This window comes from Meles meles, chromosome 19, assembly GCF_922984935.1.
Source record: "Meles meles chromosome 19, mMelMel3.1 paternal haplotype, whole genome shotgun sequence".
Classification (NCBI taxonomy): Eukaryota; Metazoa; Chordata; class Mammalia; order Carnivora; family Mustelidae; genus Meles; species Meles meles.
The window spans coordinates 45,855,199-45,995,725 of NC_060084.1; the positions used below are offsets into that span (position 1 = coordinate 45,855,199).

General features: G+C 50.1%; 5 protein-coding genes and 2 pseudogenes across 26 annotated transcripts in view; 2 read left to right on the forward strand and 5 right to left on the reverse strand.

Annotated features, from left to right (window-relative positions):
* Positions 1 to 2,951: 2,951 nt before the first annotated feature.
* On the reverse strand, positions 2,952 to 24,768 carry ZNF780A (zinc finger protein 780A). 18 transcript variants are annotated; one of them, XM_045988608.1, is made up of 7 exons: positions 24,622 to 24,768; positions 24,040 to 24,285; positions 23,881 to 23,950; positions 18,886 to 18,940; positions 18,501 to 18,627; positions 16,814 to 16,912; positions 5,215 to 10,084 (listed from the first exon to the last, which is right to left on the reverse strand). In XM_045988608.1, exons 4-7 carry the CDS (start codon positions 18,928 to 18,930, stop codon positions 7,059 to 7,061), a joined length of 3,297 nt encoding a protein of 1,098 aa, XP_045844564.1. In that variant the 5' UTR covers positions 18,931 to 18,940; positions 23,881 to 23,950; positions 24,040 to 24,285; positions 24,622 to 24,768; the 3' UTR covers positions 5,215 to 7,058. The 18 variants fall into 18 exon arrangements, with proteins under 18 accessions (XP_045844574.1, XP_045844564.1, XP_045844562.1 ...); XM_045988606.1 differs by having other exon boundaries at positions 24,566 to 24,768; XM_045988605.1 differs by having other exon boundaries at positions 24,562 to 24,768.
* A 7,843-nt stretch (positions 24,769 to 32,611) lies between these two features.
* On the reverse strand, positions 32,612 to 68,495 carry LOC123930540 (annotated as a pseudogene).
* A 183-nt stretch (positions 68,496 to 68,678) lies between these two features.
* MAP3K10 (mitogen-activated protein kinase kinase kinase 10) lies at positions 68,679 to 83,299 on the forward strand. The gene is made up of 10 exons (XM_045988526.1): positions 68,679 to 69,922; positions 73,720 to 73,900; positions 76,744 to 76,892; positions 77,350 to 77,525; positions 78,121 to 78,367; positions 79,957 to 80,073; positions 80,607 to 80,778; positions 80,894 to 81,006; positions 81,402 to 82,052; positions 82,720 to 83,299. The coding sequence occupies exons 1-10, from the start codon at positions 69,241 to 69,243 to the stop codon at positions 83,040 to 83,042; spliced, it is 2,811 nt and encodes a 936-aa protein (XP_045844482.1). The 5' UTR covers positions 68,679 to 69,240; the 3' UTR covers positions 83,043 to 83,299.
* Positions 83,300 to 83,498: 199 nt separating this feature from the next.
* TTC9B (tetratricopeptide repeat domain 9B) lies at positions 83,499 to 85,827 on the reverse strand. The gene is made up of 3 exons (XM_045988651.1): positions 85,383 to 85,827; positions 84,663 to 84,845; positions 83,499 to 83,715 (listed from the first exon to the last, which is right to left on the reverse strand). The coding sequence occupies exons 1-3, from the start codon at positions 85,795 to 85,797 to the stop codon at positions 83,606 to 83,608; spliced, it is 708 nt and encodes a 235-aa protein (XP_045844607.1). The 5' UTR covers positions 85,798 to 85,827; the 3' UTR covers positions 83,499 to 83,605.
* A 2,443-nt stretch (positions 85,828 to 88,270) lies between these two features.
* On the reverse strand, positions 88,271 to 93,305 carry LOC123930971 (cyclin P). Of its 2 annotated transcripts, XR_006816193.1 has the most exons (9): positions 92,795 to 93,305; positions 91,995 to 92,174; positions 91,721 to 91,915; positions 90,422 to 90,511; positions 90,189 to 90,344; positions 89,443 to 89,601; positions 89,149 to 89,300; positions 88,763 to 88,926; positions 88,360 to 88,499 (listed from the first exon to the last, which is right to left on the reverse strand). XR_006816193.1 is itself a non-coding variant. In XM_045987547.1 (8 exons), the coding sequence occupies exons 2-8, from the start codon at positions 91,998 to 92,000 to the stop codon at positions 88,334 to 88,336; spliced, it is 924 nt and encodes a 307-aa protein (XP_045843503.1). In that variant the 5' UTR covers positions 92,001 to 92,174; positions 92,795 to 93,302; the 3' UTR covers positions 88,271 to 88,333. The 2 variants fall into 2 exon arrangements, 1 of the variants encoding a protein (XP_045843503.1); XM_045987547.1 differs by lacking the exon at positions 88,763 to 88,926 and having other exon boundaries at positions 88,271 to 88,499; positions 92,795 to 93,302.
* Positions 93,306 to 96,273: 2,968 nt separating this feature from the next.
* AKT2 (AKT serine/threonine kinase 2) overlaps positions 96,274 to 140,527 on the reverse strand; it is a 48,747-nt gene continuing 4,493 nt past the window's right edge. Inside the window, exons 1-14 of one of the 4 annotated variants that reach the window (XM_045987545.1) lie at positions 137,180 to 137,354; positions 133,911 to 134,056; positions 125,775 to 125,904; positions 117,506 to 117,634; positions 116,188 to 116,299; positions 105,995 to 106,148; positions 105,422 to 105,553; positions 103,566 to 103,631; positions 102,447 to 102,515; positions 101,516 to 101,638; positions 100,210 to 100,338; positions 99,805 to 100,019; positions 99,060 to 99,162; positions 96,274 to 97,964 (exon numbers count right to left, since the gene is read on the reverse strand). In XM_045987545.1, coding sequence (XP_045843501.1) covers positions 97,710 to 97,964; positions 99,060 to 99,162; positions 99,805 to 100,019; positions 100,210 to 100,338; positions 101,516 to 101,638; positions 102,447 to 102,515; positions 103,566 to 103,631; positions 105,422 to 105,553; positions 105,995 to 106,148; positions 116,188 to 116,299; positions 117,506 to 117,634; positions 125,775 to 125,820 — 1,533 coding nt within the window. In that variant the 5' untranslated portion in view covers positions 125,821 to 125,904; positions 133,911 to 134,056; positions 137,180 to 137,354 and the 3' untranslated portion in view covers positions 96,274 to 97,709. Of the gene's footprint in view, positions 97,965 to 99,059; positions 99,163 to 99,256; positions 99,345 to 99,804; positions 100,020 to 100,209; positions 100,339 to 101,515; positions 101,639 to 102,446; positions 102,516 to 103,565; positions 103,632 to 105,421; positions 105,554 to 105,994; positions 106,149 to 116,187; positions 116,300 to 117,505; positions 117,635 to 125,774; positions 125,905 to 133,910; positions 134,102 to 137,179; positions 137,355 to 140,527 lie in introns of those variants that run through there. The other 3 variants (XM_045987544.1, XM_045987546.1, XM_045987543.1) reach the window with 3 other exon arrangements.
* LOC123930972 lies at positions 115,155 to 115,698 on the forward strand (annotated as a pseudogene).

Sequence of the window (140,527 nt, forward strand, 5' to 3'; positions counted from 1 at the left end):
GTGAGGGAAGGCAGTGTCTCCAGGCTTCCAGAGTCATGGGTTTGCAGGGCTCCCCCATCCCAAGCTATTCTTTGCCCTTGTGCCTAGGAGGAAAGAAGCAAAGAGGCTCTTTGGGTGGGAGAGTCAGAGGCAGCTATGGGATAATTTTATTGCAAAGCCCAAGGTCTGTTCTTCACAGCAGGAGGTAGTAATCACATAAAGTTTTATTATAAACTTATAAAATAAATGAGATAATTACATATTATTCTTACTTGTTAGGGTTTTTTTCTTAAACATTTTTTTACAAAAAAAAAAAAAACCAACAAAACAAAACAAAAAAACAAAACTCAGCAGGAAAGAAAAATACAGGAAACAAATGAGCCAGAAACCTGGGTTCAGATCAGAAGGGATCAGGGAGATGAGAACCAGGCTGTTATTGCTGGAACAGTAACACTGTGGTGGGCCCCAGGGCTCTCTCCAGGCATCTTAGGAGAATGTCAACAAGCCCTAGAAGGAAAGACAAAGGTGGGAAGTTGGCTGTCCTCAGAGTAGCAGCAGTGCTGTTCCTCTGGTGACCACCCCGGGCAGTCAACTGGGTTGAAAATATTAGAGGCCCCGATGTCTGGAGGCCTGGTCTCCAAAGCATGGGCCCATGGGGGTCAGACAAAGGGAGGAAGTAGGAAGAGATGGCACAGAAGGGCTGTGAGTTCCACCAGAGTCCTTTCCTGGGACCATGGGGATTCATGGGACGAAGGGAAACAGGACTCTTCCCTGTTTGTCAGTCGATCAGCTTCTTCAGGAAGCCTTCCAGCCGGTCCCTGATACCTACAAACTTGTGCCCCATGTCCCTTTCTTGATGGCCAGCACATTGGGGAACAGCTGACATCTCATACTCATAATGTGTAGTCATTAATGTCCATCTTGGTCATTACCACCTTTCCATGTTGTTCGAGCACCATCTTCTCTAGCCTTGGCCCGAGAGAAAAGAACTGCAGGGGCCACACCACTGTGCGTGGAAACCCACAAGCACTGGTGTCTCACTGTTGACAACTCCGTTTTGAAAGTCAGGTCCGGGGCGCCTGGATGGCTCAGTGGGTTAAAGCCTCTGCCTTTGGCTCGGGTCGTGGTCCCAGGGTCCTGGGATCGAGCCCTGCATCGGGCTCTCTGCTCAGCGGGGAGCCTGCTTCCTCCTCTCTCTCTCTGCCTGCCTCTCTGCCTACTTGTGATCTCTGTCTGTTAAATAAAAAAATAAAATCTTAAAAAAAAGAAAGAAAGAAAGTCAGGTCCACCCTGGATGTTAAAGGTCACTGTAGAGACTCTGGTGGGTGTATATTGTTCATGTCAGGCCTCCAGGACTGCACTGTGGGTTCTGCAGAGCCCTGGAGGTAAGGGGTGCCCACCTCATCAGAAGTCTTTGAGCCGTCTTCCTACAGTGTGAGTGGAGAGCTGCACAGAGTGGCCCTCCCCACCCATCAAAGGTACTCCGCCATTTACAAGTTTTGTGTGAACATGTTTTTTATTTCTCTTGGGTACATACCCAGAAGTGGAATTGCTGGGTAATATGGGAACACTATGTTTAATCATTTAAGGAACCACTAGCCTGTTAACCCATGTAACTGCACCATTTTACACTCCCACCAGCAGTGTCTGAGAATTCCAATTTCTCTATATCTTCACCAACACCTGTTATCTCTCTCTCTCTTTTTTAAAGATTTTATTTATTTATTTTTCAGAGAGAGAGAGAGAGAGATCACAAGTAGGCAGAGAGACAGGCAGAGAGAGGGGGGAAGCAGGCTCCACGCTGAGCAGAGAGCCTGATTCCGGGGTCCATTCCAGGACCTTGAGATCATGACCTGAGCCGAAGGCAGAGGCTTAGCCCACTGAGCCACCCAGGCACTCCTATTATCTCTCTTTTTAAATTCTAGTCACCTTAATGGGTATGAAATTGTAACTCAGTGTGATTTTGATTTGCATTTCCCTGCTGGTTAATAATGTTGACCATCTTTCCAAGTGCTTTCTGACCATTTGTATATTGTCCTTGGTGAAATTGTCATTCAGAATCTCTGCCAATTTTTAATTATTTATATTTACATATTTTATATACTTTCATATATTTGTATAATTTATAAATTTATATGATTTGTGTAATTTATATAACATTTAAATATATACATATATATTTATATATAAAATATAAATAAAGGCATTTATTTATATTTTGATTTTTGAATTATAAGCATTTTTTTCTGTATCCTAGATATAAATTCTTTATCAGATATATGATTTGCAAATATTTTCTCCCATTCTGTGAGTTGTCCTTCCCTTGTTTCCAAGTTTTGGGGATTATGAATAGAGCTTCTACAAACATTACTGTACAGGTTTTGGTGTGAACATAAGTTTTCATTTCTTTAGGGTAAATACCTTGGAGTGGAATTTCTAAGTCATATGGTGTATGTTTAATCCTATGAGAAACTGCTAAGGAGGGACTTTTGAAGATTTTTTTTTTTTTTAACTTGACAGAGAGAGGGATCACAAGTAGGCAGAAGTGCAGACAGAGAGAGAGAGAGGGGAAAGCAGACTGTCCACGGAGCAGAGAGCCCCATGCGGGGCTCGATCCCAGGACCCTGAGATCTTGACCTGAGCCGAACGAAGGCAGAGGCTTAACCCACTGAGCCACCCAGGCGCCCCAGAAGGGACTTTTGAAATGGTGCAGTAAGGATCTCAGTAAATCTCCCTCAGGTTAAAAAAAAAAGCAAAAAAACATTTTACCATTTTAGAACTCTATGAACTAACTGAATTCACATTGAAGAAGCACTACTGAACTTCAATAAGAGTGGTGGAATTTGTGACATCCTACCTTGGGTCACTCTCATTCGTTCTCAACCAACACTAGAAAGTACAGAAACTGTGAGGTCTGGAAGTCATCAGAGGGGACTTACCTGATTTGAAACTCTGGAAAAGGTCTGTCCTCAGGAAATTATTAAAAACAATGGCAAGAGGTGTCACTCCGAATATCAGCATCACATCCGCCTCGGGCTATGAAACTGGTTGGGAGAACTGGAAAATAAGACAGGGACAGGGGACTTTGAAAAGTTCTGACAAGGATGCCTGGATGGTGCAATAGGGGGTTGACTCTTGGTTTCCTCTCAGGTCGTGATCCCAGCGCTGTGAGATCAGGCACTGATGTTGGGCTCCATCCTGGGAGTGGACCCTGCTTAAGAGTCTCTCTCTCTCTCTCTCCCCCTCTGCTCTTCCCCCCTTCTCTAGTATATGGACTGGAATTTTAAAAAGAATTTTTAAAAACCATCCAATGATTTTAATCAGTATACCAAACTCATGAACAAGAAGATAAACCCCAGATCTTCCTTGGAGATGCCAAATACATTGTTGCTTAACAAATACAAGTTAGATGTTATAAAAAAAATGATGCATATAGAAAAATAGCAAAATAGCAGACATAAATTGAACCATATCAGTAGACAGAAATAGGGTGAAAAAAAAAGGAAAAATACACGTCATATGAAGATTGGCCAGAAGAGAGAAGGGGTGGTCACATTAATATCAGATAAAATATGATTTTAAAAAGTTATTAGAGAAAAAGGATATCATTTAATAATAAAAGGGTAATTTCCTCATGAAAATATAACAATTATGAATATGTACATCCCTAACAACAGAACCCACAGTTATACGAAATAAGAACTGACAAAATTGAACGGAGACATAGACAATTCATTCATAGAAGTTGGAAAGTTAAACAATATACTCTCAATAATTGATATAACAATCCAGCAGAAAATCAGCAGGAATACAGAAAACTTAAATAATACTAGCAAACAATTTGACTGAGCTGATATTTATTGAACACTCTATCAAGAGAAGAATACACACTTTTTTCAAGGTAGCATGCCCTATTATTCTCTCCAGGCTAAGTAATATGCTAGACCATAAAGCATCTTTTTTTTTTTTAAAGATTTTATTTATTTATTTGACAGACAGAGATTTCAAGTAGGCAGAGAGGCAGGCAGATAGAGAGAGAGGAGGAAGCAGGCTCCCTGCTGAGCAGAGAACCTGATGCGGGACTCGATCCCAGGACCCTGGGATCATGACCTGAGCTGAAGGCAGAGGCTTTAACCCACTGAGCCACCCAGGCGCCCCTAGACCATAAAGCATCTTAATAAATTTTTTTAAAAAATGAAATCATGCTAAGTATGTTCTCTGACTACAATGGAAATAAATCAGAAATCAACAACCAAGGAAATTTGGGATCCAAAAATATTTTAATCAACACATTTCTAAATACTCTAGGAATCAAAAAAATTACGAGAAATTAGGAAGTATTTTGAACTGAAGGAGAATAAAAACAAAGCCTATCAAAATGTATGGGATGCAGTTAAGGATGTTTTTAGTGGGAAATTCATATCTTACATACATGCCTATGGTACAATAAAAGAATTAAGATCTAAAATCATTTGGAAGAATTCACCAGTGAGGCTGTTTGATCCCAAGCTTTTTTTGTTGGAAAGTACTGGAATGCTGATTCAATCTCCTTTCTAGTTCTAAGTATATTTAGATTTTCTATTTCTTCATGATTCAGTCTTATAAGGTTGTGTTTCTAGCGTTTTGTCCATTTCATTTAGGCTATCCAGTTTGCTGGCACAAATTGTTCATAGTACTCTCCTATAAACTTGGTAATATTACTTCTTTCATTTCTTTTTTAAAATATTTATTTTTTGTATTATTTTTTAATTTAAATTTTAGGTAGTTAATATACAGTGCAATATTGGTTTCTGGAGTAGAATTCGGTGGTTCATTACTTACATACAACACCCAGTGCTCATCATATATACCTATATATGTATATATACATACATACATACACACCATATCTTCTTTATCCATTCATCAGTCAATGCACACTTAGGTTCTCTCCATAGTTTGGCTATTGTTGATAATGCTATAAAATCAGGGTGCATGTATCCCTTCAAATCTGTATTTTAATTTTTGGATTTCAGATAAACAATAAGTTTTACTATTAGAATGTCCCTATTCTGGGGAGCCTGGGTGGCTCAGTGGGTTAAAGCCTCTGCCTTCAGCTCAGGTCATGATCTCAGTGTCCTGGGATCAAGCCCCACATTGGGCTCTCTGCATGGTGGGGTGCCTGCTTCCTCCTCTCTCTCTGCCTGCCTCTCTGCCTACTTGTGATCTCTATCGGTCAAATAAATACAAATTTTTTAAAATGCACGAAACAAAGGAAATTGGGCCTAGAGTTTCCATTGGGTTCAGATTACATGTTTTAAGGGAAGAATACTTTGTAGGTTATATTTATATGTCATATTGCGACAGGTCAGAAAGCATGTAAGGACAGGTCATTGCTTTGTTAGTAAAACTAAGTTTGATCATTTGGGTCAGATGACGCTAGACCTCCATTGTAAAGATCTGTGGAGAGACTGTCACCTCTTTGGAAATTTATAATCATATGTACTTAAATTCTGAAGCAAATAGAAAATTAAAAAATGAAATAGACTATTCAGGAATGAATTCCATTAAAATGCAAACATGACTGAACTTGTGGAATGTGGCTGAAGCTCCCCACCCCCATCTCCTTTGTACAGAAAACACAAAGAATAGAAGGGGGCTAAATGACACTATACAGAAACAAAAAATCTAAATACATGGCAGATAATTTTCCTGGACTTCTCAAAAAGTCAACATTATTTAAGAATATTTGCAAAAGAGGAGATGTTCTAGATCTGTGGCTCTCTTATAGAGATACCATTTTGCATACCCAAATCCCCTGGACAGCTAGAAAAAACACAGAGGTTCAGTGGGCCTGGACCTTTGTATTTTTACTAAGATCCACAGATGATTCTGATACCCAAGAAAATTTGAGTCACTGTTGTGGACTAAAAAGTAGAGTGCTAACAAAATTCAGTACAGAATCTGGAATGCATTCTACTTAAATGAACCTCTGTGGCATCTTAGAAGCTGGTGAAGAAACTGGTAAGATAGATACTGTGGAATTATGGAGAATTTCCTTAAGAGTAATTATGGTACTATTGCTCTATATGAGATTGTCTTTATGTTTGGGAGACATACTGAAGTAGTAAAGGGGAAAGTATGAGGTCAAAAACATATTTTCAATGGTACAACATAAAATACACAGAAAAAGAAATGTCAAATTGTTAACAACTACAAATCTACATAGGGGTATATGGGTGTTCATTCTTTCAACTTTTCATATGTGCAGCAATTTTCATGATAAAGTTGAATATATAAATGGATGCTTTTATTTTGATCTTTCACTAATATTCATCTTAACTTCTGGACAGGGAAATAAGTTATACATTTTCTGCATATTATAGACAAATCACTTCAAAAACTGACTATTCAACAGCTGGTTTTTCAATATCTCATTCCCTAAATCCATAGGGTTTCTTTCCAAATTTAATTTTTTTTTCAATATTAACTTTTTGATGTAACTTAAGGAATGAACTCTTAATGAAAATCCTCATATTTTTACTTAACATAAAATTTTATACAGTGCTTATTTAAAACTTAATAATTAAGGAATAGATGAGATTTTTCTAGATTATACACAATAATATAATTTTCGTGTCATCAACAATGATGCTAATGAAACATAAAAGCTGTTCCTTATGAACACAAGCATGTGCCAAGTACTCTTGTAAGGATTTTGTAAGTATTATAACACAATTATTCCCGTAATTGCACTAGTATGCACTCACCATTGTTGCCATTTACAAATGATGCACAAAGAGGACAGGCTTTTAATGTCATGCAGGTAGTGAAATGGCAGTGGTGATAAAGCACCTGCCTCAGATTGATGTTAGCTTATGTTTGTTCCAACAAGTTCTCCTTCAGTTTGAGTTTGAAGGCTTTTCTAAGTGCGTGAAATTAAAATACCTAGGAAAATATCTTTCCTGATTAGTAAACTGTGAACATGAAGGCTACTCTGTATTTCTTTACATTCAGACTTTCTCACCAGAATGTCCTCTCAACACTAAGGTGCTTGCTGTGACTGTAAATCTTTCCACATTACTCCTACTCAAAGTTTTTCACCAGTAGGAATACTGTGTTGTTGAGTGAATCTCAGTCCATGATGAAAGGCTGTCCCACATTTTATATTCATAGGACTTCTTGCCACCATGAACTCTCTGATGTTGAATAAGTTGTTCGTATCCAGTGAAGGTTTTCCCACATTCCTTATATTCATGGGACATCTGACGATTATGAATTTTCTGATGTCGAGTAAGTTGACCATTCACAGTAAAGGCTTTTCCACATTCTTTGCATTCATAGGGCTTCAGACCTGTATGAATTCTTTGATGGGCAATAAAAACTGACCTAAGTCTAAAGGCCTTCCCACATTCCTTACATTCATAAGGTTTCTCACCAGTATGAATCCTCTCATGTTGAATAAGGTTTGAGCTACAACTAAAGGTTTTTCCACACTCTTTACAGTCATAGGGTTTCATACCTGTATGAATTCTCTGATGGGCAGTAAAGACTGAACTAAGTCTGAAAGTTTTCCCATATTCCTTACATTCATAAGGTTTCTCACCAGTATGAATTCTCTGATGCACAGTAAGTTCATAATTATTGCTAAAGGCCTTTTCACATTCCTTACATTCATAGGGCTTCTCGCCAGTATGAATTTTAACATGCTGAATAAGGTTTGAGCTACGACTAAATGCCTTCCCACACTCCTTACATTCATATGGTTTCCGACCGGTATGGGTCCTCTGATGCACTCTAAGTTTACTACCACAAGTAAAACATTTCCCACATTCCTTACATTCATAGGGGTTCTCACCAGTATGAATTCTGTAATGTCCAAGAAATTGGTAATGATGTCGAAAGGCCTTTCCACATTTCTTACATTCAAAGGGTTTCTCAACAGTGTGAGTTCTCTGATGTACTCTAAGGTCTGTACCACAACTAAAGCTCTTTCCACATTCCTTACATTCATAGGGTTTCACACCTGTATGAATTTGCTGATGCTCACTAAGCTGGTATTGATGTCTGAAGCTTGTCCCACATTCCTTACATTCAAAGGGTTTCTCACCAGTATGTGTTTTCTGATGTCGAGAAAGTTGTAGGTGAAGTCTAAAAGCCTTTCCACATTCTTTACATCCATAGGGTTTCTCCCCAGTATGAATACTCTGATGTTGAACAAGATTTGAGCCACGATTAAAGGCCTTGCCACATTCCTTACATTTAAATGGTTTCTCACCAGTATGAATGTTCTGATGTCGAGTAAGCTGTGTCAGAAGACTAAAGGCCTTCCCACATTCCTTACATTCAAAGGGTTTCTCACCAGTATGCATTCTATGATGTTCAGTAAGTCGGTAATGATACCTAAAGGCCTTCCCACATTCCTTACATTTAAATGGTTTCTCACCAGTATGAATGTTCTGATGTCGAGTAAGCTGTGTCAGAAGACTAAAGGCCTTCCCACATTCCTTACATTCAAAGGGTTTCTCACCAGTATGCATTCTATGATGTTCAGTAAGTCGGTAATGATACCTAAAGGCCTTCCCACATTCCTTACATTCAAAGGGTTTCTCACTAGAATGAATTTTCTGATGCTGAATAAGATTTGAACCACGATTAAAGCCTTTCCCACACTCTTTACATTCATATGGTTTCACACCAGCATGAATACTCTGATGTTGAACAAGGTTTGACACACGATTAAAGGACTTCCCACATTCCTTACACTCAAATGGCTTCTCACCTGTATGAATATTCTCATGGCGATTAAGCTGAGTGAGAAGACTAAAGGCTTTTCCACACTTCTTACATTCAAAGGGCTTCTCACCAGTATGAAATTTCTGATGTCGAGTAAGTTGTATATGGAGTCTAAAGGCTTTCCCACATTCTTTACATTCAAAAGGTTTCTTTCCAGTATGAACACTCTGATGTTGAATAAGGTTTGAACCACGACGAAACAATTTCCCACATTCTTTACATTCATATGGTTTCATACCTGTATGAATTCGCTGATGCTCACTAAGCTGGTACTGATACTGGAAGGCTGTCCCGCATTCCTTACATTCAAAGGGTTTCTCACCAGTATGAGCTTTCTGATGTCGAGAAAGCTGTAGGTGAAGTCTAAAAGCCTTTCCACATTCCTTACACCCATATGGTTTCTCACCAGTATGAATACTCTGATGTTGAATGAGATTTGAGCCACGACTGAAGGCCTTGCCACATTCCTTACATTTAAATGGTTTCTCGCCAGTATGAGTGTTCTGATGTCGTGCAAGGTCTATCAGAAGACTGAAGGCCTTCCCACATTCTTTACATTCGAAGGGTTTCTCACCAGTATGAATCCGACAATGTTCAATAAGTTGGTAATGATATTTAAAGGCCTTCCCACATTCCTTACATTCAAAGGATTTCTCACTAGAATGAATCTTCTGATGCTGAACAAGATTTGAACCACGATTAAAGCCTTTCCCACACTCTTTACATCCATATGGTTTTGCACCTGTATGAATACTCTGATGTTGAACAAGGTTTGAGCTACGATTAAAGGACTTCCCACATTCCTTACACTCAAATGGCCTCTCGCCTGTATGAATATTCTCATGGCGAGTGAGCTGGGTGGGAAGACTAAAAGCTTTCCCACATTCCTTACATTTAAAGGGTTTCTCACCAGTATGAAATTTCTGATGTCGAGTAAGTTGGACAAGAAGTCTAAAGGCCTTCCCACATTCCTTACATTCATAGGGTTTCTCTCCAGTATGGATACTCTGATGCTGAATAAGATTTGAACCACGACTAAAGTACTTTCCACACTCCTTACATTCATATGGCTTATCTGTAGTGTGAATAGGGGAAGTACGATGAGTAGAAGTATGCATTTTTTCATAGCTTATTATCTTTTGATTGATATACCCCTCTTGATGTCCCTGTTGTTCCCTAAATCTATTTTTGCTATCTGAGTCATTTCTAAAATTGGAGGCCTTGAGGCCAAGAGTTTTACTTATTTGTTTTATACCCAGTTTAGGCAAATTTATTTCATAAATATAATTTTCTGAAGGTAACTTCTCAGCTCCATAATTTGACTCCAAATCTGAAAGAAAAAGAGAAAGGAAACACATTTTATCTTCCTGTACACACATGTACAAAACTCACTGAAGAGTATATAACTCTAAAAATATATATACATATAGAAAAAAATTTTTTGGATTATTTATTATTATTTTTATTAACATATAAATGTATTATTTGCCCCAGGGGTACAGGTCTGTGAATCGTAAGGCTTACACATTTCACAGCACTCACCATAGCACACACCCTCCCCAATGTCCATAACCCAACTACCTTCTCCCTCCCCCCCTCACCCAGCAATCCTCAGTTTGTTTTGTGAGATTAAGAGTCTCTGATGGTTTTTCTCCCTCCTGATCCCATCTTGTTTCATTTTTTCCTTCCCTACCCCCTAAACCTCTGCCCTCTCTCTCAAATTTCTCATATCAGACAGATCATATAATTGTCTTAGAAAAAAAATTGTTTAATATATAGTGAAGTATATAAAATACACTTCCAGAGTATTTGAAAAAGGATTAGGAAGAGCTCCGAAAATGCAGACAGTTTTTGTTAAATGGTGATGCTCATAATATGGGAAGGGATGAACTGTGAAATTTAGGTGTTAATCAAAATCCTTTGGTAGGCTTGTTAAAAGTATTGATATTCAAGCAACTCAGATGCAAAGAATCAGAATTTTTAGGAATAAGTCCTAAGATGCTGTATTTTTAACATCTCTATCAGATAATTCTGATGCAGATCAAAGTTCAAGGATCCACACTTAAAAACTGTTTTGAATGGTTTGTCTTTACTCTTATAATAAAATCCAAAACCCTTACCACGGATAACAAGACCACCTATGAAGCCACTGTCATCCTTTGGACCCTATCCCTACCCCACTGCCTTCTTTTAGTGCTCCGAACATTATAGTGATTTCTTCAGTACCTTCATGCTTTGGTCAGACTGTTTCATCCATCACACAAGAATCCTGTGGCATGAGTTGCTTGAAGGAGACAACAGTCTCATTTTTAAGACTCAAAAGAAATGCCTTCCTGCTGGGCCCATCTAATTATATCCCTCTCCTTTATTATCTATTCAAGAGTCTCATTCCTTGCCTTCACAATTATGTTTTAATTATACATTCACTCATTCAATAGCTCATTTCTCAGTCTGTGTATTTTCTTAGTCCTAAATCAGCCCAGGAGGAGACATAATCCTCATAGAATTCATCACTGAATAATAAGCTCATAGCACACAGTAGGTGTAAAGTAATTGGAAAAGTACTGATAAAAGAAGTAAGGCTGAGAATAAAGGTATATAATGCAAAAATGAGCCACTGGGAAAGGCTTATCATAATAATCATTCATTCAAAACTACTGAAGTTGATAAATTGAACCACTCTCATATTATTTGTTTCAAATGGGAACAAATGCACATCTAAGCCCCACTGGTCACGTATATGTCACTATGGGAAAACAAACCACAGAAAACAGGTAGAAACTTGAAGCTGGAAACTTAACCAGGTTGACCGCCTGCCGAAATATATCACAATGTTAAAGAAAATCAACAGATGCCAACACTGAGATTAACAGGTGTTTGAATTACCTAACAAAGACTTTAAAACCGGGCGCCTGAGTGGCTCAGTGGGTTAAGCCTCTGCCTTCAGCTCAGGTCATGATCTCAGGGTCCTGGGATCGAGCCCCGCATGGGGTTCTCTGCTTAGCAGGGAGCCTGCTTCCCCCTTTCTCTGCCTGCCTCTCTGCCTACTTGTGATCTCTCTCTCTCTCTGTCAAATAAATAAATAAAATCTAAAAAAAAATTAAAAAATTTTAAAAAGCCTTTAAAACCATAATTACACAAATGTTCCAACAAGCAAACACAAATACTCTTGAAACAAATGGAAAAATAGAAAATCTCAACAAAAATATAGAGGATATAGGGAGAGTTCTGAAAAGATGGTGGATTAGAAGGATCCCGGGCTCACTTCCTGCCACAGACACACCAAGATAACAGCCACATCAGTGCAACTATGAAAATGACCTGAGAATGGCAGAACAGACTTTCCACAGGTAATAGCATAGACCAGGCCACATCAAAAAGGGTAGAAGGGGTGGAGATGAAGTTGGGAACCAAACCCCCAGTGAGAATAACCACAAACAGGAGGGACACCACAAACACAAAGAAGAGGATCAGATTTCACACCAGGCACCCCAGGAATGGGGGACCCACACTGGGAAGATGAGTCCCATTACATTTGGTTTTGAAAACCAGTGGGGCTTAACTCTGGGTACTTTAAAAATCAGCAGGTTTGGTTCTGGGAGAGCCAGAGGGTGACAGGAAACTCGAGTCCCTATCCTTTTAGAGCCACTATAATAAACAACCTGCTGAGATAACAACGTAGAAGCAGCAGTTTGAAAAAGCACCTGGGGTATACATGAAGAACATTTATTTACTAATCTCAGAATGTGTGCTAGAGGGACACGGATCTTTGGGAAACTTCCCCAAGAACAAGAGCCAGCAGGAACCATTCCCTGCCCACCCCCAATCACCGCCTAGATAGTTGGAAGCTTTAGGAAACTGGTGCAAACACACCTACCCTTCTAGCGCTGCATGCCCCACCTTCGCATTTTCCTGAGGATCTGCCCCATCCAACCCACTGCACTCCAGAGAGGCTCCAGCCCCAACACACCTTCCAAGAAGCCCCAGTCGGGACAAGTGCCACTCCAAAGAGACTCCTGCTTTGTGGTCAGGGAAGGATAAGCACACACACCAGTGTACCCACAGTTCCAGCAACCAAACCTTAGAACTAGCAGTACAGAGTACCCTGCTGATCAGTGCAACTTCAGCCCTGGCAGATGGTGTAAGGGCAGGCAGTGTGACTGCCAGTCCTGCCTACAAGTGAGCAAGGGAACTTGGCCCCCTCTCAGGGGGCAAGGCAGAGAGAGTGCCTTGCAAGGTGGTGCAATTACAGTCCCAGTAGACAGGCTGAGAGCAGGCATCGAGTCTGACTGCTGACACCACCTATCTGCAAGCCCCTAGTGGCCCCCAACAGAGCCCTTAACAGCACAGAGACCAAACCTTGCCCAGAACAGGCAAAGTGAGCCATTGCCACCAATGTGCTGAAGGCAAAAGAGGCTCTGCACAACAGCAGAGCACAGGCAACCCACACAAGAGACATCCTGAAGTGCCTGTTCTGGGCACTTCACTGTGCCCAGGGCACCACAGGACCTTCTTTCTTCCTTTCTCTGTCTCCATCTCTTTCTTTCTTTCCTTCCTTCCTTCCTAAGATTCAATCAATTTATTTGACAGAGAGAGCAAGCACAAGCAGGGGGAGCAGCAGAGGGAGAAGGAGACTCCCTGCTGAGCAGTAAGCCCGATGCAAGAGTTGATCCCAGGACCCTGTATTCATGACCTGAGTCAAAGGCAGACACTTAACCCACTGAGCCACCCAAGTGCCCCTAGGTCACTATTTTCAAGATCAAGAGACTGACTTTCCTAATACACAGAAACAGAGTTATATAAAATGAGAAGACAGAGGAAAATGTCCCAAATGAAAGAATAGGACAGAATCATAGCAAAAGAGCTAAATGAAACAGAGATAAGCAATGTACCTGATAAAGAATTCAAAGTAATGATCATAAAGATACTCACTAGACTTGAGTAAAGAGTGGATGATCTTAGTGAGACCTTTGAAAACAAACAGTAAATATTAAAAAGAACCAATCAGGGGTGCCTGGGTGGCTCAGTGGGTTAAAGCCTCTGCCTTTGGCTCAGGTCATGATCCCAGGGATCTGGGATTGAGCACCACATCGGGCTCTCTGCTCAGCGGGGAGCCTGCCTCCCCCTCTCTCTGCCCGCCTCTCTGTCTACTTGTGTCTCTGTCAAATAAAATAAATAAAATCTTTTAAAAAAGAAAAATATTCAGAATGTCATGGTTTAAGTAAACAAGCCTGGACTTAGAAAAAAGAGAGATAAAACCAAACTTTAAAAAATTAAAATTAAAATAAATTTTAAGGCATGGAAGCTCTTCAGATAAAAAGGGATAAAAAAACCTAATAGTAAAAAAAAAGTAAACATAAACAAAAATGTTTTAAAAAGAAACCGATCCATAAATCAATTCATGAACTTTGAACTGGATCTTAAATTGAAACACACTCCCACAAAACCAAACAGATGAAAGTTTTAAAGAGAAATGGGAGAAATTTAACTATGAGCTGTACTGCAGATGATACTCCTGAAATAGGGTGATTTTCTTGGGTGTGACAATGATATGTTATTTAGGTTAATTAAGATAATAAAGCTAATTAGGAATAATGAAAGGTTATTAGGACCTTTCCTATTCTTAGAAGATGCAAAGCGAAATGTTTAGGTAACACGTGTCAAAACATCAGTGACTTAGACCTACAAGTGGTTCAGCAAAAAAGGTTTTAAACATTTAGATACATAAATACATAGAGCAAAGGTGGCCAAATGTTCACAACTGGCGAATCTAGTTTTCTTTCTTGTTTTTTAAAGATTTTATTCATTTACTTGAGAGAGAGAGAGAAAACAAGCTGGGGGTGCGGGCAGAGGGAGAACCAGGCTCACCACTGAGCAGGGAGCCTAACACGGGGCTTGATCCCAGGACCCTGAGATCACGACCTGAGCCAAAACGAAGAGTCAGCCACTTAACCGTCTGAGTTACCCAGGTGCCCCCCTAAAGGGTCACCTTTGAAAGGATGTAAGAAACCAACTCGTTATTTAGAAAATTAGTAAACAAAGGAAAAGAATATTTATCTTCAATTTTCTATATGATCTGTACAACTGAGTAACTGCGTAGTAAATAAGGTGAAGTTTCTTTTTACACATGCATTCCAGCTAATAAAGAATGACAGAATTTATAAATGATAATAAAGAATAAATGACAGAATATAGAAAATAATATAGAATAATATAGATAATATAATATAATATAGAATAATAAAGAAAAAATGACAGAATGACAAAACAGAATTCGAATATCCACCAATTTACAACCTCTGACAAATTAAGGGACATAGTTACTGCCTGTCAGTGGCTGCTGATATCACTAGAACAAGAAATCCAGACATCACATGTCAACGGACTTAAGAGTGTCACCATCACCTAGAGGGGAAAAAAGGTTTCCCAAAAGTTTGAATAAGGTTCTGGATCCATCTATCATTTTACAGGAAACAGGAGACAGAGGAACATGTTCCTCCATAACACCAAGATGCCATCAGCAAAATCCAGGTGGTCTGAAACTATAAGACAAATGCTCTAATTTCATCGAGAAAAAAACAGTTCAAAAAAACGAAGAGGAACCTTTAATCTAAAAGAAACTTAAAAGACTTTTTAAAATGATAGGTAGAATGAAATCAGACTGGAGGTGTTCACTCAGACAATAAAACCCTAGAGAAAACCTTTCCTGCAGGGAGGGGAAAGTTTGTGAGTGCAAAGAAACCCACAACAGGCTTCCAGAAAAGCTGGCCAAATCGTGACTCATGGCCTGGTGGTTACAAGTGCAGGTACTTTTAATCATGCAATTCTCTGTGTTACGGTTTTCGGTGTCCTTGTCATACTTAGTTTATCCCAGACCTCCCTTCCCACTATCCCTTTGTCTCTTTTGCTCGAAACTGCTTACTGCTCCCAGGCATAAAGAGACCATTTCCTGCTCAGGGCCTCTGTGTGTCCTGCTGAGACTAGAATGCTCCTGCCCAGATTTGTGGCCTGAACCCTTCCTTCACAACTCTGTGCAAGCACGCCCACTTCAAGACGTGCCCCTAACCACCCAACCCTGTCATTCTCCCCGCACTGCTCCTGTATACCTGTCTGCACAGCACCATTCCCGACAGTACTGACTTACTCATCTGCTTACTTGACTGATCCATGTCTTGCCAAGAACAGGTGAAGTCCATGAGAGCATGACTCTATCAGTCATGCTCATTTCACTGTACAGACAGTGCCAAGCACTGTCTTGGCTTGGAGTGAACCCTCAATAAATATTTGCTGAATATATGAAAACATTTTTTAGATCCTAGAAACACATATAGGAATTTAAATGCAGGGGCACCTGGTTGGCTCAGGGGGTTAAAGCCTCTGCCTTTGGCTCAGGTCATGATCCCAGGGTCCTGGGATGGAGCCCCGCATTGGGCTCTCTGCTCAGTGGGGAGGAGCCTGCTTCCTCCTCAATCTCTCTCTATCTCTCCCTGCCTCTCTGCCTACTTGTGATCTTTCTGTCAAATAAATAAATAAATAAATAAATAAATCTTAGAAATTTAAATGCAAAAGCAGAGCTAGAAAGCAGATGGATGCAAAATATATGTTAAAAGGTTACACTAGGGTGGGGGGTGGTGCCTGGGTGACTCAGTCAGTTAAGTGTCTGACTCTTGATTTCTGACTCAGGTCATGGTCTCAGGGTCGTGGGACCAAGCCCTTCGGCAGGCTCCACACTCAGTGTGGAAGTCTGGTAGGGGTTCTCCCTCTCCCTCTGCTCATGTGCGTGCGATCTCTAATAAATAAATAAATAAAATCTTTAAAAAAAAAAAAGGTCACTCCACTAAAAGGAGAGGAAATAAAAGAACAAAACTTAGAGATAATTAGCAAAAGATGGAGTTCCTCTGAGAGCCCATACTGTGTGATCTTTATTTCCTTCTCAGATCTCGGGCATTTTTATCCAACAGGCCTTGGGTCTTTGAAGGCATTTTTCCAAACCACATCTCAGGGGTATGACCCCTCTCTGACCCTCCTGATCCTCTCTGCTGGCTTGTCCTCTACTCACCTGGGTACCATCCACTTGTTTCTCTCCTCAAAACCACCCAGGGCTCTTTCTCCTGCTCCAGTAAGGTAATCATATCTGGCTTAGAAATGGAACTTTCTGCTTAAAAACAAACAAACAAAAAGAGAAATGACATGACATATGGTGTAAAAATTTATTTGTTTTTAAGATTTTATTTATTTGTCAGAGAGAGAGAGAGCACAAGAAAGGAGAGCAGCAGGCAGAGGGAGAACAGGCTCATCAGTTTCCTAATGAAGAAACCCAAGCCTGGTACTGTCTTATGCACATGGATTTTCTTACTCAGTCTACAGGTGCCACTTACCTGCATTGTGTTCTTTCAGAAAAGAATCCTGATCCTGGAAATTTCTCATTATCTTGGTGAAATACAGGTAAAGGAGGTTAGAACTGGTTGCTGTTACTTGTTATAGTCACACTGATTTGTCGACTCTCATGACAAGCTCAGTTTTTTAATGACTGAAAGTACCCACTTCCTGATAGCTCTGTTTTTGTTTTTATGGTTTAATTTGGAAGTTGCTTTATTGTGGGATTTTGTTTTATTGTTTATTTATTTATTTTTAAGATTTTATTTATTAGAGAGAGATCACAAGTAGGCAGAGAGGCAGACAGAGAGAAAGAAAGGGAAGCAGGCTCCCTGTTGAGGAGAGAGCCCGATGCAGGACTCCATCCCAGGACTCTGAGATCATGACCTGAGTCAAAGGCAGTGGCCCCACCTGGTGAGTCACCCAGGCACCCTGTTTGTTTGTTTTAGAGAGACAGTGTAAGCAGGGGGAGGAAGGGGCAGAGAGACAGAAAAAAAAATTTTAGGTTTCATGCTCAGTGTGGAGCCCGATGCAGGGCTCGATCCCAGGACACTGGGATAAGTGACCAGAGCTGAAGGTAGACACTTAACTGACTGAGCCACTGAGGCGTCCTGAAAAAAATTTTTTAAATATACAAAAAAAAACCCCCAAAAAACAAACAAAAAACCCCCCACAAAACAAACCAAACCAAAAACCTTTGGTTGAGATCTGGTTAAATCTGTAGTAATATTTTTTTAGAGGGGGCAGGGGAGAAGGAGAAAGAAAATCTCAAGCACACTTCTCACCCAGTGTGGAGCCCGACACAGGGCTCAATCTCATGACCCTGAGATCATGACCTGAGCTGAAACTAAGAATCAGATGCTTAAGAAATTGAGCCACCCGGGCGACCCAAAATTTGTAAAAACAGACAGGCTTGTTTTCAACCTGACAAATTCCAAACGATTTCCTCTGGGAACAAGAAGGAACTCAGCTATTTCTTAAAAGATGGCCCTGAAACTCAAAGTGAAGCAAGCTGATGTTCCAGAGAAGAGACATTAATACTTTATTAAATTATTAATTGTTTTCAATTACAAAATTAATTATTAAAATTTAAATTATTAATTACAACTGTTCAATACTGATTTTATTGTAATATTAGTTAAAAGATTTTTATTTATTTATTTGAGAGAGAGACAGAGAGAGCAAGCAAGGGCACTGGGCAGGGTCGGGGGAGAGAGAAGCAGGCTCCCCAATGAGCCGGGAGCCCAGTGCGGGGCTGGATCCCAGGATCCCGGGATCGTGACCTGAGCTGAAGGCAGACGCTTAACCAAGGCATCCCTTTATTGTAATACTCATCTTTAGAATGAACTACTACTGGGGGCCAGTCTTACCCAGGGAGACCAGGTTGCTGTAGGTCTCCAACATCACGTCCCTGTATAAGGCCTTCTGAGCAGGGTCCAGACACTCCCACTCCTCTTGGGAGAAGCTGATGGCCACGTCCCCAAATGACAGAGATCCCTGAAACCACACACACATGCATTACCGTGAAACTGAAGGAAATTACCGCAGGGTGAGGAGAGAGGAGGCGAAGAACCGCCATGCAGGACAGGGGCAATACGCCGCTTCCCAGCGTGCCTGCCGGTTCCTGAAGCACCTTGCAGCTGCACAGCACACTTGCTGGGTGCTGTGGGATGACCTACTGGTACCCGCATGGCAGGGAATGTCTTAAAAAAAAGGTGAAGTCATTATATTTCGGAAGAAGAAATATTAACTTACATAGGCCATGTTTTTAGGATGACAAAATTGGTCCATCTTCCTCATGCTTCCCCTCCTAGAGAGAAAGAGAAAAAACAAAGAAGGGCTCAAGCCAAGCTTTGCCTTGGTGCTCTCTAAGTGACTCATATTAATACAACAATTTTTTCTTCCATGTTTATGTCTCAACTACTCCCTAAAATTCCTCTTTTATCCCTCTCTGCTTCACACAATCTCCCCTTCCCTCCCATGCCCCATACAAACTGGCATCAAACATGAGGAGTCTGGACGAAATCAAGCTCTCCCCAGCTCCGGGGAACATGCTGTCCTCCGAAATATCTTAGCATGAGGGATCCTCCAATCTTGGGACGCATGACTAGGCCTACAACTGGGCCCCCCATCCTGCTCTGTGCAGATCCTCCCCCCGCCCCCGTCCCACCTTTCAGGGCTGAGAATGGGTCGCATCATGCACATTAGAACCTCTTTGTGAACTCAGAATTGGGAGAAGTGGGGCAAGGCATGAAAACTGGGGAGGACGTAGATGGAATTACTCAGGCATAGTTTGGCTTGCTAAGTCCACCAAAGCCAGCCGGTTACATAGGGCAGGGCATCCTCATAACAGAATACTAAGTAGTCATTACAGGCTCAAGATACATGGTCAGCAGAAAACTCGTGTCACAAAACAGGATGCAGAATGATTACATCTATAAAACATGTGTATATACGTAAAGACTAACAGACATTGACAGAAAAAAATTCTGGAAAATTATATATTTTACCTTAACAGTTCTGGTCACTGTATTGTGGCCCCAATTCTCTACTTTTTGCTTAAGAGTGCTTCACAAGGGTAACTATGGTGCATTGGTAACTTGGAATGTATAGTTATATTCATTAACACATACATATATGTATGTGTACACTTATATGTATTTTTTCCTATGAGGAAGCTGTTCTCTAAGTCAGACGAAAGACAAACTTTTACTTAAACAAATTCCCTATGAACTTGGAAAAACTCGGGATATTCTAATAAACTCTTGTTTTTACTTAACAGGTTTGTTTCCTTTATTTCCCAATTCTTTTTTTTTTTTTTTAAGGATTTTATTTATTTGACAGATGGAGATCACAAGTAGGCAGAGAAGCAGGCAGAGAGACGGGGTGGGGTGGGGGAGAGCAGACTCCCTGCTGAGCAGAGAGCCCAATGCGGGGCTCGATCCCAGAACCCTGGGATCATGACCTGAGCCAAAGGCAAAGGCTTTAACCCATTAAGCCACCCAGGCGCCCCTATTTCCCAATTCTTTTTTTTTTTTTTTAAGATTTTATTTATTCTTTTGACAGATAGAGATCACAAGTAGGCAGAGAGGCAGGCAGAGAGGAGGAAGCAGGCTCCTGGCCAAGCAGAGGGATCAAGCCTCGCATCAGGATCCCCGCTCAGCAGGAGGCCTGCTTCTCCTTTTCCCAATCTCCCTGCTTGTGTTCCCTCTTTTGCTGTGTCTCTCTCTGTCAAATAAATAAACAAAATCTTTTTTTTTAAAGTTTAAATAATAATAAAACTATTATTTCGGCTACGATATTCCCCACACAGCCACTGTATCCTCTTCTACTATTAATCATTTTGCATTTAACAGATTTAGAATTTCTAAGTAAAGTACAAATTTTCCAACAGTTTCTTTAACTCTATAGAAATTCCATGGGCTTTTAATTTGGTCAAAGCATGGTGACGCTATAGCCCAAAAGAGGTGTCTTTCCTGTAAACGCTCAAAGTACACGAGATGACTTCTTCTGATTGGACTCTGTCATCCTCTGCTCTAGTTATTCTTGTTCAGACTTCACCTTCTGTGCTGGAGAAATAAGAAACCTAAAAGAATACTAAGAGAATTCAATGGAAATGCATAATGACACATGTATCAACTGAGGATAAAGATTACATGTTTTTGTTTTTGTTTTTTTTAACATTTTATTTATTTATTTGACAGAGATCACAGGTAGGCAGAGAAGCAGGCAGAGAGAGAGGAGGAAGCAGGCTCCCCGCTGAGCAGAGAGCCCGATGTGGGGCTCGATCCCAGGATCCTGGGATCATGACCCGAGCCGAAGGCGGAGGCTTTAATCCACTGAGCCACCCAGGCGCCCCAAGATTACATTTGTTAAAGAAACTTAACTCCACGGTTTCCCTTTCCCTTGAGTAAGTCATACAACAAAATACAGTGTAAGGCCTATTCTTTTTTAGAATGCTAACCAAAAATATTCAGGGCTTACCCTGGAGAAGGCAATTCTTAAAGAATCACATTAGCAAAGAGGGTCCTCATAAAGACAAGGAGAAAAGGAGGCTTCCAGGCCAGAAGCCTCAGAGAAAAGCAATGGTATTTTGCCCTCTCTCATAGGCCCAGAAATGAATGAAAACAATGGCTTGATTTGTTTTTTGAACTGATTCTGATTCTATTCTATGGAAACAAAACGCTCGTATTCACACAAAAAAATAATTGGAAAAATATAAACAAAGGCATAGATAATGACTACCTCTAGAGGGTGGTATTGTAATTTTAACTTTCTTCTTAAGTTCCTTAAAAATAAGTTTTGCACTATCCCATCATCAAAAATAGACAATAAAGGGGCGTGTGGGTGGCTCAGTCAATTAAGTATCCAACTCTTGATTATGGCTTAAGTCATGATCTCAGAGTTGTGAGATTGAGCCCTGAATGCGGCTCCACACTGAGCATGAAGCCTAAGATTTTTCTCTCTCTCTCTGCCCCTCCCTCCCCCTGCTCAAGCTGTCTCTTTAAAACAAACAAACAAAACCCAAAACAAACAAACAAAGCCCCACAGTAAAGCTACTTCCAAATTAAACCATAAAAACAAAAACAGAGCTATCAGGAAGTAGGTACTTTCAATCATTAAAGAACCAAGCTTGTCCTGAGAGTCGACAAATCAATGTGACTATAACAAGTAACAGCAACCAGTTCTAACCTCCTTTACCTGTATCTCACCAAGATAATTAGAAATTTCCATGATCAAGATTCTTTTCTGGGGGCACCTGGGTGGCTCAGTGGGTTAAGTCTCCGCCTTCAGCTCAGGTCATGATCTCAGGGTCCTGGGATCCAGCACCACACTGGGCTCTCTGCTCAGCAGGGAGTCTGCTTCCCTATCTCTCTGCCTGCCTCTCTGCCTACTTGTGCTCTCTATCTGTCAAATAAATTTAAAAAAAATCTTTAAAAAAAAAGATTCTTTTCTGAAAGAACACAATGCAGGTAAGTGGCACCTGCAGACTGAGTAAGAAAATCCATGTGCATATACACAGTACCAGGCTTGGTTTTCTTAAGAAATTGATGAAAACATCATTTTGGAGAGAATCCTTACAGAATGCCCTCGCTTAGTAAATGGACTCATATACATCTTCTTGAGTATTACTGTCCCTAACATGAATACTGCTTAACACGAGAGCAAATGTTTTCTCTTTTCATGATTATTTATGAATGTAATTTTCCTAAGTGCATAATACTCCATCACGAGTCTAGTGTGATTTGCTTAACTACTCAGTTTGTACAAGATCATTTTAAATAGCACTCCAGGGTTTCTCATCCTCAGCATTAATGCCATATTAAACCAGGAAAAGTCTTTGTTTCGGGGGTGGGGCAGGGAGGAAGGTGGGGAGGGCTCTCCTGTGCACTGTAGAATGTTAGTAGCATCTCTGTCCTCTACTTATTTGATCCAACTATCACTGGCCTCCAGTGTGGGAACCAAAGCTGCCTCTAAATATCTCCCGGAGGGCAAAATCACCCCCTGTTAGGAACTACTGATCTACACCGATGAGTCCAAGCCTTTTAGGTCATTCATGCTTCGAATAATCTCATGAAACTATACACTTCCCCCACCAAATCCACCATAACACTTTCGTATACTATTTCAAGGGATTTGTCATCCCCTGAGACCATAAATGGAATCACAGCAACTCAGGTTAAGCACTTTCATTCTTTTTTTTCTTGAGAGAGAGAGAGACAGAAGGGGAGGGAGGGGCAGAGGGAGAGCAAGAAAATCTTAAGCAGGTTCAATGCCCAGCATGGAGCCCCACACAGGGCTTGATCCCACAACTCTGAGACCATAACCTGAGCCGAAATCAGGAGTCAGATGCTTAACCAACTGAGCCACACTGGTGCCCCAAGAATTTTTATATCGCCTGAGCATCTCACTCCTTGTCTTAACATGCAGGCAGCAATCATGGATCACATATTCCTAAGGCCCCCGTTGTACAGAAATTGAGAAAAATGAGCAAAAACACACACTGACAACAGCTAAAACGTTACCAAGCACTTACTGTAAGCCTGGCACTGCTCTAAGGGGCTTTATACATATTAACTCATCTAACATTACAAACCTGAGACAGCCAGAAAGAGCCAATATTCCAACCCAGATACTCTGGGTCCACAGCCCCTACTCTCAACCACACAGTATCGCTTCTCACCGCCCACACAAAAGGACACCCAACACACAACTCGAGCTGCCAAACTTCAAACAGATGTAGCCAATGATACAAATTTCAACTGATGGAACTCCCTGGAAAAATCCTGGCTCTTACCGTTACCGACTTCTGGGGCTAGCACTTTCCCTTTTCTGAAAGCCTCAGACTGACTGAACTCAGCTAACCATCTCCATTCTTCCCTTGCTTCGAAAAGCAGGCCCCGACAGAGCAAAAGATATCCAATGTGTGACTCTACCTGAACACTAATTTCCTTCTTACCAAATCAGAGTCTAAAATAAAGGTTTAGCATTAATCGCTGGAGGTTTATTTCCGTGTCATCTTAGAAAAACGGAGTGCTCAAGAAGATGTGAACACATTTGCCAAACTGTTTTTGGTATATATCAAATTATTTACCAAGTGAATATTAAGTGAAGAGGAGAGAGGCAATGGGGGGCCAAATGGTGGGGTATCAATTTGCACGTCTCCCTACATTTCCTGAAAATTTACTGGAACCTCTATATTCTAAGAACAAAAACGCCTTTCTTATGCAAAACAAAGCAGGAACTCACCCTTCACTTTAGACGTGCAGCAATAATACTACTCTCATCCTTCCCGGGGTCCTTATGGATAATGGTACGACTGGGGAAGAAGGCGAGCATGTGACCCCAGGCTTTTCTTGGACGGCAGACTAAATTTGAAAGCACCCTCCAGGGTCACACCTCCCTTACTTCGCACAAAATGGGATAGGAGTAAAACCAATCGGTCCCCGAGTTGGAAGCTGGTTCCTGGGGACAGTACTCTGAAAATGCGGTGGTTCTGAACATGGAGCTGCCCCCGTGCGGGACGTAGACAGGCACTTGCAGCTTTAAAACTCCTATCCCAAGTCCAGGCCTGGGCTTTCAGGGGGAAACTTTCATTCTAGGGACAGTATCCGACCTCCCTACTCGGGCCATTGGTAGGCTGCAGCCACGAGCCTGGGAGGGGAGAACACGGCGGAAGCGGAGGGCCATTGGTCCCAGTGACACACACACGCACAAAGCCACAGCAAAGCACCCTCAGTGTCCCCACGCCCCCTCTCCCGTCACCACAGCACCTCAGTACCAAGGAGCGCTCTCACGCAGCACACCTCCCCCCCGCCACGTCCGCCTCTCACGGTCGCACAAGCCCCCTCCTCGCTGCGCGCGCACGCTCAGGCGAGGCTCCTTCGGGTGCCTGTCAGCGCCCTATCTTGAGCGCCTCTATCTGCCCACCCACACTGGCGGATCCCTCCGGCTGGGGTCCTGCTCAGCAGAGGCCTCTCTCTAGCCGACCCCAACTCCTTCCTCGACCTGACGGCCTCGCCCCACCACGACGACGAAGACCCTGGGATGGCCGGAAGTGGTCGCTGACTCCCCGTGGTGGCAACTGGGAAATGCAGTCCCAAAGTGGAAACGCCTCCGAAACCCCCCGTTCTGCGGTTTCAGATTGTTCCCAGCATGCAACTTGGGTCCGCCCCTAACGGAGCTCAGCCCAGTGATTTGTGGGAGTTCCAGCCCCCAGGAGCATGCAGGTGCAGGCTGCTGGTAACTGAGGATTCCTCCGAGAGAACATTGCTTCTTCCTAGAGCCTGTGTAACTTACTTTACTCTTTATGGAGAAAAATGCAAATGTGCATAACTGTTAAAGGAGGCGGAATCCTATATATAGGAAACCCTAAAGACGACACCAAAAAATGTGGAATAAGCAGATTTATTGGGCGCCTGGGTGGCTCAGTGGGTTAAAGCCTCTGCCTTCGGCTCAGGTCATGATCGCAGCGTCCTGGGATTGAGCCCCGTATGGGGCTATCTGCTGTGCAGGGAGCTTGCTTCCTCCTCTCTCCCTGCCTGCCTCTCTGCCTAGTTGTGATTTCTCTCTGTAAAATAAATAAAATATTTTAAAAATTTTTTAAAAAAATTATTAAAGTTGCAGGATACAAAATCAACAAAACTCAACTGTGTTTCTGTACGCTAACAAACTGAAAAAAAAATAAGAAAACAGTCTCATTCACAATAGCATCAAAACAATACAAACGCAGGAACAAATTTAACCAAGGAGGTGCATAAATTATCTTTGATGAAAGAAATGGAAGAAAACACAAAAATAAGTGGGAGGACATCTCGTGTTCATGGATTGGAAGAATATTGTTAAAATGTCCATACTACCCAAAGTGATGGACAAATTCGATGCAAGCCCTACCATGTTGCAGTGGCATTTTTCACAGAAATAGAAAAAAAATCCTAAAATTCAGATGGAAGCCCAAAAGCCTTCAAATAAGCAATCTTAAGCAAGAAGTATAAAGTTGGAGGCATCACACTTCCTGACTTCAAATTATATTATAAAGCCATAGTAATCAAACAGCATGGTCCTGGAATAAAAACAGACGCATAGATCAATGGAACAGAATAGAAAACCCAGAAATAAACCCGCACATATACGGTCAAACAATCTTCAACAAGGGAGCCGAGAATACATAATGGAGAAAGACAGTTTCTTGAGTAAATGGTGCTGGAAAAACAGGATACCATATGCAAAAGAATTAAATTGGACGATTATCTTATACCATACACAGAAATCCACTCAAAATGTATTTAAAAATTTAACATGAGACATAAGATCACAAAACCCCTAGGACAAAACAGAAAAAAGCTCATTGGTGTTGGTCTTGGCAATGATTTCTTGGATATGACACCGAAAGCACAAACAACAAAAGCAAAAATAAACAGGTGAGCCTAATTCAAAGTCAAAACGTTCTTCATGGAAAAAAAAAAGTCAGCAAAATGAAAAGGCAACCTACAGATTAGGAAAAAAAATTTGTAAACCATATATACAAGAAAGGGTTAATATTAAAAAAAATAAGGAACTCCTATAATTTTAAGAGCACAAATCTATAGATATTTAATTTAAATATGGACAAAGTTCCTGAATAGACATTTTTCTAGGCATGCAAATGACCAATAGGTACATGAAAAGGTCCTCAACAACACTGATCACCAGGGAAATGCATATCAAAACACAGTGAAATATTACCTCACATCTGTCAGAGTGACTATCATTAAAAGAAAAAAAAGGAAAAGATAGTAAGTGTTGGTGAAGATGAGGAGAAGAGGAAATCGTTGTGTGCTGTTGATGGAAATGTAAATTGGTGCAGCCACTATGGAAAACAGTATGCAGGGACGTACAATGTGGCACAAACATACAATGGAATATTATTCATCCTTTAAAAGGAAGGAAATCCTGCCATTTGTGACAATATTGAAAAACGTGGAGGACATTATGGCAGGTGAAATAAGCCAGATAGAGAAAGACAAATAGTCTCTTAGTTATGTGTAGAATCCAAAATAGTCAAGATTATAGATGCAGTGAGTAAAATGGTGGTTGCCAGGGGCTTGGGGAGGGAGAAACATGGAGGTGATGGTCAAGAGCTACAAAATTACAGTTATGCAAGTTACATTATCAAGAATTAATATTGTTAAATTTTATTCACAAAGATAATTCTGGAAATCTATACAGCATACTGTCTCTAGCTAACAATCCTGTTGTGTATATTTAAAACTTGCTTAGAGAGTAGATAAGGAGAAAGAAGAAGAAAAGAAAGAAGAAGAAGAAGGGGGCGCCTGGGTGGCTCAGTGGGTTAAGCCTCTGTCTTCGGCTCATGGTCTCAGGGCCCTGGGATCGAGCCCGGCATTGGGCTCTCTGCTCAGCAGCAAGCCTGCTTCCTCCTTCCCTCTCTGCCTGCTTGTGATCTCTGTCTGTCAAATAAATAAATAAAATCTTAAAAAAAGAAAAGAAAAGAAAGAAGAAGAAGAAGAAGGAAGAAAAAGAATATGAAGGCAGGAGGAAACTCATCAAACTCATTGAATTGTATGTATTAAATATGCACAGCTATTTACATGCCAATAATACCTCAATAAAGTTTATTTTTAAGTAATTGTACTAATTTACACATTTATGGGGAGTGTAGAGTTCCAGTTGTTTTTCATCCACCTCAGTACTCGGCATCTTCTTTCCTTCTCAGTGTAGCCATTCTGATGTGTGGGTAGCAGTCTCTTTGATCAACTGCTCCCGTGTTTACTGACCTGTAGACAATCCTCTTTAGTGAGGTGGCTTATTACTTTTTTTTTGCCTGTTTTTTTTTAAAGATTTTATTTACTTATTTGACAGAGAGAAATCACAAGCAGGCAGAAAGGCAGGCAGAGAGAGGAGGAAGCAGGCTCCCCGCCGAGCAGAGAGCCCGATGCGGGACTCGATCCCAGGATCCTGGGATCAGGACCCGAGCCGAAAGCAGAGGCTTTAACCCACTGAGCCACCCAGGCGCCCCAGTCCTTCCTTTCTTTCTAATTCGTATGTCTTTTAGTTCTTTTTCTCCCCTTATTTCAATAGCTAAGACCTCCAGTACAATGCTGAGTAGAGGTTATTTAACATCAGACATCCTTGTTTTATCCCTAATGTTAGAGGAATGATTTTTAACAGTTTGATATTATGATGTTTGTTGTTGATTTGTTGGGGGGGTGGGTAGGATATCATTCAACAGACTTGGGAAGTTGCCTTCTGGTTTCAGTTTTCTACGAGTTTCATCATGAATGGGTCTTGCATTTTGTCAAATGTTCTTCACTCACTAATTTTTTTATGTTCCTAGATGATTGTATAATTTGTGGGTTTTTCTTTATTGGTGTGGTAAAATGCCTTCAATGTTAAAAATATATCTTATTCCTTATGGACACTGGGGAGGTATGTGCTATGGTGAGTGCTGTGAAGTGTGTAAACCTGGCGATTCACAGACTTGTACCCCTGGGGCTAATAATACATTATATGTTAATAAAAAATTAAAATTAAAAAAAATATTTCAGGGGCGCCTGGGTGGCTCAGTGGGTTAAAGCCTCTGTCTTCGGCTCAGGTCATGATCCCAGGGTCCTGGGATCGAGCCCCACATCGGGCTTTCTGCTCAGCGGGGAGCCTGCTTCCTCCTCTCTCTCTGCCTACTTGAAATCTCTGTCTGTCAAATAAATAAATAAAATCTTTAAAAAAATATATTTCATTCCTGAAAGAAACCTCATTTGCTCATGATGTAATATCTTTTCATGTGTCACTGGATTTGATTTGCTAATATTTTGTTAAAGATTTTTGCATCTTTGCCCCTCCTCCTGCTTACATTCTCTCTCTCTCATAAATAAATAAAGGTTTTAAAAAAACAGAATATGGGGGCACTTGAGCGGCTCAGTCAGATAAGTGTCTGCCTTCAGCTCAGGTCATGATCTCAGGGTCCTGGGATCGAGCCCTGTCTTTGGGCTCCCTGCTCAGTGGGAGTCGGCTTCTCCCTCCCCCTGCTCTTGTGCTCTTGCTCTCTTTCTGTCCCTCTCAAATAAATAAATAAAATCTTTTTTTAAAAAGAATATTAAGGTAGAGAAGAGGAGGAGAACTAAGAACAACCCCTGGTGTACTACAGAGTTAAGAGATCTAGCTTGAAAGAAGTGGACAGCAAAGAATGTGGGACAGAAAAGAATGGGGTGGTTCAGAAACTAAGAGAATGAAGTACATCAATAGTAAAATAGAGGGGTGGAGTGGGTAAAGGGAGTCAAAAGGTATAAACTTCAAAAGTTATAAAATAAATAAGCCCTGGGGGGGTGCCTGGGTGGCTCATTCATTAACTGTCTGCCTTTGGCTCCGGTCAGGATCCCAGGGTCCTGGGATTGAGCCCCACATCAGGCTCCTTGCTCCGCAGGAATTCTGCTTCTCCTTCTCCCACTCCCCCTGCTCGTGTTCCCTCTCTCACTGTGTCTCTCTGTCAAATAAATAAATAAAATCTTTTTTTAAAAAAGCATATTAAAATTTTTTTAAAAGTTTAAAAACAATTTTTTTAATAAATAAATAAATAAGCCCTAGGGTTGTAATATATAGAGAGCATTGTACTATAGTTAATAATATCATATCATATATTTGATAAGATCAAAACATATATTTGAAAGTGACAAAGATAGATCTTACAAGTTATTTTTTTAAAGGTTTATTTATTTATCTGTCAGAGAGAGAAAGAGAGAGCACACGCGGGGGAGCAGCAGGCAAAGGGAGAAGCAGGCTCCCCACTGAGCAGGGAGCACAATGTGGGACTCAATCCCAGGTCCCTGGGATCATGATCTGAGCTGAAGGCAGACACGTAACTGACTGAGCTATCCAGGCGTCCCAGATCTTAAAAGTTCTTCTTGCAAGAAAAAAATGCGTAGCTATGTTTGGTAATAAATGTTAACTAAATTTATTTTGCTTAATCATTTCACAATCTATGCAAATATCAAATCATTATGTCATCATCATTATACACCTAAAACTAATATAATGCTATATGTCAATTCTATCTCATTAAAAAAAAAAATAAAAAAGACTTGCCAGGAGCACCTGGCTGGCTCTGTCAGTGAAGCATGTGACTTCTGATCTCAGCGTTGTGAGTCTGAGCCCCACATTCAACGTAGGGATTACTTAAAGACAAAATCTTTAAAAAAATTTTAAAAAAGACTTGCCAAATCTTCTCTAGCTTTGGAACCCAATCAGTACTGCCTATTTCATAAAAAAATGGGCCAGAGCAGCACATTCAAATGGTGTGTATGTTTAAAATGTACAGAAACCAAAACCAAATAAACATTGCGCTTTTTGTGTGTGAGAGAGAGAGAAAGAGTGAGGGAGAGAGAGTGAACTGGGTGGGGGGAAGGCGGGCAGAGGGAGAGAGGGAAACCCAAGCAGACTCCCCATCCCGTGTACAGCCTGAGGTGGGATCCCGATCCCATGGCCCCGAGATCACGGCCCAAAACAAAATCCAGAGTCGGGCACTCAACTGACTGAGCCACCCACGGGCCACTAACACTGTGCTTCTAAGTAGAGGGAGTTGCTAAATGCAGCAATGACTGTCATTTGGGTGACGTAGCCGAGACGTCTGTACTACTGGCATCCATTATGAATTTAACCCACCATAACTAACGCACAGAAATTAGGAATCCGGATTGATTTAATGATTAACTATAGTCAGTATCCAAACTCCACCCACTTCAACACAAGCTAAACAAGTGAAATCAGCAGAGAGGTAGGTGATAGGAGTCACCGCATTTGCCTCTTTTATTCTTTGACAAAGTCACTCTCTTCGCACTGCCATATATACGTGTCACTTGCAAATTGCTATTGCAACAGTCAAATTAATTTCCAAGGGCTTTCCAAGGACTCTTCTTATAATAACAGTACTCACTCGTCATATTAAGGAGGAAAGGTAGGGATTCTGCTATTGTCAAGTATGCATCAAGAAATGGAATAAATGGTCACAGTTTCTTTTTTTTAAGATTTTATTTATTTATCTGAGAAAGAGAATGCAAGAGTGAGAGAGAGGGGGCATGAGCGGGGAGGAGGGGCAGAGACTCCACCCTGAGCAAGGAGCCCAACATGGGACTTGATCCCAGGACCCTGGGATTGTGACCTGAGCCAAAGGCAGATGCTTAACCAACTGTCCCACCCAGGTGTCCCTCTCCACACATTTTTTAAGATAATGAGAATCCAATAAACAACTTCTCAATATTTGAAAACTTAGTTCAATGACCAATTTTCTTGAAAAATAAAACCTATGAAAATTGATACAAGAAGAACTAGAAAGTCTGAATTCTCCTAGCACTATTAAAGAAATTGGACCACTATTTTAAATTTTTTCCACAAGGAAACTCCATGCCTGATTGCTTCACCAGGGAATTCTAGACATTTAAGAAAGAAATAATATCAGTCTTACATAAATTCTTCCAGAGAGCAGAAAGAAGGAAACACTGCAACTCATTATAAAAGTCCAGTAATTTTGATACCAAACCCGATAAGGACATTTCAAAATGCATCTCATAAATATAGATGCAAAACTCCTTATCAAAATACCAATAAATCAAGAAAAAATGAAGAATATATCACAACCGGGGTTCCCAGGTGGCTCAGTGGGTTAAAACCTCTGCTTTCCGCTCAAGTCATGATCCCGGGGTCCTGGGATCGAGCCCCGCATCAGGCTCTCTGCTCAGCAGGGAGCCTGCTTCCCTTCCTCTCTCTCTGCCTGCCTCTCTGCCTACTTGTGATCTCTGTCAAATAAATAAATAAAATCTTTTAAAAAAATCAAAGCCAAATAGGGTTTATTCAAGAAATGCAAAATTCTTAGCAAACTGAGAACCGAAGAAAACCTCTTTATTCTTACAATAACATTGAAAATTTCTACAGCCAATCACAATGATGAGTTATTATAATTAATGATGAAAATGGAAAGCTTTCCCCCTTAACATCAGAATTAAGTAAATATGCCCATTCTCGCCACGTTGTTAGAGGTTCTATCCAATGAATTTAAGGCAAGACAAATGAATAAAAGGCATATAGATTGGATGAAAATGAATAAACCTGTTATTATCTGCAGATGACAGCATGGTGCACATAGAAAATAAAATGGAATATAAAGCAATATACTGGGCACCTGGGTGGCTCAGTGGGTTAAGCCTCTGCCTTCAGCTCAGGTCATGATCTCAGTGTCCTGGGATCGAGTTCCGCATCAGGCTCTCTGCTTGGCAGGGAGCCTGCTTCCTCCTCCTTTCTCTCTCTGCCTGACTCTCTGCCTACTTGTGATCTCTCTCTGTTGAATAAATAAATAAAATCTTTTTAAAAAATAAAGCAATATACTATAATTTAGCAATGTTGCTGGATTCAAATTCAAAATACAATGCTGATTTTATTTCTATGTACTTTCTAAATACTACCAACAAAGAAAGAAACTCCCCCTCCCTCTGTGATCTCTCTCACTCTCACTCTTTCTCAAATAAATGAATAAAATCTTAAAAAAAAATAAAGACTCCTATTTGCCTGGGGATTGTAACTGCCTCAGAAAAGGAAATGGGCAAATGCATAAAAATATACGCAAATTTGTTATTGCACTTTGCCTTCTTGTGTCCTTTGATCTCCCAAGCAAGAACCCAGGAGAGGGCGCCTGGGTGGCTCAGTGGGTTAAGCCTCTGCCTTCGGCTCAGGTCATGATCCCAGCATCCTGGGATCCAGTCCCGCATCCGGCTCTCTGCTCAGCAGGAAGCCTGCTTCCTCCTCTCTCTGCCTGCCTCTCTGCCTACTTGTGATTTCTCTCTGTCAAATAAATAAATAAAATCTTAAAAAAAAAAAAAGAACCCAGGAGGAACATGGTTGTATCAGGTCGGAGTCAATCAGAGAAATAGAACCACTGGAAGGGGAACAGAATAGGAGGTTTTCTTAAAATAAGGATTAGACCTTCCACCGTTGTGGGAGTCTACGGGATGCCACGCAGGTCAAGGGGTGGGTCTGGCGTCGCTGCAGGTTGACAGGCCACATAGGCCATAAAAGCTGGGTGTGGAACAAGAGAGGGCGAGGACAAATTGGGACCCAAGTTGGTGCCTCACGACCTCCACCTCCTACAATGTGGGCGACCTGCAGAAGCAGGCACCGATCCTGGGCTGCATCCACACCTGGCCCAGTGCTGGGAGGAGCTGAACAAGGTCCTGGCAGGAACTGGGGCCCTGTGCCCGCCGCTGAGTCAGCAGATGAGTAACCCCGTGGGGAGCTGCGGCAGCACCTGGGCCCACACTGCCCTTCAGAGCATATGGCTGCTGCTTCTCTTCCAGCTTCCAAATATGGCACAAACAATGCCTCCGCCAAGCCCATCCTGAAACCATTAGGGAAAGGAGTTCTTGGAACTGGTAGAGCAGAAAACCACCATCATCATTCTTTCAGAAGATATAATAGGGCCATGTCATTCCTCTGTTCAAAAACATCTAGTGGCTCCCTAAAAAAAAAAAATATATATATATATATATAGTTATACTACCTATAATACTTCATATAAACTGGCACTTTAAACTCCTCCTGTGGCTCATTCCCCAGTCTCCCCACAGCCCCGCTGGTCACATTCCTATTCCCTCAATGCACCAATAACTGTCCTTGCTCGATCTTTCCTCTACCTGTCCCCTCTACCCTCTATGTTCTTGCCAAAGGCTGTATGCATCACGTCCTCCCTCCAGCCCTTCAAGATTCTGCTCCAATATCACACTCTCAGGAAGGATCTCCTGACTAGATTATTGAAAACTGAATCACCTACAGGGGGTGCCAGGGCGGCTCAGTCAGTTGGGCGTCCAACTCTTGGTTTCTGCTCGGGTTATGATCTCAAGGTCATGAGATCACGCCCCATGTCAGGCTCCACGCTCGGGGAAGTGTGTTTAAGATTCTCTCTGTTTAGGGGTGCCTGGGTGGCTCAGTGGGTTAAAGCCTCTGCCTTTGGCTCAGGTCATGATCTCAGGGTCCTGGGATCGAGCCCCGCATCGGGCTCTCTGCTCAGCGGGGATCCTGCTTCCCCCTCTCTCTGTCTGCCTCTTTGCCTACTTGTGATCTCTCTCTCTGTCAAATAAATAAATAAAATCTTTTTAAAAAAGAAAAGATTCTGTTTACCTCTCCCTCCCCCTCTACCCAACCCTCACTCATGAGCACGCACACACTCTCTCTCTCAAATAAATAAATAAGTAAAATCTTAAAAAACAAAAAACAAAAAAACCCCCACCAAACCTGAATCACACAGGGCATTCCTTGTCCCCCTCCTACTCATTAGTTTTCAATAGAGCACTTAGCAGCAGCTGAAATACTATGGTATCTATTTAATATTTTCTGCCACTCACAGTAGAAACAAGATGCTAGAAGCACACTGGTGTTCACAAGCCATAACAGGTGGTTGTCAAAAAGATAAGCATGCATTTCAAAACCAGAAGAGAGAGAATAAAATTGTGAGCAAAACTGCTCACAAATCTTAGGATAGCTTTCATGGCTCTGGTCTCTGGGGATATTTGGGAGGATTGCCTAGTGCTGGGAATGTGTTGGACTTGCTGTTGGTGCCTATGAAGGAAAAATATCATGTACCCACTGGCCCCTATCATGAATCCCAAGCAAATAACATCAATAGAGGTGAAAATAATTAAATGTGTTGATTCTGTAATTGCATTAATTAACCAATTAGGGCAATACCCTGGGTTTTATTTCACAGTGATATTTCTGCTAGTCTTTGGTCCAGTCGCTTTCATGGGAGCAGTGATATTTATCAACCAATGAAACATCCAACTTGAGACACATGGTGAATTAATGTGCTTTGGGGATTTGAATTTGAGTTCTGCCCATCTACAGTTTGTAGGGTCAATACTCGAGGCCTGGAAACCACCCAAAAGACAGGTGATGCTAAGAGAATTTCCCTAGGCCACTCTGAAAATAAAAGACAAGTTTATGTACAACATCATATAGGAAAAAAAAAACAAAAAAAACAAAAAAAACATCATATAGGAAATATTTCAACCCAAAGGCTACCATTGCCAAAGGGATTCCTCCACAAAGAAGGATCAAAGTATTGGCTAAAGCAGGATGGTTGATATTTGCCTTAATGTTCTCAATCTTGGTCTCCTAAAAAGAGAGCAGACATAGTGACAAAGGAGTAAAGCATTACCCACAGTCCTTATTCCAGTTTGAGCAAGGATGACCATACCTATTGCCAAGTTAGTAGAAATCATTGCTTGGTGACTGAAGGTCATGACTGAGGTATGATTTTGCTCAGGTCCATAGCGCCTGGAAAGAAACAGAAGGATGAATGTCTTCAAGTCAAGTGAAATACAGTTCTCACCACAATTTCTTTAAAAACTCCTTCTGGGAACCCTATCCTCTTGTGTTGCATAGAAATCCTTGCCCTAAAGTTTCCTTTTCTCCTCATCACCTACTGTATCTCTTGTGGTACTTATAACAACTGAAATGATCTTATTGGATTACCTTATTTCTATCAAAGGAAGACTGTTTCCTCCAACAGAACTATGAGAGCCATGAAAGCAGGGGTCTTGTCTACATGTTTTCAGTCCATATCCAGGGTATAGAACAATCTGTTACTAGTAGGCAGTCAATTAATATCTATTACATGCATAAGCAAATATGAATGGAGGCATTATTTTCATGCCAAAAGTCATTTCAATATGTTCTTTACATTGACAGATTTCTTAACACAGAATGCATATCCTCCACTTAATCATTAAAAATAGTGCATTAAGGGGCACCTGGTGGCTTAGTCAGTTAAGCATCTGTCTTCAGCTCAGGTCATGATCCCAGGGTCTCAGGACCAAGCCCGCATCAGGCTCCCTGCTCTGTGAGGAGTATGCTTCCCCCTCTCCCTCTGCCTGCTGCTACCCCTGCTTGTGCGCTCTCTCTCTCTCTCTCTCTGTCAAATAAATAAATAAAATCTGTTAAAAATAATACCTTAAGCTCACTAATTGTGTTATTTGAAACTGCATGTTCTTGCTTGATTTGAGCATTTGCTTGGTTTTGTTTACGTAAACGCCTGAACTATCTGAGAGATAGGTATCCAAGTAGCTTATGTTGCACTGGATCCTATCAAATACTCTTTGTCAAATGTTGTCTTTCTATAAACCAATGTAATTTTTTCTCAGGGAGAGAGAGCCTGCACAGGCAGGGGGAGCAGCAGGGGAAGCAGAAGCAGGCTCCCCACTGAGCAAGGAGCCTGATGTGGGACTTGATCCCAGAACCCTGGGATCATGACCTGAGCTGAAGGCAGACGCTTAACTGACTGAGCCGCCCAGGAACCCCCCCAATGTAATTTTTAATACAACTCTTGAATCCAGGACCTAAACTGAATGAGCAGTGTATCCTAATAATAATACAACATTAATGAGATATATTCCAAGACTATCATGATTAATATGACAATGAATATTAGAAACGATCTCATTTCACGGGGGAAAAATGACTAATATGAACTCATGCACACAACTCATGTCAATGACTCGGTCAATAAAATGGCAGGAAAAAGTTATTCCTCTTTGAAAATTAGATCATTTTTATGTGTAACATTTGAAGAACATGTTGAAAGTAATAAGATAGTAATTTGTTCAATGTTACACAAGTAGGCAAAAATTTAAGATATAGGGGCGCCTGAGTGGCTCAGTCGTTAGCCTGCCTTCAGCTCAGGTCATGATCCCAGGGTCCTGAGATTAAGCCCCGCATCAGGCTCTCTGCTCAGCTGGAAGCCTGCTTCTCCCTCTCCCAATCCCCATGCTTGTGTTTCCTCTCTCACTGTTGTCTCTCTCTGTCAAGTAAATAAATAAAATCTTTTTAAAAATTTAAGATATATTATGAATATACACTTTTCAAATCTTGGAACCAAACCAGATCAGAAACATGCTGGAAATATAAAAGTTAAAAAAAAATAGCACAAAAAAATCTTGAATGAGTGGAACTTGTCGCATGTTCCTGGATGGGAAGATATAACACGTCAAAATTTGAAACTTCCTCAAAAGTATAGATTCAACTCTTGAAACTACTTCAAGTGTGTAGATTCAGTTCAATGTCAGTCAAAAAAGCAAGACAGCTTTGGGGGGAACTGGGAAATTTGTCTCAAAATTTAGCTATAATTGTACAAGAAAATCCAAGTCGTTTTCCCCAATACTTTATTACCAGAATTTTCAAACATACAGAAACTGATTCATTTTTTAAAAGATTTTATTTATTTATTTGACAGACAGAAATCACAAGTAGGCAGAGAGGCAGGGAGAGAAAGCAGGCCCCCTGCTGAGCAGAGAGCCTGATGTGGGGCTCGATCCCAGGACCCTGAGATCATGACCTGAGCTGAAGGCAGAGGTTTTAACCCACTGAGCCACCCAGGTGCCCGATTTAAAAATAATAATAATAATAATAACAATGGATTGCTTACCTGATTTCCTAGAACTTATTACAGCAATTAAAATGTGGGTACAATTGAAAACCAGTCAAATATATTCATGGGTCCAGATGAAGTGTCCAGAAATAATTATAAATAGAAAATTCAACAAATTAGGGGTGCCTGTGTGGCTCAGTGTGCTAAAGCCTCTGCCTTTCGCTCAGGTCATGATCCCAGGGTCCTGGGATCGAGCCCCGCATCGGGCTCTCTGCTCGGCAGGGAGCCTGCTTCCTCCTCTCTCTCTCTATGCCTGCCTCTCTCCCTACTTGTGATCTCTCTCTGTCAAATAAATAAATAAAATCTTTTAAAAAAAAAAAAAAAAGAAAGAAAATTCAACAAATTAGAAAATAGTCACTTGGTATGAGGTACCAGAATAATTGGTGGATGTTTTGGAAAGTATAAAGTTGTATTGTCAAATCAAATACTAACAGACAGATGAATGTCAGGGCAAAGGAAAGAGCAGGAACCAGACACACACACGCAGGTAGAAATAGCAGCAGAGATGCTGCTGACCACGAGAATATGGCAGCTAATGATGAATTCTGTATGGGCTCTGTGCTTGAGCAAGAAAGTGTGAAGACGGCTTCCTAAAGTCCATGTCCCCCAAGGTTCAGTGAGATTGCACCAAATCTTTAAGCTCCTGTGGGCACTGACCCTGTGCTAGCCATGGTCCTGATCGGTCATATTTGCTTTCAGGATTTTTATGTCCCTGGAACACAGAGCAGAAGGAAGGATCCACATCAGATGTCTGATTGTAAGAACAATACAACGTCTCAGAATTTTGGTTTTGGTTCCAAGTATGCTATTGGAAATGAGAACCCAGCTGTAAGATAGTCACGGGTAAGCATGCCTTCTTCCGTAATTGGGTCTGGCACGTGTTCCAAGGTGTATTATTTTGATTAAAAGATCAGAACCTACAATAAGATATAATTTCTTAGTGTACAATCTAATTAAGATACAATGTTTTAAAATTTTTCATGCCGTGCACACGTAGCACTCTCCCATAGAAATAAATTGCCCAAATTCAGTCTCATCCAGATAAGGTACAGTGGAAACAGAAGACGTTAGTATTTATTTAAGACTTTCTATGCATCAGGCTTCTAATTTTCCCTATTATACATTTAATTCATTTTGATCCCACATTTAAGGAATCTCAGACTAAGGTTTAATCAAAGAACAGAGGTAAAAATTGGGACAGAACTAATGCAGAGAAAGAATCAAGGAGACACTGTAGGCAAGCAGACAAAGGTAAGAGAATCTCCAAACGATTAGAGAACATCCTTTCCCAGTAAGGCAGGCTCTACACGGATTCTTGTGCGTACTCATGAAAAGGCATTATTCTCCAGACGCTGTGCAGATTCCCATCTCTGAATATCCACCCCTCTTCTCTCCCAGTTTCTAAATCTGAACTAAAATTCCACTCACCTGAGCAACCTTTGTTAGCAGACGGTAAACCCAAAGTTTACCAGATTTGCCACAGGAGGGAAAAGCTGAACCCTCAGTTACAGGCTTGGTTTTACTGACCTCATCTCTTCAGCGTTACGATTATTATGTTATTTCTAGCGTCAACGACAGTGTCTCCAAGAAAAACCTCTAAACATTTTTTTCTCAGCATACTAATTATCCAAATTAATTATCGGTGTTCCAAGAGAATATCGCAAGATGCTATCAGAGGGAGCAGGAAGAAAACATTTTTCTGTATTCCCTACAGGGATGAGGTCAAATAATTGTGAGGCCATTAAACAGTGAGGGCTTAGAGAATAACATAGGACTCTGCCTTATCTTTGGAAAATCTCTGAAGGGTATATTTCCTAGAAGATAATTTGCAGATCTCACAGGCCTGAATGACTTCCGCCAAAGGTTTGGTAGGGAAAACAAAAGGCCTCCCAAGGAAGGAGTGTGGGGGATATCTGAACAAGACAGAAGAGGGGCACCTGGCTGGCTCAACTGGAAGAGTGTACGACTCTTGATCTTAGGGTTGTGAGTTTGAGTCCCACCTTGGGTGTAGAGATGACTTAAAATAAATACATGAAAATTTAAAAATAAATAAACAAGGCAGTAGGTATTGACAGAGACCCATTTTAAAAGATAAAATAAATGCGATGGGGCTGTGTGACGGAAGGCCAATTTACTATGCACTCGGTGTATGGGAGTGAGGCAACGGAGGGGAGTACAGATCACTCTACCAATAAATGTAACTGTGAAAGAGTAACCAGAACTTCATGGGGAAGACAGAGAGTTTTAAATACTGATGGGTGAGAGCTGGTAGATTGGATTTGTTGGATTACAGTAAAAAGACATATTTAATATTAATTAAATCAAAGTCCATTACTAAGTAAAAAGAAGGAGGAGGAGAAGAAACACCGGACCAGTACATTAGCAAAAAAATTAATCTTAGGGGTTTTTTTGTTGTTATAAGATTTTATACAGAGATACACAGCAAGAGAGGGAACACAAGCAGGGGGGAGTGGGAGAGGGAGAAGCAGGCTTCCCACTGAGCAGGGAGCCTGATGCGGGGCTCGATTCCAGGACCCTGGGATCATGACCTGAACCGAAGGCAGACACTTAACACTGAGCCACCCAGGCACCCCTAATCTTAGTTTTAAAAAGGAATTCATCACTTAACATAAGTGTAGGAAAAAAGAATGGGCAAAGGAGCACCTGGCTAGCTCAGTCAGGGGGGCATTTGAGTCTTGATCTCAGGGTCATGAGTTCAAGCCCCAGCGGAGTGTAGAGATTAATTAAATAAATAAAACTTAAAAAAAAAGAATGGGTGTAAAGTGAGGATCATCTGAATTGTGAAAGGAAATACATGGCTTTCTCAACAGATAACTTCAACCTCTCTATGATGTAGGAGACAAGAATATTTTAAAAGAGAGGAAGAAGCATAAAGATCTGAGGATGGCTGAGAATATTTGAAAGCCCAGCAGCAGATAATGGTAGAAAGAGTTGAAAGATAAAGTAGAAGGGATCTGCTGGGCAGAATCACAGGAGGAATTCAGGTTATTTCCAATGAAACGTTTATGCTGACACCAATCTACCAAGTTGTGTATTCAGCTGCACAAAATTACCATAGTTATAGACACAGGGGGGAAATGGACACGAGATCAATTAATGCTGAGGTTTTTCTAGGTCAGGGTGATGAAATAACAAAAGAATTAAGGATACTGGGATTAACAAAAGACTGACCAGTAAATCACAGAGAGAAAAAAAGAAATATTGGGATGAATTGACATGACAGAAAAAAGAATATGTGGGGAGCCTGGGTGGCTCAGTCAGTTAAGCATCTGCCTTCAGCTCAGGTCATAATCCCAGGACCCTGGGATTGAGCCCCACCTTGGGCTCCCTGCTTGGCAGGGATTCTGCTTGTCCCTCTTCCTCTCCTCCCTCGCCCGCTCATGCTCTCTCTCCCTTTCCCTCAAATAAATAAAATATTTTTTTAAAAAAGAAAGAAAACTAAGAATATGTATGTAATAGGCTCCAGAGGCGATAAGAGAGAATAGGGAGCTATGCAGAAAAAGGGCCTCAGAAATCTGTATGGGACCCCCGCCCCCCGAGTCTTTGCTGAATATTAAGTTGTACATGCATAGGGTGAAACTCCGTAAGGTCACACATATAAAAGACAGGTAGCTATGAACTAAACAGTTCCCAGAGCTCATTCAAAGCTGGAAGGTGTTCAAGTTATGACCAGCCTGAAAGGAGAGTCCTCACTCATCACTTTGGGCATTCAGTGGAGGCAATGAGGGGCCATGCCTTACTGGTTGGATTCAATATCCCTCCAAAGAAGGTTACTCTAAACCTAGTTAACAAAGCTTGAATATAAGCTTTGAGAGAATCAAACTGAACCACAAGTAAATTAACTGTATATCAGAAGAAGTAAAATTGGCAATGTCCGTCATTCAATTAAAAATTATTAGGTATGCCAGGGCGTCTGGGTGGCTCAGTGGGTTAAACCACTGCCTTCAGCTCAGGTCATGATCACAGGGTCCTGGGATCAAGCTCTGCATCGGGCTCCTTGCTCAGCGGGGAGACTGCTTCTCTCTCTGCCTGCCTCTCTGCCTACTTGTGATTTCTATCTGTCAAATAAGTAAATAAAATCTTTTTTAAAAAGGGGGGGTGGAAATACATATTTCAGAAGGAATAATGGATAGCCATTATGGATAATAGATTCCTGAGTGTGGTGAAAACTATAAACTCACAGATCCAAGAAACACACTTCATAAAAACTGAAGTCCTGAAAACTAGTTAATTATGAAGTCTTAAAAGAAGCCAAAGAAAAATACACATTAGAAGAAGAGGAACAAGGATGACCGGGTGACTCAGTCAGTTAAGCATCCACCTTTGGCTCAGGTCATGAAATTGGGGCCCTGAAATTAAGCCCTACATACGGCTCCCTGCTCAGTGGAGAGTCTGCTTCTCTCTTCCCTCTGCCCCTCTCCCACTCATTTTCTCTCTCTCCCTCCCTCTCTCTCTCTCAAATAAATAAAGTCATTTTTAAAAGAAGAGGAAAAACCACAATGAGATATCACCTCACACCAGTCAGAATGGCTAAAATTAACAAGTCAGGAAACAACAGGTTTTGGCAAGGATGCAGAGAAATGGGAACCCTCCTCCACTGTTGGTGGGACTGCAAGCTGGTGTAGTCATTCTGGGAAACAGTATGGGGGATCCTCAAAAAGTTGAAAATAGAGTTACCTATGACCCAGCAATAGTACTACCAGGTATTTTCTCTAAAGATATAAATGTAGTGGGGCGCCTGGGTGGCTCAGTGGGTTAAAGCCTCTGCCTTCGGCTCAGGTCATGATCCCAGGGTCTCTGCTCGGCAGGGAGCCTGCTTCCTCTTCTCTCTCTGCCTGCCTCTCTGCCTACTTGTAATCTCTGTCTGTCAAATAAATAAATAAACTCTTAAAAAAAAAAAAGGCAAGACCCAGGGCACTGGCTGGCTCAGCAAGAGAGGCATGCAACTCTTGATCTTGCGGTCATGAGTTTGAGACCCACATGAGGTATAGAGATTTCTTAAATAAATAAAATTTTAAAAATAAAAATGCAGGAACCAACCATTAGCTGTGCATAAAAAATTCATTCTAAAAATTCACGTAAAGACTTATAGAACAACTTATCATCCATATGCAAAAAAGTGAGAGAGAGAGAACCTGGACCCATACCTTACATCATACACAAATATTAACTCAAATTTGATCATAGAACTAAATATGAAAGTTAAAACTATAATACACCAGAAGAAAATATATATTTCTCTGAAGTAGGTACAGAATTCTTAAATAGAACACAAAAATACAAATCATAAAAGAAAAAAACTGGACTTCATCAAAATTAAAGACTTTGATCTTCAAAATTTGCAGTTAAGAACATTAAAAAGGCAAACCATGGGGCACCTGGGTGGCTCAGAGGGTTAAAGCCTCTGTCTTCGGCTCAGGTCATGATCTCAGGGTCCTGGGATCGAGCCCCGCATCAGGCTCTCTGCTTGGCAGGGAGCCTGCTTCCTCCTCTCTCTCTGCCTGCCTCTCTGCCTACTTGTGATCTCTGTCTGTCAAATAAATAAATAAAATCTTAAAAAAAAAAAAAAAGACAAACCATGGCATGGAAGGAAGTATTTGTAGCCCTATATCTAATTTGTATCCAGAATTTGTAAACAACTCTTGAAATCTGTAAGAAGAATACAAACAACTCCATTTAAAAATGAGCAAGATATGGGACGCCTGGGTGGCTCAGTGGGTTAGGCCGCTGCCTTCAGCTCAGGTCATGATCTCAGGATCCTGGGATCGAGTCCCGCATCGGGCTCTCCGCTCAGCGGAGAGCCTGCTTCCCTTCCTCTCTCTCTGCCTGCCTCTCTTGTGATTTCTCTCTGTCAAATAAATAAATAAAATCTTTAAAAAAAAAAAATGAGCAAGATAGGGGCGCTGGGTGGCTCAGTGGGTTAAAGCCTCTGCCTTCGGCTCAGGTCATGATCCCAGGACCCTGAGCCCTGCATCGGGCTCTCTGCTCAGCAGGGAGCCTGCTTCCTCCTCTCTCTGCCTGCCTCTCTGCCTACTTGTGATCTCTGTCTGTCAAATAAATAAAAATAAAATCTTAAAAAAAAAATCCAAGTCTTTAAAAAAAAAATGAGCAAGATATTAGTCACTTCCCAAAGAAGATATATAAAAGGTCAACGTGCCCTTGAAAAAAATGTTCGACATGGGGTGCTTGGGGCTCAGTCATTAAGCATCTGCCTTTGGCTCAGGTCATGATCCCAGGGTCCTGGGATCGAGCCCCATGTTGGGCTCTCCGCTCAGTGGGGAGTCTGCTTCTCCATCTCCCTCTGTCGCTCCCCCCACCCCACTTGTGTTCTCTCTCTCTCTTTCCAATAAATGAATAAAAGTCTTTTTAAAAATAATTATTTTTTTTAAAAAAGGCCTAACCCCCTGGGTAGGCTGAATAACAACCCCCAAAGAGGTCTTTGTCCTGATCCTCAGAACTTGGGACTATGTCCCTGTATGCAGCCATAGGGATTGTTCCGGTGATCCAATGTCATCACAAGGATCCTCACAAAAGGAAGCAGGAGGATCAGAGTTCAATAGAGAAGATGGAAGGATGGAAAGCAGAGGTCAGCGAGGAAGAAGCTACGTGGCTGGCTGTGAAAATGGAGGAAGGGGCCAGGACACGTAGGTGGCCTTTGGAAGCCCGAGGGCAAGGAATTGGGATCTCCACCGGAGCTTCCAGAAGGAATCAGTCCTGCCACCACCTTGATGTTAGCTTGGTAAGACTTCTGACCTCCAAAACTATAAAATAATGCACTCATCTTCTTTTTAAGCCTCCGAGCCTCTGACAATTTGTTACAACAGCAAGAGGAAACTAATACAGTCTCTTCAAAGGGAGGTGTTAATTTGCCTCCCGTCCCAGACCCACAGAGCTCAGGAAGCTCACAAGAGAGAAGAAATGCTTGGTGCCTGGGCAGACACAAAAGAAAAGTAGAATGCCCACCACCCATGTTAAGGGGGACTTTTGTCCATCCTCTAACATTTGAATATCTCCTCAAAATGCATTCACATAACCAATAGTATCATTAAAATTAAAAAAGGAACAAACTCACCTAAGGTAGTGGTAAGTGCTGTATAAATTCAGTCTTGCATTCATTTAAAAATATTTATTGAGCCCATGTCCGGGCACTGTTCTAACACTGGGGTTTCAGCAAGAACACAGGGGGTGAAATTCGCTGCCCCTGCATATCTTCTGCAGTCTGCTAGCGAGATAGATAACGAATAAAATGAAGAGTAAATTACATTGTGTGGGGATTAATGGCATGGAGGATCATATGCCAAGAAGGCAAGGGGTACCAGACAGAGCAGGAGCCGCAAGCTTAAAGGGGTGGCCAGAGACACCCCAACTCAGAAGGCAACTTTTGAGCAGAGGCCTGAGACATGGGAGAGAGGGAGCCATGGGGATCCTAGGGGAAGGCAATTCCAGATAGAGGGGAGTAAGCAAGGAGGGGAAGAGAAGATGAAGTCAGGGTTGATGGGGCCCAGGAAGGGGGTGGGGGCAACCTTGCCGGGCTTTACAGGCCTTTGAGGGGAATCTGGATTTTATTCTTAGTGAAGCCACTGACAGTAATAAGCAGAGAAAGGACATGATCAAGTTTGCATTTCAACAAGAGAACAATTTAGCCAAGCAGCGTGGTTAGGGAGCAAATGCAAAACCCCAGGGGAGAAATGGTGTGTGTGTCTTGGTCCAGGGTGTTCGCATTTGGGATGTTTCACAAATTAAGTCAATGGGATTTGCTGACAGATCAGACGGCCACGTAACGGAATAAAGAGGGGAGTCCGTTGAAGATGATGCCAAAGATTTTGGCCTGAGCACCGGGACCGGTGGAGTTGCTGGGAACTGAGATACAGAAGCCTGCAGGCTGAGCAGGTTTGGGAGAAAAGATCGGGAGCTTGACTTTGGATGAGTCATCGCACATCCAAGGGCAGAATTCAGGGGCTAGGTCTGCACCGGAGTCAGAAATCTGGGACTAATGCTGGAGGCAGAGACAGCCTGCCCAGATCCCCCTTCGAGGTAGGACTTGCCACTCCAGCCACTGGGAATGCTGTCAGCTCCGTCAGGCCGGGCCCTGAGTGCCCAGGGGTGCACAGAACCACCTTGTCCAAAGGCTCACAGATGGCTGTCCCCATGGGGTAACTGAGGGAGCCGGGGACAGAAGACCCAGGAACTTGAGCCACACACAGGGGACAACTCTAGTAGGCTCTGAGTCAAACATTGGAAGACTCTAATAGATTATCCATGCTCCAGAGCTCCTTGTGGAATCAGTCAAGCCCAACCTTGGGCCTGGATCACAGTTCAAATTCTCCATCCACCCAACGCTGGGCCTCCCGCTCCCTCCCACAGGTGTCAATCCCTAATAGAGAGATTGTACTTCACACGGCATCTCAGTGTCCACTCCCAGAGGGCTCCACGGCCAACAGGACTCATCGGCATACAGGTGGCACATAAAGCCCAGAAGTTGCACTTAACAAATATAGAGACCACATACACAGACCCTAAAGTATTTCAGGCATTCTTCCCAAAACATCGACTCCTTTGTATCTGTACTGGGAGCCTGACATCCTAACCTAGAGAAATAAGAGGAAAACAAAAAAATAGTAACTATAAGCATTTCCTAAAGGCCACAACAGGAAAGATCGATGATGTCTGACCTCATTATAATCCAGTATTCAGAAAGATTCCGACCAAGGGGTGCCTGGGGGGCTCAATCAGTTGAGTGTCTGCCTTCAGCTAGGGTCATGATCTTGGGGTCCTGGGATCAAGCCCCACGCTGGGCTCCCTGCTCAGCGGGGAATCTGCTTCTCCCTCTCCCTCTGCCCCTCCACTCACTCATGCTCTCTGTCTCCCTCTTAAATGAATAAATTTTTTAAAAAATCCTTTTAAAAATGGAAGAGAAAAGAAAGATTCTGACTAAAACCCCAATAGCATGACATTTCATATCCAGATGACCATCAAAAATTATAAAGTCAATACCAGGTTTTAATCCATAGAATAGAACAAATATCCGTGAGTCCATACTTACGTAAGGAAAGGATCTGGTAAACAGGTAAATGGTGAAAAGGGATAGCTCTTTCTCTCAACAGAATTCAAATTCATAAATGTAGAAGGAAAAAATGACACAAAAAATCTCTGTTAGGCACATAACTGGGTAATATCTGTTGAAGACAAGACCCACTGATGGGTGTTAAAATTAGTAGGCAAAAGTTTGAGGGAACCAGATTTGTACAGTCTCAAAGTATCTCCCTTAACATACTTATTAATCACAAAGGGGAAAACCATACCTTTATAGTGGAAAGCACAGCAGACAGCACTATAACCAAGGGGTCAAGGTCAACATCGCCCGTAACAGGACACACAGACATTAGGAAGGCCCAGATATAACCCAGATAAAATGCACTGAGAAGGACACAACATCATCCCTGTGGTATTCTTGGCAAAAACGCCCAATTCAGTCCAACCTTGAAAAATAGCAAACCCAACTTGAGGGACATTTTACAAAACAGCTGTACTCTTCAAAAACGTCAAGGTCATGAAAGGCAAGGAAATACAGAGGAACCGCCAGGGAGATGTGACAAATGCAGTGTGGAATTCTGGGTTCGATCCTAGATCAGAAAAAGGACATCAGTAGAAAGATTATTAAAACTCAAAGCAGGTGGGTAGTTTAGTTAACAATATGGGTGCCGATGCTAATCTCCTGGTTTTGATCCTTGTACTATAATGTTAAGGTCGGGTGAGGAGACACAGCAGAGCTCCCCGTATTATCTGCAACTTTCCTCCAGACCTAAAATTATCTAGCATTGTAGCTTTGACTCTCTCTCTCTGGGTCCACCCGCTTTGGGGGGCCAGATGCACACTATGGAGAAGGCCACGTGCTGAAGAACGGAGACCTACCAGCAACCAGCCCTGTCTTCCGCAAGTGTGAAGGCTCCATCTTAAAAGGGGATCCCCTTCTTATCTCAAGCCTTCTTATGACTGCAGCCCTAGAAAACGTCTTCACTGCCAGGGCTTCAAGCCAAACCATTCATCGAAGCCTCCCCTGTACCTGATTCACGGAAAGTGTGTGTGATAATAAATGTTTATTGTTTTCAGTGGCTTTTTAAGAGAAAATATTGCTGTTGTGCACAGTGGCCACCAGGTGGCGCTTGGACACCAAGCATGGAAACGGAGCTGCCGCCAACATTCCAAACAGGTCAATTGCCCCGGAGTTAGTTTACAAATGTATCACAATCCTAATAAAAATGTCATCAGAGTTTCTTCCTAGACACAAACAACCTGATTATGAGGTTCATTTGGGAGTACAACATGCAAAGATAGGAGGAAAAACTGAAAAAGAGGAAGGAGGAGAAGGAAAACCCCAGGGAGTAGTTCTACCAGATATTAAAACCAATATAAAATGTATTATTGGCGTGTGAATAAGCATACAGATCAAGGGAAAATTACAAAATCCAGAAATAGAACCAATTGCGTATGCTTATAATACTATAATCGTTTTTAATTCAGGAAGGGACTTCGGGGAAGTTTTTTAACTTACTAGTGTGGGAGCAACTACACAACCAAGAGGAAAAGCTGGGATCCGCTCCTCTCCCTGGATATCACATTAAATTCAAAGTGCATCGAAGATCTAAGTGAAAAAATACAACCCTCAAATAATACAAGAAAACACTGCAGAGTCTCCCAACCAGGCAGGAGCTGGGTATTTCCAAACTATTCATCAGAATTTCCAAAACTTTGACAACAGAAGCAAGAAAGGAGAATCTTGTTAAATGGTCAGACAAAAATGAAAACCTTTCCCAACTTCAAAACGTAAACCCAGGGGCACCGGGGTGGCTCAGTAGGTTAAAGCCTCTGCCTTCAGCTCAGGTCATGATCTCAGGTCGTGGGATTGAGCCCCACATTGGGCTCTCTGTTTGGCGGGGGGCCTGCTTCTTCCCTCTCTCTCTGCCTGCCTCTCTGCCTACTTGTGATATCTCTCTCTATCAAATAAATAAAATATTTTTTAAAAAACAAAAAACAAACAAAAAAAAAAACGTAAACCCACCCTGTATGAGCTAAAGAGTACAGAGGACAAAGCAAGAAAAAATACTTACACCTTGTATTACAAAGGGTTCATATCCCTAAAATACAAAAAAGGCATCTAAAAATTGAGGGGAGGGGGCGCCTGGGTGGCTCAGTCATTAAGTGTCTGCCTTCAGCTCAGGTCATGATCCCAGGGTCCCGGGATCAAGCTCTGCATCAGGCCCCCTGCTCAGTGGGAAGCCTGCTTCTCCCTCTCCCACTCCTCTGCTGTGTTCCCTCTCTTGCTGTGTCTCTCTCTGTCTGATAAATTAAAAAAAAAAAAAAAAATTGAAGGGAGGAGGCACCTGGGTGGCTCAGTCCATTAAGTGCCTGCCTGCCTTCGGATCAGGTCATGACTCCCAGGTCCTGAGAAAGAGCCCCACTTTGGGCTCCCTGCTCAACAAGGAGCCTGCTTCTCCTTCTCTCCACCCAGCTCCTGCTCTCTCTTGCTATGACTCTCAAATAAATAAATAAATAAAATCTTAAAAAAAAATAGGGGAGAAAAACCCAGAAACCTTTTGTAAATGGGTAGGATATATGAATAGAAAGCTCACCATGTAAGGAAATGCCAATGCCCCCTACAGATATAAAAATATGGTCTACCTCACTCATGAATTTTTAAAACCACAAATTAAAAACTGCACTGAGGGGCACCTCGCTGGCTCAGTCAGTGGAGCATGGGACTCTTGATTTCAGGGTCTTGAGTTCAAGCTCCATGTTGGGCATCGAGATTACTTTAAAAAAAAAAAAAGATTTTACTTATTCGAGAGAGACAGAGAGAGAACACAAGCAGGGGTGGGACAGAGGGAGAAGCAGACACCCGACTGGGCAGGAGACCGAGGTGGGACTTGATCCCAGGGCCCCAAGACCATGACCTGAGCCAAAGGCAGCCGTTTAACCAACTGAGCCACCCAGGTGTCCTTTACAGAAACACTTTAACACGTGGGATATAACATAAGGAATTGCCAGCTCGGTGTAATGTTGTTATGAAGGCAACTGAGAGGGTACAAAGAGAACTCTAAGAGGTTCTTAAACATCAGCCGAATAGCCTGGAGGGCCCCCTTGTTAAAACGCAGACTGCTGGGGGGGGGGGGGGGGGCACCTGGGTGGCTCAGTGGGTTAAGCCTCTGCCTTCTGCTCAGGTCATGATCTCAGGCTCCTGGGATCAAGTCCCACATCGGGCTCTCTGCTCGGCAGGGAGTCTGCTTCCTTCTCTCTCTCTCTCTCTCTGCCTGCCTCTCTGCCTACTTGTGATCTCTCTCTGTCAAATAAATAAAATCTTTAAAAAAAAAAAAAAACAACAAAAAAACAGACTGCTGAGCCTTTGTCTGAGTCTCTGCTCGGGCTGGAGGGTGTGGGCCTGAAACTGCGTGTCTCACAAGTCTTGGGGGGTGGGGGCTGCTGATCCGGCTTCCTGGTCGGGGGTGGGGACCACGCTCTGACAGCTCCAGCCCCAGGAGACCTTAGAAGTAGCAGCAGCAGAAAGCAGCTAGCGCCCCCTATGGATGGGAGGGGGGACAGAGATGCTAAAGAGCGGGCCCCCTCCGGCTGGCTGCTGTTTGTGATAAACTTGATCTTGCAAACTACAGACTGGCTTGGGGTGCTGGCACAGGAGGAAGCGTGGCTGGGGAAACACGCTCAGGAACAGCAGGCAAGTTCCTTCTGCGTATAGGGTGTCCCACCATCCCGGGGAAGGGGTTCCCAGGGGGCGGGGGTGCAGAACTTTGAATGCCGAAGCTGGGAGAAATCCTGAGCCAAGCGGAACGAGTTAATCACCCGACTTCTGCAGTCTAGCAAACCCTACTGCCAGGATCTCACAGAGAGCCATCTGGCAAAGCAGGAATGTGGTTTCCCAGCTCGGCAACGCAACGCAGAGCAGAGGAGGATGGGTTTGGAGCTGAGGGAGAAGAGTTGCATCATTGATACTCACTCCTCATGGTCTTCGGGCCTCAGCAGTCCATCCCCGCGGCCCCCTCAAGCGCACTTTATATATAGGGAAAACCAATCATTTCAGACTCTTGCTAAAAACCTTTCAATAGTGGCCGTGACTTTGTGATTTTGAGTGAGAAGTATTTGTTTGGTCTCTGTCTCCCTTCCTGGCACAAAGTCCCTAAAACCCTTGGATTTCCTTCAGTGGTAAGAGTGATAAAATGGAAGGAATGTCTTTGGTTATTCAAAACAAGCCCCTTTCAACCACACCTGCCTTCAGGTTGATGTGGTGACTTTTAGAAACCCCCTGGGATGGGGGCTGTTTGCCAGAGAACCAACTTCCCAGAACTTTCAGCCTCGCCCCCACTGACCTCCAAGAAGAGAAGAGAGGCTAGAGGTTGTGTTAATCCCCAAAGGTCAGTGATTTAAAGATTCATGTATTTATTTTAGAGAGACAGACAGAGAGAGAGACAGAGAGAGCAGGGGGCCAGGGGCAGAAGGAGAGAGAGTCTTAAACAGACTCCAAGCTGAGCCCAATGAGGGGCTCCATCTCATGACCCTGAGATCATGACCCGAGCCAAAACCAAGAGTTGGATGCCTAACTGACTGAGGGCCCAGGCACCCCTGAATTCCAGCTTTTTAATGCAGCATAAAAGGCTCTTTGAAGTTATTAAAAAAAAAAAAATCAAAAGAAACCAAAACAAAAAACCAAGCTATTTGCATTTACAGCCTAGTCCCCTTTCCTGAACTTTCTGTTTCAGAAAAATATTTAATCTTCATTTCCTAAAGCAAATCATATTCCCAAGGTGTTATGCTTCGAATAGACTATTCCCACATCTGGGCTAAAAACACATGAACCCAGGGGCACCTGGGTGGCTCAGTGGGTTAGGCCTCTGCCTTCGGCTCAGGTATTGATCCCAGGGTCCTGGGATGGAGCCCCCATCAGGCTCTCTGCTCAGCGGGGAGCCTGCTTCCTCCTCTCACTCTGCCTGGTTGTGATCTCTCTCTGTTAAATAAATAAAAATCTAAAAAAAATAAAAAATAAAAAAATAAAAACACATAAACCCCCTTTTTAGAGAAAAACATCGGATCAGAAGATGTGCTTCCCCTTTAAGAATGGAAGCTAGTTTTCAACGATGAAGCATTAGCTGGATTTGAAGGCCAGAGAAAATCTCAAAGCAAATGTATTTTTGAATTCCACAGTATTTACTGCTCCCGAGCTTCTAACACCCAAGGAGAAAAAAAGAGAAGGCTCCCAGTGCTAATGAAACGTGCCAGTTTTTCTTTCCTGTTAAAGATATTTATACCTGAAGTCTTTTCAAGGCTCCAAACACTTTCAAATGAATTCCATAGATGAAAAGCAATAGTTGGTTTGGAAAATCAGAGATGGTTTATAAAATCCTATCTGATAACATAAAAGATTCAACAGCAGTTTACTAAGCTCGTTGTTCCTTTTTTAGTAGTCTCTCCACCTGACATTGGGGCTCGAACTTACAACCCCAAGATCAAGAATTGCACACTCTTCCCACTGAGCCAGCCAGGTGCCTCTACTAAGTTTGTTCTTTTTTTTTTTTTTTTTAAGATTTTATTTATTTATTTGACAGACAGAAATTACAAGTAGGCAGAGAGGCAGGCAGAGAGAGAGAGGAGGAAGCAGGCTCCCTGCTGAGCAGAGAGCCCGATGCGGGGCTCGATCCCAGGACCCTGGGATCATGACCTGAGCCGAAGGCAGAGGCTTTAACCCACTGAGCCACCCAGGTGCCTCTACTAAGCTTGTTCTTAAACTCAAAGGCTAGAAATTAGACTCTTTGTATGTTTATGTGGTTAAGAGTGGTTTTGCTTTTCTTCTCTCTTTCTACAGCAATACTTTTTTTTTTTTTTTTAAACAAGTGATTTCTGACCAGTCCTGTTTGGTTTTTCTCCAAGAGTAAATCCATTGTGAGGACTTTCAAGGCAAACTCGAGGTTCCTTATGGGGTCCCACAGGATTTAGCACCTTCGTCCACTGAGCAAGATTATAACGGCATGACTCTCTTCCCACTATGCCGATCCTGCTTTGAGGCCGTAACTGTGGGTTTTTGTCTCCACCTCGAGCAAGGTTGTGGTTACATGAGTCTCAGCGGACTGGAAGGCGGAGTGCAGGGAAGGCGGAGGGCAGGGAGACCTGCCCAGCAGCGCCCGACCTGTGGCCTGGTGCAAGGATCCAACTGCCCCAGGCCTGTCTTCCTTTCCTGCAGAACAGGGAGGGTAATGATGACTCCCATCTCATCCCTTCCGGTGACGATTTCATGAGATGATGCGTATTAGGTCCAGAGCATATGGTTCGAGACTTTTTTAAAGATTTTATTTATTTGAGAGAGAGAGAGCACAAGCAGGGCGGAGAAGCAAAGGGAGGGGGAGAAGCAGACTCCCCGCTGAGCAGGGAGCCCGGTGCAGGACTCGATCCCAGGACCCTGGGATCATGACCTGAGTCGAAGGCAGACGCTTAACCGACTGAGCCCCCCAGGTGCCACAGAGCTTGAGACTTTAGACAGAATTTAAATGTTCACTGTTGGAGCTATTTTCTTTGAAATATGGTCAGCAGTACTCACAGTCATACTTTTAAGAGCTGAAACCAGTAATATGTTCAGTAATTAACAGAGATCCCGCCTACAGCAAGTTCTTGCTCAGTAAATCCCTCACTTCGGACTCCTTCTGTCTCTTAGCTGCTCTGGGGCATCTCTGTCTCCCCCTCCAGAATGCACCCTGCTGACCAGCTAGCTTGGCTGCTTCTTGTTTCTCCCTCAGGGGGGGAAAATGTTCTCCAAAAGAAAGACCCAGATAAAAGCCGCTCAGCCACACCACCCTCCATCTCTCTGACTCTTGCTGTGAGGAGTCTGGGTCTTGGGGTCACACCACATGGGAAAGAGCTAATTAAGTGGGGTCAAGTGCTGGCCTTGGGTTTTGTAACAGCAAATGTTGCTCAAAGGAGCAGCAAGGCAGAGTCGTCCCTCCGGGTTTCCAGCCAACTCTCCAGGGCAGTGAGCAGGTGGCCACAAGGCTGTGTGACAGCAGGGCCCTACCCCCGCAGTGCAGCAGGTACCACGCTGTGGCCGTGGGTCGGCTGGTGCCTTTGGAGGTGGCCTAGAACCACAGCTGGTGGGTGTCACCTTGCTACAAATGCACATAAGCCCATGTATTAGTTTGCTGGGGCCGTTGTAACAAACGACCACAGCCTGGGAGGCTTACACAACAGAAACGTGTTGCCTCACAGTTCTGGAAGCTACAGGCCCAAAATCGAGGTGCCTAGAGGGCTGGCTCCTTCTGACGGCTGAGAGGGAAGGATCTGTTCCAGAATCTTCTACCTGCCTCTTCACACCCTCTTCCTTCCAGCATGCCTGCGTCCAAATCCCCTCTTTTTATAAGGACACCAGCCCTATGGGGTTCAGGCCACCCTAATGACCTCATTCTAACGTGACAGCTCTGTAAAGACCTCTCTTTCACATGCTGAGCTACTGGGGGGCTGGACCGGGCAGGGGGAGGGCCCCATTCATCCCTCAAAGCCTGCTTGGCCATTCACGGTCATGAGAGACGTCGGTCATCCCATCATTGAGAGCGCTAGGGAGTGTGCCTTGTCAAGACAAGGCCGGTCCGAAAACACTGAGGAGCAGACCCACAATACAACAGCCAGACAACCTCCTCTGAACTATGGGTGAGGTCCAGGTTCCACCCCGTGAGGCGCTTTCATTGTATGAAATGTTCCCCGGAAACCGATGAAACCCTAAGGTAGTCATAGGTCTGCCAATCTCCTCACCCTTGGGAGGCAGCAACCCCCATACCAGGGGGCACAGGGTCAGAAAACTCCAAGGCTACAGAGCCGACTGGATTCATAGAACTCGAGCCTCCTTAGTGTTCTACCCAATGTGCGTGTTGACTTTGGCTCATCTTACTGAGGTGAAAGCGATTCTAACACCTGTTATGCTAACTCGAATTCCCTCTATGTTGCCTGGAGAGAGAGCTCATTAAAACCTGGTAGTAACCACCTCTGGAGTGTGGCCCTGTGAGTAGGGCCCACGTGCAGTGTAGATCCAAACACAACACCCACATAGCCATCACTTGGTCCCGGGTGGCTTTTTTTTTTCTTCAGATTTTTAATAATCATCTTGGCAATACAAAATTAAAAAAATATATATAGGGGCACCTGGCTGCCTGTCGGAAGAGTGTGCGGCTCCTGATCTTGGGGTTGTGGGTTCGAGCCCCATGTTGGGTGTGGAGATTACTTCCAAATAAAATCTTTAAAAAATATATAATAACAATGAATAAAATAGAATAAAAAATGTATCTGCATAGGGTTTATAATGAAAGCAATTCCCCACCCCACCCCACCCTCACTCTGCCCATCCTCAACCCCAGCTCTGCACCTCAGAATGTGTGGAAGTATCTTAACGTCAATACAGACAATAAAGACAACTTTCAACAGCAAAGTTCTCTCTTCCTGGACAGTATAGAGCCTGAATTTTACCAGTAGGGGGAAAAGGAGGTGTGGCAGTAAGGCCTTTTTTTCTTTCTTTTTCTTTTTTAAGATTTATTTATTCATTTATTTGACAGAGAGAGATCACAAGTAGGCAGAGAGGCAGGCAGAGAGAGAGAGGGGGAAAGCAGGCTTCCCGCTGAGCAGAGAGCCCCATGCGGGGCTCAATCCCAGGACCCTGGGATCATGACCTGAGCCAAAGGCAGAGGCTTAACCCACTGAGCCACCCAGGTGCCCCGTCTTTTTTTCTCAGTAAAATGAACTGCACGTGCAGTTTCAGAGGGGACGTGATACAGCAGAATCAAGGAGTGGATGGAAATCCAATATGGCAGCCTGTGGTTCTTAAAACGGAGATGCCACTAGCAAGCCATTAAATTCAGTATTTTCAAGGCATAAGTCAGTGGTTTTCAGCACATTCTCAATGTGTTCTGTCCACAAACAGAATATTTTCATCACCTCAGAAAGAAACCCCATTCCCATGAGCCATGACTCCACATTCCCCTCTACCCTCAACCCTGGCAGCCACAAATCCACTTTCTGTCTCTACTGATCTGCCTCCTATAAATAGGGTGATAACAATTATTTGTGCTTTTATGTCTAATTTCGTTCAGCAAGTGCAGTGTTGTCCGGGTTCAGCCACGTGATGACGTGTCTCAGAACTTCATTCCTTTTTGTGGCTGAATATTTCATTTCATACCACATTTTGTTTATCCATTCGTCAGCTGATGAACATTTGGGTTGTTTTCATTTTCTTTTTTTAGAGAGAGAGCAGAGGTGGGAGGGGCAGAGGGAGAGAGAGAATCTCGTGCTAGACGTGGAGCCTGACGCGGGGCTCGATCTCACGACCCTGAGATCATGAGCTGGGCCAAGATCAAGCATTGGACATTTTACTGACTGAGCCACCCAGGCACCCCTGTTTCCACCTTCTGACCACTACAAGGAGATGCTGTGAACGTCTGTGTACAGGTTCTTGTGTGAACATCTGTTCAGTTCTCTTGGGCGTTTCCTTCACAATGGAATTGCTGAGTGAAGTGGCGACTGTGTGTTTTAACTTGCTGAGGGACCAGTGTGTGGCTCCAGGGCAGCGCTGAGGACAGGAGAGCAGCGGCTTGTATTATTAGTATTATTAGTTGGCTGTTGCCAGTTGCCACAACAGAACACCACAGATCGGCGGGTAGGGGGAGGCTTAGACAACAGACATTTAGTGTCCCACAGTTCTAGAGGCTGGAAGTCCAAGATCAAGGCGTCAGCAGGGCTGGTTTCTCCTGAGGCTTCTCTCCTTGGCTCGCAGATGGCTTCCCTGTGTCCTCACATGAACTTTTCTGGGTGTGTGCATGTCCTTGGTGTCTTTTCCTCTTTTTACAAGGACACCACCAGTCCCATGGGATTAGAACTCCACCCTCAAGGCCTCATTTAACTTTAATGACCCCCCCCCAAAGTCCCCATCTCCAAATTTGGTCACATTGGGGGGGTTAGGACATCCACACACAGATTTGGGGGGAGGGGGTGGACATGGTTCAGTCCCTAACCAGGTGATAGGCAGGAAGTGAGTAGGGACCGGAACCATATCACAAGGGCCTTGGGTAAGACATGGCTGGGGACATTCTTCTTGACCCATCATCCCCTGAGGTCCCCAAGGAATTGGTACCATGGAATGTTCCCTTTCTGGCCTTTACCTTCCAGGTAGGACTAAGCACTGAATGCGGCTCAACAGTGCAGTTTTCAACGTTGTCCAGGTAAGAGTAGACCCAGTGGGAACCAGCAGAGATAAAGGTCCTGAAGAGTAAATGCCTGGGAGGGGTTATGCAAATTAGATACAAAGGACCCACGTCTTTAGGCTTCCTTCCTTCCGTGGGTCAGCTGTCCAGGGCTATAGAACAGACCCTAAGACTTTAACTCCTGCCTTCAACAGATCTGTAGGTCTATTGTGCCAGGGACTGTTCTAGGCCCTGGGGCCCTCGCAAGCTTTTGTTCTAGGCCCGTACCATCCAACATGGTACCCACTGGCACAGCTGGCCAGTCGGAACTGAGATGTGCTAAGTGCAAAATACACACCAGATTTCAAAGGCTTAACATAAACTATTTCATTAGTAATTTTTATATTGGATGCATCTGAAATGGTATTTCATTATATTTGGTTAAATTAAAAGTGTCTTATTAAAATTAATGCCATTTATTTCTTTTCACCTTTCTTTTTATGAGACTCCTAGAAATTTTGAAATTACATATGTGACTTGCATTGGTGGTTCACACTCAATTTCTCTTGGACTGTGCTCTCCCAGACTAGGGTCCACCCAGAGACATGTCTGATCTAGCTCATCCCAGTGGACAGAATCAAAGGGGATCCTTGATCTGGACCACCATTCTTAAGGACTGGGGGATGATATCTAACTGATATCATCTAGCTGATGATATCCGTTTTAAAATGAGCTTAGGGGCACCTACGTGGCTCAGTGGGGTAAGTGTCTGGCTCTCGGTTTCAGCTCAGGTCATGATCTCGTGGGTTGTGGGATCAAGCTCCACATTGGGCCCCATGCTCAGTGCGGAGTCTGCGTGAGATTATCTGTCTCTGCCTCTCCCCCTGCTTGTGCTCTCTCTTTCTCTGTTTTTTTCTCTCTCTCAAATAAATAAGTAAAATATATTTTTTTAATGAGCTGTAGGGCCAGAAATAAATGGGAAAGGGATGGGAAGAAAGATGAGATCCGCACACAGCTAGGGAGACTGGGAGGGATGCAAAGAGTCTCTAAAGCCTGAGAGCCAATTTCCAACTTGCCCTCTGTGGTAGGCAAAATCACGCCCCCCTCCCCAAATGCCCATGTCCTAATCCCTGGAGCCTGCCAATGTATTATGTTTCCTGGCAAAAGGAACCTTGCAGATGTGATGAAGCATTAAGGGTTTTGAGTTGAGAAGATTATCCTGGATTATCCAAGTAGATCCAATGTAAGCACAGGGGTCCTTACAAGTGAAAGAGGGAGGCAAGAGGGTCAGAAGGGGATGTGGATGTAATGCCTAGCTCTGAGGATGGAGGAAGGGACCATGAGCCGAGGAATACAGGTGGCCTCCAGAAGCTAGAAAAGGCAGGGAAATGGATTCTCCCCTCAAGTTTCCAGAAGGGGTGCAGCCCTGTGACACCTTGGTTTTAGCCCAGGGAGATGCAGTTCAGATTTCTGACTTCTCGAACCAGAAGATGATAAATGTGCGTTGTTGTAAGCCTTAGACTGTGGTGACTTGTTCAAGGATAGTAAGGAAACCCTTAGTTTGGGTCTTCAATCTGCCTAGAGGGTCTTTGGACAAGTGACTTTCTTCTCTGCTAAGGCTGGGGGCAGAAAGATTGGTAGGGGCAGGGAATGGGTGGCATTCTCGTGGAGGGGAGTGACATATTTGTCTGTCCTGGGCACCAGCAGAGATGGCATTACGAAAATTAGGACAAAACAATTACTAAAATCTGGATGGCTGTCCAGCATCTCATTTACTTCTGAGAACAGCCCCATGAGTTGGATAACTATTATTATCCCATGTTAGAGCTAGGGAAACCAAGGTCAGAGAGGTTGGGTAACTTGCCCTCAGTCAACCTTGGTTTGCAGACTACTGAGAGGCACCCTTTGCTAATGGGAGAAATTTGACCAACAGCATGGATCCATACGTTTCATGAATTCATTGACCCCACAGATAGCTGACATTCAGGGTAGAGTGATGAACAGCTCAGGCCAATTGAGTCTCATCATGGACTGGGGGTGGGGTGGGGATTGAGGCGCTGCTTTCGCAGCACTATGTGCTTCTGAGCCTCAGAGCCCATCGCCTTCCCATTTGTCATAACCAAATTCATCGTGGTTCTCATCTTTGTTTTCCTTGGGAATACCCCCAATACAGTTTCCTTCCATTGTCCTGGGTTCCCTCTCTCATCTCCATTGTTCTCTTCGTTGTCTTTGGCCCTGCCCATCTCCTGCCTCCCTCCATCCTTCCCAAACTCTTCCACAGTGAGCCCTACAAACCACTCCCTGAATATTCTCTCCAACTTTTGCCCTAATGAAAACCAGCTCCATCCCTGGATATAGCCCTACAATCCTAACTGAAGGTTCTTCATGCTCCCAACTCACCAAACAACTCACAGTCTAGAGGATGAGAGGGGTGGTCAGCATATATGCCCCAGAAACAAATGAGCCCAAACCCCAGTGGTTCTCACACACACAAAAGCAGAGACTCACTCATGTTCCCTCATCCAACGTGGGGTGGCTGGGGTCTTCCCATGGCCTTCGTCCATGGACCAGTCTCTTCATTCATGGGCAGCCTCCGAAACATTGCCAATCCCCTGGCAGAGAGAAAAGACACATGGACTGCCATGAGCCGGCTTTTAAAACTTCCACTCAGAAAGGATGCATGTCCCTTGCATTCAAATTTCATGGGCTAAAGGGAGTCATATGGCCAAGCCAGCTATCGGTTGAGCATCCTTCAGGAGAGGCAGCAAATATCATGAACAATGTGCTATCGTATTGGCACCCCAATGGTGTTTCCAGATATTATTAATCCTTCTCCATATTCCTATTTTTTAAAAGATTTTATTTATTTACTTGAGAGAGAGAGAGAAAGCACATGCATGTAGGCACGAGCTGGGGGGAGGGGCAGAGGGAGAAGCAGACTCGCCACCACACAGGAGGCCAACCTGGGGCTTGATTCCAAGACTTTGAGATCATGACCTCAGCCAAAGTCAGATGCTTAAACAACTGAGCCACCCTGGGCCCCCATACTCCTATTTAAAAAAAAAAAAATCCTGCTTCCGTTTGACAGACCTCATAGAGTGATGTCTAGACCCTCTTGTCTTCCAGCTCTTCACAGTCTTCTAAGAAATCTGAGAGTCACACTTGGCTCTTCCTTCTCCTTCACCTCCTATCAGATCCTTTAGAATGTTCCCAAGGTTCTCTGTCACTTCCCTCAGTCCCCACCGCAACTACCCTCCTCCAAGCCACTACCATTTCTTACGTGAACAGCTATCACAGCAGCTTGCTCTACGATTCATCCACCATCTACCCAACAAACAGCAGAGCCAGTCATGCTGCTTAAATCCTTCCATAGTTTCCCACTGGCCTTCCGGGAATGTCCAAAATCCTTACCTTTTCCTAAAAAGCTCTTCCCAGCAGGCTCCCACCTGCTGCTTCAGGCCTTGCCACTGTCCTGGTCACTCCACAGTCCAGGACCTGGGCTTCTTCAGTGTCATGTGCTAACACTTAAATTGCTTCAAATTTCATAACACAGTTCTCTTTGCCTGGAACTCTCTCCACCAACCCCCCTTCACCTCTCAGGTCTTAACTTCCTCACGGACGTCTTCAGATCCAGTATTCTCTCTGCAAGTGCTCCTGCAGCACCCCTACTGCCCCTGTGAGATACTCAGCACTCCCTGTGGTGCTTGCTCAGTGCCCTGCCTGCCCACCCAGACTAGAGCAGCATGAAGGCAGAGGCTGTCTGCGCCATTGCTACATGGCAGTACTGTGCTCATGCTCAGTAAATATTTTTTCAGTGACACAGTGAATTTGTCATACATAGAGACTGAGGGAAAGAAATAATCAAGGTTAGTAGATGCAGTTAGCTATGAGGAAATTAGCCTCCGACGTAATCAAGGGAGGCAGAAGAGGCTGAGACACCTGAGCCACCTCTGGATCCCTTAGTCCCAAACCCACCATACACCGCTCCCTTCCTGCATCTCCCTATGTTTCTAACCTCATAAAGTGTCTTCCTCCCACCCACTGAAAGAAATCTGGTTCCATGACGGAGAGAGTGCTTCTTTCTCTCTTCCCTCATCCTCACCCCTGCTGTTCTCACCTCTCCCCCAGTCCTTCCCAGTGCATCCCACAGGTCCTCCCAGCCAAGGCAGCTGGAAGAGTCCAGAGCCTCGCCAAGATGTTGCCTGTCCTCAGATTCTTTCCTGAGCAGAAGGACGTGAATGACACTCTGAAGAAAGGAACATCCTGATGCCTCCATGAGACACATCCCAGGCCTGGGCTTGTTAAATCAGGCTGCCTAACCAGGTGGGGCTGTGGGTGCGATGCAAACAGCTTTGGAAAGGCTTCCGTGTCAAGGCCTAGTTCCTCCTTCCAGGGCAAAGGCTGTGTCTGAGATCACAGCACCGGAGACGATGTTAGTTTAACGTAACCAAGTACCACAGACTGAGCGGCTCAGACAACAAGAGAAATGAACTTTCTCACAGCTCTGGAGCATCCAAGATGGAGGCGTCCGCAGATTCGGTTTCTGCTGAGGCCTCTCTCCTTGGCTTGTAGATTGTTCACATTACTGGCTCAATTTCTGTTTTTCTGACCAAACCTCAGTTGATGCACTTTGCCTCCTGGAGCCATAGGACTACATTCTGGCCAACTGGATAGGAGCGGAAGGAGGGTGGGCGTCTTCCGGGTCATGCCCTTAAAAGGCAGCTAATGGCTCCATACTTCCGAGTTCTGTCTTCTCACACGCTAGGACGTGAATGTGGTGACAGGGGGATGGCTTCAGCCGGTGAGTCAGGATAATGCTCAGAGCAGAGAAATGTGAAAGGCGGGACCTATGACCTCTGGGGGTGGGGCCAACTACCAGATCTGGGGCTTTTTTGTGAAATAAATGTCTCAGAGGCATTCTGTTCTGGGCTTTCTTTGTTATACCTCAGTCCAAACTCTAGTGTGGACAGCTCTAAAAAGCAAAACTATAAATGCCCCCAAAACTTAAATAATATAATATAAATAACTCTCAAGTTTAAAAAATAAAACGTTAAAGAAAGAAATCCTTATAACTGGGTGGCAACAAAAGCATGACCAATAGCAGTGTCTGAGGGGTAATTCTAGCTTTCAACATTTTTATCAAAGAAGACGGAAAACAAGTGAAGAAAGGTTTAGCTTAAGAAATTATATATGAGGGACACCTGGGTGGCTCAGTGGGTTAAAGCCTCTGATCTCAGGGCCCTAGGATCGAGCCCGATATTGGGCTCTCTGCTTGGCGGGGAGCCTGCTTCCCTTCCTCTCTCTCTGCCTGTCTCTCTGCCTACTTGTGATCTCTGTCTGTCAAATAAATAAATAAAATCTTAAAAAAAAAAAACCACAAATGTTGGCTATTTGAAATGCTTCAGGCAAAGCTGATGGAGATATGCCAAACAAAAATGTAATTCTTAGTGAAAGGGAAGAAAGAACTACAGATATAAATATTTTTAGAATAATAAAATAAAAATTCTAACTCTATTAACCAGTGCATTTTTTTAAGAGAGAATGCACTAGTGGGGGCAAGGAAGGGCAGAGGGAGAGAGAGAATCTTTTTTTTTTTTTTTTTAAGATTTTATTTATTTATTTGACAGAGAGAAATCACAAGAGAGGCAGGCAGAGAGAGAGGAAGGGAAGCAGGCTCTCCACTAAGCAGACAGCCCGATGCAGGACTCGATCCCAGGACCCTGAGATCATGACCTGAGCCGAAGGCAGCGGCTTAACCCACTGAGCCACCCAGGCGCCCCGAGAGAGAGAATCTTAAGCAGGCTTCACACTCAGCATGGAGCCCAATGCAGAGCTTGATTTCACAATCCTGAGATCATGACCTAAGCCAAAATCAAGAGTCGGACACTTAACTGACCGAGACAGTCAGGCACCCCTAAACCAATACATTTTGAAATGTTGACAAGATGGACAGATGCCTATAAGAAGAGCAAATGCCAATACTGAAACAAGAAGAAACGGTAACTTTTGAATAGACCAACAACCATGAAAGAAGTGGAAATTTTAATCGAAAGAAGCCCCAGAATGTTTACCAGGAGGGTTCTACCAAACTTTCAAAGAACAAATAACACCTACCATATACAAATTATTACCGGGGCCTGGGGGAGGAAAGAAATTCATTTTGTGAAGCTGGTATATCCTTGATTCCTCAACCGAATGAGGACAATCTGGGAAAAGAATATTAGAGGCCCGTTTTACTTTCTAAATGCATATACAGGGGCGCCTGGGTGGCTCAGTGGGTCAAAGCCTCTGCCTTCGGCTCAGGTCATGATCCCGGGGTCCTAGGATCGAGTCCCACGTCTGGCTCTCCGCTCAGCGGGGAGCCTTCTTCCTCCTCTTTCTCTGCCTGCCTCTCTGCCACTTGTGATCCGTCTGTCAAATAAATAAATAAAATATTAAAAAAAAATAAACGCAGGGGCGCCTGGGTGGCTCAGTGGGTTAAAGCCTCTGCCTTCGTCTCGGGTCACGGTCTTAGGGTCCAAGGATCAAGCACCACATCAGGCTCCCTGCTCAGCCGGGAGTCTGCTTCTCCCTTTCTCTGCCTGTCTCTCTGTCTACTTGTGATCTCTCTCTCTCTCTGTGTCAAGTAAATAAATAATTTTTTTAAAAAATTTAAAAAACAAATAAATGCATATACAATTCCTAGATAAGATATTAGATAAGCAAATACAAATAATGTACTGAAAATAAAATGGCATTGAGTAGGTTTTAGTAAACATTGGAAAGTGAACAATGTAATGCACTATATTATGGAATAAAGTAGTAAAGTCACATGGTCGCTTTCACAGATTAAAAAAAAAAAATTGATAGGGGCACCTGGGTGGCTCAGTCATTAAATGTCTGCCTTCGGCACAGGTCCTGGGATCGAGCCCCGAATTGGGCTGTCTGCTCAGCGGGAAGCCTTCTTCTTCCTCTCCCACTCCCCCTGCTTGTGTTCCCTCTCTTGCTGTCTCTCTCTCTCTCTCTGTGTCAAATAAATAAAATCTTTAAAAAAAAAAAAAGAAAGAAAAGGAAGCAATACAAGCAAAAATCATAAGGAAAGATAACAAAGGATATTTCATAATGATGAAAGGAATAATTCACTGATATCATGTTAGTATCATAAATCCTCATTCACCAACAACATAACTTCAAAATATATAAAGCAAAAACTGATACAGCTAAATGGAGAAATCGACATATCCTCATTAAAAGTGGGAGAGTTTATTACACCTTCCAGAAGGCAACAAATCAAACAGGAAAAAAGGTAAGGGTGTAGCAGATAAGATGTAGAGAATTAATAAACCCGAATGGCCAGATCTCTTGTCCCAACAATCAGAATGCACATCCTTTAAAAACAGACAGGGGGTGCCTGGGTGGCTCAATCAATAAGCGTCTGCCTTCGGCTCAGGTCATGATCTCAGGGTCCTGGGATCGAGTCCCGCATCGGACTCCCTGCTCAGCGGGAAGCCTGCTTCTCCCTCTCCCACTTCCCCTGCTGTGTTACCTCTCTCGCTGTGTCTCCCTCTGTCAAATAAATAAACTCTTTTAAAAAATTTTTTAAAAAACCACCATAGAGAACATTTCCAAAACAAAACAAAAAACCCACATACCAAGTCCAAAGGGAAATCTCAACACATCCCTAAGAATTTGTATCATTCAGAACATGTTCATTGAATAAAACCAGCAATCAACTGCAAAAAGTTAATCAAGGAAAAATCCAGGTACATAGATAGTCAAAAATAATTTTCTAAGTAATTTGGGGGTTAATCGACATTACATTTTTGGGAACTGAATGACAAAGAACGGTGCTGATGAGGGAGCAGGAGGCTGGCTGAGGACAAAGCAAAAGCTGGCACCTCCCACCCCCCTCCACCCGCTCCCCTCCTGATATGTGTGACATGCCTCAGGCACCCCCTGGCTGCCCTAAAAGAAAAACAAATAGTTAACTTGCAGAGATCACAATCCTGCAAGACAGGAGTCTCCCTCGGTCTACAAATGTCCTAGTGATTTACAATGAAGAAGCTATCTTATCAATAGCCCAACTTCCAGAGACAAGTAACTCAGTTCCTCAAGCCCTAATGTCACCCTCCCCTCCATAAAACTGAAGGAGTCTGAGGCAGAAGGAAATGTAAATAAAGTTAAATTTCTCCTAAACCTAAAACTCACTGACAAGGATGTTCGATAGGAGGAATGTGACATTCCGCCAGGAAACTCCCAATTGTCTTCATGTTAGTGCCTCTTTAGATGGAAAAACAGCCTTGGCTTGACAATAACCAGGCCTCCAGTGCCCTGACAGTCTTCTTTACCGTGATAGCCCTTCTGAACACCCCCTTTGTCCTCACCTACCCAACTCCCGTGTATATAATCAGCGACTCCTCAGGAGAGCGGGGCAGCAGCTCTTTCTGCCCACGGGTTGAGTCCCCCTGCTTTAATAAACCACTATTTTGCACCAAAGATGTCTCAAGAATTCTTTCTTGGTCATCGGCTCCGGACCCCACCCCACCGAATCTCACCTAGGTTCTAGAACTTCATCAGTACCACATATCAAAACCTGGAGGAGGCCTGGGTGGCCCACTGTTTAAGCCTCTGCCTTCGAATCAGGTCACGAGGGTCATGATCTCAGGGTCCTCGGATGGAGCCCGGCATCGGGCTCTCTGCTCGGCGGGGAGCCTGCTTCCCCCACTCTCTCTGCTACTTCTCTGCTTACTTGTGATTTCTCTCTGTGTCAAATAAATAAATAAAATCTTAAAAAAAAAAAAAAAGACCTGGAGTACACAGAATAAATAAATGCGGGGGAGAAATGTGGAGAATGAATCAACAAAGCAGAAATAAATAAAATAAAATCCCTCCCCAAAAATAAGTAGGAGAGATTATCAGTAAACAAAATCTGGTTTGTTTTTTTAACACTGATAAAACTATAAAATTTTGGACAACTTTGCAGAAAAAGAAGAGAAGGATCAAATAAATATCAGGAAAACCAAAGGAAATACAACTTCAGATGCAAATAAATCATAAAAAATAACATGTATAAAGTATAAAAAATAACATGTATAAATGAATCTGAAATCCTAGATAAAACAGAGATTGTTGTAGGCAAATATAAATTACAAAAATTTACTCCAGGAGAAAGTAATGAACCTGAATAAACCAACACCCACAAAAGAAGTTGAAATGACAAAGAACTACCAGAAAGGTACCATGCGTGGATGACCTTTCAGTCAAATTCCACTAAAGGCTCAAAGAGCAGATAACTCCACTGAACTACAACCGTTCCAGATTGCAGAATAAGGTAGACGGTTCCCTCAAATCATAGAACAAGGCTAGCATTTCCCAACTGTCAAAACTGGGCAAGGACAGCACAAGAAAGAAAACCACGGGCCAATTCCATTCTGAAAACAAACGCAAAACAACCCTAAATGAAATAGTATTAAAAGTCTGGCATAGTGGGGTGCCTGGGTGGCTCGGTGCGTTGGTTAAGCCTCTGGCTTGGGCTCAGGTCATGATCCCAGGGTGCTGGGATCCTGCCCAGCATTGGGCTCTCTGCTCTGCAGGGAGCCTGCTCCCCCCACCCCCCGCGCCTGTCTCTCTGCCTACTTGTGATCTCTCTCTCTCTCTGTATGTCAAATAAATAAATACAAATATTTTTAAAAAATTAAAAAATAGTAATTTTTTTAAAAGCCTGGCACAAGATAAGGATTGTTCATTATCACCACTATGGTAACATTGCATTGGAATTTCTAGTCAAAGGGGAAGGGGTGAGCAAAGAGTTATAAAGAGCGGAAAGACTAAACTGTCATTTTGTCACCACAAGGGGATCATCTAGCCAGGAGAGTATGGAGAATTAAAACAAGTAAGAGTGAGTTCAATAACGTAGCCAGAGCAAGATTAGCAATAAAAGCACAACAGCCGTAACTGATAAGAAGAAAAAATCCAAGTCATAAATAAATAAGAAAAAACAGTAAAGTCCCAGGGAGTGAACCAGAGAACGCATGCGTAAGATATCCCAGGAGAAAATTATACCTGTGTCCAAGACGGAAGACTCAATATCACAAATCATAAATTCTCCCCAAATTAGTAACTTATTCATTACAAGCTCAATGAAAATCCAAGGCATTTGTTATGGAATTGACAAGGTCTATCTCACTCCCCATTCCCCTGCAGGACCCCCCAGGCTTAGAATCAAGCAGGCTCCCCTTCCTCACCCAAGTCTATACAGCTACTATACAGGAAACCACCTGTTCCGCTGCCCACCTGCCTCTCTCTGATTTACAACGCACAAGGTAAACAGAGTAACAATGTCAGCATAACACAAGCATGTTGGTTAATAGGCAATTTTGTCCTGGAAGTTAATATTTTGAAGCAATCAGGGGCAAGCTTTCTCACAGTTAAAGGGGAAGCCTAGTGATCAAAGAGGATCTTGACACACACAAAGCTGCAAATCTGCAGAAGGCTCTTCCTTTAGATACACAGTGGCTCCTTTTGGTGGTTTAAAGACCATAATGCTTGCTGCAATGTTATGGTATGTGGCCAAGCTGTGAATGCAGATGGAGAAACTACAATGATATGCTCTCATGTCAAAATGACAGATTAATGGGAGACAACACCTTCAATCAGATTTTTAATTTTGATGGAAATGGTCTCCATTAGAAATTATTACCTGCAGACCAGCATCTCCAAGAAGGAAGCACAAGCCCCAGCCTTTAAAGACTGCAAAGAAGGGACTGAAGCTCCTAAGCGCGAATGTCGGTGGAAATTTAACTGTGCTAGTATTTCTATTGGTTTCTCATTGGTATTTCTCATTGGTTTTGTAGCTCTCTGATTATAAAGTTGCGTACGTTTTGAACAATCTGTTCCTAGTTCTATTTTTCCTATAAAGCCTTGTTATTTATAGCGCACTGTTTTGTAGAACTCCAAGTTTTTTCAGGAACGCTTATATCAGTTATGGCAAAATCACCTGTACTCAGAATAAGGGGTGGGGGGTGGGGGGCGCCTGGGTGGCTCAGTGGGTTAAAGCCTCTGCTTTCAGCTCAGGTCATGATCTCAGGGTCCTGGGATGGAGCCCCGCATCGCAACGGGCTCTCTGCTCAGCAGGGAGCCTGCTTCCTCCTCTCTCTCTGCCTGCTTCTCTGCCTACTTGTGATCTCTGTCTGTCAAATAAATAAAAATAAAATCTTTAAAAAAAAAAAAAAGAATAAGGGGGGACTCTGTCTTCTAACGAGCATTCTTGATAGGTCCTAAGTTGGGGAGGGAAGGTAAAGGTTGGGGGGTAGTTCTCTGCACCTTGGGAACCAGAGCCCATCATAGTTCCTCTCTTCTCTCCTACCTCCAGACCTCCGGGCCACCCAGGAAAAGCCACGGGAAAGGCCCAGAATTTTGCTGCTTACGAGCTTACAGATCTTGAGCCAGTCGCTGAACCTCTGCAGGACTCAGTTTCCTCACCCTTTAAATGGGAAGGCAGTGTGTTTGAGGAATCATATTTAAAAATCTGCCTCTGATTCCCGCTTTGCCATTTACACCTCTGTGACCTCGGACAAGTGACTCTGCTTCTTAACACGTCATCTGTAAAATGGGGTCTCTGCGAGAATTTAAAGATGCTCCTCGCGTGCAAAGCGCTTAGCACAAGAGGCGCGTTAAGCCCCAATAAATTGAAGTTCCTATTCTGGGAGGCGGGGAATTCTCGAGGGTCTGAAGTTTGACCGCTGAGGCGGAAGAACCCAGAACTGGTGGGAAAAGACATGGCTGTGATTTCCCCACGGACAGTAAACACGTCCTGCCTGCCGGGTCTTCCCAGCTGAGGCCTCTCCATCAGCCGGACCCCCTAGCTTGCAAGAGCCACCAACCCGCTTCCAGTGTTTGGTGCCGCCTCCCGTCGCGCGGGTCCGAGGACGGACTACATTTCCCGACGTGCACCTCGGGTCGGGACCCCGAGGGACCGGCCCCCGAAGAGGACCTTGTCCCAGCTACCTTAGAGGCTGGAGGCAGTAACCACCACTCAGGCAGCTTCTATACTTCGCTTTGCGAAGCCACTCAGCCGCCGTCAATCCCACCTTGAGCCGTGGACCCGCAGGGTCTGTGAAGAGGGCTTGACCCCCTCCTTCTTCCCTCCTCCAGGCGTCCGGCCCAAGGGGTCCCAGGGTCCGAGGCCAGGCTTATCTCCCCGGGAGGATTCCTTCGGCCCTGCGGGGTCCCCACTGCGGCCCGAGGTTGGCAGCGGGGCTCTGGGGGCTAGGGGACAGCCCCGAGGCCGCCCAGGCGGAGACTACAACTCCCAGGCGGCACCGCGGCGGCGGCGGCGAGCACGTCACTCAGGCACCGCCGGCGGCCCCGGGAAGCGGTGCGGGCGGGGGCAGGGCTGGGGCCGACCGGGAGGCGGGTGCTGAGGATGGGGGCCGCCCGGCCGCCCCGCGCGTGAGAAGGCCGAGGGGCGCGCCACCCCATCGCGGGGCAGGCGCCCCCCGGGCCCAGCCACCCCCACCCCGCCCGGCAGTCGTGGCCCGGGATGCGGAGCCGGGGGCCGCCGGTGGAGCTGCGCGGGGTGAGAGGCGCGGGGAAGGGGGCTGCCTGCTTCCCTCACCCTCGTCCACCACCGGCGGGCCCCGGCAGGAATTCGGGAGCCGCGCGGCCAGGCCCTCTTAGCGCCCTGACATTTGGGGGGAACAGGTGAACCCGCCGCCCTTCCCGCACCCCGCCCCGCTTGGGCAGCTAAATCAGAGGGGACGACCCTGCCCTTTTAAGGAGGCTTTTTGTTGCTCCTGCGGAGCCCCCCCCCCCGGCCATGGCCACCAGGAGTCCCCTAAAACCCACAGGGACTGCCCCCCATCCTGGCCACCGGGGCCCCCCATCTGCATCCCGCGGGCAGCCAGTGTGAAGCGGCCTCCCGCAGCCCCCGGCCCCTCCCCCATGGAGGAGGAGGAGGGGGGGACGGCCAAGGAGTGGGGCACGACCCCCACGGGGCCCGTCTGGACCGCGGTGTTCGACTACGAGGCGGCGGGCGATGAGGAGCTGACCCTGCGGAGGGGAGACCGCGTCCAGGTGCTTTCCCAGGACTGTGCGGTGTCGGGCGACGAGGGCTGGTGGACCGGGCAGCTACCCAGCGGCCGTGTGGGCGTTTTCCCCAGCAACTACGTAGCCCCCGGCGCCCCCTCCGCGCCCGCTGGCCTCCAGCTGCCCCAGGAGATCCCTTTCCACGAGCTGCAGCTAGAGGAGATCATCGGTGTAGGGGGCTTTGGCAAGGTCTACAGGGCCCTGTGGCGCGGCGAGGAGGTGGCTGTCAAGGCCGCCCGGCTGGACCCTGAGCGGGACCCGGCAGTGACAGCAGAGCAGGTGCGCCAGGAGGCCCGGCTCTTCGGAGCCCTGAAGCACCCCAACATCATTGCCCTCCGAGGTGCCTGCCTCAGCCCCCCACACCTCTGCCTGGTGATGGAGTATGCCAGGGGGGGCGCACTGAGCAGGGTGCTGGCAGGCCGCCGGGTGCCCCCTCACGTGCTGGTCAACTGGGCTGTGCAGGTGGCCCGGGGCATGAACTACCTACACAATGATGCCCCTGTGCCCATCATCCACCGGGACCTCAAGTCCATCAACAGTAAGTGGTGTCCTCCCCCCAAAACTTGCTTCCACAGAATCTTGTGAGGTCAAGCGTAGGTGGCGGGAAATGGGGACACCAGAAGACACTGCCTAGGGTGAGAAGGGGCAGTAGTATACCTTCTAGGCCAAGTGAGGCAGGCCTCGCCCATTAAGGGAGGAAAAGGAAGCTCAGAAAGGTCAAGGGACCACCTGTACCCCAGACTACAGAGTCACAGTAGCTCAGTAAATGTGACCGACCCTGCCCTCCTGGCATCAAACAGCACCGATGCAGTGGCCGCCCTCATGGCATTCCCTGTCCAGCCCTGATGCCAGAGTCTGCCGGGTGGGGATAGAGTCTATCCTGGAGTCAGGGTTTTTCAGCCTCGGCACTATTTACCTTTGGGGCCAGAGGATCGGAGCAGGCTGCCCTGTGTGTCGGGGACCCTTTAGCAGGCTCATGGGCCTCTGCCCACCAGATGCCCTGAGCATTCCCCATCCCCAATTATGATAACCAAAACTTGTCTCCAGACATTGCTAAATGTCCTCTGGGGGTGGGGGGAGGATAAAGCCGCCCCCACTTGAGAACCACTTCCTGGTGTCCTCCTAGGCCTCTGCCCCAGCTAGCGGAGGCCAAGTGGAGGTGAGGGAGGAGGAAGCGGGACGTGCCTTATGTAAAAGCTTCCAGGCTTCCTGGCTTATCCCAGGCTCTCAGAAGTTGCTTGGTTGGTTGAATGGGAACTGGGACCAGGCAGAAGGGAAGGCTCCCCAGGACCCCCACTTAGGTCCAGGAGCTTCTCATGATGTTAGCACATGTTAATTGAGCACTTTTTCCCGGTGGTTTCCACCCTTGTGGTCCTCACAAACTAAAGATTTCATTCATTCCCCAGTACTTCCCGAGCCACACCCTGCCCGGGGTCCTAAGTATACAGCCGGGGAAAGCCTACCTTCCTGGCTCTTCCATCCTTCCTCTGCCCTACCTCACTCCCTTTCCTTCCACACTGATGGATTCATTCTTTCTTTCCTCATCTGGTGTTTGCTGGGCCAAGTCATGCGCTAAGGAAGGGGCTCAGCAGTGAATGAGGACAGAGTGTGCCCTGCCCTTACCTGAAATGTGACGGGTTCCCCTTTGCCCTCACCTTTGGACCCCCGCATCTCATCTACTTCTGATTTGTGCCAATTCTGTGCCTTGACATTTGGTTGAATCCATCTCGCGGTTTTTTTTTGTTTGTTTTTTTGTTTTTGTTTTACAATTTTGTCACTCTGCCCTCCCCCACCCGCCCCGCAACAGCAAAGCCCCTGCAGCAGAAGGATGTGTGTTCCTTACCTTCTAGGCCTCGCATTTGGGCACTAACAGAGCTGCCAGGAGCTCGAGGGGTGCCAAGCACTGTGCCAGGGCTGGGGAATGGAGCAAGAGACACACAGATGGCTCCTGCCTTCCCCGATGCTCTGATATGCTGGGCAAGTGGAGGCAGGATGGGCAGCGTGTCCTGTTGAGGCTGATGGTGCTCTTCTTGGCCCTTCCTCACCCCTGCTGATTCAACAGCCTGAAGGTGGAGTGTAAGGACACACACCCCTGCCGCCAGGTTTCCTGCAGCCATTGCCACCGGACATGGGGTTGTTGGGGCTCTGTAGGCTCAGTCAATGGGACAGGTCTGTGGCTGGGACAGGTCATGGGGCGTCGCAGCCCAGCTTCCTCCATTTCTCTTTCCCGAGGAGCCCCTCTCCTGGTGTCGCACATACACTGGTTCATTCAACCAGTAATTCATAAGCAGAATTAAGTATATGGGCCCTATCGTAAGCTCTGGGATTACAGAAGTGAACCAGGCAAGATCTCCCCATATGGAAGTTAGAGGCCTGTAAATAGAAGTAGATGATGGTTATTTAGATGGGTAGGTAGAGAGAGAGATGACAGTTTCCAGAGAGTATCAGGGGCTCTGAAGGAAATAAAGTAGATCACAGATGAGGCAGAAGGAGCTCTTGGAGTCAGATGGGCAGGGGAGGCAATCCTGGAGTGGAGGCCTGAGCAAAGACGACCCAGCCTTGTGAAGGTCTGGGCAGGGCCAAGGTCCCGAGGTGGGAATGAACATGCCTTGTTGGAGAAAACAGCGAGGAGACCAGAGGGGTTGGAAGAAGAGGAATGAGGCAGAGTTAGGAGATGAGGTCAGAAGTGTAGGCAGGGCCCAGATCAGGATGACCCTGGGGGCCGTCATGAGGATTTGGGGTATTTTAGTCAATGCTGTGGAAGCCATTAGAGGGTTACTAAGCAGGGGTGACGCAGATGGGAGCATGTTCGCTCTGTCACAGGATCACCCCACAAATAGGAGAGGTGGGGACCAAGAACAGAGGGATGGAGTCACATGCCAGAGAGTCGAGGGAGGCCTCTAGGCTTTGATGACGGGAGATGTAGCCAGAAAGGATCAAAGACCCAGGTGGAGGACTAAGGACCAATTACGGTGACATCGCACACTAATAACAATAGCCAAGATTTTGTGAGGACGTACTGTTGCTTCAGGCCCTAAATCCATCCTACAACCCTCTAGGGTAAATATCACCGTTGTCTTCATTTAACAGAGCAGAAATTTTAGCGTTAAGAAGAACACATTAACAAGGATGCTAGTGAGTGGCAGAGCAGGATTCAAACCTAGGCAGGACCCTGTACACTTTGGGGCCTCCGTTTGGTAGAAGCTGGTAGAACATCATAGCAGTTAAGAGATCGGGCTCTCGGGACAGATCTCGATCAGGTCTTTGCTGCACAGTTTTCTAGCTGTATGATCTTGACCAGGAGACTTCATCTCTCTGAGCCTCCGTTTGTCAAGTCGCTAAAATGGGCTGCTTTCTAGTTAACTCATGTGAAGGGCTTAGTACAGTGCATGCCGTATAATGGACTGCTGATAAACACCAGCCGTGATTATAATCATCGTTAGGAACCATCCCAGGCAGCAAGTTGGAGCCACTCAATATGCTTGGGGGATACATCTCTCTGATTTTGTCACCCCGATGCTATGAAACAAGCCACCCCCAAGACTCAGTGTCTTAAAACTTGATGTCATTTATTGCTGCTCACACATGTGCACACCGGCCGGAGGGTAAGCTGTAGGCTGGGCTCAGCGGGAGAGCCTTGACTCCAAGTAGCTCCCATGTACTCTGGACCAGCAGGCTAGCTGAGCAGGGCATGGTCTCGTGGTGATGGCAGAAGCTGAGAGGGTGGGCAGATGGGTGAGGCCTCTCAAGGCCTAGGCTAGGACCTGGCATTCTGTCACTTCAGCCTCATCCTGTTGACCAAAACAAGTCACGTGGCCAACAACCCAAAGTCAAGGAGGGGGAAACGCGCTCTGCCTCTTTCCCGGGGAGAGGAATGCACAGTCACGTGGCCAGGACTGTGATGCTGCAGAAGGGAGTAGAATGCCACCCCCCATGCAGTTTGCCACAGGGGGTGACAAAGATAAAGGAGAACCACATTCGTCCCTTCTGCTCATGGCCTGTAGTCCCCACCTCTGGGCTAGACCCAGAGGTCTAGCCTGACCTCTTGGCTACTGACCTTGTGATGAGCTCCCCAGAGCCCAGGTTGAAGTCAGGAGGGTAGTAAGCCCAGGAGAAGCCCCCTCCCCGTTCATGGGAGCCCCAGGCAGGAATTGGACCACATGGAAGGGTCCATGATATTCCAGATCAGGAAAGGAGCCACCACGGGGAGGGGGATGGACAGCTCAAGGGTGGGGAGAGAACAAGTCGGGGACTACAGCTGAGGCAGGGGCCAGGATGCTTGGGTCTGCAGAGAAGCTGTGGGGTGACCCACCTTTCTTCCTCCCCACCCCCCAGTCCTTATCCTGGAGGCCATCGAGAACCACAACCTCGCAGACACGGTGCTCAAGATCACAGACTTCGGCCTCGCCCGCGAGTGGCACAAGACCACCAAAATGAGCGCTGCGGGGACTTACGCCTGGATGGCTCCAGAGGTTATCCGTCTCTCCCTCTTCTCCAAAAGCAGTGACGTCTGGAGGTGCTGATGGGGGCGGCGGGGGAGTCCTGGCAATGGCGGAGCGGGGGCGGGGGCAGGGGTGACAGAGTGGGAGGGGTGGTCTCCCCCTGAAGCGAGGATCTGGGCCTGGCCAAGGTCAGGCCGGCAGACACCAAAGGGGGTGTCTGCTCCGTGTGGTCAGGTGGCAGCTGGGGACTCGGATTCGAGTGGAAAATTCCAAAGATCTAGAGATAAGGTGTCAGCACCAGGGCCCTCAGACAGCATCTAGCATGCCACCCCACTTGTCAGCAGGAAACTGAGGCCTTTGGAGGCGTCTGTCCGTCCACCCATCCACCCAGCCATCCGTCCATCTGTCTACTCTGGGTGCTAGGGATATGGCAGGAAATAAAAGTAGACACATTTCCTGCCCATGGGGATAGTAAGTAAGTAAATAAACTCACAAAAAGGCTAGGAAAACAGCTGGTTTTGAGTTTAAAAAGTCCTAAAATAATTTCAAAAGATAGCGAGCTAATTCCCCAGGACAAAGCAGCAGACAGTATTAAGAGCCAGCGGGGGTGGGGGGCAGATCGAAAAGCCAGAGGATGACTTTGGGGAAGGCTTTGCTGGGAAGCGAGACTTGAGCTGAGTTCGGGCAGACACGAGGGAGCCAGCCCTGTGCAGTTTGGGGGAAGAAGCTTCCCAGGCAGCAGGGACAGGGCCCACAAAGGAGACACCAGTGTGACAACAAGCTTGGTCCATTCCAGATATAACTATGAGGCCTACGAATCTGGAGCAGAGCAGACAAGGAGAGAGGTGGTAGGAAATGACAGAGGAGAAAGCTGGACGAGGGACCAGGCACTGGGCTTGATTCTAAGTGCGGGCGAAAGCCAAGAGTAGCCTTGGTGAATGGCACGGTCTGGTTGAGTGCTGCAAGCCTCCCTGGGCTGGAGGATGAGGACGGGATTGTGGGGGACAGGAGTAGTGGGGGAGGGCGCCAGTGAGGAGTCTGTTGCCCTCACCAGCAAGGCTGGTTGGTGGCAGCTGGGACCTCTTCAACCTCTGGCCTCCTCCTGGGAGGGAGCCCAACCCGGGTCAGTCCCCAGCTGAGGCTCCAGATGGACCAAGCAGCAAAGTCATGGCTTTGGGGCAGACAAATCAGACAGGAGGTCTCTGAGAGCAGTGCAGCCCTCGGAAGAAGGCTCTGAGTAGCTTTTCATTGAAGCATTCGTCTGTGGTACCGGACATTTAACAGAGCCAGATCTCTGAGCAGAAAACCCCAAACGCAACAAACGGAAGCTTCTGCTTGCATGTAAAGCCCAGGGCCTCTGTGGGGCCCCCGGCGACAGGAATTCGGGATCCTAGATCAGGGGGTTCCTCAACAGGGGTGACATTGACATCAGGCAAGGTCATTCTTCCTTGTGTTGTCCCACCTGTACTTTTCAGGACACCAGGCATATGTGGTTCCCGGCCCCCAAGCGTCATCGCGCTCCCTGGTCATTGTGACCATCCAAACATCCCCACGGGTTTCCCTCGACGCGGGGGAGGCGCGGGGTTCACACCACTGCTATTTTCCTCCACCTCGCGTGGCCTCCATTCCCAAGCTCGCTTCATCATCCAAAGTGGCTGCTTGGGCTCCAGCTTTTAGGACCACATTACAGCCAGGAGGAAGGCTAAAAGCGGAAGAGATACCCCTTCTCTCTAAGGACACTTCCCGGAAGTTAGTTGCAGCGGACATAGCCTCCTCCATCCCACTGTCCGGAGCCGTCACCACAGGGGCTCCCTTAGCCACAAATGAGGATGGAAAATGATTTCAGACAGGATACGCCCCACTTGGAGTCACCAGTGTTGGCCGTGAGAAGGGAGGCTGCCAGCTGGAGGAGAGGAGACATGGTGTCCCTCTTGCTCCGGGGCCTTGAATGGTTCTGGCACAGAGCGGATGTGTTGCTATGTGGAGTGAACACACGTGTGGATGTGGGGGAGCCCGGGGACCTTCCGCATGCGGGGTGCTGCAGGAGATGGTCATTAGGCTCCCGAGGGAGCTCAGTTTCCCAGAGCAGGTGGACCCGCAGGGGACCAGCAGAGGGGTGCACACCCTGGTGTTGCGTATCCATTAAGGACACTGCCATGGGCCTCAAGCACGCCTGAGACCTGTCCACTCACTGGCTGTGTGACCTTTAGGCAGACAACTTATCCTCTCTGAGCCTGTGCCTGCTCGCCGGATAAAACGGGGGTCATACCCATACCTTCTGCCTTACAGGGCTGTTGTGAGGATTACTGAGAGCGCCTAGCACGGTGCTGGCCTGGAGTAAGTGCTTTATACATGTTAAATAGTGTTAACTTGTTTTTAGAGGTAAGTGCTGAGGGGTCATGTGGGAACATAGAGGAGGGGCCTCTAAGCTAGCTTTGGAATCAAGGAAAGCTTCCTGGTAGAGAGGGTACCTGAATTCTGACTTAAAGAACAGTTATGCAAAGGGAAGGATGTCCTCGACAAAGGGAACAGCATGTGCGAAGCCAGAGGGTAGGAAGAACAGGGCTTGTTCAACTTGTTCAACGTAGCCGCAGCTGATGCTGGGGTTGGTTCAAGGGCTACAGTGGTCATCAGAGGTCAGGGCTAAGAAAAATGCCTTTGCCCCATGGGCACAGGGGACACACTGAAGGTTTTCAGGTAGGGGTGAGGGGAGAGAGAGCAAAGGCAAGACATCGGGGAGAGCCAACCCCACAACATCTATTTGAGATCAGGCCGGCAGAGGTCAATCACGTTCTTGTGGCCTCACTGGGGGTTGCTGGGGTGAGGGAGGCCCCCCAGGGGACCAGAGGCAGGGCTGGGGTATAGGTGAGGATTGGGGTGGGCTGCAGCATCACCCCTCCCTCTTCCCCACCTGCAGCTTCGGGGTGCTGCTCTGGGAGCTGCTGACGGGTGAGGTCCCCTACCGTGAAATCGACGCCTTGGCCGTGGCATATGGCGTGGCTATGAACAAGCTGACGCTGCCCATCCCCTCCACGTGCCCCGAGCCCTTTGCCCGCCTCCTGGAGGGTGAGCCAGGGCCCTGTGGAGATGGGCTCAGCTCGGGTGGCAGGGGCCCTCGGGCCAGCCCTCACCGCTTCACACCCATCCATCCCAGTGGGCCCAGGAATGAGGGAGAAGGGGCCGCAACCATCAGACCATAGACTGCCTCCATGGCCCCCAGACTCTGGTTCTGGCCAGGCCCACGGCTCCTCAGGGCAGCTGTTAGCATTCACTGGCCCCGGGATTCCTCCCTGATCCTTGATTCTGCCACACATGAGGGAGTGGGTCCCCAGGTTTCTCTCCCAGAGTTTCACTGAGTGAAATGTTGCCGAGAATTTGGCACTGCCTTCCTTCCCCGCGGCTCCGTGGAAGTTGTCGGTCCACAGTCCCCTGAAGTCCTGCCTTCCACGGAGCAAGGTGATGCCCCAGAGCACGACCACTGACATCTCCCCTCCCACCGCTGTCCTCCCCACCCCCACCCCAGAATGCTGGGACCCGGACCCCCACGGGCGGCCAGATTTCGGGAGCATCTTGAAGCGGCTTGAAGTCATCGAACAGTCAGCCCTGTTCCAGATGCCACTGGAGTCCTTCCACTCGCTGCAGGAAGACTGGAAGCTGGAAATTCAGCACATGTTCGATGACCTCCGGACCAAAGAGAAGGTGAAGGCAGGGGACAGAATGGGAGGGATGGAGCGAGAGCCTGCATTCCGGGGCCTTCGGTGGGGCAGAGGCCCCTCCCTGAGCCGCAGTTTTTGGGTCCATGCAGAGCCAAGGGGGGCTTCTTTGCATAATAAGAAAAGGCACCATGCACTGACATTCTTACAAGTGATACTGCCTGATCGATGGGGTTCTGAAACCCAATAGCCAGAATGGGAGGGAAGGGGGAAGCAAGGGAGATGTGACATGAAGGCAGCTTTGCAAAGTATGAACAGTGGCTGACCTCCAGTGATGAAGAGTACATTGGTGCGCTACTCTGCCTTTTTGGGATGTTTGAAGTTTTCCAAATTGAGGAGCCAAAAAATTAAAAATCAAAGGGGGAAAAAAATAAAGCCACCCCTTCCTTTGTGCTAAAACAGTGTTGCCTCCTGACAGGGCTGGTAAAGAGTGAGTTGCCCCATCACAGGTCGTGCTTGTGCTGTGCCCTGACCACAGCAGCCGCGGGTCCATGGGGCGCGGAGGGCGGAGAGAGGTGGGTACAGGGCTGGGGGCCAGATAGGTATGCCCCCTCATCCCCAGCCGCCTGTCTCCTACCCAGGAGCTCCGGAGCCGGGAGGAGGAGCTGCTGCGCGCCGCCCAGGAGCAGCGCTTCCAGGAGGAGCAGCTGCGGCGGCGGGAGCAGGAGCTGGCGGAGCGCGAGATGGACATCGTGGAGCGGGAGCTGCACCTGCTCATGTGCCAGCTGAGCCAGGAGAAGCCGCGGGTCCGCAAACGCAAGGGCAACTTCAAGCGCAGCCGCCTGCTCAAGCTGCGGGAAGGCGGCAGCCACATCAGCCTGCCCTCCGGTACCGCCCCCTCGCCCGGCGCCCCGGAGGCTGCCCGGAGCAGGCCTAACAAGGGCTTTCCCTCTTCCTTTTAGTTTGTAAACTTTTTTTTCTTGCTAACTATATCACGCATGTGGAAAAGGACCAGAAAACAGCACAGCTTGGGAGCACATATGGGCCCCCGCCCCATGAAGGCAGAGAGAACCTCCAGCCACCCCGAGTGCCCTCCTCACGCCCCCTCCGAACACCAACCCCCAGCCACCCCCACCCCCACCAAGAGTAACCTCTATTATGACCTTCGAGGCATTCATTCCTCTACTTCTCTTCGTTGTTTCCTCTCCCACCTGTTTTGTTTGTTTGGTTTTTTTTTTTTCCTTTTTAAATTATCTTCCAGTCTCCTGCTTTTTCTGGCTTGCCAGAAATTTGTTGAGGAACATCATTTATCCTGCATGGCATCTCCCACAATGGGAGCGGATGTTGCCGCTTTCATCCCCCTGGACCCCCCTGGCATCGCATAGTACGCCCCTCCTGCCCCTGCATTTCCGATAAAGTGGTATTAAACCATGTGAAAGTGCTGACTTTCAGCCCTTTTGTTTCACGTGGCTTAATCAGTTTCAAGTTCAGGTTTGGGCTCTTGTTTTCCCAAAGGCCGGTTCCAGTGCTCACCTCCATAAGCCCTGTAAAGTCTACTCGACTCTGTCTCTGGGATATCAGAAGGCACGGTACAGTGCTCAGAAGAGCACTGGCCAACAACACCCAATGCAAACTGCACGGCTAAGTTTTAAATCTGCTCCTGGCCGCCTTAAAAGCTGGAAAAAGAAATCGGTGGCATTGAATTTAACATATTTTATTTAGCCCAATCTATAGATCCAAAATGTGATGGTGTCCCATGTAACCAACACAAGAAACGTTGTTAGGGATTTTACCTTCTTTTTTCATACTCAGTCTTTGAAACCCAGCATAAGAGTTACAGTTACAGCGCATCTCTCTCGGTCCAGGCACTAAATTTGCATCAAAAAATACTTGATCTGCGTTTGGATTTCATGAAATTTGCAGTTGGGAAAGTAGACTCAAACACACACACACACACACACACACACACACAATTCACATACCCCAAGTTGTTCCAAACGTACTTCAATGTTTTCAATAACCAAACTGAGTATCCATTTCTAAGTTTAAGTTTAAATCCACTGCAACCACACAGATGAAGTGTAAACTCTCCAGTTCCTCAGCTGCCGTCCCAAACGGCAAGTGCTCCGTGGCCACATGTGGCTAATGGCCACCACGTTGGACACTTAGGCCTAGATCCATAGTCAATTCTTAGTTAACTAGGGACCCAGTTAGGATCCTTCCTCTCAACCTCCAGCATGTGCCAGAGGTCTCTGGTGGACTCGTCACGGTTAGAAGGCTGCCCTTTACCCCAGAGGTGCAGGAGGCCCAAAAGTGGGCACCCTCCCCCCCCATCCCTGGCCTTCAGGTAACTTGGGCAGTTTGGGAATGCAAAACAGTGGGGTTCCCATTCCAGCACTCCTTCTATCCTACGAAAGGACCTTCTCTTTGGCTACCCATGGAGCCACTTGCTCAGGAAAGTCTCTTTCATTTTGCAGGCTTCGAGCATAAGATCACAGTCCAGGCCTCTCCAACCCTGGACAAGCGGAAAGGATCCGACGGGGCCAGCCCCCCAGCGAGCCCCAGCATCATTCCCCGGCTGAGGGCCATTCGCCGTGAGTACCTCCCCAGGCCCTGACCTGTCTGTCGTCACAAACTTTCTCTGCTCACATACCATGCACTGAGCGGGAGGAACAGGAACAACAGGGATGAGACAGGCAGGGTCCCCTCCCTGATTCTCATTGGAGAGACAGAATAAACAAGCCAACAAGTCAGTAAGGGGGACAATTTCCTGTAGTGGTAAGTGCTGTAAAGGAGAGCAGGAAAGGGAATAAAAGAGCAAAATGACTGTTTTACATCAGGAAGGCCTATGTAAGGAGCTGGGGTTTGAGCAGGGACATGAGGGGCGAGGAGAGAGGAGGGCCAGGATCCGAAGGAAGTATGTCCCTGCCAGAGGGACCAGCAAGGGCCAAGGCTGGGGGCCGGTGCGGGGTTGGGGGGGGGGACAAGCAAGGGAAGGGTCATGCTTGGAGTTAGAATCCAAGGTCCCTTGGACTTGCTGGTGGAGGGTGGATCCGAGAGTGAGGCGGGGAGCACAGCGGGTGAGACTGCCCAAGACCCCGTAACCCAGCGGCTTCTCTCGACCCAGTGACTCCTGTGGACGGTGGTGGCAGCCCCAGTGGCAGCAGCGGTGGTGGCAGTGGGACATGGGGCCGCAGCGGGCCCCCAAAGAAGGAAGAACTGGTTGGAGGCAAGAAGAAGGGCCGGACCTGGGGACCCAGCTCCACCCTGCAGAAGGAGCGGGCTGGAGGGGAGGAGAGGTACTTGCCGCTGACAGCCCACGTCTGGCCCTGCCTCTGGCCCCCAGGCCCCCTCCCCCACAGCCAGCAGCCCTGCACTGTAACCCCCTCCCCCCATCTCTGGTGCTCCCTGCAGGCTGAAGGCCCTGGGGGAAGGAAGCAAACAGTGGTCATCAAGCGCCCCCAACCTGGGCAAATCCCCCAAACATACACCGATCGCCCCAGGCTTCGCCAGCCTCAATGAGATGGGTAAGAGGATGAGGGTGCCTTTAAGATGGAGAGGGAGGGGCATCCGGAGGGAAACATAACCCAAGAGGAAGAGGTGACCCCTCCTCTGGCTTGGGGGCTTGCGGGCTTGGGGGCTTACCGGGAGGGAGCCACGGCACTGGACCCGTGGGTCGGCAACATTCCTGGAAAGGTCCGGGGCAGCCGCTGGTTGCAGGCTCATTCCCTAGGGCAAAGGGCTCTGGGGCGGGAAAGAGTCCAGAACCATGTTTGGTGGAACTTGGTGGCCGCACTGCCCGGAGGGTCTTTCGGGGCAGCCCCCTTGCCACCGAGTCCCCCGGGCACCGTGGGGACAGCGGGGTGGGGGTGGGGGGCGGCCAGCCCCGGGAGGCGAGTGACGGGCCCTCTCCCGGTTGCAGAGGAGTTCGCGGAGGCGGACGGAGGCAGCAGCGTACCCCCCTCCCCCTACACCACCCCGTCCTACCTCACCGTGCCGCTGCCGGCCGAGCCCTCCCCCGGGGCGCCCGCGCCCCTCTCCCGGCCGGGCCATGGCGGCCGGCGGCGCTGCGAGCTGGCCCTGCTGGGCTGCGCCACGCTGCTGGGCGCCGTGGGTCTGGGAGCCGACGTGGCCGAGGCGCGCGCGGCGGACTGCGAGGAGCAGCGGCGCTGGCTGGACGGCCTCTTCCCCCGCGCTGGCCGCTTCCCGCGGGGCCTCAGCCCGCCCGGGCGCTCGCCCGGCCGCCGTGACGACGGGGCCCCCGGCCCGGGCCTGGAGCCCTCGGCCACCCTGGTGTCGCTGTCGTCCGTGTCCGACTGCAACTCCACGCGTTCGCTGCTGCGCTCCGACAGCGACGAGGCCGCGCCGGCCGCGCCCTCCCCGCCGCCCTCCCCGCCCAGCACCAACCCCCTAGTGGACCTGGAGCTGGAGAGCTTCAAGAAAGACCCCCGCCAGTCGCTCACGCCCACCCACGTCCCGGCCGCGCGCGCTGTGAGCCGCGGGCACCGACGGACGCCGTCGGACGGGGCGCTGGGGCAGCGGGGGGCGCCTGAGCCCGCGGCTCCCCGCCCTGGTGAGTGAGGCGCCTGACAGCCAGGGAGCAGAAAGCCACCCCCCTCCCCTACCCCCCCCCCCCCAGGTCCAAGGTCCCAGCCCAGCGGCGACCCCCTCAATGCCAGGGTCTGTGTCCCCACGGCCCTCACTGCTGGGTAGTCCAGCCCTGGGATGCAGGAGAGGTGGCAAACCGAAGTGCCTCCAGGGGCCGGGCGGGTAACATTCGTGGCATTATGGGGAGCCTGCTGTGCCAGAAGCTGTTCCCTGTGCATTTATTAACAAGGCCAAAGAGGATCAGCGTAGGAATCGCATAGGAATGGGCTATACCTACTACCAGGCACTGGGCAGGGGAGGGAGCTGCTGTCCTGCCCCTCGGAGACAGTACTGTGCCTCAGGTCTCTCTGCTGGGCTGTGTGCCCGCACCCCACACTTCAGAGAGGGATTGGGGGGAGCGCTTTATCTAGAGGGGTGACGGGGACAGGCTGTGACAGCTTAAGGAAGATGCTCAGAGTCGCTCCCAGATGAGTGAGCGCTTAGGGGTGCTGGGGGCCGAGGCCAAGGTCTTGCCCCAAACATCAGGTAAATCCCAAAAAAGTCAGAAATTCCACTTCTCCTGTAAAGGTCCTGGCTTTTCAGTGCCACCCTCTGGCCCACCCCATTGACCTCATCTGATCCTCTCTTACCAGGCCCTCGAGACCCCCTGGACTTCCCCCGCCTGCCCGACCCCCAGACCTTGTTCCCGACCCACCGCCGGCCCCCTGAGTTCCCTGGCCGCCCTACTACCCTGACCTTCGCCCCAAGACCCCGGCCGGCTGCGAGCCGCCCCCGCCTGGACCCCTGGAAACTGGTCTCCTTTGGCCGGACACTCAGCATCTCGCCTCCCAGCAGGCCGGACACCCCAGAGAGCCCCGGACCCTCTGGCATGCAGCCCACGCTGCTTGACATGGACATGGAGGGGCAGAGCCAGGACAGCACCGTGCCCCTGTGTGGGGCCCATGGCTCCCGCTGACGCCCGCCCTCCACCGCCCGCCTGGGCAGCCATGAATGTAGCACCCCAGGCCCTGCCCCGGCCTGCTGTGCCACTAGGCGGGGGAGGCCCTGGGCAGGAAACTCGCTCTATTTATTGGGGAAGGGGGGAGGGGGTCACTTAATTTATTCCTTTGTACCCCAGAGGGTGGGGCCCTGTGCCCACCCTGCAGTTGGGGGGAGGGTGGGCAGGGATACTCAGGGACAGGGCATCATAGGGATTTGGCACAAAATGCAGCATTAAAGGTAACCCCTGCCCCCTACCGCTCTTGGCTGTGTCTTTTCCCCAGCCCAGACCCTGATCCTGGGTCATCCCCAGGAGGGCATCCCCACCCCCCATCCCACACTTCCTCCCTGACCCTCTGGGTTTCTGAGATCCAGAGGGGGAAGCCCAGGCATGGTCTCTCCCTGGTCCCCACAAGAACACCACACAAAGAGGTTATGGTCACCAGTGACAAGTGCTTTACCAGCAAACACACGAGTCAGGGTAAGTTACATGGTGAGGTGGGCGTGGGGGGAGGGAAAGCAATCCGCCCTCCGTTGGCCTTAGCCAAGGACGTCCCGAGTCCCAGCCCCGGACCCACTGTCTTCCCGCTGGAGGCTGCAACGGTTCATCTTCAGCTGAGTCAGCTGGATGTAGCGGAGGACATTGGTGTCTGTGGGGGAGGTGGGCATGGCGTTACCTGGGTGTCCAGGGACGGCCGGTGGCATCCGCACCGCGGCCGCTCACACCTCACCGTGGCCGCTCACACCTCACCGTGCCCAACCCACAGCAGCTCCCCCGCACAGCCGCTCTTGCCAGAGTCCTTCTCCAGAAGCCCCAGCCACAACAAGCGGAACGGGGGCCTTTCACACCTCCACACTTTAGCTTTTGCTGTGCCCTCCGCCAGAATGCCTCTGCTCAGACGCTGCTGTCATACTTCTGCCCACCCTCCCCAGAACATCTGTGAGATGTCTGTTCCCTCTAAACCTCTCACCGGGAAAACTCATCCTGCCTCTGCTCCCACAGCCCTGGCTGGGACCTGTACCTGCTCTGCTCCCCAGTCGCTGGCTCCCAACACAAGGCTGATGCTGTGTCTGTCCCCTGTCCCCAACACCCCCCCCCCCACTATGATGTCTTAGAGGGCAAGCAACAAGCCTCCAGCTCTGCCAAGCCTCCCCCATACGACCCCACCCCAGGGAATTTCTTAGCCTTGTCCGCCCTGGGATCTGCCTCCCAGCGAGTGCTCCACCAGCAGCGGGTGGGTGAAGAGGGGAATGGTTAGGTGGGTGTGTGAATGGGTTAGTGAGTGGATGAATGAGAATGGGGGGGTGGGTGGGGATGGGGGTGAGTGAGTAGGGAGTGGCTGAGTAGGTGAGTGGGAGGCATAGATGAGTCAATGAATAGATGGGAAGTGGTTCGGTGAATGTCAGGGGAACATGGGGGGAGGGGAGGGGTGAATGAATGGCGGGTGAGTGCCCGAGTGTAAGGAGTAGGTGGGTGGAGAGGTAGATCCTGGGGAGGAAGCAGAGCCCTTCCTTAAAACAGCTCTGCCCTGATCATTCCTCGTGTTCCCTTGTTTTCTCTGCTCTAGCCCCTTTCCCTGCTTGGTCCGGCCCTCACCTGTGGGCTCCCGGCTGCGGGCCTCCTGCAGGTAGCGCAGCGCGCGTGCATAGTCGCCCAGGTGGTAGAAGGCAATGCCGGCGCGGTAGGTGGCCTTGAAGTTGCCCTGCTGCTTCTCCAGGACCTTGAGACAGTACTCGCGCACCCGCTCATAGTTCACCAGCTCCGACTGCAGCAGGCAGGCTGCGGGAACACCGGGGCCGGTGCTCGCAGAGCCTGGCGGCACCCCACAGACTTCACCTGACAGCTAGGAGCCCCCCAACCCTTTCCGGTGGCTGAGCCCTGGGTTAGGGATTGCTCAGGCCACCGGGGGCCGCCGATCTTCTGACCAATCAGGATAGAGTCAATCTGCGCCGCCGCTAGAGGGCGCGAAAACACAGACAAGCGCTCGCGGGCGATTAGCTGGGAAGTTTCTGCAGGGGAGAGGACTAAAGGCGATCTCAGGTGAAGGATGGGGCATTGAATCGCTAATCCCGGGTAAGATTTTCTCACCGGAGGTTCGCAGGTAACAGTCCAAAGCCCATTTCTTGCATCTCAGCCCTTCTATCCGTGTTCCCCTACACCCTCCAACCCCTCTCCTTGATAAGCTCTGGGTCTCCCTTCACAGACCCCAGGTCTGGGCCCTTCCAGGCTCTAGCCCCCCGCCCAAGGCTTCACGATTGCCCCTCACTCCCCACCCCTCTCCGTATGCACCCTCTGCTCCCCCCGACGGCCCCATACCCGTGAGAGAGTCATAACATTCCACCTCCGTATTCTCCACCAGGCGCCGCTGCTCCTCGCTGAGGCGGGCTGGCCCTGGGCTGCTGGCGGGCCCGGGGGCGGGGGCGGGCAGGCCTCCAGGGCGGGCCCCCTGAGCCGCCTTCAGCTGCAGCAGTGCCCGGTGATACTTGCCAATGGCTTCCCGGAACTTCTTCTCTCGGTAGCAGCGCTGGCCCTCCGCCTTGAACGCCACGGCGGCCCGCAGGCTGCTGTCAAGCGCCGCGCCCAGGCCCCCCGACGGCTCGGGGGCAGGGCTGGGACGAGCCGAGCCATGGCGGGGGCCCGGGCCCGGCGGGGAGAGGGCGGGAGGCGGGCGCGGCGGAGGCTCCGGGGCAGCGCTGAGCATCAGCACCGGGGACAGCGCGCCGCGCTGCATTGTGGGAAACTCCTGCGGCCGCCGCTGCAGCTACCGCATCGCCCCCCGCGGGGCCGGTCCCCACCCTTTCTCCGCCCCCGCACCTCAGGCAGTCGACTCCGCCTGCCCCCTATGGGTCTAGAGAAACCCCTCAGGGCTTTCCCTTTCTATCCTCCAAATCAGCCTCAGCCCTCGTTCTCCAACCGGCCTCTCCCTTCTTCCCACTCCCCTTACTCCCACCCTCCTGCCTGTTCTCTCCCCTGCCCAAAGCTCCCACAGCTTTCTGGAAGGAAAACAAGTGTACGGGGAAAAAGACGGAAGATATCAACCTCGTGGAAAGCCGGTTTTCAGACCCTAGGCATTTCACGGATTTAGATAAGAACACAGGTTATGGGCTTGTGCTGCCCAGATTCAATTCCCTGCTTATATTTCCCACCAGTGATAGTACTTGGGCAAATCACCCAAATTACCTGGAACTCTATATCCTCATCAGTACCGTAGGACAATGATAGCAACCTGGAAACTCATTTGTTTATCTATACAGCAAACAAATATTCGCTGATATTTCTTCTGTGCCCGGCTCTGGTCTGGGTGATGGTGGAAAGAGCAGGGACCGAGAGAGCCTCAGCCCCTACCCTCACTGAGCCCCTAGTCCAGCCGGGAGACAGACCACTGACCAGAGAGCGACAGCCCCAATGGTCTAGCCTGGGAAGCTCCGGCAAAGTGGCCAGGGTGGGATGTATGGGGGAGGCACAACGGGATGTGAGGGCCCAGAGGAGGTGACTGCCTTAGACTGAGGTGGTGAGTGAAGGCTTCCTGGAGAAGGCAATAACTCCATGAACAAAAGAGACCTGCTTCTTGCCCTCCCCAAGCTCACTGCCTGGGTAGGAAAAGCAGACAAGAGACAGCCCAAGAATACAAGAGTGTACAGAAAATGAATCACATGAGAGGCTTTTAGGAGAAAAACAGGGTGAATGAGATAGTTGATCTTCAACCCTCCTTAGCTGCTTACTTGGTGGTGGGAGCTCGGCTTCCCCCTGACTTCCTTCTGTGTGACCTGGGGATACCAAGTGAATTTACTTCAGAGTATTTGTAGGGACCGAATTACGTTATGCAGATAAAGCAGCATGGGGCCTGGCACAGGAATGGACAAATTAACAGCCCCTGTTTCTTATCACCCATGAGACTGGGAGGTGCGTGATCACAAGTTCTGGCTGAGTCAGCATCCAAGTACAGTTGTTGAAGGAATGAGTGAATGAATAACTTTATGTGCTCTACATAATACCCACCTCCCCTGCACCCTGCAGGACCCTGACTTGGGCCTCAGCCCCTAGCCCCAAACTTAAATTTCCACTCTCCCCTCCCCCTGCCACTGCATGTCCTCTTCCTGGAGGCCACATGGCAGGTCCCACCTGACAGGTCCAAACAGGAACACAGCACCTTCCATCCCAGCGGCAATATTTGCTTCTATCTCTTATCGAGTTTTGCAGAGTGAGTCTCTTCCCCTCTCTGGTCCTCCAAGTGTGAACGTCTCCAGGGCAAAAACTTCCTCCTCTCTTGTACCTCCAAACCTAGGCTTGGTTAAGAATCTAATATTCCTTAAGTTTGAGTTCCTGAGATCACCTCAGGCCTGTTTTTAATTTAGAGAGTGTAAATTAAATTTAATTTAATTTACAGATCCACAGATTTGTAACAAATATTTTCTGAGCACTTACTAAATAGCTAGGTGCTGGGGGTTTGATAGAAACCGGGGACAAGTGTACCTAGCTCACACTCCTGCCCGGAGGCCGTGCTAGCAATTCCATAAAACTTACTAGGTGTCAGGCCCTGTCCTAAAGCTCTACATCCATATTAACTCACACCCTCCTCACACCTCTATGAGACCGGTGCTACAATTTGTACCCATTCACACCGTGACACTCTAGGGGTTAAGTAAATCAGACCCCATTTATAGAACACTTGCTATCAAAGACCCATACTATCACAAACTCAGGACTCCCACAGGCCAGCATATGTGCAACCATTAAAAAATACTGAATTAGTTGCTAATATATGGAAGCAGAGATACTTATGGAATTGTAGATTTTCAGCTTCACTTGAGCAAAATCTGAAAATCTGGCAACATCGAGGCAGCATTTCTTATGACTGGGATAGTTTCCCACAGTCCCCATCCCTCCTAGTTTCTTCCCAACCCTGAACCCGAGAGTCACTCATGTTGCCGCATCTCTCTTTATCTCCCCAGGCGTTTGCACTTGGGATCCTAGTTTTGGCTTGCCAAGCCGCGCTTGCTGACGTCCGCCAGTGCCGCCTGGCGGAGAGGTCCAGAATTTGCATCCTATATCCCAGACGCCATTAAGGGACTCGGTAAAGAGCATCCAATCAGAAACAGGAGAGGCCTGAGAGGTGACCAATCAAAAGCGAGAGAGGTCGGAATTCGCCCAATGAGAACAGAGAGCGCTCAGGATTAAAACAAAGCAAAACAAAACCCCACACATCTCCTTTATTGACATGGGAAACGGATACACACGCACAGTCTTTTTTGCTGGGGTCCCGGAGCTCAGGGAGGCTCGGGCTGGGGGCGGCGGAGCAGGCGGGCGGCGGCGAGGCTGGTGCCCTGGCGCTGCGGCCGCGCGTACTTGAGAAAGATGGCGGCGCGGCCCGGAGCGGGGCCTCGGAGCGCGGCGCGGGCCATGCACGGTTCGAGCGGGCGCAGTTCTGCGGGGCTGCGGCGGGAAGACGGAGAAACTGAGGCGGAGGCGGGGGCAGGGGCAGCGGTGAAGACGACCTGTCCTCGGAGCTGGGGGCGCGAGGCTGAGGAGACGCGTTGACTGGGGTTCCCGAGGACCATTCAGGGGCTCTCTCGAGCCAGTGGAGAGCCGGAACCTCGGGGAGGGACGGAGCGGGTCTGAGGATGGGCAGACATCCAGCTCTACCCCGGGGGGGGGGGGGGGGGGGCGGTGATGGGCTGGGAGAAAAGAGGACTCACCCTGGCCTCCAGTGACATGGTTAACGGGGGGGGCGGGGGCGGGAAGGACGCCCCTCTGGCAGCTGAAGGGACAGCCCATTCGCAGCCAGCAGGGGAGCCGGGGGGACTCGAGGGTGGCAGACCTCTCATCCTCAACCCTGGAACGCAGCTAGGATCTTCCGAGGCTGGGAAGATAGCGTATCTTCTACCCAGGGGCAAGGGTCCCCAAATGTGGACAAGCACCTCATTCTGACACCCCCCCAAGACACCATTTTCTCTCACACCCAGAAAAGTCAAGTCTGCTCCCCCCCCCCCCCCCCACGCCATGGTCTCGCATTCTGAGACGGGAAACAGTGATCAGGAAAGTAGGTTCCTGTAGCCACAGAGGCGCTCCCCTGGGGCCGTACCTGTAAAGCGAGGGCTCGAGGCTGGAGCCCGCCCCGTCGAGCAAGCGGTGTGCCAGGCTCAGCGCCGCAGCTGCGCGCCGACCGGGCTCCCATCCTGCGGCCTCGGCCTCCAGCAGAGACAGCTCCAGAAAGTAGGTGGCAAGTAGCATCACCTGCCAAGCACCACCGCCCCCGCGGAGATCAGGCCACGCCCCTATCCCGGTACAGGCCACGACTCTACCCGCGAGACATGCCCCCCCCGCCCCCTTCCCCTCCCCCTTACTCCCCCCTCACCCGCCCCGTCCGGCCCCGCACCTGGGGGCTGCACCGGGCCAGTGCAGCCAGTAGCCCGAGGCAAAGTAGCGGGCCCGGGTGGTGCAGCCGGAAATCCAAGCGGTTCAGGATGTGCCGCTCGGCACGCAGAAGCTCGGCCCGCGAGAAGGAGCCAGCGCCCAGGAGGCAGAGGGAGGCCGACTGCGGATGGCAGGGAAAGAGGTGGGAGAGTCTTGGACCCCGGCTGGTTGCTCCCTGCCCTGCAGAGCCTCGAATCGGCTCAGGCTCCGTTCTGAACCTCGACTGCCTAGTCTGTAAAATGGGGCTATTGATCTGTTCTCTAGAAGCCATGAAGAGCGCAGGCTTCAGAATCAGCAAGACCTGGGTTCGACTTCAAACCCTACCATTTTCGCACCGTGGTTACATGGACATCACTGAAAACCCGAGACGGAGTTTCCTCGTCTGTAAAACGTAAATACTTCTCTATACGTCACCAGGCAGCTCTGAGCAGGCACGGAGTTCTGATGAGGCACGGACTATAACTAGTGAACCACTACAGAGACTAACTGTTCAAGCCTGAGTCCGAGTCCCACCTGCTTTGCACAAATGTCTTCCTCTCCCTGGGCCTCAGTCTCCTCCTCTGCTAAAGGGACACACTGGTAGCCCTGGCCTTCTACAGATATGCTGGGATTCCAAGAATAGGCAAAGCCGCAGCCCGGCACACAGTAGGTGTTCTGTGACACGACGAACAAGGGTTCCGCCTTCCCAACCCCCACTACGGAAAGTACCTCGGGAAGCACGCACTCTTCCATTTTGCAGGCCACGAACAGGCAGGCCACGCCCAGCAGCTGCAGGCGGTGTAGGCGCACTCGGCCGGCGCGCAGGTAGGAATCGAGCAGGTGCACCGCCAGGTAGAGCGTGTCCCCCGCCAGGCCCAGGTACTCCTGGGGAAGGGCGTGAGTAATCACCAGCTTTCTAGGCTGCGACACGGGCTCAGCCCTGCCCCCTGGCGGTTACGTACGTGCACCTGGATCAGCCAGTCCACCACTAGCGCGCGCATCTCTGGGGTCACGGTCCGAGGCAGGGCCCTCTGCGGCAGCGCACGGCACACCTGCGGTTGGGCAGGGCGGCCTCACTCTCCACACCTGTGCCTCGGCTTCTCGCCTGAGCTCCAGCCCCAAGTGTAGCAGCCTCCCTGCATGCACCAAGTGGCTGAAGCGGGAGCACCACACTGAAACTGGCCTCCAACGTCTACTCCAAATGTGTTTCTATTCCTTAGCCCGCATTAAAGCCTTGGCCTTTGTTCTGGACGCCTCCCCAATCCACCTTTCCAATCTGTAGCCCCCATGGCCAGGGCGCCTCCCGAGCATCTGCCCCCGCCCCCTGGCTTTCCAGACCACCAGCCTTCGCCAACCCTTAACCCACCCTCCTCAGAGCACCCAGAAGGGTCTTTCTAAAATACAGCACTGGCCGAGAAACTCCCCAGCTTAAAACCTTTCCACGGCTTCCAGTATCCTCAGGAGAGAGTCCTAACCACTCTCTCAGGCCCTGCCCCCTGGCACCAACACCATCTCTTCGCGCTCTCCCTTTACAACCCACACTGCAGCTACAGCAGCCTTCTCTAGTCCTAGACTAGGGCAGGCTCTTTCCTACCCCAGAGCCTTTGCACTTACGCACGGTTCCCTCCACCTGGAATGGTCCTTCCCCAGCTCCCTGCACTGTTGAAACCTCAGCTCAGACTCCCTGGACTTTTCCTACACAGAAGTCTCCTGGCGTCCATCCCGCTCTGTGTCAGCACTTTATGGTCCCCGTAGCGTTTTCAGTCTGGAGATAGCTGGTGTGTCCTTGTGTGTTCTGTCCGTTTGCCTCTCTAGGCTGCTGGCACCACAAGGGCAGGCATTGCTCTCTGGATCATGCCCGTACCTCAGTTCCTAACAGAGCCCCTGGCTGGGGAGAGAGGCTCCCCCACTTCAGTCTCTTTAATAACTTTATCCCTGCAGTATTTCCTCGGACGGTGCCTGTCCGGCACCGGTGCCTGCACTTTGGTCTCCTTTCTGCTATTACCGCCTACGTTTGCTTGGTTGTTACAATGAGAGCAGACTATGTTGTTCATCACAGCATCCCCGGGGCCTAGAATGTGCTCAAGCACGTTTGTTAATAAATTGCGAAGTGTTTGTGAAGGAATCCGTGCGAGGGACGAGTAGAAGGGGCTGCAAGCAGGTGGGAGTTCAGGAAGGCTCGTGGGGTGGGGGTTGGGCGAGCGGCCAGATCTCCCCTCCCCTGACCGGAACCCCTCTGGTGCCCTCCCGGGCGCGCTCACCATGACTTCTGCGAAGATGTCCCCGGCGTACTCGCGCTCTCCCTCCAGCCCCAGAGCGCTCAGCGCCTCCGCCAGCCCTGGTGGCGCGCACGGCCCACGGGGCCTCTCCTGGCGTCCTGGAGACACGCTCGTGCGCTCGGGGATCCTGTCGGGGCCTGGGGCGCTCGGAGGGTCGGGGGACGCGGCGTCAGGACTCTGCAAGGGAGAGCGGTGGGGGTCAGCGGCTGAAGAGAAGCCTGAGTCGGGAGGCGGGACGCTGGCTGCTGCGTCTCACCAGCATCCTCCACGCCGGCGTCGGGGGACCAAGCCGAGGGCTCCTCTTCCTCCTGGAGCGAAGGACCCTCGGCGGGCGCTTTAAATTGTGCCTGCACGCATGCGCGCTGAGGCCGCCTCGCCCGGGCAGGTGCAGAGGTGATGGCGAATGCTATGCAGGTTGGCTCTGGCCCCTCCGAACCTAAAGTCAGGCAGCTGGAGTCAAATCCTCTTCCTGCTACTTACTGCACGCTCAGAAACAGACCCTCCGAGGCTCCCTTTCCTCAACTGTAAAGTAAGGATTGTTTCAAAACTAAGACAAATGACCAGCGATGGCCCTGGACTAGTGCAGAGACCTCCTCACTGCTCCCTGGTTCCCACCCCCCACGCCAAGCAACCAGAAGGGATCCTGTGCACACCCAAGTCAGATCTCACTCTGCCTCCCTTCAGAACTCCATTGTGGTTCCCATCTCCCTCAATTGGAAAGTCCACAAGGTCCTTTATTACCCTCCCACCCGTCCCCACACACCTTTGAGTTCATCTCCCAACCTTCCCCCCCCCAACTGGTCTGTCTCCTGCCACACCAGCACCCTGGCTCATTCTCACCCACACCAGGCACATTTCTACCTCAGGGCCTTTATGCTGGCTGTTTCCCTTGCCTGAAATTCTCCTCTCCCAGAGATCCCTCATTTAAGGTATTTAATCAGATGCTACCTTCCTTGTGAAAAAGGCTATCCTGATGCGGGGGGGGGGGGGGGGGAAGGCTATCCTGGGAATTTCCCATCACCATTCTGTGTACCTTACTCTCTCCTTAGCACTTACTGCCTGATCTTATTTACTGTCTCCCTCCTAATGAGACTGTGAACCCCGGGAGGCTTGTCTGGTGTTTTGTTTTGATTGCTGTATTCCCAGCACCTGGAACAGAGTTTGGCACACGGCAGGTACTGGAGAAATAAATACTTGTTGGATGAGTAAGTGAACAGGCAGCACAACGGTGGCCTGGAAGGGCCTGAGGTGGTGATGTTGGAGAGAAACCTGAAAGGCAAGGGGCCAGGAATGCAAAGGGAGGGAAGAATATTCCAGGGGGTGGGAGTGGCATGAGCAAAGACACGGAGGTAGGAAAGGGATTTGCTGTTTTCTGGCACTGGGAGGTCAGCAAGGCTGGAAAAGTGAGCAGAGGAATGTGAGCCGCCAAACCAATGACTTTCTGTCACACTTGGAATAACACCCAAACTCCTTACCTTGGCCACAAGGCCCACTGTTACCTCTCTAACCCCATTTCCTTCTGTTCTCCCCCTCCCTCGTTCCCTTTGACATACCCTGGCCTCTTTCCATTCCCCCAAACACATCCAGCACCTGCTGGCCTCAGGTCCTTCGTGTTCACTGTTCCCTTTGCCTCAACACTTGATCAAACGTAGATACCTACATTTTCAGAGTATCTCTATACAAGATACTAACTTCAAAGGGAAAGCAGTAACTTTATAGTGGTGACGCCTGACAGACACCGTAAGCAAGGGATCGAAGTCCTCACCAGTCACGGGACAGAATCTCCTGCGCCTCTTTGACAGGAGGCAGGGAGAAGGGCACAGCATTTCTGACTTCCTATCAAAGGTAGCTTGACTAGAACCGTGAGGAGACGTCAGGCCATAAACCTTAACTAAGGGACATTCTGTGAAATAAGTGCCTTGCAGGCTTCAGAACTGACAACCGAATGCAACAGGAGTCATCAGCCAAGTGACTGTTCCCTCGTGTACAAGGACAGGAGTGGGACCGTTAATCAAATAAAGATCTGCGAGGAGAGGGTTGTTTCAGTATTCGCTTCCTGACCCGGATAACTGAGCTGTGGTCATACAAGACAATGTTCTCGCTTCAGGCAGGATATATGAACACGGAGGGGGAGGAGAAGGGAGTGAGCAGGAAGTGTCACAGGAACCCACGTGAAGGGTCGATGAGAACGCTTTGTATTTTAAGATCAAATTTTATAGGAGGCTTACGGGAAGCTGCGAAGAGAGAAGAGAGTTCCCCTACAACCCAAACCTACTTTCCCCTGTAACATCCCAGTGTAGTACATTTGTCACAACCATGGACCAACTGGGACAGCACCCTCATCACCTGTGAAGGGCAATTCCTGCCAACAGGAGTTACAGGGTTGACGTTGACCTTGATCCCCTCACATAACGTGTCAGGTTTCTTCACGGAAAAGTTGCTTTCCCCCTTCTTATACTGTCCCCTTTGGAAGGAAGTCACTTTGCAGCCCACATGTTAAGAGGGGGGATGCGCCCCCTCCCTGGAGGCGCAGCATCTACAGAAACTGCCTGGAAGTCCGTTCAGATGCGTCTGTTCCCACCATTTACCGTTGACTTCCGTGCGAACTCACTGATCGTGATCTCTGCGGATATGCCAATGCTATCCTATTTCTTTTGCTGCTCCAAGCACTCTCAGCCCAGCGGGAGCACTTTCCACGGGCCCCCAAGTCCCTTCTCATGCCCCCCATCTAGGAGGCTGTGCCTGGCCAGCTTCTGAGCAGGTCCTCACTTCAGGGCACTACGTGGCGCTCCCCGCCTAGAATCATGTTTAGTACTGTTCTTTTCGAAAGTTTTCTGCTCCAAGCCTGCACGTGCAATTATTTTAAAAATAAAGGTAAGAATATGTGAATCAGCGCACTCTGGAAAGCTATCAGACACGTATTAAATTCCAGCCACCTTGGAACGCAGGTGACAAAAGCATGGGAAAGCTGGATCATTACAGTTTAAGCCGGCACCGTCAGGAGCACCAAAAAACCTGCAGACCGAGTCAATTCTTGTCCACTGGGGGTGGCTGGATCAGGTGAGGGACCTCTGCATCGTGTTGGCGAGGAGGTCCTCGAAATACAAGAAGAGATCTTGGAGGCTCTCATTTTTATCAGTGACCAACACACCCCATTAATAATGTCCATCCGCGGGCAGGACGCCGGAAAGATGCGGCAGGTGCAGTCCAGACACTCGGCATTAACTGGGAGGTAAGCCAGGCCGAACCCAAACCAAACCAAACCGAAGGCAAAGAGCCTTTTTTCTGATGCTCCGTGCACCTGCACAGGGAGGAAATGAGTGAGCACCAGGGGGAGCGCTGGGGACCTGGGATGTGGGCGCGTCTCCACGTCGCCGGCTCCCTCAGCTCCGGCGGTGCTCACGTTATTACACAACACACACAGTTTCCCACAAGCACAAAAGACAGACACCTCCTCAAAACTAAAGGTTTCCAATTGATAAAATTTTATTATTAAAATGCTCCCACCTGAAAGTCCCTTCGGGAGAAATTCTACAGAAGGAAGCACCACCTCGGCCAGGGAGCTACGTTTGCCCGAGGGAAGCAGAGGGTCAGCCTGTGGGCCCCGCACCAGGGACCCGGGGGCCGCGAGGGGACCCAGCGGGCTGAGGTAGACTCAGGATGCCCCCCGCCAGAGAGCAAGGGGGGTAACATCCACCCCAGGGGCTTCAACTGGAGAGAAAACGAAAAGGCTTTTCTCTAGAAGCTTCTCTGCTACTGGTCTTACGACCGCCAGGACATCCTTTTGTTACCAAATAAATTATTAAGTTGATGTGAAGTGAGAAAAAGCCACGCGTTCCCTGGGTCTTGGCTACAGCAAACAGATTCCTAGGACACTGAATCTGACTCTTCTGCTACCCTCACTCTGGGTCTCTGAGACCACGTCTGTGAAACCCCAACCCTTCCGGAGTCTGATGTTCAATTCACCAGGGCCGCACCCGCCCTGGTCCCCAGACGTGGGCACAGTGAGCTAAGCACGGGAACCTCAGGGTAAAGGGGGCAGCGGTCAGGACCCCAGCCTGTGAGGGCTGTAACCAGAAATGCCCCCAGCTGACAGCCATCGCGACTCCCGTTCACACACCAAGGACTGTGTTGGAATTTGGGGGCCTTAAGGCTCCCTGGTATAGCCTAAGTGGGGAGAAGAGGATATGCAGGCAGTGCCCAGCAACAGGGCCCAAGGGCCCCCGCAGAGAACCCGCTCCCTCACGCTCGCTTCCAGGACTCAGTGGTGCCTCGCACGCCCTCCTCGTTCAGAGCCACCAACCTGACCGCCCCACTCTCGTGCTCCCTCTTTCCACCCAGGCAGCTTCTGAAGACCTGGGAAGGTCTTGGCCTGCCACACCCACATGCCCCAGGAAGCGTCTCAAGTCCCTCAGCGGATACCGCCGCAGGGGTGCCCACCCCGACGGCCAGAGGACAAGCGCGGCTCCAGGTGCCCAGGTCCCGGGAGCGGGTCAGCCGGGGCCAGGCTCCGCAGGCAAGGAAGGGCCCAGGGCGGCGGGCCCCGGTCTGAAACGAGTGTCTTTATTGCTTGTACCGTACAAATGGGAGGAATGGGGAAGGCCAGTGGGGAGGACAGAGAATTGTCAGATAAATGACATACACACACAGAAAGGAAAAAGACCCCCCACCCACCCAAACCAACCCTCACCCCACCCTAGGATGTCTCTCTCTGAACTACCTAGTACAGGAGGTGGGGCAGGGAGATCAAAGCCACAACTAAATTCCACACACCCGGAGATGCTGGGGGGAGGGAGGCTGGGCAGCAAGTGGATCCCAGGTGTGGCTCCCCCAGCAGGCCGGCATCCCTCCCCTATGGGATGAAATGCTGGGGTCGAGGACAGGGCCCAAGCACGCGCGCGCGCGCACACACACACTCAAGGCCAGGACACACTTGCCCTCACACACACATACCGAACACGCACGCACACACACACACCCATGTGCACACAAGTCCCAGATGCACAGGGCCATCCAGACACAGGCTGACGCACGCACACACGAGCCCACAGCAGTGACACACGTTCACCTTAAGGCTGCAGAACGTGGGGCCCAGGGAGAGGGAGAGAGGGGAGGGAGGGAGGGGCCCTGGAGCCTCCCCTGCTCAGAGGCTGCCCCCCCAGTACGTACCAGAGAACCCCATTCCCACCCTCTCTTTGACCCCAGTCCACGGGGCCCAATACTGTCTCGGTGCGAGATGTGTAACAGCTGGAGCTGGCACCCTCTGCCCCCCGGCGGCCAGAAGGGGGTGATCCCAGCCCCCATCCTTCGCAAGGGCTGGGGCCGGGCCCGGGGCCCAGCAGGAGTTAAGGCCAGCCGGAAGGAAGCCCTGGTAAGGCACAGGACTGGGTGGTGGGGAGGCTCGTCCATAATGTCCCTCCCGCCTCATCCACAGGGTCAGGAGAGCAGCTTAGGAGGCTGGGGAAGGCAAGGCAAGGAGGCAGTGCCCATCCCCGGGGCCTTCCTCGTGCCCCCTGGGGTAGATTGGGCCCCGTCTACACGAGGGATTCCCAAACCCCCAACCACACAGCTTCCAAAGGCCCCCCCCGCCTGTCCCTGGACATTATTGCTTTGCTGCCCCTGTGGGGGAGGGGCCGGACCGCCCATGCCAGGCCACGCTGAGCCCAACAGCACCAGGGCACTGTCCGCAGGGTGTCGTGTCCCACGAGGTGTCCCACAGGAAGGCAGCCTCTGACCGGGGCAGCGGCGCAGGAACAGGCTGGCTGCAGGCATCCGGCCAGAAATCTGGATACAACCCGCAGCTCCACGTGGCGCCCTACACTGGGGCTTGTGTTGATTAAAAACCGGAATCTCTCCAACTGCCCGAAGCCCTGGTCCTAGGGCGGCCAGTGGAGTCTCCCAAATCCTGGTCTGGGCACGAAGGTGAGGACAGGACAGGGTCCTGGAGGCGGGGCCACCAGGACCGCCGAGGTCAGTTTGGCAGAGGGCTGAAAAAACTGGAAATGGGGGTGAGCAGGTGAAGGATGGGGATGCAAACAAAAAAAGGCAAAATAAAAAGTTTAAAAACAAAGAGACAAGCCCCCAGGGCGGTGATGGCAGCCGTTGGAGCGTCCTGCAGCGGCATCAGCGGCGGTGGGTGGCTCTGCTCACTCGCGGATGCTGGCCGAGTAGGAGAACTGGGGAAAGTGGGTCCGCTGGTCCAGTTCAAGGGAGCCCAGGCTGTCATCTGTGGGGGGCAGATGGAGGTGGATTGGGGAGAACCGGCCTGCGGAGGACCCAGCACAAGTGCACTCCCGGGGGTGGGCAAGGGGGTGTGGCCTCAGGAAGGAATACAGGTAGCATGAACCCCCAACTGGCAGGCCACCCACAAGAACGGGACAGGGAAGACCTAGCGACTCCCCCTAACAGAGGTTCCCCCCCCCCCACCAGAGCCTGGGCCCACAGGCCCCACAGGCTGCTCCCTCTGCCAACTTCACTCTCCCCTCTGGCGTCCCACTCTGGTCTAGCCCAGCCCTCCCCCCACCACATCAGCTGCCACTGTTGCCCTGCCAGTCCAGCCTCCATGCACAGTCAGATGAACTCTGTAAAGCCCAGAGGCAGCCCTGCCCCTTCTTGCACCAAACCTTTCCTGCCTCCCCACGCAGCAAGCCCCTGCTCCTCCCAGAGGCCCCCAAGATCCTCTTGCTCTGGCCCCCGTCCCCTCCATCCCCCAGATGCGCTGGACTCTGCAACACTCCCACTCCTGGACTCCATTCCCTCATGCCATTCCTTCTGCTCAGCTGCCACGTCTCCTCCTCCAGGAAGCCACCCGCCCTGACTCGCAGGCCAAGTCAGGTATTTCCTCTGGGTCCCCCAGTTCCTGGGCTCCTACACCTTAGACCTGAACACTCTGGGCTGTCGCCCCACCTGGCCCGAAGCTCCCTCAAGGCAGGGCCAGGGTTGTCTCAGTCACTGCTGGGTCCCCAGCACAGCCAAGCAATGGCTGAGTGACAGCAAGAACTCAAACAGGAGCAGAGGCAATGCACTAATCAGGCCCCAAAGACCTGGGCAATTTGAAGACAGCTGTGACTGTGCCATCCTGGCCCTGACGGCTTCCCGTGTGCCACCTGAGCTCCGGAACGTGCCGTGGCTGATGGCTCCCAGTGACTCTCACTGGGTCCAAAGATGCCGAGCCCAACGGCAGAAAGCCCTGCAAGCAAACTGCAGCCAAACTGCCTGGACATAGCGCGGGGCCCATGAGCTTCCTCCCCGGAATAGGTCAAGGGCAGGCCCCACCCCTGCACACCCAGCCAGGCCCTGCAAGGCAGGGCCAAACACTCACAGCGGTCCGGGGGCGTGATTGTGATGGACTGGGCGGTAAACTCATCGTCAAAGTACCTCGTGTCGACCTCAGAGGTGACCTGAGGTTTGAAGGGTGGCAGAAGCTGTGGAAGAAAGGAGCCCAGACTCAGGACCCTGGGGTTAGGAGACCTGGCCAAGGCCACCCTTGAGCAGGTGCCAGTGGGTGGCAGGGCTCACCTTCTTCTGCACCACGTCCTGCCAGCTGACGCTGACGAAGAACCTGTGCTCCATGACCTCCCTGGCGTCGCTGGGCCCCCCGCCGAGCCTGGGCAGAGACGGCCATGAGCACCCGCCTCCCGGGCCCTCGGCTTCTGCGAGAGAGGCTTTCGGTGCAGGCCCTGAACAACTTTAATGGTTCTGTCCCGGCCACAGACCACATGGCAGAGGAGGAAACTGCGGCTTGGGGGTGGGGGTGGGGGCTCACAGGCCCAGGGTCAGAGCCAGGGAGCCTGCAACCTGGACTCTGAGTCCAGAACAGGAGCCAGGAGGGCGGGCTCGGCCACCCTCGGCCAGGCTCGGGGCTGCCCTGTTTCTGAGTGCCCCCCCAAGAACAAGGTGGCGCGGGCAGGGCACTAAGGACAAGCCTGGCCCCAAGAGCGTCCTCCCTAGGGGCCTGCATCAGGGACGATATGCAGGCGTGGGCCCGTGCACTCAGCCCCCTTCAGGCCGAGGGGACAGTGGCAGCAGGTGGCCCTGGGCTGGGCAGGAAAGACTCCAGCCCTCACCTCTGCTTGGGGTCCTTCTTAAGCAGCCCAGCAAGCAAGGACTTGGCCTCGGGGCTGAGCGTGCGCGGGAAGCGGATCTCTTCCATGAGGATGAGCTCGAAGAGGCGCTCGTGGTCCTGGTTGTAGAAGGGCAGGCGGCCGCACATCATCTCGTACATGACCACGCCCAGCCCCCACCAGTCCACTGCGCGGCCGTAGTCGTTGTCCTCCAGCACCTGGGCAGGGAGGGGCAATGAGGGGCCAGACCCCTGGCCCTGGGGCCACTGGGCTCACAGGGACCCAAGAGGGGGGCCATCCAAGGAATGGGAGCCTGTCCTCACAGGGTCTGAGCTAGGGAAACCACACAGGTCTGAGGGCCCCTCCTCCCTCGGCCTCACCCGCCCGGGGACCTCCAGCCCCAGGCACCTCAGGTGCCAGGTACTCGGGCGTCCCACAGAAGGTTTTCATGGTGGCCCCGTCACTGATGCCTTCTTTGCATAGGCCGAAGTCCGTGATCTTGATGTGGCCATCTTTGTCCAGCATGAGGTTTTCCAGCTGTAGGAAAAGTCAATGTATCAGGGTCACATCTTCCTAAGGCCTTCCACCCTCCGGAACCCCACAGGCCCCAGGAAGGCTCTGGCCTGGGGTGATAGTTGTCATGGCGGGGGCTCCAGACTGACCATGGGGCATACCCTCCAGCAAAAGGCTAAGGCCTTGCAGCTCAGAGGGAGCCACCCCCAGGGCAGCTGGAAAAAAGCCAAGGTAGAGAAAGATGGGAGACAGGCCCTGCCCATCTGCTGTCCCCACCATGGGCTACAGCTTCCCAGGCTGGCATGTGAGCAACACTAGCTTTCTTCCTGCATTTTTTTTTTTTTTTTTAAAGTAAGCTCTAGGCCCAATATGGGGCTTGAACTCCCGACCCCAAGATCAGGAGATGCATGCTCTGCCCACTGAGCCAGCCTGATGTCCTTCTTCCTCCACTTTTAACTAAACTTAACACAAATGGGCAATTTAACGGGCCTGTGTGGAAGCTCCACCAGGTCAAGAGACCATCCCAGACCCCAGAACCGCCCCCACCATGTACCCCTTCCTTGTTATGGACCATCCTTGCAACTGAAGACAAACTCTACTCCTCCACTCTTCTTTATAGTTTCCCCACCTAAGGACACCCCTATAACATGTGGTCCGTCCTGGCTTCTGCTCCACGCGAGCCTGGGAGGTGCATGTGCATGGCCGCGGGGCCACAGTTCGCTCAGTATCGGCCGTGCAGAGCCTTCCAGCCGGTCCCGGACAGCAGACTGTGGGGCTGCTTCCAGCCTGGGGCTTGTGTGAATTGTGTGCCAGCAGCGTGTGTGCACCCAGACTCTGAGGGGGACACAGGGACATGCTCCAGCCGTGCACAACCCCAGGGCGGAACGGCTGGCTCACAGGATGTGCGGACAGTCAGCGCTGGTGGATTCTGCCGAACCATCTCTTAAGGTGCTTGGATGAATACACCACCCCTCCCCAGCCCCCCACTCCCTACATGGAGGTGTGTGTTCACCAGGGGCCCCGAAGGGCCCCCAGGGCCGCTGAGGCAGGCGGGTCGGCATCCCACGGCAAGGTGGACTCAGGAACACGCAGGTAGCTAGACCCTCCGGGAAGGAGGAGGTCCGGGGCTGAGGGCCTGGGTCCAGCCTCCCTGGTGTGAGTTCCGCAGGTGCCATGGGCCAGGAGACAGGTGCACACTCACCTTGATGTCACGGTACACCACATCTCGCGAGTGCAGATACTCAAGGGCAGAGACAATCTCCGCACCGTAGAAGCGAGCCCGCTCCTCTGTGAAAACGCGCTCCCGGGACAGGTGGAAAAACAGCTGCAGGAGGGAGGAGGGGCAGGAGATGATAGGTTGGCCCAGAGGAGCGAAACCCAGGACGCTGCCCACTGACCCTCAACCTCCAGCCCAGTGCCATGGCGACACCTACTCCCCGAAAACTGTAAGAGACAGCGGGAGGAACCAAGTGAGAGATGGCGAGCAGGGACGAGCTCCCATGAGGAAAACACGGAGCGGGCCACAAAGAGCGAAGGACAGTCAGAAAGCATCAAGGGGAGAGTCAGGAGGGACAGAGTGAGGGAACGGGGGAACGGGGCAGTAAGCAAGAATGCGCAGGAACACAAGTCACAAGCTAGGGACAATAAGCCATGAGAACAATGGGACAGATGAAGCCCACAGTCAGGAGCCAGCGGGTGACACCTGTGTGCAGGGAGAAGGCTGTGAGGGATGAGGAGCAGGTGACAGCCCAGTGACGACGAGTGGCGGCCTCCTCCCAGCTTGAGAGCACGGACCGGTCTGCCTGAACCCCTCCCCATACATTTTCCTTGCCGCCTTACAGGAAGCACTCCAGAGCACGCTGGCCACCCACCCCGCAACCCTCCACACCTCTCAGCACCTGCGTGTGTCCTACCCCCGACTCATTAGCTGGGTGAACTTGGGCAAGCCACTTAACCTCTCTGGGCCTTAGTTTCCTTGTCTGTAAAATGGAGGTGATGATGCCTGCCTCAAGGGCTGGGTGGTGACATCCTGCAAGGTCCCTGCCACCCCAATGTCTCACTCATGGCTCCCCTCTGCTGCCCTGACGCTTGGGAAGGAAACATGGGAGGCTGGCTGGAGGCCTGCTGCTCACCTCGCCGCCATTGGCGTACTCCATCACGAAACACAGGCGGTCATGGGTCTGGAAGGCGTACTTCAGGGCCTGTGGGGCAGGAAGGCGGCCGGGTGGGAGGTGGGAAGAAGGCAGGCTCTCTGCTGATTCCGCAGGCACATGCCCCCCCCACCCTTATAGCCGGGGCTCAAACTTCAGCTTTGCCTTTTGGGGTACATGAGTGAGCTTGTGGCCCTGAGAGCAGGGAAAGGATTACTGGGCTGAAGGATGCTGTCTTCAGCCTTCAATGAAACTTCTGAGAGGCGCAGCCAGGGAGACACTCAGTTCTGAGCAACCCAGAGCTGTTTCACCTCTCTCCACAGTCAGGTGTGTTGCATGCACACGGGCACAAACACGTTTGCTGGCTGGGAGTCAGCAGTGGCTTGAGAGCCAACCCCAGAGATAAGGATGCACAAGTGATCTGCCCAGTAAACAGCAGTTCTCACTATGCTCTAAGGAGCCCTACAGAAAGTTCCTCAGAGAACCCTTGAGTGACCCCTCTGCTCATGACAAATCTTCTATTCTCTGGCTGCTACGTCAAAGTACCTCATAGAATTTCATTTGAACAAGTGCCATGGCTTAATACGACACCTGGACAGCAGCTGAGCTAAGGAAATGACCCATCCCATAAGCCATCTTCTACCTGGTCCATTTAACTGATGGCTGCTGGCCTTGATGGAGACTGCAGCCCACAGAGGTGTCTCCTTAGACTAAACTGACAGCAGCACAAGAATACAACTCCTCTAGGACTATGTTTAAACAAAGAAACAAAAAAACAATATTCCCACTCTGACCAGCTGGGCTAAATGCCTCTAACTCATGAAGAGCAGCCCTGCTCTCCTGGAACCATCTTGTAATGTGGTACCATCAGTCAGCCGAAACACTGCTATGAAGCCACCATCTGTGAAGAAGCTGCCAAACCTGGGGTTTGGTTCAGGCCATTTGAGGAACCCAACACCATCTGGCCCTGGCCACCTGGCCGACACGAAATCCGTGCTTCATGGTGGCAGGGTTGGGCTCTTTTCCTGAGCCCTGTTGGAAGCAGGCCTCTCATGGCGCACAGGGAGGCCAGGCCCTGCCTGAGAGGGAAGCAGCACTCACGGTGAGGAATGGGTGCCTGGTGTTCTGGAGGACCCGGCTCTCGGTGACCGTGTGGGCGACTTCATCCTGCAGACAGAGGCTGGGTGAGGGGCTGGCGGGCAACACCACACCTGCCCCCACCCCCAGCTCAGGGATGGGGGTGCAGGGCTTCGGGGAAATGCACTTCCATTCCTAGCCATTCCACAGAGAAAGGCAGAGTACCATCTGCAAACCAGAATGAAATTACGGCCCCATGGGCACCTGGGTGGGTTAAGCGTCTGACTCTTGGTTTCTGCTCAGACCATGACCTCATGGGCTGAGAAGGAGACTGAGCCCCTGTGGGGCTCTGTGCTCAGCGGCGAGTCTGCTTGAAGATTCTCTTCCTCTGCCCCTCCCCCAACTCCCGCTTTCTCTCTCAAATAAATAAATACATCTTTTTAAAAAAAAGAAAAAAGAAAGAAAAATGCCCCAGACAAGGCCCATCACTGGCTCACTTTCAAAGCGACGAGGGGAGAAGTCGATGGGGCCTTTATGACAGAGGGCTCGAGCTGTCACCTGTGGAATCCACCGGGCAAGTTTAGCATCTCTAAGGAGGGAGAAGCAGTCCCTGTAAGACCCTGAAGGTGACCCCGCAGGCAATGGGAATCACCCCTGCAAGTGCTACTGCTGAACAAAGGAAGAAGAGCTGATCGGGGCTCTACCCTGGGGAGCAGCGTCCCCACACTGGCGGCGTCATGTGGCCCAGGAACTCGGAGAAACGCAAATTCTCAGGCCCCTCCCAGACCCACTGAATCAGACACAGGGGGGTGGGCCCGGCACGGGCTTCACAGGCCTTGCAGGCCACTTGAACACGGGCTCAAGTGTGGTATCTGCTTATCTGCTGAAAATCCTATACCGCCTGCAGCACGGGGACCATCCCCAGGGGACACGCGATGATGATGTCTGATGACATTCTTGATGGTCACAACTTGGTGCTAGTGGCTCTAGGGGCGAAGGCCAGGGTGCAGCTGCTACTCCTGCATGCACCGGACAGCCCCGCTGTAGAGAACGATCTGGCCCCGGAAGGCCGACGATGCTGAGGCTGAGGAAGCCTGACTCGGACCAGTCACACAGGGGACCAGCAGCTTTGCTGGAGGAGACCACAGCTCCATTAAAGGCTTCAAAATCTTCAGCTGTTAAAGCTCTGAATCTAAGTATATATAGGTTTGGGGCGCCTGGGGAGCTCAGTTGGTGAAGCAGCTGCCTTCGGCTCAGGTCCTGATCCCCAGGTCCTGGGATGGAGCCCCGCATCGGGCTTCCTGCTCAGCGGGGAGCCTGCTTCTCCCTCTCCCTCTGCCCGTTTGTGCGCTCGCTCAATCTCTTGCTCGCTCTCTCTCAAAAATAAATAAATAAAATCTTAAAGTATCCATGGGTGAAATTATACGACGTCTAGAACGTGCCTTAAGATACTCCAGAGCAAATAATGGGGAGGGCAGACAAATGAAACAAGACGGGCCAGACACTGACAACCACTGAAGATGAATGTCAGCTACATGGGAGTCCGCTGTGTTTACTTTTGTCTTAAACACTTGGTGTATGTCAGGAATTTTCCCTTTTAAAAACTTTAAAGGGAGAGAAAGAGGAACAGAATTCCATTCTGGTCCAGCCTCCTATGGAGAGGCCCTGAGCCCAGCCCCCTGCCGCAAGGAGGGGGCCTCCCTGTTGGCCCATTCTGTGGCCAAGAGACCTGCCTTCAGGCCCTGACAGCGTCCACTGGGTGAGGCCTAGACAGACACTCCACCCTAGTCCCTGGGGCACCCGGAGGGCAGGGTGAGGTGGGCCTCAGGCTCCCTGAAGGCATAGGTGGCCCCACCAGCAGCAGCCCCCAGGGCACCCACCTTGGCGATGATAACTTCCTTCCGCAGGATCTTCATGGCATAGTACCGGCCGCTGGCCTTCTCTCGCACCAGAATCACTTTGCCAAAGGTGCCCTTGCCCAGAAGTTTGAGATAGTCGAAGTCATTCATGGTCTGCCCAGGAGAGGGAGAGAGTAGGGCAGTCAGTGCTTGGCACGTGGCCCACGAGAGGACGTTTTAACAAAGAGGAAAGAAAAATCAAAGGACACTGTTGCCAAAAGGCTTGGGCATGAGCAGGAAGGGAGGCTCTGGGCAGCAACTCTTTGCTCTGAAATGGCCTTCAGACTGAGGCTCTCCCAGGCAGGGGGCGCCTGGGAGGATCCGACATGGGGGCAGACAGGTCTTCCTGGTCACTGAGGATGTGGCTGCCCCTCCCCCCAGGGTCAAAGAGCAGCCCTGGGGAACCTACACCCGTGCATCAACCATCCCACAGGGCAGTCCCGGAGGGTCCCGGCTGCGCCCCTGTGCACTCTGTAGGAAACCAAGGGTGGCAGGGCCAGTGTTGGTCGGGGGAACGGTGCTCCTAGATAGGCTGCCTGCCCCTCCAGCACTTACCACCTTGGCCCGAGCCTTGCTCACTGCCACTTCCATCTCCTCAGCCGCAGAAGGGTCGCTGGGGGAGCCACACTTATAGTCCATGGGGTCCTCACCTGGGCCCCGCTGCTTGAGGCTGTTGGCGACCATCTGAATGGCTCGCATCCACTCTTCCCTGCGAGGGACAGGTCACAAGAGCCATGAGTCCCAGGGAGCCTGGGCAGGAAGGACTAAGCCCCACCCCCTCCAATGGGAGCAAATGACCCAACACCTTTGAGCGTTCTGGCAAGATCTGTCTGAGCTGGGGGAGAGCCAACCGGGCAGGAATGACATTTTGCAGATCCTCTGGCTACAGTGGGTAAGAGAGGGCGGAAGTGGAACAAGGACAGAGACTGTATCTATGTGCCAGTAGAGGCCTGGCCTGAGGGCCACCTGAAGTGAGCAGCAATTCAATGACCAAAGAGGGGATACCATCTTTCTTCACAGCCCCTTGAAAATAAACCACCACCTTGAGCCACAGCACTCCTCGGGATTCCTCCAGAACAAATGACAAGCGTGATGGTTGTAAAAGCAAACCAAGAGTAAAAGGAAGAATTCATCAGCCAAAGAAGGCTGAAAATCTTATACAGCAAGATTCCCCGGAGGGAACTGTCTGCCAGGAGGGCTCAGGGACAGAGGTTCCTAGTGGGGCAGAGACGTGAAGCAGAAGGTGGCAGACAGGGAAGCAGGTCCCAGCCAAAAGGAGCTTGTTTAAGAACAAACTATTTCTGTCACTCACGATTTAGAACTTGCTCAGAAATAGCTTTCTTTTGATACTTGCAAACTGCTCTGTCTCTAGAAAGGGAAAAGCTATCTGGGAGGAAGAAGTAAAAGCAACCAGAGGCCACAAAAAAGAAAAGTAGGAGGCTGAACGATACTCCATTTTCCATGCCCCTCCCAGGTTTGACTCACCACACAGTTTTAGGTGGCTCGACCCGCTACGGACTGAAGCTTAGGTCTATGAAACAGCCCCGTGAACGGTGAGAAAAATAAAATGCACACTAAGAACAAGAAAATTCAAAGAGCCCAAGCGGGCAACTTTCCAAATCACAGCAGTTTAGATAAACCTCAGTGAGACTGGCCGGTCAGCCTCGCTTCTTCCAGAATCAGCCCAGCCCCAGGCAGGAGGTGAGACTGTGCTCGCCCTCCCGAGGCGCGGAGGCCCGGGGCCAAGGTCACGCAGGGAGCAAGCGGCCTGACAAGCCGGGGCTACCCTGGGGGGCTGCACTCAGCCTCCAGCTCCGCACACCCCGAGAGGCACTACGGCCACTCCGTGCGCCAGGCAGTCCCACGCGCGCCTCGCCCCGCGTTCTGACACTGCTGGAATCCGGGGGCACCTCAAAGTTGGTGGCCTATCTCGACTGAACTGGGTATGTGTTTGCTCGGTATTAGAGAAAACAATGGTATGCCTCCAGGTGACGGCATCTTGGATCTCCCCGGGTGCTGGGAGGAGCAGGGAAAGTGTGTGAAGCTTCTAAGTAAGGAACACTGGGCAGCTCAGAGGATCTAGACGCAGACCTGGATGGCCTGAGACACCTTAAGGGAAAAAAGAACATGCGGAACAGGGCGGTGTGTCACGCTGCTGGAGTTAGAACAAGAGCAATGCACGCGCAGCCAGGTGTGCTCACCCCAGCGCGGATCCCCCTGGAAGGGCACGCTTGACATGGAGCCCTGGTTGCCTCCAGGGAGGGGAACTGGGAGCCAGGGGCAAGGGGGAGTCTAATTCCACTATCCCCCCATCACAAGCACTCCCAGATCACACTTGTCCCTCCTTCTGTGTTACAGATGGGGAAACTGAGGCACAGACTGGTGGGGGAAAAAGAACAAAACGAAAACCCCACCATTCAAGAGAAGCACGGTAGGTGCTCCAAGCCTGGTGGCTGGAATCACAGAGGGCCCGTGACCTTCCACAGCCAAGGGCAGGGCTGCTCTCGCTCTGCTCCATGGCTTGCTGAGCTGGGCAATCACTGCCGCCAGAGGCCCCAGCTCACATCTGGAAGCTCCAGGTCTCAAAGTGGCCTTGCTCACAGGAGATGCTGTTTCATAAGACAGATGTACAAATGCTGCCAGCACCAACGCCAGGTGCTAGCACACCGGCCCTCCCTGGGCTGAGTCCGGGGGCCCCATAACCCATGTATGTCAGGCCCACGAGGGCAGGGATTTCGTCTGTCTGTGGTACACTCAGTAGGTACCTGGGGAACGAGCAAGCAAGGAGGCCAAAGTTCAGTGGCCCCAGACCCGGTGCACACACAGGCCCAGTGCACACTCACACAGCTGACACCGAGGCCTGGCGCACACGCAGGCAGGGCAGGACTGGCCTCTTCCCTCTCTGAGCCAAAGTCTCAGGCTGCCATTTCTCAACTTGTTTTAACCCATGACCTCTTTGGGACACAGTACAGTATGAATCCCTACCCCCACATTCCTGACCCTATTTTTTAGTAACGGGCAGGGTGAGCACATCCCATGATAGGCTTTACCAGATCGCCATTGTCCTCCTAGAGATTTTTAAATGCTGACTTCAGGTGTAAGACCATGGACTGAAGACAAAACAAATCACTTGGGCACCAGGGTGGCCCAGTTAGTTAGGCATCTGACTCTTCAGCCCAGGTCTTGATCTCAAGGTTGTGAGTTCAAGCCCTGCACTGAGCTCCATGTTGGACACGGAGCCTACTTTAAAAAAAAAGAAAGAAAGAAAGACAAAAAAAAAAAAAAAAAGGAAAAACCTCACCAATCTCCTAAGAGACATCAAAAAGAACAGAATATGTATATATCTGACATATACGCACCCAGAGGGACTGTCACATGAAAAAGCAAGTTAAAGCCTAGGACGCAGAGCATGCCATCAGCTCTGTTTACAAGGGAGAGGAATACAGTCCGTCAATAGAAGCCTGAATGAATAAATGATGGCTCGTCCACACCACGGGAGCACCGGCCAGCAGCAGCTCTAAGGGGCCTCTCTGGGCTGCGGAGCTGGCAATGAGAAGCCATGTGGGCTGGGGCTCAAATGGCAGCTCTGCCCCAAGGGCAAGCTCTCCCCTCCCCGGCAAACCAGGGACACCGAGGCACAGGTGAGCTGCTGTGTAGGGAGCACGGTACTCGGGAAGGGTTTGACTCCGGGAAGGTGTTCCAGACGCCGGGCAAGGACTGGACCTAAGCCCTCTGCCCCAGCTCACGCTGCCCAGGCTCCCCAGGAGCCAAGGAACCCACAGACATGTAGGAGATTGTTCGGGGGTGACGGGGCTCTCCCACTGCCGGACAAGCCCCCTCTCCTGTTCCAACTGGACCAAGACTACAAGGTTGCAGCACAGAATTCCAGAGAAAAAGCGAGGGCCTCTGTCCAGGCTACTCCTTAAGGGTTTGCAACACGGTGTCTGGGGCAGAGGGGAGCTCCCACCCAGAGCTGGGGCTGCTATGCCTTCCAACCCTCAAAGGAGAGCCCCAAGGGGGGCCACCCTCCTTCCCCCAGAGACATGAGAAAACTAAGGGCTCCACAGACACCAGCCCCTTCCACACTCAACAACACTGAAGAGAGGGGGGCATTTCTGATTGGAAACTGAGACACACAGAGGTAGAATCACTTGTGGGGGTCACACACACAGACGGTGCCAAAGCTGAGACTCGCAGTGGGCCCTTGCGCTCCTTCTGGCACCGTGCTGCTATTCCCTGATGAGAGTAACGGCTCCCTTCCCAGATGAGGCCCGGGGGCTGAAGCAGGTCCCTCCCGCAGGAAGGCTCGGGGGAGAAGGTACACAGTGCCATGGAGCCCGGGCATGGAGTGGCAGAAAACCACCTGTTGGGAGTTCTGGCCCCGGCTACCATTTCGAGAGGGCCTCCCCCACCAGAGAGCAAGAGGAATGACACCCGCTTGCAGAGTGCGCTGCGGCCAGAAGCTGCACAGGTGCTCTACGCGCCTCAACTCAGGAGTGTGCCCACAGGCACTGCCATCAGCTCGCTCTACAGACGAGGAGACCGGGGCCCAGGGATGCAAGCAGGTGCGCATGACAGAGCCAGCCAGCGAGAGTGGCAGGCACCAAGCCCACCAGCCCCCCCACCCGCAAAGTACTTCTCCCATTGACAGAGTACTTTCAGGGACCGTCTCATCCCTCCTGCGGGCTCTGGAGCCACTGAGGACCATCGGGAGGAGCCACGCTCCCCGGGGCAGTACTAGGCCAAGTGCAGACCAGCCTGGGAGCAGGGAGCTGGGCCCAGAGCTCAAGTGCACTGGAGACTGGCCCTGGTCTCCAGACCAGGTCTCACTCCAGAAGTGAGACCTCACTTCTCAGGCCTCGATGTGCCTTCCATGCACCAGGACATGACACACGGGCTGAAAAGCACACTCTGGAGCCAATGGCCTGGCGTGAATCCGAGGTCTGCCCCTTCCTGGTGGTGATGCCAGGCCATCTGACTTTCCTGTGCCTCAGTTGGCTGACACGGAGAGCTGGGACGAGGGTCGTGCGAAATGAGCAGAAGACACAGAGTGCTTCGGGCAATGCCTGGCACGGAGCAAGTACCTCAGAAGGGGCTGCGGGAAGTCACCCAGCCAGTCGGCAAACACTTCCCAAGCGCCCTCGGGGTGCCAGGCCTGTGTTCTGGCCACTGAGGGTGCAGCGGGGAAGCCTGGGGTGTCTGCAGAAGACCCGCAGGTGCCTGCATGGCTGGGGTGACAGACAGAGATGAACAGAAGAGACAAGGGGAGGAGGGAGGACGGGCCCAGAACACGCCGGGCTCCGTGTGGCACTGGGTAAGGGATGGAAATACTCATCCGAATGGCCCGGGAAGCTGTAACGGGTCCATGCAAAGGGTGACAGGATCTGTCTGCAGCTGCGGTGGGGTGCAGGTCAGGGGCAGGGAGAGGAAGCATCAGGAGACTATGGCCGTCCTCTAGGCAAAGGGTGCCGGGTGGCCAAGGGGACGGAGGAGAGACAAGGCACCAGCAAGCGCGATTAGATTCAGGGAGCCTGAGCCGGCTGCTTCCTTGGGAGAAAACTAAGGGCTCCACAGACACCAGCCCCTCCCACACTCAACAACACTGGAGAAAGGTGGGGCATTTCTGATTGGAAACTGAGGCACACAGAGGTGTGTGCTCCCACTGCAGCCAAGGGCCCGAGCTCCACTGTGCGAGTGACACAGCGCGAGGCCGCTGCAGCGGCCTGAGGCAGGGTCTGGCATGTTTAAGGAATTGAAAAGAGACCAGTGCGGCTACAGTGAGGAAACTAGCCGTAGAAAATGACTCTGCAGGGGCGCCTGGGTGGCTCAGTGGGTTAAAGCCGCTGCCTTCGGCTCAGGTCATGATCCCAGGGTCCTGGGATCGAGCCCCACATTGGGCACTCTGCTCCGCAGGGAGCCTGCTTCTTCCTCTCTCTCTGCCTGCCTCTCTGCCTACTTGTGATTTCTCTCTGTCAAATTAATAAAATATTAAAAAAAAAAAAAAAAAAGAAAATGACTCTGCAGAGGAGACCAGATCACAGAGCACTGGGCAGAATATGGCAAGAACGGGGTGGCACAGTCTGTTAAGCGGCCAACTTTTGATCTCAGCTCAGGTCATGATCTCAGGGTCCTGAGTTTGAGCCCCGCACTGGGCTCCATGCTGGGTGTGGACCTTACTTAAAAAAAAAAAAAAAAAAAAGTGGGGCCTGGGTGGCTCAGTCAGTTGAGCATCCAACTCCTGATTTTAGCTCAGGTCATGATCTCAGCTCACTGTCGTGGGATGGAGCCCTACACCGGGGTCCATGCTCAATGCGGAGTCTGTCCCTGTCCTTCTGCTCCTCCCCCCACATGCATGCTCTCTCCCCTGCTTCCTCAAGTAAGTAAAATCTTTAAAAAAATAAAAAGAATACACATAAACTCTGGAGTTTACTCCCAGTGGAAGTAAAGGCACTCAGAGTTCTCAGCAGAGAAATGACACAGTAAGATTTACATTAAAAGGTCATAATAGGGGCGCCTGGGTGGCTCAGTGGGTTAAAGCCTCTGCCTTCAGCTCGGGTCATGATCCCGGGGTCCTGGGATCGAGCCCCACATTGGGCTCTCTGCTCCACAGGGAGCCTGCTTCCTTCTCTCTCTTTGCCTGCCTCTCTGCCTAGTTGTGATTTCTCTCTGTCAAATAAATAAAATATTTAAAAAAAAAAAAAAAGGTCATAATAATCCAAGGCACTATTAAGTCCACCTACTCAGACCAAACATCTCCAAACTTCTCTTGGAAAGGGCCAAAGAACCAACATTTTAGGCTCGGCAGGCCACAAGATCTCTGTTACAACTATTCAACTCTGCCATCATAGGACAAAGCAGCCACGGACAATTTGTAAATGAACGGGCATGGTGTGTTTCAATAAAACTTTCTTTGCAAAAGTAGGAGGCTGGGCCCTTGTCTGCCAACCCTGCTCAGGCCCTTATTTCCGGTTTACAGGAAATACAGGCACAGAGGAACAAAGTAAACGGTGCCAAATGCAGTAAGATAACACATCCCGAGTGTGAGACATTCTACAAGACAACTAGCCTGGCTTGTTGGGGGCGGGGGTGGGGGGGCGGGAATCAATGTCACGTGGGGGTGAGAGACAGGGCTGAACGAGGTTAACAGGCCAAAGACACAACGAATACCCTGAAGGAATCCTGGCTTGAAAAACATTTTGAGGACAACCAGGGAAATTCTAGTAGACACAGACATGGAGAGATCGCAAGTCCTGCGAACGGGCCCCTCAGCGGTGGTAACGGCATCATGACTCTATAGGAGAAAGTCCTCATTCTTAGCAGACACTGGCTGACGTGTGAAGGAGCAAAGTGTCAGAAGTGTGATCAGAAGTGCACAATTCAGCACAAAACAAAGCCAGATGAGGCCACCGCGGCAGAAGCGGGACTGCTGAGTCTAGGTGCGGGGCACCTGCACGTTCGTCTCTTCGACTCTTCTCTCCACTTTCCTGTACATCTCAAACAAGGAGGGGGGTAGTTGGGGGACGGCGGGGGAAGCTCCCGAGAAAGGCTCCCAGGAGCCCAGGGAACAGGCCGCCGCGGCCTCTAGACAACACCTCCACCCCGCTCCTGCCTCCCCCCAGGCTCGGGCCTGCTAGGGCAGGCCAGTGAGGACAGCCACGAGTGTGTGTCCTTCCTCTTGCTAGCTCACACCTGCCCCAGGGTTAAGGCCGGGAATCTGGGGTCTGGCCTCAGAGCAGCCCCAGCACATTTCTTTCCAGCAGCAGCAGGTGCCAAGGAAAGGAGCAAGGCAGGGCTGTCTAGCCCCCACAGTCCCGGTAAAGGGATTCCTCCCCATGCTGAAGAGCACAGAATCTCACCCAAATGGAAGGCGGAGTGGGACTCCTGCCTACTAAAATGCTTTGCCAGCTCCCCACTGCTCCTTTTCCAGGCTTGCAGACTGTGCACCAGGTACGGCTGAATCAAGGGTTTCCTATTTACCACCCCCAGAATCCCTTAGTGACCTTGTGACAAGCCCCAACTGACTCCCGGCCTGCCAAGCCCTGGAGGGATCTCCATCTGGAGTCCACAACCCAGCTGAGACCGCCGGCGGCAGGGCCTCCACTGGCCCTCTCCCAAGGCCCCTGGCCCTTGATGCTTTGGTGACGAAGAACCCTCTGTGGTCCCGGAGATGACAACCCATGTACCTTACCTCCAGGCCTTCGCATACGCTGGATCCCTTCTCCTGGTGTCACCGTCCCCTTCCTACCCAACACCTTCCAACACCCGGGCCTTACTGGTACCTACTGGTCTCCATTTGCTTTTACTGGCAGGCCACGGTTTCTGTCCCCAGCTTTCAGCAGACTCGCACCTCGGCTGCCCTGAGATGGTAGGGAGCCCTGCTGCCTGCGGCGGGGTAGGCACATCTCGAACTCTGGGAAGCCACGCAATGACAATGACACCACAGGCTACGGAAACACACCTTACAATATTGTTTTGTGTATCCACCCGACACACGGTATCCGAGAGGAAAGCCACCAGCCATATGCGGCTACTTAAGTTTAAACTGATTAAATAAAAATAAAAATTCTCAGTTGCACGAGCCCCATTTCACATTTCACAAGCTCAGCAGGCACCTGTGACTCCCAGCCCCACCCACACCCGCCCCCGGACACCACAGGTACTGAATATTTCTGTCATCTGTCATGGCCAAAGATTCTCGGGGATGGCACCGTTTTCCTGGGTTCGCCACAGAGTCAGCTGAATCCTCGCCCCCCAGACAAGCCAAAGGAGTGTTTCTCAAAGTAAGGTCCAAAGGGACAAAGTGGGGGAAAAAATATGAGCTACTCATTACACACGTCTAAGCTTCCTAACACATAAAGAGCTTTCAGAAATGAGACAAAGACCGACTACCCAACAGAAAAATAAGCCAAGGTTATGAACAGACAGTTCAGAAAGGGAAACTCATGTGGCCCTTGAAGGTAGGAGAGGATGCTTGAACTCGCATATAGGGACGCATATAGATAAAGGGGCCAGTGAAAATCACCTAAGGTGCCACTTCCCACTGATCAGACGGGAAAAAATCCAAACATTAGAAAACACAAGGCTGCGAGGACACTCTTAGACATCACGCTTAGAAATCACAAATGCATACTCCCTGTGACCCAGAAACCCCACACCTAAGAACTCCTCTTCCAGGGTCGCCTGCACATCCGTTAAATGATGTAAGCACAGGGTACCTCACTGTAGCACCACCTGTAACAAGCCAAAGCCTGGAAACAACACCAATCACATTCATCAAGAACTGCTCAGGAAACCTGGGGATACGTGTGTCCAAACCCAGCCAGCGCGGCGGCGGCAGCGGCGGCTCTCTGGGGACTGACGCAGAAAGATGCCCCAAGACACACGGAGGGAAAAACAGCATTCAGAAGTCTGTGTATGATGCCACCTTTTGTGTAAAAAGAACCAACCGGGGAGCAGGGTGCAAAAGTCTATCTGAATGAGCCCACCCACCCGTGAAGCTCTCCAAGGACACAGAAGAAGAGTGGTTTGCGCGGGGACAGGCTGTATGGGGCAGAAGTGACAGACACCTCCCGACATGGACTTCTGAACGAGGTAAATCTGTAATCATCTCTTCTGATGATGAAACTGATCCTTTTAACACTGAATCTCTGGACCGTCTGCTTCAAAATCAACAGTGATGCTCATTAAAAAGGCGGCCGCCGCCTTTCGGCCGGAACCGCCATCTTCCAGTAATTTGCCAAAATGATCAACACAAAGGGAAAGAGGAGGGGTACTTGTTACATGTTCTCTAGGCCTTTCAGAAAACATGGAGTTGTTCCTTTGGCCACGTACATGCGAATCTACAAGAAAGGTGATATTGTGGACATCAAGGGAATGGGCACTGTTCAAAAGGGAATGCCCCACAAATGTTACCATGGCAAAACTGGGAGAGTCTACGATGTTACTCGGCATGCTGTTGGCATTGTTGTCAACAAACAAGTTAAGGGCAAGATTCTTGCCAAAAGAATTAATGTACGCATTGAGCATATTAAACATTCAAAGAGCCGAGATAGCTTCCTGAAGCGTGTAAAGGAAAATGATCAGAAAAAGAAGGAAGCCAAAGAGAAAGGTGCAAGCGTCAGCCTGCTCCACCCAGAGAAGCACAATTTGTGAGAACCAATGGAAAGGAGCCCGAACTGCTGGAACCCATTCCCTATGAATTCATGGCATGATAAATATAAAGAAAATAAAAGACCTCAAGACTGTAAAAAAAAAAAAAAGGCAGCTCCCAAGCCCTCCATGGGTAAGCAGGCAGTGAGAGGCCCCGATGTGGGCCCAGAGCTCTGCACTGTTGAGCTCCACCCATGATTCCAACGCCCACTCTAGTCTGAGAACACAGAGGAAGGTCTGCAGACTAAGAACCCCTGCTTTCGGGGCGTCTGGGTGCCTCAGTCAGTTGGGTGTCTGCCTTCGGCTCAGGTCGTGATCCCAGGGTTCTGGGATCGAGCCCCGCACTGGGCTCTCTGCTTGGCGGTAAGCCTGCTTCCCCCTCTCCTTGTGCCCCTCCCCCTGCTTGTGCTCTCACTCTATCTGATAAACTTTAAAAAAAAAAAGAGAGAGAGAGAGAACCCCTGCTTTCCAGCTCTCAGAAGGGCCGAGACAGGAAACTCCTACGCAGGAGCCTAAGGGATTCTGCCACTCTGTGTCCCTCCTCCTCACACTAGGCCAGGTCACTCTCAAAGGGCGGCCACACAGAGGCCCAAGCTCACCTCTCATCTGGAGAGTCTACATGAAAGGTCCTCTCGATGACCGTGGTCCATTGCAGGCAGCGTATGACGAAGGTGTTGGGCCGTGGTCTCTCAGTCTTCATCAGCTGGCATTCTGTGGACAGAGAGAGGGGACAGAGCCAGGAGGGTGAGGGGACAGCCCTGCTGGCCTGCAGCCTACATTCCCCGAGCCACCTCCTGTGTGCCAGATGGTATGGAGATACGTCAGTGATGGAGTCAGCCCTGGCCTTGCCTCTCTGGGGCTCAAAGTCCAGTGTATGTCGGGGAGGGGGACAGACCATCAGACGATAATAGCTCAGCGAGCAGAGCTGTGACGGGGGACGCCCAGGAGGCAGCCAATCTGGCTCAGAGCTCAAGGGGTATCCCAGAAGAAGGAGCATCCCTGCACTGAGCCCTCAAAGAGAGCTGAAGGCCAGTCTGGGGCATGGCAGGTAAACGGGACGAGAGGACATCCAGGGAAAAGTGCATGGGAAGGTGCTCGGGACAGGCTAACAGTTCAAGTGAGAAGCTGGCATGGGCACAGCCACATCAGAGTCACAGAACACAAGGAAAGTGACCAGGACAGAGAGGAGACTGGAGTTGGATTCGGAGAGCATGGGTGGGAGTGGCCTTAGGTGCTGCTGTGGGAGAAGCCGGCACAGGGAGCTGGGTGAGAGAGGCTGGTGGTCTGGGCTGAGGAGCGGCAGGGGAGAAGGGGGTGCCTCTGAGATATTCTCAGGAGGTGGGACAATGAGGATGTGGAGACCAATCCAGGTGGCAGGGGGTCGGGGGCAGGACTATGAGGACCAGGCAAGGGATTTGGGCCTGACAAGCTTTTACTGGCCAGGGTCCAGCAGGAAGACACCACTTGGGGTACCACGGAGGGGACGGAGGATGTGAAGTTGGCCCTGCGATCAACTGAGCAGGGAGGCCACGCTGTCCATCTCGAGGTCAGAAGGACACAGAAGTGGGCTGTTACCAGAGCACAGGAAGGATGGCAGGCACCTGACACCAACCAGCATCATGGGACCCGGCCAGCAGATTCAGAACCAGAGGCGGTGCTGCCTGGGGTGAGGGGCTGGGGGAATGCCTGGCTTCGCCCTTCTTCCTGCTCCCTACTGGCCACCAGTTCAGCCTTCCCACCCCAGGTCCAGCTGATACACAGCCAGGGCGGGTGGGAAGGGTGGGAAATGGAGCCGAGGGCAAGCAAGCCATGGACAGGCCCACACCAAAGAAAGGCCAAGCTCCATGGGCTCCCCGGGCCTGCCAGTGGTTGGTTCCCCAAGCACCTGACCTCTGGCCTGGCGTGCCCGAGACGCACCTGCGACAGAGAAGTTGTTCAGCGGGGGCAGGGTCTGGTCAGGGGCATCAGGCCGCTCCTTGTAGCCGATGAAGGAGCCGTCACTCTTCAACAGGAAGTACCGGGGCCTCCAGGTCTTAATGTATTCACCTGAGCCGGGGCAGGGGGCAGGGAGAGTGGTCAGGGCAGGAGGCCCTGTGTCACAGCAACCCGCAAGGGCCCCCGGGTAGGAGGAGGGTGCCCCTCCAGGCAGCCCCTGCTGACGCAGGCTGGGACAGGCCAGGCGCTGGGCTCGGCCCCAGTGACCCAGAGGTCAGGCCTGGCAGGAAGGCGCCTGCAGCACTGCCCTGGGGCACTGGTTGCCTCCGCGTGTGGCCAGCAGCAAGCCAATCTGGCCGTCCCTGCCAGTGCGTGGCCCACTCCCAGGGGAGGCCCAGGCTTCCAAGCACACATGCCCTGTGGCCCTGTAAGGCCAAATCCCACGGGCTGGCATGCACCAGGACAGCCGTGCAGGCGGATCAAATGTCACAACACCGTGCCAGGCAGGGTCTAACTGCTGCTGCGCCCTCTGAGTGCCCCTTGATTGCTTCCATTTGTTCCAACCATGAAAATCCAAGTGCCCCGTGTACACACGCCTGCACGGCAAGGACCCAGTCCCCAGAGGGCCGTGGAGAACTAAATTAAGACAGTGAAACATACCTGCAGAAAAACTTGTGCGTAAATGTCCACAGCAATATTACTCATAATTTTAAGAAGTGGAAACTGAAAGTCCCTCAGCTAATAAGGAGAAAGACAACGTGGCGTATCCAGACTAGAGAACAGTACTGGTCCTATGAAGATGTTATCACTACATGCTATATACAACCTGGACGGACCATAATCTATGCTAAATGAAAAAAGCCAATGATGTTCCATTTGTATAAAATGTCCTGAGGAGGCAAATCTATAGGTGAAAAGCAGGTCAGTGGCTGCCTAGGCCTGGGAGGAGGAAGCCTGCGGGGAGGTCAGAGGGGAAGGGCCAAGGGGGAGTGCAAATGCTTTGAACTGACTGGGCTGAGGCCGCCACAGCTCTGATGGCACCGAGGGCCACTGCAGTATACTTGATTCCTGAACTGTATGGTGTGCAAATTCTAGCTCAAGCTGTTAAAAAACACGAGACGGCAACCATAAGACATCCAGCTTGTGGCCCAACACACCACAGGCACTCAGTAAACACTTGTTATCATCGGTCCCCTGCGCAAGCAAAACAAGATTGTGCCAGGCCCCCGCCCACATGGCACACGGGAGGCAGGCTTGCAGGGAGGGTGGGCTCTGAGCACAGTGTGCTGTGTGGCGTCCAATAAGTCGCTTCACTTCTCTGAGTCTTCGTCGAGTTATCCATTAACAATGACAATGACTAGGTAACACTCTAGTGGTATTCTGTGTCAGGTGCTGCCCTGAGTATCTTTCAGGACTTAACTTAGTCAATTTTTTAAAAGATTTTATTTATTTATTTGACAGAGATCATAAGTAGGCAGAGCAGCAGGCAGAGAGAGAGAGGAGGAAGCAGGCTCCCTACTGAGTAGAGAGCCCAATGTGGGGTTCGATCCCAGGACCCTGGGATCATGACCTGAGCCGAAGGCAGAGGCTTTAACCCACTGAGCCACCCAGGCGCCCCTACTCAATTCATTTCAATGTCAATACTAAATGACTCAATGTATACAAAGTTCAAAAACCAGCAAAATCCCAAATCCAGCAGCACAAAGGAAGGATTATGCGACATGACCAAGTGGGTTTTATCCCAGGAATGCAAAGGTGGTTCAAGTATGAAAATTAACTAATGTAATACACATTAATAAAACAGGGGGAAAAAACCTACATGATCATTCCGACTGTGACAGAAAAATATTTGACAAAACCCGATATTCTTTCATGATAAAAATACTTAGCAAACTAGGAATAGAAGATAATTTCCTCCACATTATAAAGGGTATCTATGGGGGCACCTGGGTGGCTCAGTGGGTTAATCCTCCGCCTTCGGCTCAGGTCATGATCCCAGGGTCCTGGGATCGAGCCCCACATCGGGCTCCCTGCTCAGCAGTGACCCTGCTTCCCCCTCTCTCTCTGCCTGCCTCTCTATCTGCTTGTGACCTCTCTCTCTCTCCGTGTCAAATAAATTAAAAAAGAAAATTCTAAAGGGTATCTATGACAAATACACAGCTAACATCATTCAATGATGAAAGACTACAAACTTTCTCTTTAACATCAGGGGAAAAAAACAAGATGTCTACTGCTTTCACCACTGCTGTTAAATACTACACTGGAAGTTCTAGCCAGAGACAAAGAAAAAGAAAAAGAAAGAAAGAAAAGGCACTGAACTTGAAAAGGAAGAAGTTAAAATATCTTTATTTGCAGAAATCACAAAGAATCCACAAAGTAATGACAAGAGCTAATAAATGCGTCAAGATCAACACATAAAAACCAGCTGTTGTTTCTATATGTTAGCAATGAACAATCCAAAAAGGGAATTAAAAAAAAAATCCATTTACAATAGCACAAGGAGGCAAAAGATGTACACACTAAAAACTACAAAACACCGCTAAAAGAAATAAAAGCCCTAAACAAATGCAAAGATATCCTATGTTCATGGATCAGAAGGCTTCATAAGTTAAGACAGCAACACTCCCCAAAGTGATCTACAGATTCAACATGGCAAGGCACCTGTCAAAATTCCAACAACTCTTTTTGCAGAAATAGAAAAGTCAATCTTCATACTTCCCGATTTCAAAAACTTACTACAAAGCCACGGTAATCAAATTAGCCTGGTCTAAGGACAGATAGACCAATGGAACAGAACTGGGAGTCAAAAAATAAACCCACACATATGATCAATTTTCAATGAGAATGCCAAGACCATTCTGTGGGGAAACAACAGTCTCTTCAACAAATGATGGGACAACAGGTCATCCACCTGCAAAAGAACACAGCTGGCTTCCAAGCCTCACACCATATACTATATACAAAGATTAGCTCAACATGCATCTACTTAAATATAAGAGCTAAAATGGTGAACTCTTAGAAGAATACATGGGGTAAGTTTTTATGACCCTGGATTTGGCAATGGATTCTTGGATATGACACCAACATTACAAGCATCAAAAGAAAAAAAGTTGATCATTAAAAATAAAACTGACGTGCAAAGGACATTAACAAGAAGATACATAGACAAGCAGAATGGGCAAAAATATCTGCAAATCGTAGCTCTGATAAGGGTCTAGTATCCAGAATATACAGAGTTCCTACAACTCAACAACGAAAAGATAAATAGCCCAATTAAAAAATGGGCAAAGAGCTTGAATAGGCATTTCTCTAAAGATATAAAACGGCCATCAAGCACATGAAAAGATGCTCAACGTCATTAGTCATTAGCAAAATGCAAGCCAAAACCATGATGAGCTACCACCTAGTACCAACTAGGAGGGCTGTAATTTAAAAGAGAAAAGAAAACAGGCATCTGGGTGGCTCAATCAGTTAAGTGTATGACTTTTATTTTTTTTTAAGATTTTATTTATTTATTTGACAGAGAGAGAGCACACAAGCAGGGGCAGAAGCAGACAGAGAAAGAAACAGGCTCCCTGGCTGAGCAGGGAGCCCAGTTCAGGGCTTGAGCCTAGGACTCTAGGATCATGAGCCACCTAGGCGCCCCATATCTGACTCCATCTCAGCTCAAGTAATGATCTCAGGTTGTGTGATGGAGCCCTGCGGAGCCTAATTAAGATTTTTTTCTCTTCCTCTCTGTCCCTCTCCCTTCTAAAAAATTTTAAAATAACAAAAATAATAATAAAATAGAAAGAACAGAACAGAAACAAAACAAGTGCTGGTGAGGATGTGTGAGAAAGTGAAAGCCTGTGCACCGCTGGTGGGAACGTGAAGTGCTACAGCCCTACAGAAAAGTCTGGTGCTTCCTCAAAAATTTTAAGTACAGAAAACACTACAGATTACAAATACAGAATATACAACCCTGATGCATATACGCATAAATACATATAATTAATCACACAGATGGCATTCGATTATAATTATAGAATATATGACCCAATTTATATAACCTATACAAATACAGATTATAAATACAGAACATATGATCCAGTGATTCCACTCCTAGGTCTGTACCCAAAAGAACTGAAAACAAGTAACTCAAATGCTTGTACACAAATGTTCATAGCAGCTCTGTTCACAATAGCCAAAGGGTGGAAATAACCCTAATGTTCTTCAGCTGATGTATGGAGAAACACCACATGTATTTTCATACAGTGGAATGTTGTTTGGCCAAAAGAAGGAAAGAAGTGCTGATCCAAGGTATGATATGGACAAACCTCGAAGACATTAAGGTAAATGAAAGGGAGCCAGACACAAAGGCCACCAACTGCACGATTCATTTGTAGGAAATGCCCATAATAACTAAATCCTTAGACACAGAAAACTAATCACAATAAATCAGAGGCTGACAAGAGCTGGGAAGAGCGGGGAATCAGGAGTGACTGCTTAGTGCTCGCTTCGGCAGCACATATACTAAAATAGGAGTGACTGCTTAATAAGTACGGGATTTTCTTTCAGGGAGATGAAAATGTTTTGGAACGAGACTGAGTTGACGGTTACGCCATACTATGAATGTACTTAAAGGCTACTGAATTGCATACTTTATTTTTTTTTAAGGATTATTTATTTATTTGACAGAGAGATCACAAGTAAGAGAGGCAGGCAGAGAGAGAGAGGGGGAAGCAGGCTCCCTGCCAAGCAGAGAGCCCGATAGGGAGTTCTATCCCAGGACCCTGAGATCATGACCTGAGCTGAAGGCAGAGTAGCTTAACCCACTGAGCCACCTAGGTGCCCCTGAATTGTATACTTTAAAATGGTAAATTTTGTGTTACGCAAATTTTATCTCCATTTAATTTTTTTAAAAGATTTTATTTATTTATTTGCAATAGAGTGAGCATGAGCTGGGGGGGAGGTGGCAGAGGGAGAGGGAGAAGCAGACTCCTCATTGATGCAGGGCTCGATCCCAGGACACTGGGATCATGATCCAAGCCGAAGGCAGAGGCTTAACCCACTAAGCCACCCAGGCGCCCCTGTCTTGTTCTACATCTTGATCTGGACATTGGTTTTAGAGTGAGCTTATGATGCAGGTACTCACCTGTGATGTTTTATATATTCATAGTAAGGAGAAAGAGAGAAAGAGAAAGGGAGAAAGAAACAAACAGAGGAGGAAAGGAAAAACATCCTCACAATAATCCCATTTTACAGATAAGAAAACTGAGGCCCAGAGGCGCCATTACTTGCCTGAGGCTCAAAGGGATTCACTGGGAGAGCTGGGATTGGAACTCAGGTTTGCTCCACCCAGTCTCCCCTCTTGACCACTACACTGCCTGCCTCAAAACTGGCAGGCAGAGGCTGGCCTGGTAGGGGCCGGCAGAGGGTGTGCTGAGGCCGTGTCAGAAAGAGGACCAGCACAGGGCATGAGGGACTCCAAGAGTCATGCTCTCACTTTGCCTGTTCCTTGAGCAGACTCTGCTCAACGAGAGGTAGCTTGTGGACCAGGCCTTGAAAGCACCGGTTCAAGAGGCAGAGGGTAAGTCTTTACTGAATCTCGGGGTATATCAGTCTTCCTGCCAAGCCTCCGCTTCCTTGCCTATAAGACGGCACTGCCTCCCAGGGCAGCTATGGAAACACAGTAAAACTGGGCTTGCCTAGAGCAGAGCCCCGTGCCTGGCACCAAACAGGGACACAGCAAACTGGGGCTCCACCACCAGAAGTGGGGTGAGATGGCACGGGTGCCCATCTGCCCTTACCCACCTCTGCTCAGAATGGTGGACTACAGGGGGGAGGAGGGTGTGGTGCCTGCCTGGCTGTCTTTAGAACATTTGACTCTGGATCTTGGGGTCAGGAGTTCAAGCCCCAAGTTGGGCCTAGAGCTTACTTTAATTTAAAAAAAAAAAAAAAAGAGAGAATGGCAGGCAGTGGGAGGCCCCAGAGCACCCTGCATCTGCGTGGGCAAACCCAAGGTGGGTGCATCCCAGCCAGGCCATCCGAGTAGCTCATCTTAACCCTGGCAGCATGAGTGGAGGTGCTGAAGGCATAAGAGGAGCTGAGACCCACATTTAATACTGCCAGCAGCCCTAGGCCAGACACAAGTTCCCAGCCTGGCAATAGCTCTCTGGCTGCTTCCAGAGCTCCTCACAGTCCAGCCCAGTGAGCCACCGGCCTGGGGACACTCAGGAGCTGAGACCCTGGCAACACCCTAATACCCTCATACCACCCCCACACGATCCCAATCATTCCGTCAGCAATCAGTTACTGAGCACCTGCTGCATGCCAAGAACTCTCCTAGGCCCTGGGGTTACCACAGTAAATAGCCAGATAACAATCCCTGCCCTCGGAGAACTGAGTAGATCAGAGGCCTGGGCTGTTAACCCATTTTACAGATGTGAAACCAAGTCTCAGAGAGGTAACAGAGCTTGCTCAGAGTCACCAAGAGGAAGTGGCAGAGCCAGGATTAGAACTCTGACACCTGTCAAGGTTCAGAAAGTTCCATCAACAGCCCCGAACTCATGGCCACCCTGGGCAAGTACGATCAAGGTGCCTCAAATACCACCCCTGCCTGAAAAGGTCAGTGGGAAACAGGTCTCCCCTGCCCAGTTTGATGGTGGGGACCTGGCCCTGGGGATCACTTCCATCCCTCCTCACTGCTCTGTGTCCGCAGACTGGGACAGGGCAGGAGGAGAGGGCACTTTTGGTTCTCACGGGACTGGCCCCACTGGCCTCCTTACCTCTTCGAACACATCCAGCCCACTCCCTCTCTGGCCTCACGGCTGCCCTCTCCTACCCCAGGCAGCCGTGGGGCTCACTCCCTGCACTTCCACAGGTCATTATCAGATACCCCTTCTCAGTGAGGCTATCCCTGACCACCTTGTTTACGACAGCTCCCCGTTTCCTCCCACATCCCTTCTCCCGCTGCTCCACTGTTCTCCATGCCCCTTACCACCACTGCAAGCACTGGTCCCCTCGGGTGCCACCCACCCTCCCTACTGAATGTAAGACGTCAACGTGAGAGGGCAACTTTTGCCTGTCTGGTCCACTGCCGAGTCGCCAGTGCCTGGAGCACAGCAGCCGCTCAGTACGAATCTGCTGACTAAATGGGGCGCACAGAAAGCAGCGACCACCAGTTTTGGCCCCCTCCCTCCCTAAGAGAAGGTCCACGGAAGCCGGACAGTCTGCCTCCTTCACTCCACAGCGCCTGGATGGCTGCCCCCTCAAGCCGGGAGCTCCACACTTCTGGGGACAGGAGGCCTGGGCTCTAACACTGTAGGCCGTTAGGCTTCTCACTGTCGATGACTTCACTTCTCCGGGCTTCAGCTGCCCAGCCGTACAAGCAGATGAGGCCAGGCCCAGCTCCTGGCATCCTGGGCTCAGATCGCCTGCAGGGTTAATTAAAGCCAAGGTCTTTCCCATGGCCTTCAGGGCCCAGCATGGTTGGATGCCACACCCGGCTAGGCCTTGCTCTCCCCACTCCAGCCAGCCCAGCCAGCTCAACCAGGTACACTCTTGCCTTCGTCCCTACTCTCCTGTTCCCTAGGACAGCCTTGCCCAGCTACGTGTCTGTGGCTCACTCCTTCGCTTCCCTCCCCCCTCCCTCCTCCCACCCTGGGCCTCCACCACTGCCCCCTCCTCAGAGAGGCTCACCTTCAGAGTCCCTACTGCTCATAAGAGCACTCCTTACCACCTGCGATCATATGCCTGCTTCTCTGTTTGGTGTCCTTAGCCCCCACTAGAATGTAAACTCCATGAGGGCACATGTCCCAGGAGCCTGGGAGCCCAGGACGGCCTGGCAGACCACGCATACTCAGTACATGCACAATGAATGAATGCTGAGTACTCCCTCACTGTGTTACTTAGGTGAAGAGACTTCCCCTCCCTGAGCCTCAGTTTCTTCATCTATAAAATGGGGCTATGACTCAGACCACCGAGGCAGAGGCAGATTTGAGACTTGGCCCCGGGGGCTTATACAGGGTGTCCAGCAAGGCCGGGGGACTGGGCCCCAGGCAGATTTGCAGTTCCCCAGGCTGCTGCTGAAGGATTCCATGAAACGGCCTTGTGAGGAGCAATTGGCCTGGGCAGGCAGGTCGGTCTCAGCAGCCTGGCTCCTTGGGCTATAAGGACCCTGTTCCTCTGCCTCCCTGGGCACCAGTTGCCAGGAGGAAAACCCAGGCAAGAGGGGAGAGATGCAATCCAGTGGACAAAAGCAGCCCCTTACCACGCTTGTGGAGCCAGCCTTCTTTGATGACAGACACCTCGTTCATGGTGGCAGCGTGACACGCTGTCACCTAGCTTGGGACAGCTCAGGGCAGCAGGACATGCAGGAAGCGCGGTGGACAGAACACAGTCTGGAAGACAAAAGAGGAGCTTGTGAATTCCAGGGGGACTCAGCCGCGGCCCCTGCCCTCAGGCCAGCTAGGCTCTGGCCCCTCTGGCTGCTCAGCCAGCGCCGCACAGAGTGGAGTCAAGGAGGGTAGGGAGCCCTGCCCACTTGGCCCAGACCGAGGGGAAAGATGTGGCCTCGTCCTCAGGGACTCCAACTGGGGATTGGGGGCAGGGGGAGCATGACCCTGACCTCAGAGCCTTACTCTGGAGGGAACAGAGTTCCCTGGCCTCCTCCAGCCTCCCTGAGCTGAGGCAGTCCTACCACCAGCCTGCCTTCACTGCGCACTGGGCAGGAGGGAGGGAGCAGTGGCTCCACCCCGTGTCACTCCTGGGCCCCCACAATGAGGTAACCTGGGATGAATCAGACAGCCCTGGGCACCTGAGGGAGTGCTCAAAGCCACCAGCATCTGCTTGCCACCCCCCACCCAGACACACACACACACACACACACACACACACACCACACACAATGCACACTCTTTCTCTGCCCCCTCCCCTCCTTTCAGCCTAGCACCTTAGCAAACCAAGTATCCCCCACCCCCTGTGCCAAGCCACCCTACGTCACTCCCTCAGTCTCAGTCCCCTCTTTGCCCCATCAGATAACTGAGGGAAGACAAGTCTCCGATGATCAGGATCTGGAACAAGACAGAAACCTACTGTGTATGCACTTGTCTGGCGCTTAAGGAGCCAGTCCCGGGTGCTCAACCAAGGCCCTGGTCCTTTCCCCAGGACCTCCACTTCCGTCCTCAGGGACCAGCAGCTGACAGACTGACAGACGCCGAGGCCGCTGCTTCGTCTCAGGTTCCCAGGGTGGAAGGGAGAAGGGCAGGAGGCAGCCGCCCGCTGGGCCCCTACCTGGAGCCACAGGCCTGGAAAGGGGCCATGGAGCCCAAGGCGCCTTTTGCCTTTCCCGGGCTGGGGTTATTTGCGGACAGCAGGTCAGGAGCTACAGCGGCCCCCAGAGAAGTGGCAGCTGGCTCTAGGGACACCGTGGGCATCAGCTTTCGCTCATGCCCCAGGGGAGCTGGCGGCCGGACGCACTACTGCCTGGCATGTGACGGTGGCAGGCTGCCCAGGCCTGGGCAGGGAAGGGAGGTAAGTGGGAGGAAGCGAAAGGAAAGACAAGATGGACAGTGAGAGGGAAGTAAACAGCGGGGGTGAGAAATCACGTTCTGGACTCCGAGCCGCCAAGGCAGGGCCAGGAGCAGCAGAGGGGCCCCTGTGCGCAGTAGGCAGGATGGGCCCCGAGGGGCTCACACTCCACGGACGGAACACCCAGAACACAGAGCCTGAAGATCCCAGCAGCCTGCGCTTCCCTCTGCGATGTGACCAGTCCCGGCACCTGCCCCGCCTCTCGCCCCACCCCCTGCCCCACCTCCGGCCCTCCCAGTGGCCTGGCTCACTGGCTCCCGTCCAGGTCCAGTGCTGTCCTCTCCCTCAAGGGCCTCCCTCACCCCCTCCTTAGACTTCCGACTCCATTATACCTCCCTTCGATCTGTCCCCACTCACCGGCCAGACTCCTCAAATCTGACCTTGTCCTTCCCCCACTCGAAACCCTTCTGTGGCTTCCACTGGCCTCGGGAAAGAGCCGAGCTCCCTCGCTTGGGATTCAAGGCCTTTCAGGACCTGGCCTCCGCTGACCTTCACTCTAGCTGCCTCCTGCCCCTGCTCAGGCCAGCAGTCCCCACTGCCCATCCACCCGCTTCCTGACACCTCTCTCAACTGCCCTGGCCTTCTCCCTGGTCTCTGAGTCTCTGCTTTCAACCCTCAGACTCCATCTAAATCTGGCCCTGTCCCTCCAGGTTAAATACCCTTCTGGGGTTCCCCAGTGTGCTCACAGAACGAAGTCCTTTCCAGCACGAGTCCAGTGTCACCTAGAAAGCTCTCTGTAACCATGACAACGACTAGAGCTGGTACTCCGTCCGTCTCCAGCTCCTCCTCCCTACACCCCTCTCTCTACCAGGCTTCTGTCTCTCTGGCCCGTCCCTCTGGCCTCCATCCCCTATACCTTCTGTGAGTTCTCCCTCCTCCTTTTGAGGTCTCAGCTGAAACAAAGCCTCTTCCAGGAAGCCTTCCTGACCTCAGAGCCTAGATGCTCTCTGTGCACCTCAGCCAATTCTCCCGACACCTACTCAGTGCTCACCTAGTGGATGAGCACAACGTCTGGGTATCTGCCGAGTGCATAATGAATGAACCCACGTCTCCCCAGCCCAGGGCCAGACAAAGCCATGGAAACATTTCCAGAGTCTATTCACGACACCAATCTCCTCTGAGCATATCCTAAGCAACAGACAACCAGAGGGGTCCTGGAGATGAATCATCAGGAAGACACAGCCCCTGCTTCGTGAAGCTCCGGCCTGCCTAGAGGTGGTGGGAAGTTCAGAGGTCTTCTCCTGATGCAGGGGTTGGCACCACGCTCTCCCCAGTACCAGCTCGATTCAGAAGTTCTATAGAAGCCAGATGGAGAACCCGAGTCCCAAGGAAGGGTGGATGTGGAAAGACAGGACCGGGGCCTGGCGTCCAATCTCGGGCTCCCCTCCCATCCTCAGCCCGATGAATTCACCTCCGTGATTCTGCGTGTCTTGGGATAGTTGGTAGCTCGACCTACTGCCTGGCCTGGCCCCCGGGGAACAGCCAAACACATGGGTGAGCGCTCAAACATACAGCTGCCATGGTCAGAGAGAAGCAAAGGCAGCCAGGTGTGGCCAAGAGTGGTCAGGGTCGCAGAGTCTGAGAGCTGCTGCCAGCCGGGTGGTCCTGAGCAAGTGGGGTGCCCTCGTGGAGTCTCTCCTGAGCAATCACAACTGCCCCACCGGAAGGGCAGTGACCATGCCCAGGGGAGGGCAGAAGCTCAGAGAGTGGAAGCCATTTACCTTGGGTCTCCCTGCTGAGGAAGGCGGGAGCCCTGGCCACTACTCGGCACCCGGGGCCACTTTCTACATTCTCATTCTGGCATCTAGAGAGCCAGCAGCAGCTTGAGCGAGGGCACGGGAGGAACTGGAAGACCCCCTACGCCCCTCCCAGACCCCACCCCATCCTCCCACTGAGGAGTCTCTGACGTGGCCCTGGAGTGATGAAACACCAGGCATTGAAGCCAAGAGGATGGCCTGCTCCCCAGGGAGCTGCCGGCAGAGGCCGCCCAGGCGGGAGGGCAGAGAATGGCCTCTGGAAGCCAGTGTCAGCAGGCAGGGGCCTGCGCCAGCCACCGGCCCACAAGCAGCACACCCCATGGCAGGGAGGGCCTACATGGCCCCATCCCCACTCGCCACTTCTTTGAGTGTTGAGGCCCAAGGGCCCAAGTCAGTCAAGGGCCTGGGCCAGAGCTGCAGCCTATAGGCTCGAGGTGAACTCCCTGGGAGGCAAGGAGAGAAGGGCAAGGCCACTTCACAAGACAGGACATCCACACTACTAAGGAACACACACAACCTCATTATTTAAAGAGAAATGCAAAGTAAAATCATGTACCAGGATGGCTGAAATTTTAAAAACTGACAATGCCAAGTGTTGACAAAAACACAAATGATTACTGGTGGAAGTGTAAAATGGTTCACCCACTAAGGAAAATTGCTTGGCAGTAAAAATTAAAACTCAGTAGGCACCCACACTCCAAGACCAGCAATTCCACAACCCAACCCGACAGAAAGGAGTGTTTGTTTAGCAAGGGACTTACACTAGAATGTCCACAGCAGCAACACTCACAGTAACCCCTGAACTGGAAGTAGTCCAAGTGTCTACCCACAGGAGAGCAGATAAACAAACAGAGGAAAATTCATACAGCAGAACGTTCCTCCACTCACTAACAACACATACAACAGGGACAAAGCCTAAGAATGTTACCATGAAATAAATGAAATAAGCCAGACGCACAACAACACATCAGTCATGGGACCATTCACAGTAAGTCTGGAACAGGCACCACCACCACACTACGTGTTTGGGGCGCCTTTCTCACTTATAAAACTATGTTGAACGTCAAGGAAACAGATCCGTGAACATCAGGAGAGTGGGTATCAGGAGTACCGGAGGGGGAACTTCCGGGAGCTGACCGTGTTCTGTTGTGGCTACGCCGGGCTCTCATTAGCTCTTTGTTATACTACACCACACAAAACAGGCTTAACATATCTTTCTGTATCCTATGACAAAAAAAGTAACTATAAAGAAAGAACCTAGGTTTGAGATTCCAAAAAATGAGGGGAGCCAAAGTCAGGTGTCCTGGCTTCCAGGGCTCATCCTCCCCAAAGCTGGTGTGCCTGCATTTTCCCCTCAAGAAGACTGGGTTAGGGTTTCAGGGTGGCTCAGTCATTAAGCATCTGCCTTTGGCTCAGGTCATGGTCTCAGGATCCTGGGATCGAGCCCCGCATCAGGCTCTCTGCTCAGCAGGAAACCTGCTTCTCCCTTTTCCTCTGCCTCTACCTGTCACTTCCCTGCTCCTGCTCACTTGCCTTCTCTCTAATAAATAAAAAAATCTTAAAAAAGAAGGAGGAGGAGGCTGGGTCACCAATGAGGAAGGAGGAGGTCTGGAGGATCTGACTTTCACCCCCAGGTTTTCTGGCTTCCAGGCTGTGCAGCCACAGGCAGGTGACACCCTGCCCTGTGTGACTGCAGAGCTTCCCTCCATACAACGATCCTGTTGGAGAAGGGCCATGAGAAGGGCCACAGCCCCACGGTGTGGGGAGTGGGCTAGAGGGAGGGGAGGGGACGTCTAACTCTGCACAGAAGACAGCTGAACAGAGATGAAGATCACTGCTCTCGGTGGTCACTGAGCAGGGACGGGGGAAGGCGACAGGACAGGGGTCCCCAAAGGAGACTCTGAGCACTCTGGCAAGCTTTTATTAGCCTCAAGAGCTGCCAAGTACACGGGTGTCACTGACCTACTGCACCGTAAGGTCTCAAACGCTCTACAATAGTTCATTTTAGGGGCGCCTGGGTGGCTCAGTGGGTTAAAGCCTCTGCCTTCGGCTCGGGTCATGATCCCAGGGTCCTGGGATCAAGCCCCACATCGGGCTCTCTGCTCAGGAGGGAGCCTGCTTCCCTTCTTCTCTCTCTCTCTCTGCCTGCCTCCCGGCCTAGTTGTGATCTCTATCAAATAAATAAATAAAATCTTTTAAAAAAACAGTTTATTTTAAAACTTCTTTAAGACATCTGTATTCCCATCTATCTGACTCACGGATGTTACTTATTGCTCAATGGTTTCCAAACTGTAACTCCTTGAGAAGCTTCAACTCACAGAGCCAGAATCAGATCCGTGAGAAGCAATTCACAGGGTGAGGCAGGGCCACCAACTGGGGAAGGCCCTCATGGCAGCCCTGGGCAGGGTCCTTCCAAACCTGTTTCCTCATCTGTAAAATTAGGGTTGTGTGGTTCCTGCTGCTTGGGGAGGGGGAAGGAGGGTTGTGAAGCCTCACTGAGCTCTAGCACTTCTGTCCTCACCCCTCCTGTAGTCTGGGACCCTGGGACCATCCCAGTTGGAGCCCATCCCTCCTGTGCTCAAACCCTCCAGTGTCCCCATCTTACCCCGAGTAAAAGCCAGAGTCCTTACAGGAACTCTAGGACCCTATGAGGTCTGCATGGTTCCCCCTTTACTTCTCCAAATACACTCCATTTCAGCAGGGCCTAGGCCTGTGGCTCCTCCAACACACCAGGACATCCCTACCTCAGGGCCCTTGCACCTGCTGCCCCCTTGGTCAGAATCTGAGGGGCCCTACCCCCTTTCCTCAGCCTCTACTCACATGCCTTTCTTCGAGAAGCCTTCCTAAGCTTCTCGAAGACAAAAGGGAGCACCCATCCTACCTCCCCTCACCCTTTATTTTTCTCCATACCTCTCCTTATCCTTTATTTTTCTTTGTAAGCATTTCTCATGGCTGACGCGACTATTTACTCGTTAACCAGTTCATTGTCGACCTCTCCCCACTATGATGTCAGCATGGTAAGAGCAGGGCCCCTGGCCTGCCTTGGACCCTCCTGGGTCCTCTGAGCCTTGCAAGGTGCTGGGTAAACAGTGGGCACTTAAAAAGTTATTTGTGGAATGACTGTGCACAGAGTGAAGCCCTGTGCCCAGAACAGACTAAAGTAAGTTAGATTCCTTTCCTTGCTCCGTCAAGTCCTTTTTTCCTCGGCTCCCCACCCCCACCCCCACCTGGTTTTCTATGCCAGACAGCACAGATGGCATAAGGGAGGCAGGAGGGGAGGCCGAGGCTCCTGGAGCTGGAGACAGCAGGGTGCAGCTCTTCCCGGGGCTATAACCCTGCAGGGGCTTCCACCACCTGCCCTCTAATCTGCACTTTCGCTGCAGCTCCCTGAGGAGGACTTGCTCAGGAGATGAATGCAAAGGCAACAGGAACCTGTCCTTCAACAGGCAGCATGTGCTTGCGGGAATCCAGGAGGAAAGACACACTGTGCAGCGTGAGCAGAGGGAAGCTGCTGCCTTGCTGGCCATCCGCGGCTCTGTGAACTGGTCCCTCGCTCTGTAAGTGCACTGTAGCAATGCTGGGAAAGTGGCAAACCCCCTTGGAATTTCTCCTGCAAGAAAATGATCGAGGTGGTGCAAGAAGTTCTAAGATGGGGTTTCTCCACCTCAGCAGGAGTGTTATCTGGACCCAGGTATCTCGTGGTGCAGAAGGTGCTGTGCGCGCAGGGGGCCGTTTATGAGCATCTCTGGTCTCTACCCGCACACCGTCCCCTGAGCTGTGACTATCAAAAAAGTCCTCACAGGGGTGCCTGGGGGGCTCAGTGGATTCAGCGTCTGACTCTTAATCTCAGCTCAGGTCATGATCTCAGGGTCATGGGATCCAGCTGGGTTGGGACTGCTGGGGCTTTGCGCTCAGGGCAGAGGTGGCTTCTCCCTCTCCCTCCCTCCCGCCCCTCCCCCTGCTCTAAGGGGAAAAAAAAAGAGTCCTCACACGCTACCAAATGTCCCCTGCGGGCAGAGCCACCCCTGGCCGTGAACCACTGTGCCAAGGGTGCACTTGCTAAAATCGTGAAAGACTGGAAGCAGCCAAAATGCCCGCCTCAGGGCTCTTGCATGAATGTGACAGCACTAAAAAGAGGGAGCAGACACCCATGTGCCGGTGTCTGATTCACCACAGGCCAGGCACCCCCTCCACGGCACTTTTACAATCTCTTTATAGTGAAGAAACTAAGTCATGAAGTGCAACGACCGATGCCAGTCCTCAGACCGGGAAGCGCAGAGCTGGCGGGGCCAGCGGTCACGTGGCCCGAGTCTGGCACACCACAAGCCGGGTCTCTGCTCCCCAGCTTTGTGAGCTCCAAGTGTCCCCCTCTGTGCAGCGGGGAGGCCAGCGGTGCCTCCAGCACGGGCTCGGGTCCCGCGTGGCAGGGCGGCGTGGCTCAGACAGGGGCAGTGTCCGCAGGCAGGTCGGTCCGTGCGCTCACGGCTGCACGGGACATGGCCCCCAGCCGCCTTTCCGCCACACAAACGGGCACGCAGCACAGGACCTCCATTCTGGTGCTTTCTCACCGGCCACGCTCCGGAGCCAGCAGCACCGGTCACGGCCCCAGGGTAAACGTGAGCCGCAGCAAACTCTTCAGAAAAGCAGCCATGCGACAACGATGGCTCTGGCGGCGAAGGGTGTCAGGGTGGGGGCCACGCGGAGGTGCGTGGGTAAACGTCACCTGCGTGGAGGGAACTGTGCCCTAAAAGGCAGAATCACAGGTGCAGGGGTCAAGGCCGCCTCAGGAACCAGATGCGCTTTCCCCTTTCCGCCACCTGCTGAGCACATGGCATCCCCTTCTTCCCCTTCCTTCGCTGCCCACACACCAGAGACAGGAGCAGCGGTCACTCGGGCATTCGGGGCGGTGAGGACTGAAGGAGCCACTCCACACCCAGCCCCCTGAACTCTGCCCGCGGCGCAGCTGCTCGGCACCGTCAGGTGTTACTGCCCCTGCTGGGGGGCGGCGGGGGGACCCTGGCCTCCCACGTTGCACGTTTCTGTAACATGTGAATTTTTACCTATTCCACCTCCTCGGCAGGAAGGCAGCGTTAAAGATACTTTTTTTCTCTTCAGCGGCGCACAGTCCCCTCAGCTGCCCCATCTGTCTACTTGGAGCAGGTAGGACTAGGAGCAGGCTGAAGACGTAGGCGGCCTGCAAAAGATACTGGGACGAGAATAAGCACAGAGCAGATTTCCTTCTCTTCCTTGCCACCCCCGCCCCACACCTGCCTCCTCAGCCCGTCACCCAGGGCCTTAGAGCACCCCACAGAAATCACGTCAGATATCTGAGCCGGCCTGGCCACGGGCTCCAAACACACCGGGTCAACAGGCTGCATCTGGGCAGAAACCCTCCAAACACAGCTCTGACCCTGTCCCTCCCCTGCTCAGGGATCATCACATCCCAAGCTTCACGGAGACAAGGGCCACCTGAAATGACCCCTGCCTACCCTCCTGCCTCATTGATCAGTAGCACCATTCCCACACACGCTTCTCTGGTCCCTCGAACAAAAGTCTTTGCGTGTGTGCTGTCTCTCTCACACTGTGACACACACACACACACCCCCCCCCCAGCCCAGGACCTTTGCGCATACTAGTTCCCCAAGCCCGCACACTGCTCACCCATCTTCACCTGCTAAATCCTCACTTCCTCAGAGAAGCCTGCCCTGACTGCTCCTTGCCCCACAAAGGGTCACAGATCCTTGGAGCTCAGCTTCCTGCCCCCTCACATCACTTACCTCTAATGTGCTCAGTCACTTGGACAACTATCTGGGTAATGGTACCTCCCCGACTGGACGGGGAGCTCCACAAGGCAGGGATGGAAGTGTCCTGGTCCCTGCTGTGTCCCCACCACAGGGCCATGCCCAGAGCTTTCATGAACCTAGGCAGGGGTAGCACCAATCATAGCTTTTGAGGTCAGAGTTGGGTCAAGTAAAGGCAAAGCAAAAAATCCTGCATTCATTCCTTCCACCGCTATGGCACCCATGCTGTGTCAGCACTGCTCTAGTCACCAGGGAGGCAGCAGTGACCGAAACAGAACTCCCTGCCCTAGGGGAGTTTGTGGGGGGAGGGGAGAGGATGGACAGGCCTCAAGGCAAAGCTAAATGAAGAGGCAAATTACGTGCTGTAACAGAAGCTGACAAATGTCATGGAGAAAAGCAGCGCACGGAGAACTAGGTATGTGGGAAGGGGCGAGGGTTTCTGGTTTTATCCAGGGTGATCAGAGGAGGACTCACTGAGATGGTGAACGGTGAGCAGAAATTCTCACTGAGAGATGAGGCAGCCACTGGGGCCAGGGGAGAGGGGAGAGCGCTCCAGGCCCAAGAGTGGCGCCAAGGCCAGGTGGGGCCTGTGTGAGGCCCAGTCAGGAGGGCAGAGGGGAACGAAGCATGTGAGATTACCAGGGACGCCTGGGAGGCCGCTGTAAGGGCTGTGGCTACCTCTCAGGGACAGACGGGGAGCGCTCTGGCTTGGGGTGCAGTGGGATGTGGGGTTCCTGGCCCCAATGAGGCAGAGGCTGTATCACAGCCGCTTTCTGCAGCTGTCCCCTGAAGAAGCACTACGCACTGGCCTGACTCTCTCACCTCCTGACTCACTGGGGGACCACGCGGACCCACCTTTTATCAATGGGAAACTGAGGACAGGAAGGATGCAGTGAGTACCCAATGCTGGACAGCCGGGACATAGCAGAAGAAAGCGGTTCCTGAGCCTCTTCCACCTCCTTCTGCCCGCACTCCCAAGAGACCGAGTCCCCTCTTGCACCCGGGCCAGCCTTCTCTTACTACCCCTGACGCCCTGCAGACCCAGGCTGCCCCTGTGGGCATAAACGCACACATGTGCGCAAAGAGGGCCACCCCCTCCTGCCCCCCATCCCACCCCGGTCTGGCTGAGGCCTTCCTCCCTCACAGGCGTTGCTCCACATCACCATCTGGCTGCCTCCTTGGCCAGAAGTTTGGAGGCAGGATCTGGCGGCGTGAGTCCCCATCTTACCCCTGGGGCACCTAGGAACAAGCAGGGAGGCTCCTGCCCACGACTAAGGTTTGCTGAGGGCTCCTGATGAGCCAGGTCCGGACTCATGGGAACCCTCCCGGCAGTCCTGGGAGGTGGATACCATCACTATCGCCATCCTGACCCAGGGAGGCGAAATCACAGGCCCAAGATCACACTGCCGTGAGTGCAGGAGATGGCTGCGCTAGCCAACAGAACCTTCTGTAATAACAGAAATGTAGCTCCAGGGGCTAGTGCAAGTAAAAGGCTAAATTTTTACTTGTATTTCAGTGTAATTCACTAAAACTCAAATAGCCCTGCACGGCTAGTGGCTAGCAAACTGCAAGTGCAGCTCCACAGAAGCTCTTGGACGAAGCCCCAGGAGGCCGAAGGCAGAAGGGCTGGGGGGAGGCGAGCGCCAGGGGTGTGCTCCCAGGCCCAAGGGGCTGGATCCTCCTAGCCGACCACGGAGGAGCTCCCGTGTGAGACCATCACTCCCAACCCCTGACCCATTCAGCCCAGAGAGCTGGAAGAGGGCTCAGAGCCCAAAACCACACCCAGAGTGCTGGTCAGTCCAGTCCTGGCCGCTAACTTCCAGGATACACGGGTCGCTTCCCTGAACCTCAGTGTCATCCTCTATAAAACGCAATCTTCAGGACAACCTGAGAATGTTTTTAGAGTATTTCAAAAGATGTTTTGTTTTTTGAGGGGGTTTTGGGGTTTTTTTGGGGGGGGGTTGGGTTTTTGTTTTTTGTCTTTGGCAATCCAAGGTCATCATGGGGACCCAGTGAGACATGCTTCAAGCACAGCTGGGGATGAGGCCAGCACTTCGGAAAACAGGCAGCAATTACACAAAGGCAAACTCCAAAGTCAAGGGCCAGCCTGAGCCTGAGTTAGAGCTATGGAAGTGGCAGCTATGTTCATCCTGTCACTCGCTGGTTAAAAGGAATCATCCAGATGATTCATGACGTGCCCATATTCACTTGTTGAAAATATCATTTAAACGAAAACACACAGCTAAAAACAGTAGAGAAGTTGCAGACACTACCCAAAAACACATGCTCACACTCCCCACTCCCTCACCCCCCTCCAGGTCTTGGGACACCAGTTTGAGAAGCACAGACTCGCCAGCCAGACCTGGGCCCTGCCGCCCTCCTGTGCGCCGACACCGCTCCCCCAGCTGCAGTGGCATGTACTCAGGGTGGCCACACTGAGGTGTACCCCATCTTAGGGCCTTTACCTATGCTGCACCCCTGCCTGGTCTGCTCCTTTGGGCTTTCATGTCAAGGCCTGAATGCCTCACCTTAGGAGCCTTCTCCAAGTTCCTCTCCTGCCAAGGCCAGCCAGATCTCTGTTCCCTTCCTCTGTGGCACCAAGCACTCTTGGGCAAACACTACTTTTCTGCCTCCTCCAGTAAACTGGGTGCTGCTCCCTGACAGCCAAAACCATCCACAGCACACAGCAGGTCCTCAATAAATCACCTGGTAAAAGAATGGAATACACAAATGACCAAAAATAGCCAAGGGCAGGCTCCAGTGGCCGTTCCGGAATCAGACCCCAAGGCAGGGGATAGGACAGTTACCTCCCAACTCTCACCCTTGCCCCCTGGCCTCTATGGAAGGAAGGGGCTGGCCAAGGCCATGGCTCCATGGGCATTGGGGAGGCTGCTGCACCCCATCTCCCAAGCAAGGATCGAATGGAGCTCAATCCAGTCATTTCCAGAACAACTGAGGCCTATTTCATGCCCACTCTGTTTAGAAGAGAAAGCAAAAAAGATCATTAGGACAACAGTAGTGAAGGGCACCTAGCCAGCTCAGTAGCTCAGTAGCTGGTGTGTGTGACTCTTGATCTCAGGGTTGTAGGTTCATGCCCCATGTTGGGTGTAGAGTTAACTTAAAATAAAATCTTTAAAACAGCAACGGCAGTAATGACCTCAGAAACAGCGGCCATGGCACTGATCAGAGGCAGAAGAGCCAGTCTCAAAAAGGCAGACTGAACCCCAGACAGAGTGGGCTTCAAATTTCCTCTTTGTCACCAACACCGTGATTTTGGGCAAATCTAGTAACCTGCCCAGGCCTTTGCTCGCTCACCTAAGAAATGGGAGGAAGAGTTGCGCTGAGCTCCCAGGTCATGGTGAGGATTGGTGAGAGCGGGCACATCAGGCCCCGGGGCAGGCCTGGCACGGAAACACCGCCCCAGTAACGACGGCGTTCTACGTAGCTTTCTGTGCCTCAGTTTCCTAACCATCAATGGTGGTGCTCCTTACCCTACCTCACAGGCTGCTCAGACCCGTGTCTGGCTGAGCGGGGGCTTGGTGACAGGTATGATTAATTCCTGTCGGGAGCCCTCCCCAGCAGGAATCTCGGCTGATCCGCCTGCCACATCCTCCCCAAGGCTCCAAACACAGAGCAGCTCCACCAACGAAGCAGCCCACGCTGGCTGCATCCAGAGCCTCTTGTCCGCTCACAGATGCTCAACCTGACCCAGGCTCACCATCCCCAGCAGCAGCAGCAGCCTAGATCCACCGAGCACCCTCCCAGGAGGCCCCACGTCAGGCATTTTCTAACACACGCAATCCCTGAATCCTCCCGACAGCCCCATTTGGCAGCATTGTTCCCGTGTCAGCCCAGCAAAACGCACCTCAAGGACATGAAATAAGGCCCCCAGCGTTCCACAGCAACCAAGGGAGAAGCTGGGAGCAGCCCCTACCACTATGCAATGACCCACCCAAGGATGAAGGCCTTGAAATCAGGCCGGGAGGGGTGAGGGAGGAGGGCAAGGGAGTGGCAACTGCCCCCCTTTTCCATTCGCAAAGGGCCCACAAGGTGGCAAACCAAGGCAGGCTTGGATTTCTGGCCTCACCCTTAGAAACAACATCTGCGGACAAGCTTCCTGGGCAGAACGGCAGGGCTCAAGGAACTTCCTACACGGACCTCCACATGTAGTCTCCCTTCAGCCAACCCCCGCTTACCATCCCCTGCTTCACGCACCCAGTACAGCCAGGCCCCACTGCGGGTGCTGAGCTGGCAGTGGGTCCTGCCCTCAAGGGGGCCAGGCCCCAGCTCCCATCCCCCCACCCCTACCCCTCCCACCCCTGCTCCCTCGTTCCCTCCCCTCCTGGTCCTGCTCCCAGGCTGTCTCCCCTAGCTGGGCCTCTTGCTGCTTGGCTGGCTGTCCAGAAGAGCCTGCCACGGAACCACCCCACCGTGCAGCCTGGAGGCCTGGTGGTGGAGAGCCTTCTACTGAGAGCTCTTGGGCAGTTGAAGAGAGGCCCAGGGAGGGGTGTCCCTGGGTCCTCCAGAGGCCGGGAGAGCAACTTCGAAAAACACTCCTTTCCATCCCCCCATCCCAAAGGATCTCCGGAGACCCCAGAGGTTTGCTCTTGAGGGTCTCTCCACTCCTTCCAGGAAGACAGTCCAGAGCAAGCCTGGGAAAATCAACAGCCCAGCCTCTGCTTAGTGCACTAAGCCTTCAGTATGAGGCTCTCTCACCCATGATGACCTGGTCTCAGAAGACTCTGGAGACATGCTGCCCAAATTCAGAGCCGAACCCCAGCACTGTGGGGTTGGGGACCCAGCACTGGTTACTGAGGCACTCCAGGCCTCTGCGAGCTGGGAATCAGAGATGTGTCTGCCTCAATCTAAGGGATCTTCACTCAAGTCCTCCCATGGCTCCTTTGCAGCACTCCAATCCCTATCTATGTGTCACTTCCTCCAGGAGACCCTCCTTGATCACCCCACAGTAATATCCCCACACTCTCTTTCCTCTCTTGCCTTTCTAACATTGATCGCAAACTGATATCCTCTTCTAGATTTGCTTGCTGGGCACCTGTCTCCACTAGAAGGTAGGCCCGTAAGGCCTGGTCTTCCAAGTTCTAGAGCAGCAACCAGGAGTATGGCAGGTCCTCAGGCACACAGCTGCGTGGAAGGTCAAGTCAACCAAGTACAGCTTTTATCAGGTATTACCATTGTTCTGCACTGTTATTTGATATTAGCCCAGCTGTCTGGGTTGGGGAGGGGTGGGCACAAATCACCTCACGGAGCCTCCCCCCATCTGTCCCTAAACAGAACAGCCCTGGGCCCTGGGGAATGCGGTGTGAAAACCACAGAGGAGGGAGGCAACCATCACGCCTTTGCCACCGTTTCTAAGGCAGTGATTCTACTCAAGGGGGAAGTGGGAGGCATGTGAAACTCCCTGACCCACTAGAAAATCTACCCGCCCCCCCCCACCCCGCCCCAAGCAGAGGCCTGAGAACCTCTTCTGGTGAAAGGCACCTTCTGAAGCTTGAAATCTGACGGAGCTATCCCTCAGAGAAGTCTGCAAGGCTCTGACCTCGCCTCCCTCTGCTCCAGCCTCCCCTCACTCGCCCTGTCCCGCCACACAGGCCTCCATGCTGCAGGTCCCTGGACCTCACCAAGTTTTCAACTCTGGCCCTGTGGTTTCCCCACTGTGCCCCCCGCCCAAGGCCGGTTCTTCTCCTCGCTCACCTGGTCCACCGACTGGGGATCAGCAGAGACCTTCCTGACAGCCCGATGACAGAGGCTCCCAGTCACACCTGATTGTAACTGACTGCTTGGCACCTCCCTTGAACCTGTCCCTCATTTATCCGCCAGGCTGACTGTCTCCCTCAGTCCCACGGAAGGAGCACCTC

Coding starts and splice junctions, on each gene's coding strand:
- ZNF780A (XM_045988615.1), bottom strand. CDS start 18,930: ATGAGGAAGATGGACCAATTTTGTCATCCTAAAAACATGGCCTAT. Junction 16,913..18,500: donor CAGCAACCTGGTCTCCCTGG/GTAAGACTGGCC, acceptor TTTGTTTTTAAG/CAGAAAGTTCCATTTCTAAG. Junction 10,085..16,813: donor AACAAGTGGATGGTACCCAG/GTGAGTAGAGGA, acceptor TTTTTCTTTCAG/ATTTGGAGTCAAATTATGGA.
- MAP3K10 (XM_045988526.1), top strand. CDS start 69,241: ATGGAGGAGGAGGAGGGGGGGACGGCCAAGGAGTGGGGCACGACCCCC. Junction 76,893..77,349: donor CTTTGCCCGCCTCCTGGAGG/GTGAGCCAGGGC, acceptor CCCCCACCCCAG/AATGCTGGGACCCGGACCCC. Junction 80,779..80,893: donor CGGGCTGGAGGGGAGGAGAG/GTACTTGCCGCT, acceptor TGCTCCCTGCAG/GCTGAAGGCCCTGGGGGAAG.
- TTC9B (XM_045988651.1), bottom strand. CDS start 85,797: ATGCAGCGCGGCGCGCTGTCCCCGGTGCTGATGCTCAGCGCTGCCCCG. Junction 84,846..85,382: donor ATGTTATGACTCTCTCACGG/GTATGGGGCCGT, acceptor GTGTTCCCGCAG/CCTGCCTGCTGCAGTCGGAG. Junction 83,716..84,662: donor CCGCAGCCGGGAGCCCACAG/GTGAGGGCCGGA, acceptor CCTCCCCCACAG/ACACCAATGTCCTCCGCTAC.
- LOC123930971 (XM_045987547.1), bottom strand. Junction 90,512..91,720: donor ACATCTTCGCAGAAGTCATG/GTGAGCGCGCCC, acceptor GCCCAACCGCAG/GTGTGCCGTGCGCTGCCGCA. Junction 88,500..89,148: donor CTCGAGCCCTCGCTTTACAG/GTACGGCCCCAG, acceptor TTCCCGCCGCAG/CCCCGCAGAACTGCGCCCGC.